Consider the following 144,179-nt stretch of genomic DNA (forward strand, 5'->3'; position numbering starts at 1 on the left):
CATTTATGTCTGTCTACTTGGTTTGTTTTGTTGTCTGTCTCCTCTTTCTAGACTGTGAGCCCATTGTTGGGTAGGGATTGTCTATATCTGTTGTTGAATTCCACTTTCCAAGCGCTTAGTACAGGACTCTGCACACAATAAGTGCTCAAAAAATATGATTGAATGAATTAATTAAAGACATATTCCCTGCCCTCCTGTCTCTCCCCCCTCCACTCCACACTTTCCTCTGCTGCCTGGATCATTTTTTCTACAAAAATGCTCAGGACATGTTACTCCCCACCCCTCAAAAGACTCCAGTGGTTGCCCAGAACACCTCGGCATCAAACAGAAACTCCTCACCACTGGCAATAAAACAGTCCATCGCCCTGCCCCCTCCTACCTCACCATGCTACTCTCCTACTACAGCTCAGCCAGCACCCTTTGCTCCTCTAATGCCAACCTTATCACTGCGCCTCGATCTCGTTCATCTCGCCACCAACCCATTGCTCACATCCTGAATCAGCGTGGCTCAGTGGAAAGAACACGGGCTTGGGAGTCAGAGGTCATGGGTTCAAATCCCGGCTCAGCCGCTTGTCAGCTGTGTGACTTTGGGCAAGGCACTTAACGTCTCTGTGCCTCAGTTACCTCATCTGTAAAATGGGGATTAAGACTGTGAGCCCCATGTGGGACAACCTGATCACCTTCTATCCTCTCCAGCGCTTAGAACAGTGCTTTGCACATAGTAAGTGCTTAACAAATGCCATCATCATCACCAAACCTACAGTCTAAAGGGGGATACAGACATTAATATAAATAAATAACTGTAAATATAGGTAAAACCAGTCACTGTGAGCAATCAGTGTGCTGTCACTGGCCCACAGAGGCTTCCATTCTAAGAAGCCCTGTAGGGTGGACTCTGATGCCGACATTCTATCCCACTATTCCTTTGGTGCTGCTCTTCTGCTAAGAGAAGTTTCATGTTTTTGTTGGTCTATGTCATGCAGATGTGGCAGCCCTGTCCTCAGGGAGCTCACAGTGCCAGACAGGCACAGGGTCAAGGCAGTCTTGCCGGGGGGGGGGGGGGGGTCATAATGCCAGGTAGGCCCAGGACCGAGATGGCCCTCCCCTTGGGGGGAGCTCACAATGTCAGGCAGGCCCACAGTTGTGGCGACTCAGCCCTGGGTGGGGGGCTCACAGCATCAGACAGAGACTCATGGTCATGATGTCCCTGCCCTTAGGAGGCTCAAAGGGTCAGACAGGCACAAAGTCATGGCAGCCCTTGCCCTCAGGGGGGCTTACAGTAACAGACAGGCACAAGGTCATGGTGACCCTGTCCTCGTGGGTGGGTGGGGGGACTCACAATGTCAGACAGGTACAAGTTCTGCTGTCCTGCCCTCAGAGGGCTAACAATGTCAGACAGACAAAGCTGCAGCAGTCCTACCCTTGAGGGTGCTCACAGCATCAGACAGCCCCTTGGTCATGGCAGCCCTGCTGCCCCCAGGGGGCTCACAGTGTCAGACAGGGCAAGATCACAGTAGTGTTGCCCTCAGGGGTACTCACAATGTCACATAGGCCGGAGGTTGTGGTAGTTTCACAGTATCAGTCACAGTATCAGACAGCCCCAAGGTCATAGTGTCCCTGCCCTAGCACTAGTATTATATTATCAAAGATCAAATAGCAAACAAGAGTGTGATATAAAAGAGATGAACAAAATGTATACTAAATCACTAAGAAAAACATGCTTATTGTTTAGTGAGCTGTATAGTGAGCAAAGAACTCTGGAAAACTGGGTACTGACAAAAAGACAATAAACAATATAAATATTTTGGCTGAAATATTCCACAGTGAAGTAATGGAAAATCAAATTATATAAAGTCTCAACATGCTATAAAACCCATAGTGGTGGTGGTAATAGTAGCAGTAGTAGAAGCAGCAGTATTAGTAGCAGCAAGTTGCAACTGCAGCATTTATTGAGCTTCCAATTGGTGGTCCCCCCATTCTAGACTGAAAGTCTGGTGTGGGCAGGGATTGTCTCTATTGTTGAACTGTACTTCCCAAGCACTTAGTACAATGCTCTGTGCATAGTAAGTACTCAATAAATATGATTGAATGAATACAATTGAATATATTAGGCACCTGGGAAATACAGAATTAAGTGTTCAAATGGGGGAGACAAACATAAAAATAATTAGAAATAGGGTGATGAAGTAAATCAAACCAACATATATATGTGACTACTGCGAATGTAAATACATCCCTAAGTGCCTTTTGGACGAAGTAGATTTAGCATAGATTTGAATGTGGGCAGAACTGTTGTCCATCTAATGTTGGGAGGGAGAAAGTATGAGCAAAGGGACAGAAGTGAGAGATTTGAGAGCAAGGAACAGATAGAGAGTTGGCTTCGGGGAAACAAAGACAGTGAGTTGGGGAATAGTAGAAGTGAGCAAATAGATATGGTGTTGCTACATGTTAGAGAGCCTTGTAGATGATTACAAGGAACTTTTATTTGATGCGGAACCACAGAGAGCTATGAAGGAGGAGAGGAGAGATGTGAAGCATACAACAAGTACAACAGCATGAAGCTAGCATTACAATCAATTCCTTCATGTTGATTCTGGGCTCTGAAGTCTCAGCACTGGGATATGTGAGATTCCATAATTGTCCAACATTGTTGTTCTGGTGCTATTGAAAATTTCTTTCCATATATCTTTCCATGTTGTGTTGTATATTTCTTAGACCACATCGATGTAGCTCTCCACATCTTCAATCTTTTCTCCATTTATGTAAATAATCTTTCAGTGCAATAATTGCTCATCTTCATCCCACATCTTCTGGTTCATTTTTCGTACACATTTTTGAAAGACTCTAACACATGTTTTCTAACCCAATTCTTGTATTTTCTTTTTCAAGAGTACTGAACATTTATAAATGCACACAAGGAGCTGTGTCAGTTGCTTACAGTTAATATTGATTCTCTCCTTCCAGTTGAATATTTTGAATACCAATTCTGAGATGACCGTTAACTGAAGACTGTAAACAGCCTTAATGACACTGTACCTCCCTGCTGAACTCCTCTGAGTAGGCTAATATAGCATGGACTATTGAATCTTTAATTTCTGTATGGGTCTGCAGTTCATCTACTCCTCGAGTTGTTTATATGCTTATTAGATTCAAGTTTTTTGAGCTGTTTGAAAGCAGTCCTGAATCCCACTGCATCAATTCTTTCTTGCATTCAACAAATGTGAAACAAACTGAAATGTTCTCCATTTAGCTGCCAGCTGGCAGAGGAGATGGAAATGGTCAATAATCAAATACTCTTTGCATAATCTGCTTTATTCTCTGCAAGTATTTCAGCTTGAGGTAATTCTTGATGTGTTTTCATGTGACTCTTATGGACTTGTGAAAGACAATTATTTCAGTGTCCCTCTTCATCAGTAGGGTTATCTTTGTCTTTCCCATGTAATTCTTGTTCGTAATGAATGTCTGGGGTCCTAGTCCTTGAGTAGAGGTATAGCTCTTGATGTGAGATATTCCAGGTGTATGTTGTCCTGCCTAGAAACTGTCACTGTTATATTCATATTTCTTTTTTTTTAAAGGTATATGTTAAGCACTTACTACATGCCAAACTATAAGACCTGGGGTAGATGCAAGCTAATCAGTTTAGACAAAGTACACGTCCCACCTGGGGTTCACAGTATCAATCCCCATTTTACTAGTGAGGTAACTGAGACACAGAGAGGTGAAATGATTTGCCCAAGGTCTCATAGAAGATGAATGGAGGAACTGGGACTAGAACCCAGGTCTTTCTGACTTTCAGGCCCTTGGTTTATCCATTAGGCTATGCTGCTTCTTACCAAATTACTAGTGTGGGTCCAGGATTTGCTCTTGGGTGAATGTGACATTGTAACTAAAGTAGAGTTTGTAGGTATTTTAACCAACTAAATGGTATTTGTTATGCACTTATTATGTGTCATTCACTCTTATAATGCTGGGGTGGATACAAGTTAATTAAGTAGGACATAGTCCCTGTCCCACATAGGGCTCACGGTCTAAGTAGAATGGAGAATAGGCTAATTGAATCCCCATTTTAGAGATGAGGAAATTGAAGCATGGAGAAGTTAAGTGACTTGTCCAAGTGATTAGCAGGGATTAAAACCCATGTCCTCTGATTCCCAGACCTTTTGTTGCTTCACTAGGCCACATTGCTTGCCTTGAGTCTGTTTTATTCTTCTTAAGCATAAGATGGCTGTTGATTGTCCTTATGAATCAAGCTGGACAAGGAAAAGCAAGTGATGTTACATCCCCTTTCCTAGGCAGCCCAGGTGCTCAGGACACAAATCTGGTGCCAGGGGAAGTTCTTTATCCCTAAACCTTTCTGCTGTCTGCTACTCCCATATGCATTTAGAATCAGCCATCCCTGCTGAGAAATGCACTTAAGTAACCACCACCTTCCTTCCTGCCCCTGAGAATCCCTGCTCCCAGCTAACTGTACTCTCCACTTCAGAGATTCATTCATTCATTCATCCATTCATTCTTTCAATTGTATTTACTGAGAGCTTACTGTATGCAGAGCACTGTACTAAGTGCTTGGAAAGAAAAATTCAGCAACAAATAGAGACAATCCCTGTCCACAACGGGCTCACAGTCTAGAACAGGGAAACAGGCACCAAAACAGGTAAACAGGCATCAATATAAATAAATAGAATTATAGATATGTACACATCATCAATATAAATTCATAGAATTATAAACATTTACATATATACACAAGTGCTGTGGGGCTGGGAGGGGGCGATGAAGGGGAGCAGAGGAAAAGGGGAGCTTAGTCTTGGAAGGCCTCCTGGTATGTCTTCAGTAGGACTTTGAAAGGGGGAAGTGTGATTGTTTGGCAGACTTGAGGAGGGAGGGCATTCCAGGCCAGAGGTAGGACGTGGGCCAGTGGTCGATGGCAGGACAGGGGAGAACAAGGCACAGGGAGGTTGGTTAGCAGTGGAGGAGTGAAGTGTGCAGGCTGGGCTGTAGAAGGAAAGAAGACAGGTGAGGTAGAAGGGGGAAAGGTGATGGAGAGCTCTGAAGCCAATAGTGAGGAGTTTTTGCTTGATACAGAGGTTGATAGGTAACCTTTGAGGAGGGACAGTGACATGCCCCGAACGTTTCTGTAGAAAGATAATCCAGGCAGCAGAGTGAAGTATAGACTGAAGTGGGGACAATAATTATGGCATTTGTTAAGTGCTTACTATGTAATAATAATAATAATTAATTAATTAATTCATTCATTCAATAGTATTTATTGAGCGCTTACTATGTGCAGAGCACTGTACTAAGCGCTTGGGATGAACAAGTCGGCAACAGATAGAGACAGTCCCTGCCGTTTGACGGGCTTACAGTCTAATCGGGGGAGACGGACAGACAAGAACAATGGCACTAAACAGCGTCAAGGGGAAGAACATCTCGTAAAAACAATGGCAACTAAATAGAATCAAGGCGATGTACAATTCATTAACAAAATAAATAGGGTAACGAAAATATATACAGTTGAGCGGACAAGTACAGTGCTGTGGGGATGGGAAGGGAGAGGTGGAGGAGCAGAGGGAAAAGGGGAAAATGAGGCTTTAGCTGCGGAGACGTAAAGGGGGGATGGCAGAGGGAGTAGAGGGGGAAGAGGAGCTCAGTCTGGGAACGCCTCTTGGAGGAGGTGATTTTTAAGTAAGGTTTTGAAGAGGGAAAGAGAATCAGTTTGGCGGAGGTGAGGAGGGAGGGCGTTCCAGGACCGCGGGAGGACGTGACCCCGGCGTCGACGGCGGGATAGGCGAGACCGAGGGACGGTGAGGAGGTGGGCGGCAGAGGAGCGGAGCGTGCGGGGTGGGCGGTAGAAAGAGAGAAGGGAGGAGAGGTAGGAAGGGGCAAGGTGATGGAGAGCCTTGAAGCCTAGAGTGAGGAGTTTTTGTTTGGAGCGGAGGTCGATAGGCAACCACTGGAGTTGTGTAAGAAGGGGAGTGACATGCCCAGATCGTTTCTGCAGGAAGATGAGCCGGGCAGCGGAGTGAAGAATAGACCGGAGCGGGGCGAGAGAGGAGGAAGGGAGGTCAGAGAGAAGGCTGACACAGTAGTCTAGCCGGGATATAACGAGAGCCCGTAATAGTAAGGTAGCCGTTTGGGTGGAGAGGAAAGGGCGGATCTTGGCGATATTGTAGAGGTGAAACCGGCAGGTCTTGGTAACGGATAGGATGTGTGGGGTGAACGAGAATAATGGTGGTATTTGTTAGGTGCTTACATTGCCAAGAACTGTTCTAAGTGCTGAGGTAGATACAAGGTAATCAGGTTGTCCCACATGGGGCTCACAGTCTTAATCCCCATTTTACAGATGAGGGAATTGAGGCACAGGGAAGTTAAGTGACTTGCCCAAGGTCATACAGCAAACAAGCGGTGGAGCTGGGATTAGAACCCACGACCTCTGACTCCTAAACCCATGCTTTTTCCACTGAGCCATGCCAAGCAATGTTCTAAGCAGTGGGGTAGAAACAAAGCAATCAGGTTGTCATACTTATCTCTCTGGCCGGTCATTTTCAGTCTCCTTCGCAGGCGCCTCCTCCCCCTCCCATCCTTTAACTGTTGGAGTTCCTCAGGGGTCAGTTCTTTGCCCTCTTCTGTTCTCCATTTACACTCACTCCCTTGGTGAACTACCATCTCTACGCAGATGACACGCAGATCTACATCTCGCCGCTATCCTCTCCCCCTCCTTTCAGGCTTGCATCTCCTCCTGCCTCCAGGATGTCTCCACCTGGATGTCGGCCCGCCACCTAAAACTCAACATGAGCAAGACTGAGCTCCTCATCTTCCCTCCCAAGCCCGGTCCTCTCCCAGACTTCCCTATCACCGTGGATGACACGACCATCCTTCCTGTCTCTCAGGCCCGCAATCTCGGTGTCATCTTTGACTCGTCTCTCTCGTTCACTCCACACATCCTATCTGTTACCAAGACCTGTCGGTTTCACCTTTACAATATCGCCAAAATCCGCCCTTTCTTCTCCACCCAAACGGCTACCTTACTGCTACAGGCTCTTGTTATATGCCGGCTAGACTACTGTGTCAGCCTTCTCTCTGACCTCCCTTCCTCCTCTCTCGCCCCGCTCCGGTCTATTCTTCACTCCGCTGCCCGGCTCATCTTCCTGCAGAAACGCTCTGGGCATGTCACTCCCCTTCTTAAACACCTCCAGTGGTTGCCTATCAACCTCCGCTCCAAACAAAAACTCCTCACTCTAGGCTTCAAGGCTCTCCATCACCTTGCCCCGTCATACCTCTCCTCCCTTCTCTCTTTCTACTGCCCACCCTGCACGCTCCGCTCCTCTGCCGCTCACCTCCTCACCGTCCCTCGGTCTCGCCTATCCCACCGTCGACCCCCGGGCCACATCCTCCCGCAGTCCTGGAATGCCCTCCCTCCTCATCTCCATCAATCTAATTCTCTTCCCCTCTTCAAATCCCTACTTAAAGCTCACCTCCTCCAATAGGCCTTCCAGACTGAGCTCCCCCCTTTTTCCCTCTGCTCCCTCTACCCCCCCTTCACCTCTCCGCAGCTAAACCCTCTTCTCCCCCCTTTCCCTCTCCTCTTCCCCCACTCCCATCCCATTCCCTCAGCACTGTAGTCATCTGCTCAACTGTATATATCTTCATCACTCTATTTATTTTGTTTATTTTGTTTAATGAGATGTACATCACCTTGATTTTATTTATTTGCCATTGTTTTTATGAAATGCTCTTCCCCTTGACTCTATTTATTGCCATTGTTCTTGTCTGCCTGTCTCCCCCGATTAGACTGTAAGCCCATCAAAGGGCAGGATTGTCTCTATCTGTTGCCGATTTTGTACATTCCAAGTGCTTAGTATAGTGCTCTGCACATAGTAAGTGCTCAATAAATACTATTGAATGAATGAATGAATACTTGGGGCTCACAGTCTTCATCCCCATATTATAGATGAGGTAATGGAGGCCCAGAGAAAATGAAGTGGCTTGTTCAAAGTCACACAGCAGACAAGTGGCAGAGCTGGGATTCAAACCCACGTCCTCTGACTCCCAACCAGGCTCCTTCCACTAAGCCACGCTGCTTATTATTCACTCAATAGTATTTATTGAGCGCTTACTATGTGCAGAGCACTGTACTAAGCGCTTGGTCCATCATGCTCTTGAACTCTTCCATCTCCACTGAGAAAAGCATCTTCTAACTGCCACCTTCGCTCCTGCCATCGAGTGTCCCTACTTTTGGTTGCTCTTTCATGCTTAGAGAATCCTACAAAGCTGCCAAGACTTTGAGCCTGTTTTGACTATCCATAAGTGTTGTGTTTCAATATTTCTTCACTCCTGATATAACTGTCACTATTCCCTTCTCCCTATTTAAACTTTTAGATTGGAAGTCCCATAAGGGAGAGGGACTGTTTAATTACCTCCTGTGTATTCTCTTCCAGCAATTAGTACGCATAGCTCTGCACACAGTAAGCCTTAATGAATATTAGTAGCACAACATATTCATCATTCCAGGCATGGGAAGTTTTGTAGAGACACTAATCGTGTAATTTTGAGGCCATGTGGAAGTATGCCAGAGACCATTTGACCCTGAAGCATACATACAAATTACCAGATCGGACACAGGGCAAGTAAATTTCTTAATCCCATTTTGGAGCTGAAAAACAGATGCTTGAAGAAGTTAAGTAACTTGTTCAATGAAACACAGTAGGCCAGTGGCAGAGCTGTGATTAGAACCTATCTGTGATTAGCTGTGATTAGAACCAGATTATCTTTCTACAGATACATTCAGGGCATGTCATCCCCCTCCTCAAAAATTTCCAGTGGCTGCCTATCAACCTCCATATCAAACAAAAACTCCTCGCTATTGGCTTCAAAGTTCTCCATCACCTTGCCCCTTCTTACCTCACCTCCTTTCTCTCCTTCTACATCCTAGCCTGCACTCTCTGCTCCTCTGGTGCTAACCTCACCGTGCCTCGATCTCGCCTGTCTCACTGCCTACCCCTGGCCCACATCCTACCTCTGACCTGGAACACCCTCCCTCCTCAAATTTGCCAATCATTCTTCTCCCCTTCAAACCTTATTGAAAGTGCACCTCTTCCAAGAGGCCTTCCCTGACTAAGACCTTTTTCTTCAGTCCCCCTCCCTTCCACATCACCTCAACTCGCTCGCTTTCCTCTTCTCCCTCCTCTCTGCTCCACAGCACTTAAGGATATAATTCTATTTATTTATATTGATACCTGCTTACTTGTTTTATTGTCTTTCTACCCCTCACTAGACTGTAAGGCCATTGTGGACAGGGATTGTCTCTCTTTATTGCTGTGTTGTACTTTTCAAGCACTTAATAAAGTGCTCTGCACACAGTAATCGCTCAGTAAATATGACTGAATGAATGAATGAACCTAGGTCTAACTGACTCCAGGTCCCTTATTCTTTCTACTTGGCCAAACTTCTTCCCTAATTCAACGTGTCTTATTTTGGCACTCTTTCCTGCTTCATCCAGGGAACAAACAGGCAACCCACTGCTTTTAGCAATAAACTCCACAATTTTCAAAACAGACAAATATTTTATAAACTGTGTTCTGTGCCTTTAAAGGCATTTATAGTTAAACTTTAGAGAAATAGGGAGAAATTCATTTTATTCATAAATTTTATTGTACCACTTGAAACTAGCTTTCATCTAAAAGGAAGAGCAATAAGATTTTATCTTTTAAGGTATATTATAAAGTCAGGCTTGTTTATTTTTCAATCTCTATGACTCCCATATATCTTCAGATTGGGTCAGAATCACTGAATGTGAAGAGACAAACAGTTATGACTACTTAGTAGTCTGTCTTGAAAATTGTCTGAAGAGTGACAGTGTGCAGGTGGAGAGGTAACCTCAGCACCATCAAGTAATCATCCTATGTCTATCAGAAGAAAAGGAGCTTGCTAGCAGAACTGACAATCAGCAGTGAAACTGATTTCAACCATCCAGTTTCACTGAAAAATTATTGGCTGAAATAATGCAGGCTTTGGAGGAATATCCGGATCTCAACAAAGCCTACTGAGATGTTGAATAGGTTAGCCTTTTTCAGACTTCTTGGTATAGTGTTGAACAAAGACAATCAAATGTGAAGCATTTAAGTTTTGAGAGAACTGATAGGGGTACATAGAAGATATTGATTTTAGGAACTGGCAGAATTAAAGTCGGCGTTAAATCTTGAGATTTAAATCCTGGACTGATGTCATTTCCTCTCCCTTCTGCATCCCCTGTGCACTTGCATATGTATCCAGTAAACACTTGTTACTCACCCTCAGTCCTACAGCAATTATATATATATTCATAATTCATTTTAAATATCGGTCTCCTCTAAACTGTAAACACTAGGTAGGCAGAGAATGTGCCTACTAACTCCGTTATTTTGGACATCCCAAGCATTTGGAAAGAGCACGGGCTTAGGAGTTGGAGGTTGTGGGTTCTGCCACTTATCAGCTGTGTGACTTTGGGTAAATCACTTAACTTCTCCGGGCCCTCAGTTACCTCCTCTGTAAAATGGGGATTACGATTGTGAGCCCCACGTGGGATAATCTGATTCACCTTGTATCTATCCTAGCACTTAGTGCTAGGCACACAGTAAGCACTTATACCATCATCATCATCGATGGGTTCCACTAAGTTTTCCAAACTTTTTTCTAAGACGAAGCATGGCTGTTCTTGGTGGCGACGCTGCAGGTGGTGAGTCTGAGGGGGGCCCCGTCGGGCCGGGCGGGAAGGAAGCTTCAGAGCTCTCCATCCTCTGGCCCCCTCCTACCTCACCTTCCTTCTCTCTTTCTACTTCCCACCCCGTACCCTCCGCTCCTCTGCCGCTCACCTCTTCACGATCCCCTTTCTCGCCTATCCCGCAGTCGTCCCCTGGCCCACGTCCTGGATTGAGTGCCCTCCCTCCTCAACTCCGCCAAACTAACTCTCTTTCCCTCTTCAAAGCCCTGCTGGGAGCTCACCTCCTTCAAGAGGCCTTTCCAGACTGAGCCCTCCCTTTCCATCTGCTCCCCCTCCCCCCACCCTCTGCTCTTCCCCCTTCCCCTCAGCACTGTGCTCATTTGTAGATATTATTTATTATCCTATTTATTTTGTTAATGAGGTGTACATCCCCTGATTCTATTTATGATGATACTGTTGTCTTCTTTTTGTTTCGTTCTGTTTGGCTCTGCCGTCTTTCTCCCCCATTTAGACTGTGAGCCTGTCGTTGGGCAGGGGTGGTCTCTATAATAATAATAATGTTGGTATTTGTTAAGCGTTTACTATGTGCAGAACACTGTTCTAAGCGCTGGGGAGATACAGGGTAATCAGATTGTCCCACATGGGGCTGACAGTCTTCATCCCCATTTTCCAGATGAGGGAACTGAGGCACAGAGAAGTGAAGTGTTTTGCCCACAGTCACACAGCTTACAGGTGGCAGAACCGGAATTCGAACCCATGACCTCCGACTCCAAAGCCCGGGCTCTATCCACTAAGCCACACAGCTATTGCCAAATTGTAAACTCCAAGCGCTTAGTACAGTGCTCTGCACATTGTAAGTACTCAAATACTATTGAATGAGTATGATTTATTTATTACTCTATTTATTTTGTTAATGAGATGTACATCCCCCTTAGTCTAGTGATCTTGATGATGTTGTCTTGTTTTTGTTTCGTTCTGTTTTCCTCTGCCGTCTGCCTCCCCCGATTAGACTGTGAGCCCGTCATTGGTTAGGGATGGTCTCTCTCTGTGGTCGAATGTACACTCCAAGCGCTTAGTATAATGCTCTGCAGATAGTAAGCGCTCAATAAATACTATTGAATGAATGAATCTTTCCAGATTGAGCCAATTAAGCAGCAGTTTATGGAGTTTCCCCACCAAACCTCTGCAAAATTTAAATTAGGAGGTAGCCCTGGCGCCCCTGGGGGAGGGGCCGGGCAAGAGGGAGGCAGGGCTTTGATCTGAAACAATAATAATGATGATGATGGGGCTTACCATGTGCAAAGCACTGTTCCAAGTCCTGGGATAGATACAGGGTAATCAGGGTGTCCCACGTGAGGCTCACAATCTTAATCCCCATTTTACAGATGAGGGAACTGAGGCGCCGAGAAGTTAAGTGACTTGCCCAAAGTCACATAGCTGACAGGTGGCGGAGCTGGGATTAGAAACCATGACCTCTGACTCCCAAGCCCGTGCTCTTTCCACTGAGCCACGCTGCTTCTAATCAGGGTGTCCCACATAGGGCTCACAGGCTTCATCCCCATTTTACAAATGAGGGAACTGAGACCCAGAGAAGTTAAGTGACTTGCCCAAAGTCACACAGCTGGCAAGCTGCAGAAACGGGATTCGAACCCACGACCTGTGACTCCCAAGCCCGGGCTCTTTCCTCTAAGCCACGATGCAATCAGGACCGTCCCAACTCCTAGGTGCGAAGAAGTCTGTTTGCTCTACCTGTCCGCACAGGCCTCCCTCCAGCCCCAGCAGGGCAGCCAACGTGGACACTGCTCCTTGTCCATAGACGGGCCGAGACCTCAGGTGAAGAGCTTCTTTGTTCTTTCTTTTTTTCTCCCTTATTCTGAAGGTTTTGCTTGAGGCAAGCTGGAGGTGGAAAAACGAGGGGCGGTCAGGCAGGCGGAGAAGGGAATTAAAGTAGTCCTTTTTTTTTTTTTCTCGGATCTATTCATTATTCTGAAAGTTTGCTGAGCCGACCCGAGCGGGGAAACATGGAGGCTGGGTTTATTTGTGAGAGAGAATTGACAAGTACTCTCCCTTGTTCTGTTTCTTGGAAATTAAGTAATAGGAAGCTGCCTGCTTTGGATCTTTCATCGGTCTCTGAAGCATAAGCCGCTCAAACTTCAGTTCGTGCTGAATACTATCCGGGGCGCTGGAGAAGATGGCTGCGAATTATAACATTCTGCAAAAACTATGAATTAAAGTGGTCTTTTTTCCCAGATCTGTTCACTATGATCTGATCATCTACTCTCATGCCCAATTTCATTTGTCTTTTAAGCCAACTCTGGCTTCTACAGGTAAACTTGTTCCCTTTAATAATAATAATAATAATGTTGGTATTTGTTAAGCGCTTACTATGTGCAGTGCACTGTTCTACGCGCTGGGGGAGATACGGGATAATCAGGTCGTCCCACGTGAGGCTCACAATTAATCCCCATTTTACAGATGAGGTAAGTGAGGCACAGAGAAGTTAAGTGACTTGCCCACAGTCACACAGCTGACAAGTGGCAGAGCCAGGAGTCGAACTCATGACCTCTGACTCCGAAGCTGAGGTTATTTACACTGAGCCGCGCTGCTTCCCCACTTAAGCATCCCACCCTCGGCACTTTATTTACATAAGTGATATACTTTAATGCCTATCTCCCCTTCTAGACAAACTCCTTCTCTATTTTTATTGCTTCTCTCTCGATAGACTGAATCTAGCAATCCCACTCATGCATTCATTCAGTCGTATTTATTGAGCGCTTTCTGTGTGCAGGACACTCCCACCTGCACCCACAGAACATTTAAGATATATTCTCTGAATCATAAGAGGTTCTGGAGGCAAGTGTTTCATTATCTATAATGTTTCTTCCTGCCATTTCCAGGCTTTTTTAGCATTCCACCATCCTTGGCCACTGTAAGTCACTTAGTAATTTGGTTTACCTTTGAAAGTAAACATTTTCTTTTAAATTTCTCAATTTTGGGTAGTTATTTTGAGGTTTTTATTGAGAATGCCTGCTGACCCTGTTCACAATTAACATGGGTCCAAATTCTCCGGGAGACAGGGAAGGTCAATAAGCATGGAAATTGATTCACCTCCCAGGGTGGGAGGGGGCTGAACCCCAACTGAATTGGAGAAAAGGGCTATTTATATCTTAAGTATTAGATGGGTGTGGTAGGAATGGGATTGCTCCCTGGGATATAGTGAAAGAGAAGCAAGGAGCTTTAATTAAACTTTGTGCCTTAGTTTCCACATGATGAAACAATTGATAAAGCAGTCACTGCGTTCATAACAATCAGTGAATGAGGTGAGCTTCAGAGGACCCCTCCCTCACTACAGGGAAAGCACCCTACCCAATTGATAATTCCTGACAAATGTATTTTTGGAGAGAGCAGCCCATACCCCAGGGATGAGTGTGGGGAAGGGCATGGAACGGTGGATAGAGCGTTGGCCTGGAAGTCAGAAGGACCTGAGTTTTAATCGCCCCTGTGCCACTTGTCTGCTCTGTGACCTGAAACAGTCACTGCACTTCTCTGTGCCTTAGTTCCCTCATCTGTAAAATGTGGATGAAGACTGTGAGCCTCATGTGGGACAGCAACTCTGTCCAACTTGATTAATTTGTATCTACCATAGTGGTTAGTACAGTGCTTGGCACATAGTAAGTGCTTAGCAAATACCATTATTATTATTACCAATTCCACATCTCTCCCACTGTTGCAGGTGTTTTGTACCACCTAACTGGTAGTTAATGAGCAGAGCACCCTACTAAGCACTTGGAAAACTACAGTACAAGAGTTGAAAGACCCATTTCCTGCCCACCAGGAATTCGTTTAGAAGGAAAAATATAAATTAATAACATCACAGATATGAACATAAGGGCTGCAGATGAGGTGAATATCAAGTGCTAAAAGGGAACAACTTTATAGAAACCAGAGTTTGCATAGAAGACAAATCAAGGTCAAGCATAAGAGTAGATGGTCAGAATAATGAACAGATCTGCAAAAAAAAAAAAAACCAAAAAACACATTCAGTAAGATTTAACAATTTGGAGCCGTCTTCTACAAAGCCTGGAAACAAATACACACCCTTCTTCCAGCCCCCTGTCTTTCACTTTTCTCCAGCTACCTGCTGAAAGTTTTAGGGTCACTCAGATCAATCAGTGAATCATTGACTGTCCCAACCCCCCTCCCCATTTCTCCACCTGCATCTTGCTTCCAGCATAAAATCTTCAGAATAAAGAAAAAAAAGGAAAAAAAAGACAAAGTACTACTTTATCTTCTCTGCCTGCTTGCGTGTTGTCCCCACCCATCCCATTTCTCTACCTCCTTCTTCCCTCAAGTAAAGCCTCCAGAATTAAAAAAAGAGAAAATATAAGGAATTAAAAAAAATTAAAAAGACTACTTTAATTCCCCTCTCTGCCTGCCTTCCCCCATCTCCATGATTGGTGGGGGTAGGCATCCTAGGCACATGTGTGAAATACATCGTGACTGGGAGAAGGGGAGGGGAAGGTGAGGCAGGTGGCACCATTTAGGAGAGAACTTCAATCCCTTCGCCTGGAAGTTGGTAGGTTTGTAGTAAGCCTGGAAACCTCAGCAATCAAACACATGGTTGTCATGTACATCACAGTAAGTAATAAGCAGCGTGAAGCAGCAGCGTGCTTTAGAGGAAAAATCGCAGAGCACAGGCTTGGGAGTCACAGGTAGTGTGTTCTAATCCCCACTCTGCAACTTCTCAGCTGTGTGATTTTGGGCAAGACACTTAACTTCTCTTTGCCTCAGTTCCCTCATCTGTAAAATGGGGATTATGACTGTGAACCCCAGATGGGACAACTTGATTATGTTGTATCTACCCCAGTGCTTAGAACAGTGCTTGGCACATAGTGCTTAACAAATACCATCATTATTATTATTACTAATGAATAGCATTGATTCCTTGAAGAAGTAGATATTTCTAATTTCCTGAAATAATAGGATGAAAGATAAGTTTTTCTGGTGGAGATTTGGAATTGCCAGATCCTTGATCAGATGACAAAAAAATGATGTCAGTCGCGGTCAGACCTGACATGCAAATCATACAGTTTTTGCTCACCAGCTGGGGACATTTTTGTACTCATTTTTGCTCAGCCAGCTGCAGAGAGAGGAGTGTACATGAACTATGCTATTTTATGCAACATGCTTACAAATTTAACTCATCATTTTGCATTAATTTAGTTTAATGAATGGGTGGATCCTGTCTACAGTAGCCTTTCCCTTAAGTTACACCCCAGTCCTTTAGAAACCACTCAGATCCCTAAAAGAACCACATCCTAGTCAGAATCTATTTTTAATGGTATTTGGAAAGCATTTACTACATGCCAACAACTGTTTTAAGCACTGTTCGAAGTCTAAGTTAATTAGGTTGGTCACAGTTTCACTTAGGGTTCACAGTCTAATGGGGAGAAAGAACAGGTATTGAATCTCTATTTTACAGATGAGAAAACTGAGGCACAGAAAAGTTAAGGGACTTGCCCAAGGTTACTCAGTAGGCAAGTAGTGGAGCCGCTATTAGAACCCAGGTTTTCTTAGTCCCAGATCCAGGCTTTTTCCACTAGGCCATGCTACTTTTTTCTGGGGAATTACTGGAGTCTTTGGTATGGCTTACTAATGCTGGTAATTGGGGAACTGATCTTTAGCATTTCCAGGGGAACTGGACAGAAACTATAGCAGCACTTCCTATTCTAGTCCCTGAGGCAGACAACAGGCCCAAGTCAGCTACCGTGCTTCCTGCTGCCAGAGAGAGTGTTTAAGAAGATCAGCTCTGTGAGTGAGCATTTGTGTGTATGTGTCTTTGTTGAGATATATGTGTATATTAAACCCATACATCTTTGAGTCTCTGACTTCTATCTATATTTCTTTCCTCTTTTTGTGTCCCTATCTTTCCTTTTCTTTGTTTTTGGGAGTATAACAAGTACTGTACTACTACTAATAATAATAATTATGGCAACTTGCTAAGTGCATACTCTGTGCCAGGGATGCTAACCCAGTGCTGGGGTAGATAAAAGTTAATCAGTTTGGACACACTCTCTGTCCCACCTGGGACTCACAATCTTAAATCCCATTTAACAGATAAGGTAGCTGAGGCCCTGAGAAGTTAAGTGCCTTGCCCAAGGTTACACAGCAGATATGTGGCAAAGCTGGGATTAGAACCCAGGTCTTTCTAATTCCCAGGCCCGTGCTTTATCCACAAAGTCATGCTGCTTCTCTGAGCATTGATAGAAGAGATTGCAAGTAAATTGGCATTACAAGAAGGAAGTGTGAGGCTATCCTAAGAAATCAGTGAGGTAAGGTAGCAGAGGGCCAGCTGACTAAGTGCTTTAAAGTTGACTGTAAAAAGTTTGATGTGGAAAGGCATGACAACAACTGGAGGCTCTTGAGGAATGGGAAGATGTGGACTGGACTTCAATTTTAGAAAATCTTTCTATGCAGCAGACTGAGGTGTGGATTGAAGTGGGGAGAGAAGGAAGCAGGGAGGTCAGTGAGGAGGCTGAAGCAGTAGAAAAGGAGGGATATTATAAGTACTTGGATCAACACTGTAACATGTGGGATGAAGAGGAAGGGAGTATTTTCAGAATTCCTGTAGGTAAGGCACTTGCCACTTAATGCCTGTCTATATTATATATTTGAATATTGGAAACATTTTTAAAGTTACATTACTAATAAATGATCTGGAAAATAATTATCAGCATTTTACAGGATAATTTTATATCATGAAATTAAATTAATAATAATAATAATGTTGGTATTTGTTAAGCGCTTACTATGTGCTGAGCACTGTTCTAAGCGCTGGGGTAGACATAGGGGAATCAGGTTGTCCCACGTGGGGCTCACAGTCTTAATCCCCATTTTACAGATGAGGGAACTGAGGCACAGAGAAGTTAAGTGACTTGCCCACAGTCACACAGCCGACAAGTGGCAGAGCTGGGATTCGAACTCATGAGCCCTGACTCCAAAGTCCGTGCTCTTTCCACTGAGCCACGCTGCTTCTCCAGATTAATAGAGATGTTATCTTTCCCAATTCCATGTAAATAGAGTGTTTGTTAGGGTTGCTTCTCTGGAGGCAGGAATAGTGGTCCCAGAAAATGTGAAAACAAGAAGCAGTGTGGTCTAATGGAGAGAGCATGGGCCAGGGGGTTAGAAGGACCTGTGTTCTAATCCCAGCTCATTCACTTGCATATTGTGACCTTGCCCAAGATCACGTCATTTAACTTCTCTGTCCCTGTTTTTTCAGCTGTAAAATGGGATACCTATTCTCCTTTCTACTTAGACTGTAAACCCCATGTGGGACAAGGACTATGTCTGGTCCAGTTAGCTTATACTTACCCCAGCACTTATAGCACTGTTTGACACATAGTAAGTGCTTAACACATACCATAAAAACTGCAAGTTAATCAGGTCAGACAATTCATCAGCCAATCAATCAGTTATATCTACTGAGGTCTTGTGTAAGGCATAGTACTAAACTCTTGGAAGAGTACAATATTATAGAGTTGGTAGACACATTCTCTGCTCACAATGAGCTTACAGTCTAGAGGGGTAGACATAAATTTAATGTCTCATTACAGAAATGTACAACATAAGTGCTGTGGGACTGTGTGGAGGGTGGGTGAATAAAGGGAGCAAGTGAGGGAGATGCAGAAGGGAGTTGGGAAAGAGAAAATGAGGCAGAAGACCTCTTGGAGGAGATGTGCCTTCAATAAAACTTGAGGAGGAAAGGAGGGCATTCCAGGACAGAGGCAGGATGTGGACAGTCAGCGGCAAGATAAATAAGATCTAGGTACAGTGAGTAGGTTGGGATTAGATGTCGAGTAGATTGTAGTAAGAGAGTAAAGGTGAGGTAGAAGGGAGCCAAGGTGATTGAGTGCTTTAAAGCCAATGGTAAAGAGTTTCTGTTTGATGTGGAGATGGATGGGCTATCACTGGAGGTTCTGAAGAAACAAGGCCTGAACATTTTTACAGAAAAGTGATCTGGGCAACAGAGTGAAGAATGAACTGGAGTGGGGATAGGCAGAGGCAGGGAGGTCAGTAAGGAGGCTGATATAGTAGTCAGGATTGTATAGGATAAGTACTTGGGTTAACTTGGTAGCAGTTTGGATGGAGAGGAAAGAATGGATTTTAGAGATGTTGTGAAGGTTGAAGTAACAGGACTTAGTGATGAATTGAATAGGTGGGTTGAATGAAAGAGAGGAGTCAAGTGTAAGCCCAAGATTATGGATTTATGAGACAGGAAGGGTGGTAGTATTGTGTAGAGTTATGGGAAAGTCAGGGGGAGGAGAGGGTTTTGATGGGATGATAAGGAGTTCTGTTTTGGACATGTTAAGCTTGAGGTGATGGAAGGACATCCAAGTAAAAATATCTCAAAGTCAGGAGGAAATGTGGGGCTGCAGAAAAGGAGAGAGAAATCAAGGCTGAAGATGTAGGTTTGGGGTGGTAGTTGAAGCCATGGGAGCAAACGAAACAAAGTCCTTGTACTACATGGGGTTCACAGACCAAGTAGGAAGAAGAACAGGTATTGAATCTCCATTTTACAGATGAAGAAATCAATAATAAATATATTTTTGAAATCAGGTAGTACCATACTTGTTTCCTGAAACTAAGTGTAATGATCAATACCTTTTCAGGTCCTCAGCACTTAAGTAATCAGCAGCTGTGACCTAGTGAAAAGAGCACAGGCCTAGGAGTCAGAAGGCCCGAGTTATAATCCTGACTCAATCAATCAGTTACTCATATCTATTGTGTGTTTACTGTGTTCAGAGCACCATACTAAGCATTTGGGAGAGTACAATATAATAGAGTTGGTAGACATGTTCCATGCCCAAAATGAGCTTATGGTCTAGAGATAAGCTTAGTCTGCAGGTGAGGGTTGTAGTGGAGTAGCGAAGTGAGGTAGGAAGGGGCAAGGTGACAGTGCTTTAAAGGAGTTTCTAGAGGCGAGCTTACAGTTCAGAGGCTCCTCCACATATCTGCTGGGTGATCTTGGACAAGTCATTTAACTTCTCCATATCTCTGTTACCTCATCTGTAAAATGGGTATTAAGACTGTGAGTCCCATGTGGGACATGGACTTTGTTCAACCTGATTGGCTTGTATCTATGCCAGAGCTTGGTACACTGCCTGAAACATAGTAAGCACTTAAATACCATTTAAAAAAAATAATCAAGGTATCTTATTGAGTACGTACTGTGTGCAAAGCACTGTATTAAGTGCTTGGGTAAATACAGTACAACAATGTTCATTCATTCAGTCGTATTTATTGATGGCATACTGTGTGCAAAACACTTGTTCCCTGCTCATGTGAGCCTTCTGTGCTTTATGAGGTTTAAAACTTCAGAGTGACTCACAAAAACATATACATGCAGATAAATTATCAGGAGAAATTAGAAAGGAAAGAGTAAAATTGGAAGCATCCATGCTACAAGGGCTGCTTATGGAACTGTGCCAATATGAAGCCAGTCAGGAAGTGGATTAAAGGCAAATGATCTATTTTATTCATATTATTGAGTGAATAGAAAAAGCCATCTTGGGCTCTCATTGAAGTGTTCCGCAAATAAAATGCTAAAGGGAGTATTGGTCTTATTCACTTAATCCAATTTATGAGTGTTTACCAAGTGCAGAACACTGTATTAAGTGCTTGGGAAAGTGCAATACAACAATAAACAGACACATTCCCTGCCCACAATGACCTTACAGTTCATTGTTCCCAAAATCTTCTGAGGTTTTGTAAACACATTAACAAGTTAGTAACCTGAATTTTGTAACTGTTTCATTCCCATCTTCCTCTTTGCATATTATAAGGTAACCAATGATAAACCACCTCTCTTTTTTCCTCTTGGGTGAATCATGGGTTTGAATCCCAGCTCTGCCACTTGTCAGCTGTGTGACTGTGGGCAAGTCACTTCTCCATGCCTCAGTTACCTCATCTGTAAAATGGGGATTAACTGTGAGCCTCACGTGAGACAACCTTATTACCCCGTATCTACCCCCAGCGCTTAGAACAGTGGTTCTAAGTTAAGTAAGTAAGTTAAGTAAGCGCTTAACAAATACCAACATTATTATTATTTTAACCCTGATAGGGGACCACTTGGGACCATGGAATGAAAAGAAAGCATTTTTATTGGTAGTGTGAATTCTAATAACAGCGACTCCCTGGAAAATTATAATGAAGACATTGCCCAAAACAAAGTTTGTATTTAAACATTTCAACATAAAATCAATTTGAAAGGGCATCTTTCAAAATAATGTGCTAGAATCACATTATTCATATATTAAATTAGAGAAAATCTGGAAGCTATTTTGAGTGCTCAACTGAACTGCACAATAAATACATCTTTAGCCAGAAGGACTAGGGGAGGAATTTATTAAGAGTGAGTACTTGAAACTTGGCCAATAAGCTGGGGTTAATATTCTTTATTCTCATAAAAGGTGCCGAGGGATCTTTAATGTTCTCAAGTGGTCAGGACCCCCATTTCATGATTCATCTGAAAGTTCATTCATTCATTCATTCATTCATTCATTCATTCAATAGCATTTATTGATCGCTTACTATGTGCAGAGCACTGTACTAATCGCTTGGAATGTACAAGTCGGCAACAGATAGAGACAGTCCCTGCCCTTTGACGGGCTTACAGTCTTTACTTCCAGTACCAGAGTGACTCTTAACACTCACTTAGGACCCTAGTTTTGTACTGACTCAGAGTCTGTCATGAAATCACCATTATCACTTCTATCATTGCCAAAATGTACTTGAGGTTTTAACAGTAAACTGAGTATCATTAGCTGTGTGCTTAAGAAAATGATAGGTGTCATATCTCTCTATGCATTCTTGATGATGCATGTGCTAATCTTTGACAGACTGATCACTGAGTCTACATTATAAATTTAACATGTAGTTAGGTGACAATTTATATATCAGTTGCTCTTTGAGGATAAAGATAATGCTTCTGCTAGTGAAATTTTCTCAATATGTGATTGTGTCTGATTAATGTGGGACCTCAATCCCTTCTACATGTGCACACTTTAGTCATCCTGGCTTTGTAATTAATTTCTGGGTTCTCTGGAATTCTAGATTTTTAACCTATTTGATTTCAGTTGTTTTGTTTTTTATCATCAGACTTTCTACATTTGACTTACCTAATAAATCAATAAATAAATGATAAATAATTTATTAAATGTTTACTCAACCAAAGCACTTGGGAGAGTACAATGAATTAAGTAGACATGACTCCAGCCTTCAATCTACCATGGGAGACACTAAAAGAAAAAATTACAGATAGAAGGAAACTACAATTTATGATATGTTCATAAGTGTTACAGTAGTGGGGATATAAGTGCCCAAGTGCTTAGGTGACATAAAAGTGCATAAGTGGCAGATGGGAAGGAGCCAGTACACAACTATCAGACTCAGGTTTTGCTCCAGGAGATAGAGACTAGGGTTATTTAGATGTAAAACACCAGACAAGGACTGAGATGCATGGATGTTGGCCAGGGTCTATGTACTATATAAAAACTGTAGGCATCATGGCTGAACAAGATTCCTAAACAAAATAATGACCAAAGTGAAGTTTTAATCAATATTGCAAAATGGAAAGAATGCCAAGTGAGAGAAATGCATAGACAGAAGTTTACAAAATGATATTTAAAGCAACTGTGGTTTAAAATTGCAAATGCAAAGTAATCTCCTTGTGGGCAAGGATCTTGTTTATCTACTCTAAGCCCAGGTTCACCACTTTTTGTTTAATGTTATTTGTTAAGCATTTACTATGTGCCAAGCATTGTTGCCTACTATGCGACATGAGGTAAATCACTTTACTTCTCTATGCCTCATTTACCTCATCTTTAAAATGGATTTTAAGACTGTGAGTCCCATGTGGGACATGGACTGTGTCCAACCTGATTAACTTGTATTTGCTCCAGCACTTATTAGAGTGCTTGGCACATAGAAAGCATTTAGCAAATGCCATAAAAGAACAAAACAGAAAAACTCCATATTATCTCACCCATGCCTCTCCATATCCTAGGTATGGTTTAAGCAGAGCGAAAGACCTCACCACAAAGGGCACTTCTATCTTCCAAGTAGAAGAAAAAAAACAGTAAAGCACACATAAAAGCAGCCCCCACACACTGAAACTTTTTTTTAGAGTTTCCTCCAATGAAAACTGCATTCAACCCAGTGTGAAGATGGATCTCTTTCACTACTGGAAGGAACATCAAACACCTTCTTCTGGAAAGTGTTTACACCTTAAGTATTGTAATTTTTTCTGATCCTTCCCCACAGTTCTCACACCTACTTTTGACTCTTGGATCCCAGTGTCTTCACTGATTCAGTATGCTTTTGCACCCTCCATGGTTTAATAGGGGTTAACAGATATATATGTAAGCAAGGGTCCTAGGGTTTAAGGGTGCCCTGATCAGCCTCCAGAAATAAACATGACTGCTGCTTGGAGCATTATGAAGATGTTGCCTAAATAGACCTTTCCAAAATGGCCATCACAAATACACAGCATTGGAGTAGGTAATGGGGCTGTCTCCTGACCTCCCCTCCACCTCTTGTCTGACATACAAATATGCAGCAGGTATTTTAAATGTCTTTACTCTCTCAAGGAGAAGGTGGTTGCTATCACAGAGGAAGCAAAGATTGGGAAGTAGTGGTGTAGTGAGGACTGCAGGTTAGGGGAGTCCACATATAATAACAATTATGGTATTTTTTAAGCACTTACTATGTGCCAGGCACTGTACTAAGCACTGAGGCGGATACAAGCAAATCAAGTTGGACACAGTCTCTGTCCCACGTGGGGCTCACAGTCTTGATCCCATTTTATAGATGAGGTAACTAAGGCACAGAAAGGTTTAGTGACTTACCCAAGGTCATACAACAGATAAGTGACAGAGCCAGGATTAGAACCCATGACCTTCTGGCTCCCAGACCTATGCTCTGTCCATATAACATGCTGCTTGGAGTTTGGCTCTGGCTACCTGGTGCTGCCATTGCTCTGCATTCCTACTCCATGCCCCTTTTTAGGAATGGATTTAAGGAAATTGATTATCCTACAAAGCATTCTATGCGGTTTCTATAGAACCTTGTAATGCCCAGAAAAGTCCTGAATGTGCTGTCTGAAATACATGGGGGCAGGAATTCAGCTAAAGTTTCCCTTTCGTTATCCCCAGCAGACTTTCCAGAACGTCTGAAGGTTCTTCCTGAGTTTTGTCACTATCAGATCATCTTTGTAGAATGATACAATTTTAATAGGCAAATTCAACCAAGAGGCTTCTCATGTGAAGGTAGATATGGCAAGAGAATTGTGGAAAACCAATGGAAGTTGGTTCCAGGTTTACAACTGACCATCACAAGTGAAGTTAATGATCTCTTCCTGTGCAACCAAATTGGTACCATGGTAATCCAATCACTTATTCTATCCACCTTGATTACCATATCAGCCTCCTTGCTGCCCTCTGCTACCTCCTGTCTCTCCCCACTCCAATCCATACTTCATTCTACTTCTCAGCTTATTTTTCTACCCAAATGTTTGTCATTTTTTCCATCTCCTCAAGAACCTCCAGTAGTTGCCCAACCACCTTCTTATCAAACAGAAACTCCTTACCCTTGGCTTTAAAGCACTCAATCATCTACCTTGTCCCCTCCTATCTCACCTCACTTTTCTCCTACTATAACCTAGACTGCACACTTCGTTCCTGTAATGCTAACCTTCTCACCGTGCCTTGATCTCATCCTGCCTCTGCCTCTATCCTGCCTGGAACACGCTCCTTCCTCATATCCATCAGACAATTACTCTCTCACCTTCAAAGACTTATCGAAGGCACATATTCTCCAAGAGTCCTTTCCTGACTAAGCCCTCCTTTCCTCTTCTCCCTCTCCTGTCTGCATCTCCTTGACTTGCTCCCTTTATTCATCTCCCTTTCCAGCCCCATATCACTTCTGTAGATATCTGTAATTTATTTCTATTAATGTCTGTCTTCCCTCTTAGTACAGTGCTCTACATGCAGTAAGCGCTCAATAAATATGTCTGACAGACACCATCTAACAATACCATATGAACAATATGTATTCAGTCCCTGTATTCAAGAGTGGGTCCTTGAGGACAAGTATCCTATGTATCAACCACACTAACACTCTCATAGTCTTCCAAGTGCTCTGCATAAATTAAGTGCTCAATAAATACCTTTCATTGATTGATTAAAACCTCGGGGAACAAATAGACTATTAAATATGATTCCTCTCACCTAAAGCTTTAATCTAATGAAGGAAAAAAAGTAGACACTGATTGATATATAATTGCTTCCACTGCATAATTTCCACCTGCAATTCTTGAATAAGAAATAAAAGATTTTTTTTTTAAGCAGCAAATAGTGACTACAAAACAAAAACAGTATCTGACACTACAAACATTAAATACAACACAACAAGAAACAACCTTTTGGTGTTTCCAGTGTGGCCAGAGTGAAAAATGACCTTTTCAGCCAGAGACACACTCATGGGGCTAAGCTTCACTGTCAGTTACTGTCTTCTTCAAATACGAACGAAGCTAGGGATATGTGCTTGCAAAGCAATATGGGTTCTGTGGGCCTATATCGTGATCCTTTTCTTCTTACTCCAAAGATTCTAAAACAGGCTCACAGAGATGAGGAAGCAGTGGGCTAAGAAGAGAAGAATGGAAGGGAGGGTTATTAGTGTAACTTATTGATTGTCCATTATAGACAGCACTTTGTAGAGTGCATTGGGGAAAAAAAAGTGATACAGTCTAATGTACCCTCTTACCTCTGTTCCTTCTCCCTGCCTTTCCTCCTTTTTTCTCTCTCCTTTTTTCTTCTGTATGTCATCTTGACTATCACTTCTGTCTCACATTCTTTCCCCACTTTGGGACCTCCCAAACACCCCCATCTCCCTGTATCCTCCTATTTTGACATAACATCCCCATGTTTAAAACCCTAAAATATGAAACTCTTCCAACAAGCCACCTCATCAGTTCCCATCACCCTGAGCCATTTTAGCCCAAGAGCTACCTCTAGAACTTGTATATTTATTTACAACTTTCCTCTGCTCTGTACACATATGCATTACTACTTCTACAGTCTTCTTTTGTAAATAGTCTCATATCCATCTCCACCATTCTAATGTGAACTTAATTCTCCACATAATATCCCCTATTCTGTATTGAAAGTTCAAAGATTATGTAGGTATTGAGTAGATACACTAATAGTGAAATTAATATGACAGCAAATACAAATGATCTCAAATGGATAAATAAATCAGTAGCAAATAGAGACCTAAATTAGTCGAGGGGAACACATAATGGTGGAGTGATTGATTAGGATATGCCTCATGGAGGTGATAGCTTTTTAGATCTCTAAGGCAAGGAAGTGACCTGGTGTGGTGAGGATACATTAGTATTCAGAAATTGTTATTTTCTTTTCCTTTCTGGTGGGATCAGTAACTTTTCATATGTGACATTTCTTGAGCACCCATGGGAAAGTACACCAAATCAAAGGGATGTTCCCTTCCCAAAAGGAGCCTAGATGCTAATGGGGCAAATGGATATGAGACACTTTCCAGAAAGAGTCATTATATCATTATATATTCTCAGATAAACTCTTGAATGTGTATCCAGACCCATGCTCTTGCCACTCAGCCCAGCTGATTGTCAATTTGAGAACTAAACTCAGATAAATCTAATTTCAATGGAAGTTTGGCCCATATGGCAAGGGTACTTGCAGTTGTCTGCCCAGACTCTAAACACAAGACTGGGTAATGAAAACAATAGCAAGAGAAAATTTTCTTTACTGAATGGGATGTGAAATAAGAGAAAACATCATGCTAGTTTCAAAGGTTAGTTTAATCTGTCTCCCCCTAGACAGTGAGCTTGTTGTGAGTAGGAAACACATCTCCTTACTCTGTTATATTGTACTTTCCCAAGTTCTTAGTACAGTACTCCACACACAGTAAGGAGTCAATAAATATGATTTACTGATTAATAAGTATAACTGAGTTGAGGCAGGGACCTATTGATGACTGTTAAATTGTGGAGTCTTGTGATAGCTACTGAGCTGATTTGAAGCAAGGAAAAAGGAGAATGTTCCTTGATAAACAACATTATCTGACCATTTAAATTAAATCTCTCAGAAGTCATACATTTATTAAACAATTCGTAGTGCTGTACAAATTGGATGACACACTCAATGCAATCTACCTGTAAGTTAGTTTGAATTTCATATGTGCAGTGTGGATCCAGAGGTTAAAGGTAAGATACAGAGTAATGGAATAATTTGAAGTCTGTATCACTTTAAAGAAAAAAAATCACTTTAGAAATGTTAAATGCCATGGTAATTACTATAATTACTGTCTTCAAACATTTTTTCTTTGTTTACTTCAAATTTCAGTAATGAGGGAATTAAGGCATTTGTTGGAGCAAAGTTTCAGACTGGATTCTGGAAGATGGATCAAATTATAGAATTTCATGTACCTGAAAGAAATTTATACCATTTACTATAATCAGTGTCTCCTGATAATGAAAATTCACAGCTATTCCTACTTCTGTTGGAACAATACTTAGTGGGAACCCTTTAAACAGCTAGCACCTTTTTAAGGATTTTCAACCTTGAAAATGTGAAATAAATTACTTGTCAGATAGTGAACAGAGAGAACTATTTAAAGTCTTAAAATGATTAATTATTTGATTGTTCTGCATGCAATGGATATCTTCTAATCATAGCCATAAAGATCATATTGCTAGGAAGCTTGGAGCCCCAGGCAACCACAGAGTGAATGTGTATTTATTTTTCCAGTTTACACAATCCTTCTGTCAGTGCTATGATTGCCACTTTATTCTGCAGGCCTAACATTTCATCAATAGCATTATCATTAAGAGTATTTCTTAAGGGTATGTTTTGTGCAGAGAACTATTGTAAGGTGTTGGGACATGCACAACAGAAACAAAAAGCACAGTCATTGCCCTTGGATATTTCATTAGTCTCATCGTCATCCTTCCAATATTGGGAGGTAATGAAGCCCTCCCTTTTGAGAATATGTTAGTATGCTGTGAGGGGCATAAAACCAATCAATCAATCAATCAATCAATTGTATTTATTGAGGACTTCCTGTGTACAGACCACTGTACTAAGCAGTTGGGAGATTCAACACAATATAACAAATACATTCCTGCCTACAACAAGATTAAATGCGTTTTCCAAAGGCACATAGAGGTCCAGAAATCTGCTAAATTTCAAAGATGTTTACCACCAATAATTTGTCAGTCAGTCAAATTTATTGACAGCTGAGTGTGTTCAGACCACTATTCTAAGTGTTTGGGAAAGTACAATACAATAATAAACAGACATCTTCCCTTCTCACAACAATCTTAAGTGATAATGATAATGAGATAGTATTGCGTATCAATGGTGTTACATATATGCTGTAAACAAATATCTCTACATTTGGCCTGTTGAGATAAAAAATGGGTACAGCACCATATATAATTACCAATTTTATAGAGAAGATAAGACAACAAGCATTTGAATCAACATTATACTTGTTTTTTTGCCATTCTTAGTATGTTATATGCTGGAATAGAAAAGATTTATAGGAACAAATAATCTTGATACAGTATTTGAAGACAGGAAAATAAATTGAGTAGCATTTAGGTAGTAGATCAGCTATCAAAGATAGCCTGTATCAAAATTAAAAATAAAAGTAAATGGGAAAATAGGTGATATTCTTAGTGAAAATGGATGTTGATAAAGATAAAAAAAAGTTTAGAGGATTAGAAAAGAGACTCAGCAAAATGTTGAAGAAATTTGAAGATATGGAAAGTCTGTTGGCAGATTTGTAGCATGGAATGACATGATTGAAGCTTCAGGAGGTTATATTGTAAATGACATTAGAATTGGTGGGTGAGAAGAAAATGAAATAGCTTAATTCATTGAGAATGGGTGTTTAGTAGCACTAATCTTACCAATTAAACACCTAGTGTGTACAGAGCACTATATTAAGCCTTAGGAAAAAGCGACACAGGCCAGGGACTCATAATCCAATAATTTGGTATTGAAGGGGTTGGCAAAGAAAAGGTGAAATAATATAAATACAGAAATAACATAAAAATGATTTTTTTAACAAAAGCTAAAGATTCCAGAGTTGTCAACTTTCAAGCTAAAACTAGCTTTGAGTTGAGGTAGGAGGACAGAACTGTTTAACATTAATGCTTATGCCCTACTCAATAAATGATGTTGATGATAGTGATAATGTGGGTCACAATAACTAAGGGATTTCTAACACACTGTGTGTCAGGCAGTGTACTAAGAGCTGGTCTTTATAAAATAATTTGGTCAGACACAGTCCCAGATTCATATTGTAGGTCAGTGACGGAGCTAGGACTTGAACCCAGATGTTTTTAGTCACAGTTATGTTCTCTTTCCCCTAGGCTATTGTTATTATTATCAAGTGCTGTCAAGTGATTTCCTATTCATAGTGACTCTATGTATATATTTTCTCCAGAACGTCGTATCTTCTGCCATAAACTGGAACCTTGCTAATGGTTCTTCTGTTATCGTTGTTATGGTTTCTATCCATCTAGCTACTGGTCTGCCTCTTCCATATTTTCCCTGAACTTCTGCTAGCATTAGTGTCTTCTCCAAAGAATTTTTACTTCTGATTATGTGTTCAAAATATACCAATCTAAGTAGAGGTATTTGGCCTTCCAAAGACCACTTTGGTTATCTTTGCTCCAAAATGGATTTGTTTTTTAGACAGACCATGGTATTTGGAAAAGCCTTCTCTAACACCACATTTCGAAAGAATTGATGCTCCTTCTTTCCTGTTTTTTATCCTCACCGCATCACTGGAAACATATAATTGACAATTTGCATTTTTATGACAGTTGTTACATCAGCACATTTCATGACTTTTTTCACAGCAAGTCTACCTAACCTTAATCTTTGACATAGTTCTTGGCTACTAATTCCTTTATTATACCCTCAAACCCTATTCCTGAACCACTGAGACATTTCAAAAGACTCATGATGTACTGAGCTGGAAGGGTTTCCCAGTGGATTGTAGGTATATTTGGATTTCAGCATGCATACCCTAACCCTAACCCTAGTTTTCTTTTCTCAGGCACAACAGCAGTGTATAGGTCAAATGGAATCAGACCCATCACACATCCCAGCATCACTGCAGTGATGATGGGAAAAGGATAAGGACCCTTTTTTAATCACCAGCACTACGTTATTGTCAATAACGTTATTGTCTAGTGTATGCTGCATTAAAACATGTAACATTTCTCTAGCAGATAACAGAAATTCAATTTGAATAATCTTTCCTTTAATTAGACAAATACTAAAGGATCGATGCTCCCCTCACTCTTCTTGTCCATTCCTCCAGACTTGGGTTCTTCATTTCTGAGGCCTCTCTAGACAGTCTGCTTCTCCAGCTTTCAGCTTTTTGTCAGTGCAGCCTTCACTCCTTGCCTAATGAATCTTCAAAGAACTGGACTTTTCCATATTGCCAGTTTTTCCTCTATCTTTTAGACCAGGAAACTCCTTGAATAATAATATTAATGAAAACAATGTTATAATAATATATGGATTGTGAGTCCCTTGATGGAATGGGTCTGTGTCTAATTCTCATCTGTGCACTCTTTTCCAGCACTTAGTACAGTGCTCTGCAAACAATAAGTGCTTAATAAATACTAAAAATATTCATTTTATCTTATTTTAAGAACTTACTATGTGCCATGCACAGTTCAGATACAAGATAATCAGGTTGGACAATATCTCTGTCCCACACAGTTCTCGGAGTTTTAGATTGAGGGAATACAGATTTTTAACCTTCATTTGACAGTTAACTGAGGCACAGAGAAGCTGTGACTTGTCCAAGGCAGGCAAGTGGCAGTGCTGGGATTAGAACCCAGGTTCTCTGAATCCTGGGTCGATGCTCTTTCCATTTGGCAATGCTGCTTCTCTTCGACTGCATGCAGTCCACAACAGTAGAATTAGGCAGTTTTCAGATGAGTTCAAATTAGGTTTGCTAGTTATGAAAGAAGCAGGTTTACCATGGGCACTGTTCTCTCAGATAGACAAGCAGTAGCAAGCAGACCAGAGAGTCAGGAGGCCAGGACCAAGACATTCCTTCAGTGCAAATCTCCCCACTCCCACATATTCATACCTCTATCTGACCTTTGTCATGCTTAGTGTCCCAAGCAGGGCCCCCTTTGACCCAGAGGAGCTTTCTGCTTGCAAAATAGTCTGAGCAGCACTTTCATCCTGCATTCCACTCCTATTTTCTTAGCCAAGAGCAGACATCCTGGGCCTTTCTCCTGAGGGCTGAATCCCCATGGGAGTCCACTTCATCTTCTGGCACCATTTTTAGGGGATTCTGGGCCATGAGCTCCCCATTGGTGCCCTGCACTCATTGGGAACTGCTTCTTATGGATCCTGGCACATTTCCCCATTATTGCTTCTGTTTGCCTTAATTTCCCATTAGCTGGGATAGTTGCACTGTGGTTTTATTTTTCATTTATTTATTTTTATTTTTTATTAATAGTATTTGTTAAGCACTTACTATGTATCAGGCACTGTTCTAAGTTTATTATGGTGGACACATTCCCTGTCCCACATTCGGCTCGTAGTCTATGATAGACAGAGGAGGATTTAATCCTCATTTTACAGTTGAGGTAATTGAGGCACAGAGATATACCCATACCCCTCACCAGTTGTTCCAAAATGTTTAACTCTCTCCTCAAAACCTTTGCTCCCCTCACCTCCCCCATACTTTTCCTCTAATGACCTGGCCACATACTTTATTGAGAAAATTGACACTCTTAGGTCTGCTCTCTCTAAAATCTCCCCTGCCTCCCTCCAGTCCCTCCCTCCTCCAGCCACTTCAACTCTCCCACCTTTCCCACCAATATCTCCTGCCTTCTCTCAAAATCCCTCTCCTCTATCTGCACAACCCCATTCCTTCACACCTTATCATAACACTTGTCCCTTCCCTTCTTCCCTTCCCAACTGCCATCTTCAATTATTTGTTCTCCAATGGTTTCTTCCCCACTGCTTCCAAACATTCCCATATTTTCCCATCCTAAAATAACTCTTTCTTGACCCCCATTCTTCCCTCCAGTTATTGCCCTATCTCTCTCCTACCATTCCTCTTTAAACTCCTTGAGCGAGGTGTCTACACCCACTGTCTAAAGTTCCTCTCTTCCAATTCTCTCCTTGACCCTCTCCAATCTGACTTTTGTCCCCTTCACTTCATAGAACCTCCTTCTCAAAGTTCATCAATGATCTCCTTTTTGCCAAATCCAACAACCTCTACTCTATCCTAATCCTCCTCGACTTCTTAGCTGCCTTTGATACTGTCAACGTTGCTCTTGTCCTGGAAACATCCAACCTTGGCTTCAATGACAGTGTCCTCTCCTAGTTCTCCTCTTATATTTCTGGCCTGCTCATTCTCAGTCTCTTTTGCAGGCCCTCTTTTGCTTCCCACCCCCTAACTGCTGTGGTCCCTGCATTAGTTCTGGGTCCCCTTCTATTCTCCATCTTCACCCATTCCCGTGGAGAACTCATTGACTCCCATGGCTAAAACTCCTATCTCTTTGTGGATAATGCCCAAATCTCCATCTCTAGTCCTGCTCTCTTCTCCTCTGCAGTCTCGCATTTCCTCCTGCCTTCAAGGCATCTCTACTTGAAGCAGCCTGGCTCCGTGGAAAGAACCCAGGCTTGGGAGTCAGAGGTCGTAGGTTCTAATCCCGGCTCTGCTGCTTGTCAGCTGTGTGACCTTGGGTAAGTCACTTAACTTCTCTGTACCTGTTACCTCATCTGTAAAATGGGGATTAAAACTGGGAGCCCCATGTTGAACAACCTGTTTACCTGGTATCTACCCAGTACTTAGAACAGTGCATGGTAAGCTCTTAACAAATACCAAAATTATTGGGTATTGGGTTCGAATCCCAGCTCTGCCACTTGTCAGCTGTGTGACTGTGTGCAAGTCACTTCACTTCTCTGTGCCTCAGTTACCTCATCTGTAAAATGGGGATTAACTGTGAGCCTCACGTGGGACAACCTGATTACCCTGTTTCTACCCCAGCACTTAAAACAGTGCTCTGCACATATTAAGTGCTTAACAAATACCAACATTATTATTATAGAGAAGCAGCATGTCTCAGTGGAAAGAACAGGGGCTTGGGAGTCAGAGGTCATGGGTTCGAATCCAGGCTCTGCCACTTGTCAGCTGTGTGACTGTGGGCAAGTCACTTCACTTCTCTGTGCCTCAGTTACCTCATCTGTAAAATGGGGATTAATTGTGAGCCTCACGTGGGACATCCTGATTACTCTGTATCTACCCCAGCACTTAGAACATTGCTCAGCACATAGTAAGCACTTAACAAATACCAACATTATTATTATTATTGTTATTACTCGGATGTCCCCCTGTCACCTCAAACTTAATGTTTAAAACTGAACTTCTTATCTTCCAACCCAAACCCTAACTTTCCTATCACTGTAAACAGTACCACCATCCTTGTGTAACCTTGGCATTATCTTTGACTCCTCTCTCTCATTCAGTGGACATATCCCATTCATCACTAAATCCTGTCAAGTTCACCTCTCCAATATCACTAAAATCCATGCTTTCCTCTTCACCTGAACTATTACCACATTAGAGAAGCAGCGTGGCTCAGTGGAAAGAGCACGGGCTTTGGAGTCAGAGGTCATGGGTTCAAATCCCGGCTCGGCCACTTGTCAGCTGTGTGACTTTGGGCAAGTCACTTAACTTCTCGGTGCCTCAGTTACCTCATCTGTAAAATGGGGATTAAGACTGTGAGCCCCACGTGGGACAACCTGAATACCCTGTGTCTACCCCAGCGCTTAGAACAGTGCTCGGCACATAGTAAGCCCTTAACAAATACCAACATTAATTCAATCACTTATCCTACATTGCCTTGATTACTGCATCAGCCTCTTTGCTGACCTCCCTGCCTCCTGCCTCTCCACACTCCAGTCCATACGTCACTCTGCTGTCCAGATCACTTTTTAAAAAATTGTTCAGGCAAATGTTTACCCACTTCTCAAGAAACTCCTGTGCTGCCCATCCACCTCTGCATCAAACAAAACTCCTCACCATTGGCTTAAAAGCACTCAATCACCTTGCTCCCTCCTACCTCACCTCACTACTCTCCTACTACAACCCAGACTACACACTTCACTCTTCTAGTGCTAGCTTTCTTGCTGTGCCTCTATCTCATCTGTATCCCTGCCAACCTCTCACTCATGTCCTCCCTCTGGACTGGAATGCCTTTTCTCCTCATATCCAACAGACAATTACTCTACCCCCCCTTCCAATTCTTATTGAAGGCACATCTCCTCCAAGAGACCTTCCCTGACTAAGCCCTTGTTTCCTCTTCTCCCTCTCCCTTCTGCATCACCCTGACTTGCTCCTTCATTCATCTCCCCTTTGCAGCCCCACAGCACTGATGTACACACCTGTTATTTATTTATCTATATTAATGTCTGTCTCCCTCTCTAGACTGTAAGCTCATTGTGGACAGGGAATGTGTCTATTGTTTTATTGTACTCTAGCAAATGCTTAGTACAGTGCTCTGCACACAGTAAACTTTCAATACATACTTTCAATATGATTGAATGAATGAATGAATGAATGCAAAGTTAAGTAATTACCCAAGGCCACACAGCAAGCAATTGGCAGAGGCAGAATTAGAACCCAAGTCCTCTGACTCCCAAGGCCATGCTCTTTCACTAGGCCACATTATCTCTCTAGGCCATGCTGTTTTTCTGTTGAAGTGTTAAGGTGAAACCTCTTGATATTCTTGGACTCAGACAAAGAGCAGTCTGACTCCTCAAATACACAGACATTCACCCACATAGCATCCACAGTGATAGTCTGTAATCCTCTTCACTTTCTTTTAAGGACATAAATGAGTTTTTTTCTTCTTTTCAGGTGCCTCACAATACTTCCTCCTGAATTGCTTCTCTGATTCACTTCATTCTTATGTTTACAGGGAATCTAGATTAATGATTGGCACATCCCACTAATTAACTTGCCCTATTGGGAGTGCCTAACCTCACGAGCAGCTTTCCTTACCAGTGAAGTTATCCGGAGAGAAGTATGCAGCTAAGAAAACCCCACTTCTTTGTGTCAAACAATCTTTTAATCATTAAACCAAGGCTCTTGGCCCACTTTATACTGATGTAAGGAGAAGCTAAACATATCACTATAACAGGCAATTGGATTCCTGCTTCAAACATCTAAGTTTCCTTTCTCAAGAACTCCTTTTCTTTGCTGTCTCTTGACTAAGGGCACATATGACTGTCACAGATATCTACCAAAATAGAAATTTACTTACTCCTTTGCGAGTAAAATTACTTTGCATATTCTGCAAAAGATAGTGACTTTTTTTTAAGAAACCAGCTAAGATCATTTATTTATATCTGTCCTAAATTTAATTTTGTCAGAATGATTCTGAATTACCTTGTTAAAATATACTCTTGACAGTTAATTTAATTGAGCCTTAATGCAATTAATTTAATTCAGTCAGTGCACTGAAAGTGAAAAACAAGTTTTCAGCTATTTATGTAGCATTTAACTGGATGAACATATGGGTTTGCAAATATTTATTTTAATATTAGTAATAGAAACTTTTATAAAAATTGTATTTCACATTTGAATCCATTACAAATGTATTTTAATGTTATATATTTTGATTATACAGGTGGTCTTTAACACAGTTATTTAATAGTTTTTATGGAATCAGTGATCACAGGTTGTATATGAGCTGCCTTAGCAAATCTGATGTACAGAGAATCAGGTCCAATTAACTTTTTTATTCTTAATAACAATCTTTAAGACTGATTTTTCCAATTTGTATAGTCATCACCATAGATAATGATTTTTTCTTTGATTCAATGCTTTGATTTAAGATTATAAAAAATACTAGCTTTTTATGCAGCCTTTTTGTTGGTCCAGAGGAAAAAATAGTGCTCTGGGAATTAGCAGACTTGTTTTTTATTCCAATTTTGTCTATAGCTAGCTAATATTGGCATAGACTGCACATGCTTTTTGCAATCTCTTGCTTATGCCCCATCAGTAATCAATCACATTTACTGAGGGTTTACTGGATTTAGAGCATTGTACTAAGTGCTTGGGAGAGTACAGTATAACTGAGTTGATGGACACGGTCCCTGCCCACAAGGAGTTTACAGTCTAGAGGGAACAGTTACATAACTGGCAGGAACAAGAAAGTCTGAACGATGTTCTGGAAATCATTAGTACTATGCTCTATTCTAGTCTTCTAGGCAGGTTCTCTGTCCTAAAGTCTCAGACTCATTTTCTATTTCAGACCAGCATTATCAGTCCAGGCTCAATTGTTATTTCTGACAGTATTATCAGCATTTCTTAGGGGCGGTCCCCTATAATGCTTCTTAAATGATTCTTTCCTCTGTGAACACTAAATGAGATGTGATAATATGTCTAAACCCATTTATTTTTAATTCACAAGGAAACTACTTTTGGTTATTAGATTTTGAATTAGGAATAGTGTATCATTTTACTATCCGTACATATAATCATTTACTGATTTTAATATGTATTGCAAGGAAAGTCATCAAGGGAAAAAGACAACATTAGAATAGGAAATTATATAAAAGAATGATAAATGGAAGGATTTAGTCACAGAAGTATCTATCTGGCTTGGATGAAATAGTGAAGTTCATATATTTTATATCATCAGTTGGTTCAGAAGATTTTTTTTCCCTTGTAAGCATTTACAAGGAAAAGAAGCACTGCTGGAAAATACTTTTATGCATCTTGTGATATGTCAGTTGTGATTATGTTTACAATAATAATGGATATGTATGTGTTTCATAGGTGATTTCTTTGACCTAATTAATAGGATTCTTAGGTTCTCAGTAGAACCAATAGTATTTGAATGCTTATTCTAGTTAGTTTAGAACACAAACCAGACATTTTATGAGCATACAATAAAAGTTAAAGTTGTGATTCCTGCCTCCAGGGAGTTTATACTCTTAATAAGTAACTTACAATTTGATGGAAATGGAAAAGAAAACAAAACTCTAGCTTAAGTTCATCACACATGTCAATAATCATTAGAACTGTGATAGGATTTCCTTTCCAAAAATCTTAAAAGATTCTCTAACAGTCATTTTAAATATGGAAAAAAATAATAAAATCACCAAAATCTATACTATTTCTCCTCCTGTGATGCTGCATCACACAATACAGGATTTTTTAATGGAAAATATATATTTTTTAAGCTATGAGATATTCAAACCATTATCTACTTGGTTATCTCAATATTCTATTCATAAACAAATCCTGGAATTCAGTATAAAGATATCTTAAAATGTTCAAGGTACATTGTTTTGTTGTTCTTTTATTTTTAAATATACTTTGAATACTCTTGGAATAGGAATCCAAAACCTTATTAGATCAATCAGAGCATGGGAACTTCCACCTCACTCATCTTTATGGGATCTTTATGTAATGCATAAGACAAACAGAAGACCAATCACAAATAAAAATGTAATAAAAACACCTTGTTAAATATACAATACGGAAGATGTAAATTGAAACACATATGTCAATACATGCAAATTTTATTAAAATGGATCCTGGGAAGATATCTGCAAAATGAAAGGATTTTGAGGTGTTAATTGTTCAGTTTGAATGGCTTGAGAAATGTCAGCTTTTTATTGCTGCTGACAGCTCAGGTATATTCAGAAATTTGTGATCATATTTCCATATTTATTAAGATGTACTAACAAAATATTGTTCTAGTAACTGAATAAGGACAAAAACTACTGTAAGAAAAATAATTTGTGGGATAAAAGAGAAGTTCATTAAGAGGATTTCTAATCTCATTTGGCTAAAGCATAGCTAAAATTTAGGAAAGGAGATAATAATAATACTGGTATTTGTTAAGCGCTTACTATGTGCCAAGGACTATTCTAAGCACTGGAGTAGATACAAGGTAATCAGATTGTTCACGTAGGGCTCATAGTCTTCATCCCCATTTTATAGATGAGGAAACTAAGGCACAGAGAAGTTAAGTGACTTGCCCAAGGTCACACAGCTGACAAACGGAGGAGCTGGGATTAGAACACATGGCCTCTGACTCCCAAGCACGTGCTCTTTCCACTAAGCCACACTGCTGTTGGGATATCAGTCTAAAGAAACTACAAATTCTAGTTAGGTGTCAAGGTCTTCTCTAACACATATGCACCATGAATGTACATGGCTATGCCAAATTGAAGCAGTATCACATCCTATTCTAAATGTTCCATGCTCACTCATTAATTCATTAAAGTGGATCCATGGAAATGGATCCAAGTGCAAGTACATTATTCCTATTCTCATCCCTTAATACAAATGTTCATTTACTTATTTTGTATATAAATATATACATTAAGTCATTCAATTGTACTGTCCTGATGTGTTTGTACTGCTTTATGTTTTATCTGTTTTTTCTCCTGCTTCATATGTAACCTATTTCAATGTTTGCACAATTAAATTGTAAGTTCTTTGACAGCAGGGTATATGTTTCTTGCTATTATACTTCCCCAAGTGTGTAATACTATTTATAGCACTCAATTGGCATAAATGAATACTATTAATTGAGTTTCTGAATCAATAAAACCCCCAAATTGTGTACCCTTTGTATAGCAGCCTTGAGAGTTGATCAAAGGTCTAAAAACAGATTTTCTCTAATCTCCCATGTAGGCTTTACTCTCATGGAAGCCACAGAATCCTCTCATGCATGAATTTGTCTTGGTGCATGGTGCCTCTTCTCCATTCCACCCAGAGAGGATGAAGGACAAGAGTGAGAACTTCTGGTCCAGGGTATTTATATAGTCCTGCAAAGACAAGTACATATGAGGAGAGGTTATCAAACATAGAGTTGAACTGGGTCTAGCAAATAGGAAAGAAAATTATAACTCTATAATGTGTTTTGGTAATGTAAAAATTGAATTAGTAATCTATTTGACATTTTACTGCTGAATGCCAGTTTTAACTAGCAATTGGATAAGCAGATGCCCTGTGAAATCTCTTGTTTCTTTTGGAAACTCATGTGCTTTGGGTTCCTCCCACACCCCATTCCCTGCAACCAGGGAAAATAAGCCTATCAATTTACTAAGGAATTTGATTTTCTCATCTCCTCAGGCACTATCAGCTATCATGGGCACACATCTATCTTCCAGGTGGTATGACCAGATCTAGGAAGGAGAGGGAAATAGAGAATGAAGCCATGATAATAATGTGCTTTGATTACTAAAAGGTGTCAAACACTGCAAAATTTGGCTCATTAAAGACCTCAGTAAATGAGACATTCCAGGGCTCTATGGCTACTTCTCAAAAAGAATTGAGAATCTTGATACAGGCAGCCCCAGGACTTAGGATTGTTTCCTAAAAGCACATCTTAAATTATATCACACAAAGAATGTTATAAATGAGGACTTGGATTTTTAATCCAAATTGGATACCCCATTATTCTCAGAATTAGTCAGAATTTTTAAATTCAGCAGATTTAGATACTACAATATACAATTAATATGTTAAAACTGAGTAAGAGCTTTCAAGACAGGGAAGTCAAATTTAAATTTATCAGAGCTCAAATAGACATTAAACCCATTTTAGTAACTCCATCTAGAAATCAGGCACCTCCCTGGTGTCCACTCCTTGGTTTCTCCCTCTCCTTAACCATGGTCTCTTACCCTTTTTCTCTTAGGTCTCTGCCTAAAACTTTTAAAATGTCTTCCCCACTTTCCCATAACTACAGAATGTCCCAGATCAAATGCTAGTAAAAGCAGTTGTAAAGGCAGTATGTTTTACAGATGAACCACAGTTTGTTTAGAGATTTGCAATCAATCAATCAATGGACTTTACTGAGTGCTTACTGTGTGCTGACCACTGGCCACAGTGTTTGGGAAAGTACAATATAGCAGAGTAGAAGACATGTTCCTTACCCTCCAAGAGCTTACAATAAAGTAAAAGAGACTGACATTAAAATCAATTACAGAAAAGAAGCAGCAGAGCGATATGAGATATGTATGTAAGTGTTGTGGGGCTGAGGTGGAGTAAATATCAAAAGTGCTTAGGGGGAGCCAACCCAAGTTCATAGGTGATGTTGAAGGGAAGTCGGACTAGGTGGGGTAACAGGAAGTTTCTTGGGGAAGCATGATTTTAGTAGGGTTTTGGAGATGGGAACAGTGGTTTTTCATCATCAAAATGTCTCATGTTGAGACAATTGACTTTGCATTTCCAGTGGCTCCTGCACTGCTTAACAAGTATGTCTGTGTGTTTCCTACACTAAAAAAAAATCCTCCTTCACCCCATGACACTCTCTAGCTATCAATCATCATCCCTTCTCCCTTCTACTAAACTTTCTGAACTGGAGTTGTCTACACCTGCTGCCTCTACTTCCTCTTTTCCAACTCTCTTCCTGACTCCCTATGATCAGATTTTCACCTCCTTCACACTACAGAAAGAGCCCTCTCTAAAGTTGCCAATGATCTCCTTCTTGTCAAATCCAACAGTCTCTAGTCCATCCTAATCCTTGTCAAAGCTTCCGCTGCCTTTGACACTGTGGACTACCCCATTGTTCTGGAAGTATCATCTAACCTTGACTTCACTGACATTGTCCTACCCTGGTTCTCCTCCTGTCTTTCTGATGACTCATCTTCGGTCTCCCACCCTTGAACTGCCGGGGTGCCTCAAGGATACATTCTGGATCCCCTTCTAATATTCATGTAACCCACTCCCTTGGAGAACTGATTCTCTCCCACAACTTCAACTACCATCTCTATGCAGATGGTTCCTAAATATACCTCTCCAGACCTAAATGTTCTCCTTCTCTGAAATCTCATATTTCCTCATTCCATTAGGACGTTTCTACTTACCAACACCTTAAATTTAAAATGACCAAAACAGAACTCCTTATTTTCCCACCCAAATCTTGTCCTACCCCTGAATTTCTTACCACTATAGATGATCACTCAATTATATTTACTGAGAACTTGCTGGGTGCAGAGCATACAGTACTTTTGGGAAAGTACAGTGTAAAAGTGTTGGTAGACACAATCCCTGCCCACAATGCCCATAATGAACATAGTCTAGAAGGCACTACTGTCCTCCCTGTCTTCCAAGCCTTTAACTTTGGCATTATCCTAAATTCATCTCTTTCATTCAACCTACATATTCATTATGTTACTAAATCCTGCAGGTGCTACCATCATAACATCCTTTGCTCTCCATTCAAACAGCTACCCTGCTCATCCAAGCACTTATTTCCCACCTTGACTACTATATCAGCCTCTTTGATGACCTGCCTACATCCTATCTTTCCTCTTTCCTGTCCTTCTTAGACTCTAACTGAATTATTTTTCTGCAAAACCATTCTGTCCATGTTCCCCCACTCCTCAAAAACCTCCAATGTTGCCCATCCACCTCCATATCAAACAGAAACTCCTTGAGTACTTTAGGCATTCAATAAGCTTTCTCCTTCCTACCTTACCTCACTGATCTCCTACTGCAACCCAGTCTGCACACTCCACTCACCTCACACTAACCTACTTTCTGTAGCTAATTCTTGTTTGTCCCACCACTCACACTCTTGCCCTCATCCTCCTTGAAACCTGGAACTCCCTCTCACTTTAAATTCAACAGTCCATCACTCTCCCCACCTTTAAGACCCATCTAATCTTACAACCCTCCCCCCTAAAAAGGTTATCCTTGACTAAGCCCTCATTTCCCCTAGCTGTCTTCCCTCTGCATTGATTATGCACTTAGCAGAGTACCCTTAAGCACCCTGATAATAATAACAAACTAACTCTCTTCCCAGACTGAGTTCCCCCTTTTCCCTCTGCTCCCTCTCCACCCTCTACTCCTCCCCCTACCCCCCCCAGCACTGTGCTCATTTGTATATATTATTTACTACCCTATTTATTTTGTTAATGAGGTATACATCTCCTTGATTCTATTTACCGTGATAATGTTGTCTTGTTTTTGTTTCGTTCTATTTTGCTCTGCTGTCTGTCTCCCCTGATTAGACTGTGAGCCCATCATTGGGCAGGGTTTGTCTCTATCTGATGCCAAATTGTACATTCAAGTGCTTAGTACAGTGATCTGCACATAGTAAGTGCTCAATAAATACTATTGAATGAATGAATGAGCAATCAATAACAATAAATAATGGTATTTGTTAAGCGCTTATCTATGTGTCAGGCACTGTACTAAACACTGGAGTGGATACATAGGGCTCACAGTCTCTATCCCCATTTTACAGATGAGTTAACTGAGGCCCAGAGAAATGAAGTGACTTGCCCAAGGGCACATAGCAAAGAATTGGAGGACCCGGGATTAGAACCCATGACTTTCTGACTCCCAGGCCCATGCTGTATCCACTATCGCCATGCAGCTTCTTTACTGATGCTGATATTGATGTTGATACTCATCCCAGCCCCAGAGTGTTATTACTTCTCCACTATTTTCCCTATTGTAATACATTTAATGTCTGTATCTCTCCCCTATAGACTCTAAACTCCTTGTGTGCAAGGAGCATGTCTATCTAAACTCCTTGTGTGCAAGGATCATGTCTATCTAAACTCCTTGTGTGCAAGGATCATATCTACCAACAATTCCATTCTACTTTATTCTATTGTATTGTACTTTCCCAAGTGCTTAGTTTGTGCTCTGCATACAGTTAAATGCTCAATAAATAACGATTGATTGATTGATTGATATTGAGGCCTGCCTATATTTATAGAGAGACTGTACATTTTGTAGTACATGATAATGGATTTATGCTCATTACAAAATTAACTGTAGTATTCTTTTCCATAATCCATATTAAGGAAACAGGCAGTGGACATATACTTAAATTTCTGAAATTCAGGTTTTAATTAGAATAACTTCTATTTCCTAAAACATATGTTTATACAAGATTTTCTACCTTTTTTTTAAATGAAAAATATTTTCTTCTGATGATCTACAGAAATATTTTCAAGTGAATTATATCATCACTTTTTACTCACAGCACAATAGTACCAATTAAAGTAACACTTTATTTTAAGTATTAATGTGCTACCAAGTAAACAGTGAGGACAGGACAGTTGACTGGATGATTTTATGTAGCTTGGTGATTATGACAATTTTCTCCTGTTGTAAACTTACGTTAGGCCATAATAGTGTAATTTTAAAATAAATTATAATCAAATATATTAACTCATACTGATGTCCTTTAATATCTTACAGTGTAAATAATATGGAAAACAATGGCATATAATAGATTACAATTGTAAAATAGAGCAGTAATGTAAAATAGTTTTTCATTTTCACCTCAACATATGTGAAATTTCATAGAATTTTAGAAATGATAAAGGAAAAAAATAATACATCCAGTCCATCCTTCACTTTCTTACTTTTAGTTCAGTTCAGTGACTGGATATTCTTCCATGTTTTTGGAGAGCACATCTACAATTCAGTAGTTACCATTATCCCACCTAGCATTTCATTTTCTCTTGTCATCCTATATAATTCTTGCTCATTATTCATACCATTGCAAATGGTTCATCATTGAACGTGCAAATAACTTGTGGAAAATTTAAGATTTTGGCTATTTTATCTTGTTCTCATCTCTGTTCTTTGTTTGAGTATGGCATTTTTCCCTCACTGATTTTCAGTCATTTTAACTCCTCAGGGACCCTATTCTCAGTTCCTTGCCTGCTAAGACTATTGCTCACCTTTTTTCCTCCTTAAATCATATTTTTCACCATTTTGTATATTTTAAGGATTCTTTCACCACTCTATTTGCTATGGGCTCATGTCCCTGGTTTCTTTTATACCAACCCTCTCTCTCCATATTTTGTCCCCACTTTCCCCAACCTATTATCCTCTATGTATCTTGCAGAATATATGAAAGAGTGTTCCAAATTACTTGTAGAGATTTGTCAAAGATGTTTGCACTTTCCAAATCTGTTAGGCACTACTAGCCCCTTACTGGGAAGAGATTGTCTCTATCTATTTCCAAATTGTACATTCCAAGCACTTAGTACAGTGCTCTGCACATAGTAAGTGCTCAGTAAATACTTTTGAATGAATGTGTCCTTACTGTCCTACATAGTTATCTCTTAATTTTGGGGGGAAATTGATTATTTGACTTCATCCTTCTATTTACCATCCTTCCATGTTCAATTACTATGTAGTGTCTTCCCGTCATTCATTCATTTGATTTATTTAGATCATCAAAGATGCTGACGAACTGACTAAAGATCAGAATCTCAATGGCTATGATTCTGTCTTGCTTGTGGTATTAAAAATAGGCATTTCCCAGGTGTCATACATTCTACTGTACATATTATCCATCTTTATAAAAGCCATACATTATGTAATGCCTTATCCCAGTTGTATCACACTAAGCATACCACCAAACCTGGGATACACCTTTACTGTTTACTGTATGTCCATGTGCAAAATCACAACTGTCCTAACATTTGGTTGGGCAGCATAGATAAGTAAATTTCTTCCCACTTGAGGTGAGATTGAACAAGCAACAATTAATGGATCTGGGAGGAAACTGTTTCCACAATTTGTATCAGACAGTCAAGGTATTGAAGAGATTTTGAGTAGACAACTAAGGCACCTGTTGAACTAGGTAGGCAACTTCATTTGAAGTGGGTAATGCAAATGTCAACAAATTAACTGCACCCATTGTAAAAACTCAATGTCTGAGACCTAATAGAACATTGACAATTTAATGACTCATTTCCAGACAACTAAATAGAAGAATAATTCATGATCTCCACCTTAGATGAAGTTGGAAGATTAAGAAGTCTTGCATTAATTTTCAAGAAAGAGGATGAATTTATAAAAATAATTGAAGAAAAGAACACTGATTAAAGGAAGAGTTCCAAGATATGCAAAGATGTTCAGAGGAGCTAATCTACGGAAGCAGCATGGCTCAGTGGAAAGAGTGGAAGCTTGGGCTTGGGAGTCAGAGGCTGTGGGTTCTAATTCCGGCTCCACCGCTTGTCAGCTGTGTGAGTTGGGGCAAGCACTTAACATCGCTGGGCCTCAGTTACCTCATCTGGAAAATGGGGATGAAGCCTATGAGCGCCATGTGGGACAACCTGATTATCTTGTATGTACCTCAGCTCTTAGAACAGTGCTCGGCACATAGTGAGTGCTTAACAAATACCAATATTATTATTTTTATTATATGTAGGTGGGATTGACTAATTGACCTTTAAATAGGATATAGTGAGTTTGGGAAGTTCAGGTCACGTATCCATAGACATGTTTTTTCATATTGTCAGTCTCTACTTATCAGTTTTTTTCTTTTGTTTTCTTGGTCTACCTTTGCTACTGGGCAATAGCAGCAGTTTATGGCTTTGTCACTAATGGAGACAGATGTAGTGTGGGGTTTGCCAGGTTCTAGGTAAAACTATTTCCAATGCTCCCTAAATGGGCCTATTTTGCATGGGGATTTGGGTGAGGCAGTGAGATGCCAAGCTATGGTCCATGAAAGTTATTCAGTTCAAATTAATGGAGACTTCCCTTGCACAAGACTCACTCAGTAGTCTGATAACTGATACACTACAGATCTATATCAAATACAGTAGGGAGACAAGGGCAGTGTCCGCTCAAGCAGTAGGGTAGAGAGAATTTAGTAGCAGTAGAGTTTTGTAGATCTTCAGAGTTGGCTCCTTCCAATGTTGCCACCTTTATGGTCTACTTCCCCAGAGCATAGAGAAGAGTGTGCTGATATGGCCACAAATTTCTCTTCTGTTATGTATAACCTAATATCAATTGAGATGTGCATGCATCTGATCAGTTTGCCAAATGAGAAAATAATGAGTGACAAACAAAAGTCTCTGTAGGTTTTACTATATCCCCCCAGTGAATTCTCAAACCTCATTTTGGGATCAATCATTCAATCAATCAGTAATATTTATTTATAGAGCTTTTACTATGTACAGAGCAATGAGTTAAAGACTTGGAAAAGTACAATACAATGGAGTTAGAAGACATAATCCCTGCTCACAAGGAGTTTACAGTCTATGGAGGGAGGCAGACACTAAAATATATTGTAGAGAGGGGAAATATTAGAGCAACACAATTCCCAAAGTAAAGACATTTGCATTCTACAGATCTCAAATCATTCCAGTGCACCTGAAGAGAGCTCACAGTACCAGGAAGATTAATAGCTCCATAAACTAAACCTGTGGGCTGGAAATACATTTATTGCAATGTCATAGAAGCTTTCTAATCTTAAAAAGAATGGAATAATTATAAAAAGTGTAATTTCCTGCCTCTAGCCCTCAACTCCAATGCATACTGAAGAGGAATGTTCTCTGATTATATAAATAGACATAGTCTGTACATATATAAATATACATAGTAAAGCAAATTTTAAACATAAAGCATATTTCTTCATACCATATGGTTTTTGACCCAGAATAATAACCCCATAATTTGGTTAAATTTGGTTAAATTTGCTGATTTTTCTTTTCATTTTTTTTCCTTTGCTCACTGCACCAAATACATAAAATAATTGTACTGACATCTGGAAAAAAATTATGAAATTGACACCTATAGTGAACCCTCATTGGTAATTGCCTCTTTGAATATTTTGTGTTTGTGTATGTAAAAACACACACATCTTTTTTTCCCAAAGCCCACTGTTAACATCTCAGCTTTTCTTCTTTTATAAATCTAAATAATTTATTTACTGTTGTTTGTATATATGCCCCTTTTTATCCCCTTGTTAAGCAAGTATTGATTAGTTGAGAAAGTTTTGAGAATAGGAATAGTAAAATGAAAATGCACAGCATATTTACCAACCACTTATCCCTTCTCCTCTTCTTCTTCTCTCTTTTCAGTTTTGTTTAGTTATATTCATTTTCCTTTATCAATGAAGATCTATTTTGATTGATTTTGATATACGTTATTTGAATATTGTTCTGTTCTAGTTGAATCGGGCTACTGAGGAGAATTTGGATTTATTACGATGTATTGATAATAACTGGACTATTCAGTCCAATTTAATGTCATTTCTACACAAGAAGTGCATGGTAAGACTTTGCTAAGGAACAAATACAGATAGTATAAAAGTAAGATCATTGTCATGAACTGGGCTCACTTATTTCCTGAGATTGTTATTCATATGAGTGCATAAAAATATCAATTGCCACTTTCTTTTATTCTGAAGATCCTTTTATAAGACTGCAAAATATGAAGTTGGACATGGAAAAATAATGACAATGATGATGGTTTTTATTTAATACTTACTATATGACAAAAACTGTATTAAGCCCTGGAGTAGATACAAGTCTATCAGATTGGAAACAGTCCTGAATAGGACTCACAGTCTAAGGAGGAGGGAGATCAGGTATTTAAATTAACAGATTATATTGTAACCATTTATAAAAATAGTCAATTACTTTTCTATGTCTTAAGTATAGAAGGAACACAAAGTAGGAATTGAAAAAAATCATATCCCTTAAATCAACAGTAATTAAAAATTCATGAAGCTCCTGATCATGTGAATTTTTATGCACACTTTAAAAATAAACTACAACAACAACAAAAAATCTTTTAGCACTGATTCCAATCACTTATTTGACAAATGAGGAGCAATAGAAATGACAGCATTCCCTGAGATCTGATCTCCTTCAGGGTAGGAATCATCTCTTTTGCATCTATCATAACCCACCCAGAACATAGTAAAGCACATCAAACCTCTCCTCAGTAAATATTGCTTATTGAATGATTAAGAGAAATCTTAACTTATAAGCCACTATATAATTTGAGATACTAAGGTTATAAAAATTGTGATAGAAATAAATAAGAAATGACAAATATCTACTTTTTAGGAAAAAATAAAACAAAGAGCCAGTAACCAGGGTATTCTCCATTTATTCCTTCAACTGTGTTTGTTGGCTACCTATCTTGCACTACCCAACTGGGTGCCTTGGAAAATGCAATAAAAATAAATACTATCCTTGCCCTGGAGAACCTTATAATTTGATAGGAGAGATAGGCAAGAACAACAGCATATGTATATAGGAACAGGAAAAATTGTTAAATTAATGGAGTAGAAGAATTAATATATATTTGTGTAGTTTATACATACACAAACAAGTGCTAAGGATGGCCATCCACACACACACACACACACACACTAAATGTGGTTGTATGTATCCATAAATCTCCACCAAATTTCTTTATGCTGTAAGACAAGGGTTAGATTTATTTGTACCCAGGGCTATGGCTTGTGTTTGCATGGGGACATACAGCCTGTTCTTAACAAATATTATTTGTTAAGTGCTTACTGTGTGTCAAGCAATGTTCTAAGCACTGGAGTAGATACATGGTAATCTTCACGGTCTCTGACGCACATGGAGCTCACAGCTTAAATTGGAGAGAGAAAGATTAATCCCCATTTTACAGCTGAGAAAACTGAGGTGGGGTAAATTAAGTGACTTGCTCTAGGTCACATAGCATACGATTGGCTCAGTGGAAAGAGCTCAGGCTGGGGAGTTGGAGGTCATGGGTTCAAATCCCGGCTCTGCCACCTGTCAGCTGTGTGACTTTGGGCAAATCACTTAACTTCTCTGTGCCTCAGTTCCCTCATCTGTAAAAAGAGCATAAAGACTGAGAGCCCCATGTGGGACAACTTGATCACCTGGTATCCCCAGCAGTGCTTAGAACAGTGCTTTGCACATAGTAAGCATTTAACAAATGCCATCATCATTATTATTACTAACCCAGGTCCTCTGATTCTCAGCCCTGTGGTCTGTCCATTAGGTCATGCTGCTTCTCAAGAATTTAGTTCCTAAGCATATACTTAACTTTTTTTATAATAATGGCATTTATTAAGGTATTACTATGTGCTAATCACTTAGGTGGGGGGGACATTTGGTTTTTTTTCCACCCATTTTGGCCATGCAGTGTGGCTTCTGGCCACCCAGTTATAGAATGAAGATAATTGTTTTCACAATATTTCTTCATGAGGATGAAAGAGAAAGTCATTTCATTGCAATTATAGCTATGCCATCTGTTAAGCTCTTACTATATGCTAAGCTCTTACTATGTGCTTTATATGATAGATATAAAGATATAAGATCAGGCATAATTCCCATTCCACACAGGACTCACTATCTCGCTTCCCTTCATTTAATAAATGGTAAAACTGAGCCCCAGATAGGTTAAGTGATGTGCCCAAGGTCACATAATAGGTCAGTAATGGAACTGGGACTCAATCCCAGGTCTTCTGACTTCTAGTATTTTGATCTTCCCACTAGACTATATCACCTCAAAATTAAGACATTTCAGGTGTTGCTATCTCACACTATTAATTTATTGTTATTAATTTAGTGAACCAAAGTATACAAGAATGGAAGTAGAATCAGAATTCTAATGAGCAGAATAGTTGAGTTAGTTGTAACATTTATAAACCTCTAATATGCTTGAAGCATTGTCAAGTGGTGGAGATAGGCCCAAAATAAACAAATCAGTGAGGATCCCTGTCCCATATTGTACACAGTGTAGTTGAAGGCAGTAGCCAAAATGGAATTTTTACATAATTGTGGTTATCTATCCAAATTTACCAATGCAAAATCAAAATGGGAGAAGAATTTATCATTGGTTTGATAGCATATAAGTAATTGCAATACTATGTCAAGTTACAGAAAACTAACAATAAAAATGGAAATTAAAAAACTAAGGACAAATAGATTGTGGTATACTTTTATTCATTTGGTAGTATAAGTACAGAATAACCTTATTAGTGAAAGAAACTAAACTTGGCTAAATTAGTTAATCTAATTTCTAAATTTCCCAGACTTCTATTTTGATCTGCCAGTACTCTTTAAAACTGTAATTGTGTACTTGATTTCTAAATTTTCTAAGAATTTTACATTTTTAATATTTTTAGAGACATATAATCAATCATTCATATTCATTGAGGCCCTTCTGTGAGCAGAGCACTGTACTAAACATTTGGGAGCATAAAATTGTAACATTCCAGCCTTTTCTTTTATTTATGGCAGCACATTAGGGAGTGTTCATGTTTTCCAGCACAGATCAGGATCATATACTACAACAGAGAGGAAAGTGAAGTATCATTAATGTCGCCAAGATCCACCCTTTCCTCTCCATCCAAACTGCAACCTTCCTAGTATAAGCTTTCATAATATCCTGACTAGATTATTGCATCAGCCTCTTCCCTGATTTCTCATCCTCCTGACTCTCCCCACTCCAGTCTGTACTTAGTCCCCTCCTCAAAAACCTCCTGTGGTTGCCTATCAACCTTCACATGAAACAAAAACTCCCCACTCTGCAAAGCTTTCCATCACCTTGCTCCCTCCTAACTCACCTCCCTTCTCTCTTTCTACTGCCCACTCTGTACACTCCGCTCCTCTGCCACTCACCTCCTCACAGTGCCTCGTTCTCTCCTGTCCTGCCGTTGACCCCTGGCCCGTGTCCTACCTCTGGCCTGGAATGCCCTCCCTCCTCTGGCCTGGAATGCCCTCCCTCCTCATGTCTGCCAAACTAACTCTCTTCTCCTCTTCAAAGCCCTACTGAGAGCTCACCTCTTCCAGGACGCCTTCCCAGACTGAGCCCTCCAGTTCCCTCTGTCCCTCCTCCCCTCCCCATTCGCCCTATTCCCTCCCTCTGCTCTTCCCCCTTCCCCTCCCCACAGCACTTGTGCATATTTGTATATATTATTTATTAGTCTATTTTATTAATGATGTCTATATATTTATGATTCCATTCATCTTGATGGTATTGATGCCTGACTACTTGTTTTGTTTTGTTTTCTGCCCCCCTCTTTTAGATTGTGAGCCTGTTGTTGGGCAGGGATTGTCTCTATCTGTTGCCGAACTGTACATTCCAAGTGCTTAATGAATTAATGAATTGTATATATCTTTATATTTTTGTCTTTTGTATATAATGAAGCTTTTGCCTTCCTTGAATAGTGAACACAGATTTTTAAGGTTGACATTTTATCTAAGTGTGACATAGTAGATAAAGCATGGGCTTGGGAGTTAGAAGGATCTGGGTTCTAATCCCAGCTCTGTTACTTGTCTGCTGTGTGAGTCTGGGCAAGTCACTTCATTGCTATGTGTCTCAGTTGCCTCATCTGCAAAATGGGGATGAAGACTGTAAGCCCTATATGGGACAGGAACTGTATCAAATCTGATTATCTTTTATCAACCCCAGCACTTAGCAGAGTGCTTGACACATAGTAAGTGCTTAACAAATACCGTAAAAAGTCAAAATATGTGGCATTTTAATGTCCATATTCAGATAGCAATTAGTCAGATATCTTCTCTCCCTTATTTGCATCATGAGCTGAAAGTCTAGCCATCCAACTTTTACAAGATTACATGAAGAAAATAATAGCCAGAAATTTCATATTCCCAGCACTCAACAGTCTTAATTTGAAACAGAAAAAGGAAACTCTTATGTATCTTAGCTGATTTGGTAGAAAAGTCATTCTGAAATTAACATAGGCCTAAATCTAGAGATATAAGCTACTACCACTAATATTAGAACGGCAAGCAATCAATCATTGGTATTTACTAAGAATTTACTGTGTGTAGAGCACTGTATTAAGGACTTGGGAGAGAACAGTACAACAGAACTGGAAGACATTTTCCCTGCCCACAAGGAACTTACAGCCTAGAGGAGGAGAAAGTCATTACTGTAAATAAATACACTTAGGGATATTTACATAGGTGTTGTGGGACTCAGGGAGCTTTGACTATCAAATGCTTAAATAGTAATAATTGTAGTATTTGTTAAATGTTTACTATATGCCAAGCACTGCTCTAAGTGCTCGTGTAGATACAAGGTAATCAGGTTGGACACATCCATGTCCCTCATGGGGATCACAATCTTGATCCCATTTTGCAGATGAGATAACTGAGGCCCAGAGAAGTGAAGTGACTTGCCCAAAGTCACAAGCAGACATGTGGCAGAGCCAGGATTAGAACCCATGACCTTCTAACTCCCAGACCCTTGCTCTTTCTACTACATAGGTGATGCATAAGGGAGAAGGAATCAAGAAAAAGAGGGATTAATCAGGGAAGGACTCTTGAAGGAGATGTGACCTTAATAAGGTCATCTTTCTCTGTAAACTTGAGATTTTCCTCTCTCTCAGTTAGGTCCATGGAAGAAGTGAAGTAGCTCCAGGGTGGCAGTTTTGGTCTTCGGGATACATATTGTGAGAGTTGCCACCTATTAACAGACATAGCATAAATATTCCATCTTGATCCTTGGGATTGAAGCCCTCATTGACCAACCTTTATCTGGCAAGGTTATGCTTCTGGCATAATAAAGGAATTCTGACTGAGTGCAACACTTTGAATTGAATCCAGAGATTTTTAAAAAAAGGTTTTAACCAAAACCTTTAACTAATCTCTGATTTTTTAAAAAATTGAGCAGTCAATTATAGTATCCTTGTATCAGAGGGGTATGAAACCATGGAAAGGGTTTTAGTTCAAATATAATCATTACTCTGATGTTCCCAATTGTTATTTCTATTAACTATTCACTGCAAACTTGATCACTTTACTGATCAAGACTAACTGATTATAAAGAATAAGGAAATAAATATAAACTACTTGATAGATTTGAAAAAATAAATCTGATTTTTTAAATAAGTTCTAAATAGTGGTCACTCACCTTGGCAATAGGTTTCTGTTCATAATTCTTTAAAAGTTACCAACAAAATAGATGTTTAGTGACTGCTAAATAGCTTAACCAAAATACCTGAATTTCATGAAGGAAGTTTTAAGTAATTGAATGGAGTTTTATGAATAAAAATGTGTTCTTGTTTTCATGTACTTCCACAGGAATTACAAAATATAGTTCGGTAATACTGTAACAAAAGTTATTTTTTGGAAATGTTCAAGGCAATTTAACCAATATGAAAAATGAAGATTAGCATCCAACTTCTGGGTATTTATAGAAAAGTAGCTCAAGAAGCTTTTGAGGTTTTCTAATTACATGGTGATAAAATCAAAACCATTCCCTTTCTCTTGCATCTATGTGACCATGTTAATGAAGTACCATTTTCAATGTGCTAATCAAACTAATTGAAATATAACCATGTTGTTTCTGTAGACTAATAGTGATAACAGTGGAAACCCACCATAATTTTTCAATGGAAAAATTTAATATTCTTGCACTGCTGTGGTAATTATAATGTGAATAGAAATAAACAACCAGAAAGAGAGTTAACATCTGGTGTGCATTCATAAAAAAGTTTATCTCATTTATGTACTCCCAAAAAATTCACTGTCCCAAAATGCTTGGTGTAATTATTTTTGCCACAGCTCTTCTGTCATCTGACAGTACTGTGTATAATTGGTATATAATTGAATATAATAATAATGATGGCATTTATTAAGCATTTACTATGTGCAAAGCACTGTTCTAAGTGTTGAAGCACTGTTCTAAGGACTGTTCAACTTCATATATTTTATTGATACTCCAGGCATTTTGTTAGAAATTAAATATCTGTTGGGTAAATAACCATTTTTTGCACATCCCTCAAATCTCCCAAGCGCTTAGTACGGTGCTCATAGTATGTGCTCAATAAATATGATTGAATGAATGAATGAATGAACAGCAACTTTATACTGATATTAAAGATTAAAGGAAAGTGTGTGAATTTTGAGATAGAATGAAAAAAAAGTAAAAAAGAGAAAAGAGGAGGGAAGAAACATTTTTCAGATCTGAAGTCTCTTTAAAATAATGATGATGGTAATGATGGTAATATATGTTAAGCACTTATTATATGCCAAATAATAAACTAAATGCTGGGGTAGATATAAGATCATTAAGTTCCATGTATGGCTGAAATTGTAAGGAGGGAGATTAGGTACTGAATCCCCATTAGTGAACTGAAATGAGTTTACTAGATTAGTGAATTGAAGCCAAGAGAAATTAAGTGACTCGCCCAGTGTCACATAACAGGAAAGTGGCAGAGATGGGATTAGAACCCAGACCTTCTTACTTCTAGGCCCATGCTCTTTCCACTAAGCCATGCTGCTTTTCTTGTGACAATTCTAAGGTTTATTTTATCCACATATTTATGTGGCTGAAAAGGCAAAGATGAATGACCGACACTCCCTTCCACATAGTATGCATGTAAGGTTGTAGCTTACTGTGTGTCAAATTTGCCACATGCTGTGCCTAGTACCATTTTTAATTCTACTTCTTGGTGACACGATTTACTCAAGATGTATGTTCATTTCTTATTACTGCACAACAGGCAGATCTGTCTGAGGCTGTCATCCAGCTGTTCACAGTTATGCCATATTGTCTGAGGTTTTGCTTCATTTTGGCTTTAAAATACTTCTTCTGTCTTTGTTTATGGTTGTTCTTCTTTACTTCATAATTCAACAGCTGCCTGTGGATCTTGCTGTTTTTCAATTTTGCCCACATGTTCCACCCAGAAGGTTTATAATGAAGAGCACTGCTTCAGGACCATTCTATCTCTTGGTCTTCTAGTACCTTTTACTGTGATAATCCTTTCCATTTGATGTTGTATTTGGTATATTAGACCCTTCTCAATAATACTTTATTCAGTAGAATTTAAGTGCTTACTAGGTGCAGAACACTTTACTAAGCATGGGGAAAGAATGCATAGGTCAAAATTAGACAGAGTCCCTGTCTTTCTGGGAGTTCCAATCACAGAATATAAGTGGGTAGAAGGGACTTGGAGAAACAGACATGTCAGGAGTGAGAAAAAGTAAAAGACTAAAATAGCATAAAACACTGGGACAGATACAATTAATCAATCAATTGTATTTATTGAGCACTTATTGTGTTCAGACCCCTGTATTAAGTGCTTGGATGAGTACAATAATAATAATAATATTTATTAAGCCAGGCACTGTAATAAATGCATAGGTGGATACAAGCATATCAGGTTGGACACAGTCCCTGTCCCACATGGGACTTTCAAACTTAATCCCCATTGTACAAATGAGGTAACTGAGTCACAGAGAAGTGAAGTGACTTGTGACTTGCCTAAGGTCACACAGCAGACAAGCAGTGGAGCAGGGCTTAGAACCCATGACCTTCTGACTTTATAACAAGAGTTGGTAAACACATTCCCTGTCCACAGTGATCTTACTATCTAGAAGGGGAGACAGAGATTAATCTAAATAAATTTGTAGATACATGTACATAAGTGCTTTGGGGGCTAAGGGGGTGGGTGTGAATAAAGGGAACAAATCTCTCTCATTCAACCCACATATTCAAGCTGATCAATAGACTACATCTACATCTGTCAGTTTAACATATATCTGTTTGTCTGTTTAACCTTCACAACATCACTGAAATCCACCTTTTCCCCTCCATTCAAACTGCTACCCCATTAATCCAAGCACTTATCCTATCACTCCAACAGCCTCCTTGTTGACCTCCCTTTCTTCAGTCTCTCCCCATTCCAGTCTATATTTCACTCTGCTGCCTAGGTCATTATTCTACAAAAATCGTCAGTCCATGTTTTTCCATACCTCAAGAACCTCCAATGGATGCCTATCCACCTCCACATCAAACAGAAATTCCTTACCAAAATCAGCAGGGTACTATAACTTGAGGAGAAGAATGTCAGGCTTCTTATGGCTCAGAGTCTGAGGCACATTCAAAGCCCAGAAACCGCTACAACAGCTGCCAATCCTCCCCAGGTTGTGTGGAGGGTTGTGTGGAGGACCCCACACATCCAATCCGTCTCCAATCCGTCTCACCTTTATAATATCGCCAAGATCCGCCCTTTCCTCTCCACCCAAACGGCTACCTTACTATTACGGGCTCTCGTTATATCCCGGCTAGACTACTGTGTCGGCCTTCTCTCTGATCTCCCTTCCTCCTGTCTCTCCCCACTCCAGTCTATTCTTCACTCCGTTGCCCGGCTTATCTTCCTGCAGAAACGTCTGGGCATGCCACTCCCCTTCTTAAAAACCTCCAGTGGTTGCCTATCAACCTCCGCACGAAACAAAAACTTCTTACTCTAGGCTTCGAGGCTCTCCATCACCTTGCCCCTTCCTACCTCTCCTCCCTTCTCTCTTTCTACTGCCCACCCCGTAGGCTCCGCTCCTCTGCCGCTCACCTCCTCACCGTCCCCCGGTCTCGCCTATCCCGCCGTCGACCCCTGAGCCACGTCCTCCCGCGGTCCTGGAATGCCCTCCCTCCTCACCTCCGCCAAACTAACTCTCTTCCCCTCTTCAAAGCCCTACTGAGAGCTCACCTCCTCCAAGAGGCCTTCCCAGACTGAGGTTCCCCTTTCCCTCTGCTCCCTCTGCTGACTCTCTACCCCACCCTTCACCTCCACTCAGCTAAAACCCCTTTCCCCGCCCTTTCCCTCTGCTCCTCCCCCTCTCTCTTCATTCATTCATTCATTCATTCATTCATTCAATAGTATTTATTGAGCGCTTACTATGTGCAGAGCACTGTACTAAGCGCTTGGGATGAACAAGTCGGCAACAGATAGAGACAGTCCCTGCCGTTTGACGGGCTTACAGTCTAATCGGTCTTCCCCTCCCCTCAACACTGTGCCCGTCTGCTCATTTGTATATATTTTTATTACCCTATTTATTTTGTTAATGAGATGTACATCACCTTGATTCTATTTATTGCTATTGTTTTAATGAGATGTACATCCCCTTGATTCTATTTACTGCTATTGTTTTTGTCTGTCTGTCTCCCACTATTAGTCTGTAAGCCCGTCAATGGGCAGGGACTGTATCTGTTGCTGATTTGTACATTCCAAGCGCTTAGTACAGTGCTCTGCACATAGTAAGTGCTCGATAAATGCTATTGAATGAATGAATGAATCCTGCAAATGCTGTTCTCTTTCCCATTGTGGGGTGGAAGACAGGGCAGGATGGAATCTCCTTGGTGGTAAGGAGAAGTGGTAGTGCCTGTGTTTTATGGTATTTCTTAAGCACTTATTATGTGATGAACACTGTTCTAAGAGCTGGGGTAGATTTAAGGTAATCAGGTAGGATGTAGTCCCTGTTCCACATGGACCCCACAGTCTAAGGAAGAGGAGATAGGATTTAATTCCCATTTTTTAACAGCTGAGGACCCTGTGACCAAGAGAACTTAAGTGACTTGCCCAAGGTCACACAGCAGACAAGTGGCAGAACCAGGATTAGAATCCAGATTCTCTGACTCCCAATTATGTGTTCTTTTCACTAAAGTACATTAATCATCTCATCCCTTTAGCAGCAATTTACTGCTCCTTTCTTTGTTAATGTTGTTGTTTAACTTATTTTTTCACTAAATTATTCCTTGTCCAGTGTGTCTATCCTGATCTTTGGACTGTGAACTCTGCATGGTCGAAGGGCCCTGTCAGAATTATGACCCTTGCATCTTTCCCTACTACCCAGTACAGTTCTTGATATTTCAGATACTGGTAGATGCCTCTACTAATTAATAAGATCAGTATGTTGCACTTTACAATTATTTTTATCCAAGAACCTTAAATATTGTGTTATCCTGCTTTGAAAGTACCTTCACCTGAACCCCTACTGTAATTTATCTGATTCTTGTGAGCAAAACAAATTAGTCAATATTGTAGTTTTCATATGGTTACTTTCAATCAATCAGTGGTATTTATTGAGAATTACTGTATGCAGAGAACTGAATTAAGCACTTGGGAGAATACGAAACAAAAGAGTTGATAGACATTTTCCCAGCCCACAGTGACCTTAGAGTCTACATTCTATCATTGTTTTTTATCCTTATATGTGCTCTGTTCAGCAAGTCACGTTCTTGGGTCAGTGTTACCAAGTGGTAAGAGACAAATAATTATTCTCCCAGTGTTATAGAAACTAACAATCAAATATCCCTGACTTGGAACTCCAAAAATGAAGGAATTATTACTGCCTACAATATGATTTGTTTTTAATGCTATTTGTTAAGCATTTACTAAGTGCTAGATACTGTACAGAGTGCTGGGGTAAATACAAGTTGACCAGGTTGAAACAGTCCCTGTCCCACATGGGACTCATAGTCTTAATTTCCATTTTGCAGATGAGGTACCTAAGGTACAGAGAAGTTAAGGTGACAGAGCAGACAAGTAGCAGAACTGGGATTAGAACCAAGGTCCTCCTGATTCCTAGGCATGTTCTATCCACTAAACCACACTCCTCTCACCCCCAGGTGGTCCCTGCCCATCCATCACTCACTGTGAATTTGGTTCAAGTAATCTCCTGAATTAGGGCGGGACTATTTCTACACAGCAGGCTAGTCAAATGCCCGAAGAAGTCGTGGAACTGGGGCGATCTCTGAGGGGCTGAATTTCTGGGGATCATTAATACCTTGTATAATGTCACTGTAGGAAAAAGAGAGAGCAGCTATAGGAATACAGTGTGGCTTAGTGGAAAGAGCAAGGTCTTGGAAGTCAGAGGAGAAGGGTTCTAATCCGGCACCACCATTGTCTGCTGTGTGACCTTGGGCAAGCCACTTAATTTATCTGTGCCTCAATTACCTCATCTGTAAAAGGGATTAAGACTGTGAGCCCACATGGGACAACCTGATTACCTTGTATCTACTCCAGTGCTTAGAACAGTACTTGGCACATAGTAAGCATTTAACAAATACCATCACTATTATTAACACTGGCCATCAGGCAAATGTCTAATGGCTACGGCTTACTCCCCTGAATTCTGGGGCCTCTTTGAGGTTACCTACATTTTCAAGTTGGTTCTAGAGCAAGTAGGCATCTCTGAGGACAGGGTCATTGACTTCCCTTCTTTTTTATGCTCCCGGGGGCTCAGTTTCTTGTTTTGTTGTTCTGTAAACAGTAGGCTCTTGTGGCTTAGTGGAAAGAGCATAGGCTTGGGAATCAGAGGTCATGGGTGCTAATCCCAGCTCTGCCAGTTGTCAGCTGTGTGACTTTGGGCAAATCACTTAACTTCTCAGTGCCTCGGTCTGTAAAATGGGGAGTAAGACTGTGAGCCCCACGTGGGACAATCCGATAACCTTGTATCTACCAGTGCTTAGAACAGTGCTTGGCACATAGGAAGTGCTTAACAAATACCATCATTATTATTAATACAATGATGATGGATGTGGGGGACAAACAGTGGCTATCCCCCTGTAACGTCACATGCCGTCGAGTTGCCCAGATTCCGGGAAACGAAGCAGACCATGCCAGTCAGGCTTAGTGAGATCTATATAAAAGTGGTTTATTTGGGGAAGTTACTTACGGGACAGCCCTGGGTGGTGGCAGGGCACAGGAGATGCAGCGTGGCTCAGTGGAAAGAGCACGGGTTTTGGAGTCAGAGGTCATGGGTTCGAATCCTGGCTCTGCCACTTGTCAGCTGTGTGACTGTGGGAAAGTCACTTCACTTCTCTGGGCCTCAGTTACCTCATCTGTAAAATGGGGATTAAGACTGTGAGCCCCACATGGGACAACCTGATTCCCCTGTGTCTACCCCAGCGCTTAGAACAGTGCTCTGCACATAGTAAGCGCTTAACAAATACCAACATTATTATTAGGAGACACATCACACCCTGCCTAGATAGGGCCAACCCTTTATATGCCACGTGACATCACTACAAAAGCAAAACAGCTTACATAAGGTGTTTACCTGCCCAGACTGCACATGCCCAGGGCACATACCATAACAGCGAGGGTGCAGCAGTGCGCATGACTCGGCCTTGAGACTGTGGCGGGTCAGAGCCGGGGCACAATCACCCCTACACCCCCAGATTCAATCAGCTCCTACTCTTATGCAAGCCATGTTTCTAACACTTATAGGTAGCCTGACCCCAATTTTGCCAGTTACGGCATATATTCCACTGGCTTCACATGGAACTTGATTACACTGCAGATGCTGTGGTGGATTTCTATGACAACTTCTTTACCCTGTTCTCAAAGAGGCATAACTTGAGGGATCAAACTGGAAGGCAATCCAACCAAAAGTATTTTGAAGGTTTACTCTAGATCTCTATACTAAGGCACCAAGAGATGACTTTTTTCCTCCATTGCAAAGTACTTGTCAAGTTCATGGATTTTATAGACACAGAGGGATGAATTAGGCCTTTAATCAACTTATTTTTTCAGAACATTTTCTGCTTGATTAGATAACATTATCTAATTTTTGTTATTCTGAGAATTCATTTCTAAAGAGATGAAAAACCCTGGTAGCAGAATTTAGAAACCTTCATTCACTCTCTATGCCATACTCCTATTAGGATCATACATATTTAATGCATCCTATGACTCAGAAAATTATCCTATGTAAATGTTTTAACTGAAACAAAGTCAAAACAGCAGGTCTTAGGAAGCTACAAAAATCTGCCAAATGTCTGAAGCTTAGTCATGGGACTGTACTATTCTTCAGCTACCTCTAAAGAGGAAGCCTCTAGTCTAATTTCAAACCTTCCCCTTCTACCTGTACCTTACGTATAAATTCCTTTCATCCATTAAAATAATTTGACCCCAATTTTCTTACCAACCAACCAATCAATTATTTTTTTGAGAGCTTACTGCATGCAAATTTCGCTTATTCCAAAGGCTCTTTTCCCTTCAAGCATGCAAAAATCTTCCCTATTGTAATCTCTCTTGATCCAACTTCAACTGGTGGGCATCAGCCCATTTCCATCATCCTTGCTCTTATTCCTATTCAAACTCCTTGAATGATTTGTATGAATTCACTCCCTCACTTTCTCTTTTCCATCTTCTGTTTTAACCTTCTCCAGATTGCCTTTTGCCCTTTCTCAGAATCCAAATTTTCCATTGTTATTTTTTACCTGGCCTCCAGAACATCTACACATGACTAATCTCCAGAAGCTCTATATGCCTAAAAATGAAGTAGCTATTTTTCCTACAAAACCCATTTCTCAAGCCAACTTTCCCATCAAAACTTTACATCGCCACTGTTCTCTATGAACCATCACCATCATCTTCATCACCACCACCAATGGTATTTACTGAGTGTCTATTAAGTGCAAAAAATGCTACAAAGTACTTTAAAGAGTACATCAGAAACAAGAAAAAGGATCACTGTCCTCTGGGAATTTATAATCTGCTATTTTTTTTGGTTGTCAGATAGAAATCACTATAAAGTAGTAGGAACAGTAGTAATAAGGATATAACAAAGTGGTGTTAGTATATGAAGATGAAATTGCTGAATAAATAATTGATTATACACATATAAATAAAAATGGATATAGCAGTATAAGGGTAACCTTAGTCTTGTATGTGGTTCTACAAAGGTGGATATGACTTTGGACTAAATGCTCATCATAATAGCTAATTTTCTTAGGTAGGCTGACTATGAATCAACTTTAAATAGTTATTTTCTTTATTTTGGCTTTCTTCAATCGCTATTGACTGATTGAGACCAAGAAGCTGGGTAGGGAAGGATCAATAAATTTGTTATTTATTTTTTATTTACTTTGTGCAAGGCAGTGTACTAAATGCTTGAGAAAGTAGAATACAATAAAGTTGGCAGATGTGATTCTGCCCTTAAGGAGTTTAAAGTCTAGTGGGGAGAAGGAGGCAGAGAAGGAGTTAGATAGAGCATGTTCTAAGCCAGGGAGAGTCACCCTTAACCTTTTTTTTGCCCCTACTGACGTGTTTGTTGAATGAGGTCCATAACTTCTAAGAGGTCTGAAGGGGAAGAACAAGAGTCCCTCCACTGGAAAAAGAGGTAGCAGTGGAAAACAGAGGGTGATGGTAGTGCAGGAGGATAAAAACAGCTTCTACTCCAAGTGTGCAGTGTAGTAGCTTCCACTGACTCTTTCTCATCTAGGTCAAGCAGACACCAGGATTGGGGGCCATGGATAAGCAGGAGATGGCCTAGAGGTCAGGGAAATCTCCTTAACACCTCCATCCTCTACAAAATAGGGGAACTGGAGCAAGCATCCACACAAAAGGAAGCCCTCATATGGAGAGGTGAGTTTTCTGTTTTACAGGGCACTTATTACCTTATTAAAAGGTAATCCACAGACAGTGAAATAGAAAATACAACTTCTTATGTCAGAATTTAACTGAAAGGTAAAAATGTATTTTTCTTTTGAAAAGGATATAAATAAAGGATGAGGCATGGTTGTTGCAGTCTTCTGTTATTAATAATAATAATAATAATAATATTGGTATTTGTTAAGTGCTTACTATGTGCCAAGCACTGTTCTAAGCACTGGGGGAGATACAAGGTAATCAGGTTGTCCCACATAGGGCTCAGAGTTTTCATCCCCATTTTACAGATGAGGTAACTGAGGCACAGAGAAGTTAAGTGACTTGCCCAAGGTCACACAGCTGGCAAGCGGCAGAGCCGGGATTAGAACTCATGACTTCTGACTCCCAAGCCCGTGCTCCCCATTGAGCCACGTTGCTTCTCATTAACGCTGCTGTTATTGATGTCCCTCATTGTCTTTCAACTCTGACGTTCTATCTGTGCTGACTGTACTATCTGTGACAAAATCCTGCCAGGTAGGAAATACTCCAAAACATTTTTTCAGTTCCACTCCTTCCTCTCTACCCAGATGGCTACCAACTAAGTCTCAGTGTTCGTTGTAATTAGATCAATCTATTGCTTCAGTCTCCACATTGTTCTCCCTGACTCCGGTTTCTCCATTCTTCACTCCAGATCATTCTTCCAACCATCATGCAGCAAACATCGCTCCACTCTGCAAAATGTCAAAGTTGTTAACTGTCCCTCTCAGAATATTGACTACAAGGCACTTAATCAGCTTTCTCTCTCAAACTTCTCAGTTCTTTTCTCCCAGTGCACCCCAGCTCACACTTTTCTTCTCACTGTGCCTCATTTTCTACTCTCCAGCCTGTGACCCTATGCTCCTGCCTTTTCTCCCTTACCATTTTCCAAACTGTAGCTCATTCCATATTAAAGCTCTCATGAAAACCCATCTCCTCCAGTATACCTTTCTCTTTTAAGCTGCGGAACACTGTTTAAAGGAAACAGGCCTGAGAGTCTGGAAACCTGGGTTCTAATCCACCCCTTCCTTGCTTTTTGGCCTTGGGCAAAACACATAACATCTCTCCATCTCAGTTTCCTCTTCTGTAAAATGGGGAATGAATGTCTGCTTTCTTTCCCCTTTAGATTGTGAGTCCCATGTGGGAAAGACAGTATGCCCAATCTGCATATGTTGATTCTATCCCACAACTTGCAGTGGCACATAGTAAGTGCTTAAATAACATAAGCATTATTATCTCAAGTCCTGTTCACCCAAGAGCCACTTTTAACACATATTCATTCATCTATCCTTACCTTACAATGTATCCTTCCATACCACTGATACCAGCTGCTTTTGCTGCTGCTGATGATGATATGAAAATATTTGTGGGAGGAGATAAAAGTGTGAGAAGTGGAGTTCATCCACGATATTTTAGGCAAAGACATAGGATCATGGGAATGTGTCACAAAAGATATACAAAGAGAAATAGCAAGTAGAGTATATTCACTTCTGAAGCTGAAATGAATAGATTTGTTATTATTACCTCCCCTATTCCAATGTGACAACTCAATTATATAAATGACTATGGAAATTTCTGAGTGCATGCCAGAAGTCCAACAAATCAATGAAAAGGTCTAATCTATCTTCCATTATCCAGATGAGATATCTTAGAAAATACATTTTATTAGTAATTAGTATTCTCAAATAAGACTCAATATTACTCAACATGCTTAGTTTTCATTTATGTGGTAATTCCTGGCCTTATTTTCATCTTGAAATTTGCCACTGGATTTATTTGTATTGGCTGGTAAGAAGTTGTTTTTTCCTCCTAGTGAAACCATAGTTGGTGTTGTCATTATTACATTTTATAATTTCTAAATCAACAGTTTTAATGGTGCATTTTCCTATGTGTAGCTGTCATTATATTTGTCTCAGGGCTTGTAATAGGATTATTATACTCAATAAAGCATAAACAAATTCCTCTCAAGCAGAGAGTCAGCTATCGAATCAAGGAACCTTTCTTCTGAAAAGTACTATCTGTGTGCTTGAGCAGCTGATATTGGAAGAGCCTTCTAAAAGTTGAACACCATTACCATTAAAAAGAAAATAAATGAGCATATCCAAAGCAAATGTAACAGGACTAAAATGTAATGGCATTGAAAAAAATTAATGAGCATATCCAAAGCAAATGTAACAGGACTAAAATGTAAATGGTGGCTACACTTTGAGATGCTTCTTGATCCTGTAGCAAAAAAAGTCTGTTCCATAATCCACAGTTGAAGGAACAGACATGTTGTCCCATGTGTACGTGAAGTAATACCCTCAAGAACCAAAAATATGAGGAATTGAAATTCATTAGAGAATGAACAGACGTAGATTGGTATGAATCGTTAGTTCTCATCAAATATATATTCCTAAACAGCTCTCTGTATAATTTTCTGAATACTTCTAGATCATTTGCATAATGTCTATTCTGTTGCTTTGGTGTCATTGAATGCGTATCATACATATGGGCTTCAAACCCACACAATCAAGTTTGGTACTGCTTGTGTTGATCCTTTTTTTTTTGTCATCTTGAAAAACAACATAAAAAGGATGATTGCTTCTGGTTGTTTAATTCATAACCTATAACCTGGAAAGTTATTCTTGATCTCAAATTAAATTTGTGGAAGACTGCATCCATGAATTGTACATTTACATATTACAAAGGACTTGTTCAAGCATCAAGGAAGGTGTACACCCTCAAAAATGCAAAAATGGATGCATTTCAAAAATATAAAAAATTTACTAATGATAAGTACATAATGGGGCTTTCTACTCAGATCTTATTCATTTGACTTCTTCTGCTTCTGAAAGGTGACATTTGTTTGTGTGAACTTTGGAAATAAATACAGCCATACATATAGGAAAAAAATCACTGCTACATGTCAGCATGCATATATTGTAGCAGAGATTGCATTAGAATGAAAGACATCCTGCATAGTTTTAGGTCTTGTGTTAAATGTGTTGCCATTAGGCTGCTACATAAGCTTGATGGCATTATTGTATGAAATATTTAAACTTTTTGGCAACCTGAGAGATGTACTGCCCTTTTTAATCTGAGAAATTCAATCTCTTTACTATTTTACCTTAATATATAAATAAATTCAGTCTAGCAGCTGCATTATGCCAGACTTCATTCCTTCTTAGTTAGTCATTTAAGATCATCTATACAGTTGGACTTGATTGGTGGGGCAGTGTTTCTGGATTCTAGAAACATTGGGATCCCTGTGATTAGGACAAAGGGGAAGTGTTGGTGATGAAGAGAGATCCATCTGCTACATTTTGGCTTTTTAAAATTGTTAGCTTCTGCCTTCCAAAGTGAGGTACCAGGAAAGGATTTGTATTATCATTTGTACAAAAGAAACTGATGCAGTGAATGAGTGCTTAGCCCAAGTGAGCCACATCTCATTTTCCCAAGAGATGAATCAGCCATGTCAAGGTGAAAATGGAAGACAACAGTCTAAAGCAACCAATTTTTCTGAAATGGGTACACTTCTGGTGGTCTCACCAACTGAAAAGTAAATGTAAGATTCATTAAGATCTGGCATTTGGCCAGTATGGTAGGAGGAATCCTCACACCCATGGTGGTAGAAATGATGGGGAGAATCTAGGAATTCATTGGAGCATGGCACTGGCAAGAAAATTATAGCTGCCTCAGCCATCCTAGGATTGCTCTTCATTCACGCAATCATATCTATTGGGTGCTCACTGAGTGCAAAGCACTTACTAAATACCTAAATTAGCATGCTGTTCCATGTTGGTGGGATGGAACAAGGCTGCACAGTCCCAGGGGAGACTGGAAAACAAAGTGCGGGTGCAGGGTAGTGGCACAGGCAGCATGGGCAGACTGCAGGGCTGCCAGCTTCGCAGTGAGTAGTGGTGGTGGGAGGCAGATTGTGTGGAAACAAGTGGACCACCAGGACCTTTTTCACTCAAAAACTGATCTTTGGGTGGATGCCAGGCAGTCAGTAGTTGGCTACGGTCTGAGTTCAGGCATTCTTGCTGATCTATAAGAAATGACCATTGCTGGCTGAGGTGGTTGGAGGCAACTTTGAGGGGTGGAGGGCCTCCTCTCCAGCACAGCTCAGTCAAGCTTTCCCGGTCCCTCTATGGGTCTCTCGCCACCCTCCAGGGGTCTATGTTGTTCTCCAACATCCCCCCTGCCCTGAGACCAGTCCCTAAGGCAAAGAAATCAACAATGTCCCATTTGTTCACTCCTTTCCTTCCATCTTCCCACTCTGCCCTCACAGTTACTAGGATGCATATGACTAGAATTGGGGGTGTTTGAGGAAGGAAGAAGGGATCCTTGGATCCCAGATGGACATCCAGCCAAGGTTTATAACATTTGCACAACCCAAACTATAAGCTCTTGCTCCTACTGGCCTGCAGGGAATTGATTTTGATTTTAGTGGGCAAAGAGAAGGAGATCATTCATTCATTCATTCTATCGTATTTATTTAGCACTTACTGTATGCAAAGCATTGTACTAAGTGCTTGGGAGAGTACAATATAACAACAAACAGACACATTCTTGCCCACAAAAAGCTCACAGTCTAGAGGAGACAGACATCAATATAAATAAATAAATAGATAAATAAATAAGGCTATAGGGCATCCTGGGAGGGGGATAGGAAGAGGATGGGGATTACAAATCCTGATCTCTGCCAGCCTGTGTCATCATAATACTATATACTATGTGCCTCTCTGATCATGTACGATGTCATAGATGTTCCAGTTATAATTTTTTTTTAGCTTCATTCCTTATGAAAATTGCCCAGCTTCCTCCTTTTAAGAGATGGCAGAACCATCACTATCATTTCTGCCACCAAAGATGTCTCAGGAGAACTGGCCCCATGTTGTTTCTAATAGTTATGGACGTTGCCAGATACATGTCATCTGGCCATATTCCTTATCCCTTCCTGTCTGTTACCTGAAGTTTCAGTTTAGGAAGAGCCATTCTACTGGTATCAGGCTGCAGGCTACTACAGCTACTGTCCTCTGCTGCTGTGTCCCAGTCATCCAATCAATCAATAAATGACATTTAGGTGCTTACTCTGTGAGGAACACTACAGAGATTGCTTCAGAGACAACAATAAAGAGACATGATCCTTGACCTCCTGGAGCATACAATCTAGCAGAGGAGACAGATATTGAAATAAATTACAAGAAGATAAAGCAACTGAATATGAGAATATGAGAATAAGTGCTGTGGGAGTGGAAGGTGTAGTGACTACTGTGAACATTTGGAAGGTGCACTAGAAAAGAAATCAGGTGGGGAGATAGAGGTTAATCAAGGAAGTCTTCCTGGAGGAGATGTAATTTTAATAGGACTTTGAAGATAAGAAGAGTAGTTGTCTGCCAGATGTGAATTAGGAAGAAGTTACAGACAGGAGGGTAGACATGAGCCAGCAGACGATAGTGAGAAAAGCAAGAGTGAGGTACAGTGAGGAGGTCACCTAGAGAGGAGTAAAGTATGTGGACTGGGTTGCAGCAGGAGAGAAGTAAGGATACATAGGGGGAAGAGAGCTGATTGACTGTCTTAAAGCCAGTAGTGAGGAGTTTCTGCTTGATGGGGAGATAGAAGGAAACCATTAGAGGTTTATGAGACTCATCCCACCAATCACATTTACTGAGCACTTCGTGTGTGCAGACCACTTGGGAGAGTGCAACTAAGAGCTTAGGATAGCACGGGCACTAAATGAAACTGGATATGACAACTGCTTGGATCAGATTGGTAGAAATTAAATAAAGAGGAAGTGAGAGATTCTGATGTTTAAATCACTGCACCAGAATCCATGGTTTTCACATATTATCTTCTGCTTCCCTACTTCAATTCATCATACAACAGCAGTGTGAGTAGTATAATACTGTCATCATTTTCCACTCTGCATGAATTTGTTTCACTAGGCCCCCAACCAGGAACATGACTTGACTAGTCATGACTACTGTCCAAGGCAATTTGCTTGTATCCAACCCAGCTTAATATTGTATCTGGCACATAGTGAATGCTTGACAAATACCATAATTATTAATGTTATTATTATTGGGATGAAAAAGTGGCATTATGCTAATCAATTCTTTTACACACGTTCTCAGTCCTATGGTATCAGGATGAGTCTCAATGGGACACTGCACCATCCAACTTGTAATGGCATTATGTGACAAGAAACACTTAGGTGCCATAGTGGAATGCTTCTACTGGATCAGACCAATGTAAACAATAATGTAATAGATAACAATTAAGATATACCAAGAACTTGTTCCTCATTGGTATGTGAATTGGCTTTATATTATGGGAGCACTTATGTTTTAGTTATTGATTACTATTTAAAATTTTCAGAAATAGCTATACTGAATAGCACTTCAGCATCAAAGGTGATCAATCAAATTAAGTTGCATTTAGCAAGAAAAATTTTGTTGTATAAAGTTATGCCAGATAATGGCCCATAATTTAGCAGTGTCAAATTTAAGAAATTTGTATTGGAATATGATTTTCCACATGTCACTTGCAGTTTGGGAAACCCTAAATCAAATAAATTAGCAGAAAATAGTGTCCAAATCATTGAGATTATTTATAAAACAAAAGATTTGGGAGAGAATCTCTCCTTGGCATCATTGAATTATAGACTCACAGTTTTGATGGCAAGACAGTAATCAATGAAGATACTAGGGAATAAATATACACTAGACTTTTAATGAATATTAAAATCAAACCCATTATGGTTTCATTTGCCAACCCTAATAATAATAATCAATGGTATTTACTGAGTACTTACTTTGTGCAGAACACTTTACTAAAGAGCTTGGGAGAGCACAATGGAAAAGAGTTGGTACTTTCCCTTCCCACAAGGAGGTTACAGTTTTAACTTAAATATACCAAAAGCAGAAAGGTGACAATAGAATCAGTGAGGCCAATTTACTACTGTGGTACAAAAGGTGCACTCAAAAATGGCAAAGTGCTAGCCAAGATTTTCAGTGAATTTTCAAGGAAAATTGATCATTATAAATGGTCACTGTTCAAGAATTCTAGTAAATTGCCAACCTAGCCTCCAGTGGTTGCTCATCCACTTCTGCATCAAACAAAAACTCTTCACCATTGGTTTTAAAGCTCTTAATCACCTTGCCACGTCCTACCTCACCTTGCTACTCTCCTACTACCACCCAGCCCTTACACTTCATTCCTCTAATGCTAATCTTCTCACTCTATCTCATCTATCTCACCACCGACTTCCTGCTCCCATCCTATCTCTGGCCTGGAATGCCCTCCCTCCTTATATATGACAGATAATTGCTCTCCCCAACTTCAAAACCTTATTGAAGGTACATCTCCAAGACGCCTTCCCGGACTAAACCTTCCTCTCCTATGATCTCACTCCCTCCTGTGCTGCTCTTATTTGCTCCTTCATTCATCCTCCCTCACATTCATTCATTCAATCGTATTTATTGAGTGCTTACTGAATATAGAGCACTGTACAAACCACTTAGCACTGCACTAATGTCCCAGTATACAGTCCCATAGCACATATGTATATATCTATAATTTATTTACATTAACGCCTGTCTCCCTCTCTAGACTATAAGCTTACTGTGGGCAGGAATGTGTCTGTTGTTATATTGTACTTTCCCAAGCACTTAGTACAGTGCTTTGTACACAGTAAGCACTCAATAAATTTGATTGAATGAATTAATGAAAAATGATTCCAGAGGTGATCTTGGGAATTACGCACTTGTGAGTCTTGCTTCTATAACTTTTAAATGTATGAAATTTATTAATACAGAATACAATTCAGCAATTACAAAATGTCAGGGTACTGGTGGAAAACACAATATGGCTTCTCTATAGGGAAACCCTAGATTCTTTCCTTTGGGAATACTTTGAATGGGTAAATAATCAAGAATTAAAGAGAACCAACTAATACTTTTTGATTTTCACAAGGCATTTGATAAAATTACACCACGAAGAATCTAAAAAGTTGCAGACAGACTAAAAAGACTAAAATTTTGCCTAAGATTTCCCCAATCTTTCCTTCTTCTCCATACAAATAGCCAATGGCCTTTGGTTCTACTTCTAATGCCATCAAGTCGTTTCCAGCCCATGGACGCACTCTCTTCAGAACGTCCCATCTTCTGTCAAAAGGTCATTCTGGTATATATATCCATAGAGTTATTTTGGTATAGATACAGAAGTGGTTTACCACTGCCTTTTTTCGTGCAGTAAAAACTTGAGTCTCTGCTATGACCAAAAGATAAGGTCTCAGGAAATAGATCTTATTCTGTAATGGGACCTTCTCTAATCTGCAAACTCACTGTGGGCAGGGGTCATGTCTACTCTGTTGCACTGTGCACTCCCAAGCATTTACAGTGCTTGGCAACAGTAAGCATTCAGTTAATATAATTGACTGATTGACTGATTAAATCCTGCTTCACAAAGTGCAGTTATGATGTGGAGGGCTTTTGTTTCAACACCCAAAAGGCCTTAAGTGGGACCCACAAGGACTATGCTTTTAGTTGTTTCATGGGGCAAGGGTCCCTCAGCTGCCACAGAGGTGACTGGAGAATGGAAGCAGATTGAAGGTTCCTCCTCTCCTTCATCTGAAGATGAGGGATCCTAGCTGGCACTGCAGCTGTGGCTGTAATCACCACCGTGGCTTCACTTGCCCATCTAGGCATCATTCATGATTAAGCTAGAACAGTGGGAATTTTGTGTTTTTGGCCATGCTCAGTCACCAGAAAGGGCCAGTTACTGAGCAACAGGAATAGCAGGATGGGAAGTGGACCTAGCAGAAACAACTCTTGCATTTCTCCTTTTCTTTCCCATTCTTCTTAGTCCTTATCCCAACTCTTCTCTTCTTCTCGCCTTTTCTCCTTCCCTTCTCTCCTTTACTTTTCTTAATAATGTTGATGCTGATGATAATACTAAAAAATAATATTTATTAAACACTTACTATGTGCCGAGTTCTGTACTAACTCCTGGAAGACATACAAGATAATCAGGTCAGACAGTCTCTGCCCTATATGGTCCTCACAGCTAAGAAGCAAGTTTCTTGTGTGCCAAGATCACATCTACCAACTTTATTACTGCCCACAACATACCCTCAATAACTAACATTGATTGATTAACTGATTGAGAGAGGACAGGAAGAGGCTGAACCAGTATGGACTATTGGAAAATACATGAGGCTGGGAGTCAGATGATCTGGATTCTAATCCCAGTTCTACCACTTTCCTGCTGTGTGACCTTGGGCAAGTCACTTAACATATTGGAACCTCAGTTTCCTCATCTGCAAAATGAGGATTCAAAACCTTTTTTCCTCCTACTCTCCCAACTATTTACTTGGTACAGTTCTCTGCACATAATAAACCCTTAAAAAATACCATTGATTAATTGACTACCATTATTTGATTAATTGACCACACAGGAATGTGATTGTAGAGGAAAATAAAAAAGTCTCTGCAAAGCTTCACTCTAACATTTCAATTATTCCCTATTGAATTACAGAAAAAAATGCCTAATATCAAATCATCCCTAATGTTACCTGCCTAATAATCCTGATATCACTTTAAGACCTTTAAGAAATGGAGATTCAAAAAGAAAAAATTACTATCTGGCAGCAGCAAGTTAGTCCCCTAGAAAAAAACAATGGCTCCCACTTTAATGCATAGCTCAGTAGGAACCAGTAGTTATTGATTATTGTGTCACAATAACTGTTAACTACCATGTCAGGTTGGGAAAAATAGCACTCAGCTTCTTTGATGACATTACTGAAAAGAATGAATTGGCAATCAATTATTTTTCTGGTGGAAAATCACTAAAAATAGGTATAGTGTATTTTAATAGTTGGTAACAATAAAGGAATAGATAAATGGATAGTGAAATTTATTGGAATTAGCAAAGTCCACTGAGAGGCAGCATGGCTAGAAACTGCAAGAAGTTTTGATAAGAAGACCCAGGTACTAATTTGAACTCTTCTACTTAATCCCTCTGTGCTTCATTTGCCTCATCTGTTTATGAGCATCTGATATGTACTCTGCTTATCTCTTAGATTGTGAGTCCAAAGGGGGTTCACAGGGCTGTATCTCATCTGATTATCTACTGCAGAGTTTGGCACATTATTACTATTGTAATATTTATTAAGCACTTATTTTCTAAGCACTGGGTTATCAAGTTCTTCATAAATATCATAACTAATTAACCAAACTTAGTAATGTGAGTATTGGTGAGGACTTCCTGGAAACAAAGTCCACATTAATTAACAGTATATAATAGAGCAGTCCAAATTCCCAGGGATAAAAATGCCTAATCCTACTGATGAAAATAGTTGACACCTTCCAATCAGATAGCAATGCTCCCTCAACTTCCTGTGTGATTTTGGACTCCTTGAGGCAGAATGAAGCATGGGATATTCACTCTATTGTACTCTACCAAGTGCTATGTACAGTATGTTGAACAGACTAAGTGCTCAGTATATTCTATTGATTAATTAGTAACCCCATTAAAATTTATCCAACTACCTTCTCACTAATTATGCTCTGAGCCAACTGAATCTCTTACTGTTGACAAAATAAGAGTGACAAGCCTTCAGTGAAAATATCCTAGGAAGAGATATCGTTTCTTGTACTTATGTTGTCTATTCCAAGTTACTAAGGTAAAGTGTTGGCTCAAATAATTACTCAAAGTTGTTATCATCACTTGTTTGGCAGAGCAAAAGCACATTTAAATCTGTATTGGTTGAGACAGCCATCTCTGTACCTACAATTTCTGCTTCCTGCAACTTAATTATAACAATAATAATAACAGTATTTGTTAAGAGCTTACAGTGTGCCAGACACCATACTAAGCACTGTATTGGATACAAGAAAATCAGTTTGGACACAAACCCTGTCCCTCGTGGGGCTCACTGTCTCAATTCCCATTTTAACAATAATAATAATAATAATAATGAGGGTATTTGTTAAGCACTTACTATGTGCCAGGCACTGTTTTCAGCGCTGGGGTAGATATAAGGTAATCTGGTTGTCACATGTGGGGTTCAGTCTTACTCCCCATTTTACAGGTAAGGTAACTGAGGCACAAAGAAGTTAAATGACTTGCCCAAAGTCATGCAGCAGACAAGTGGCAGGGCCAGGATTAGAACCCACATCCTCTGACTCCCAAGTCCGGGCTCTTGCCACTACGCCATGCTGCTTCTACTTCCCATAGAGAACTCACTTTTGAATATTGTAAGGTATTTGCACTGTCCAAGCAAGCTATTTTAACCATGGATAATATCCACATCAGCAAGCAAGACTTTTTTTTACAAATACATTTTTTTAAGAAAGAGGAAATATAGAAGAGCTTTCCCTATTACTTATTCTTTTATGTAATAAAATAAATGTCTTTTATTTACCTTAATTACTTCTATAATCTATAGATATGATATTTAGAGTCTGTTAAATTGAGGAAAAAATACACTTTCAAATGAGTTATTCAGTCATCTAGTATCCTTAAAAAAGATGTGACAAAAAAAAATCTGCCACAAAAGAAATGAACTAAAAAGCATTATCTTAGAAGAATAAGGAATCATCTTGTCAACATTCAACATCATATAGCAGGTGAATGTTTTGAGAAGGTAACTGGAAGTGCCCTATTGACATTTTTTTCAATTTCTGTGAAAGTTCTTAATTATTTCTGAGTTTTGGAGATTATTTTTCCCATTCCCTTTTAATTTCTTTTGACAGCCAAGATTTAAAATATGGTAATTCTATTGCCCAATAGCCCCTCTCAGGATTGCACCTGGAGAGTTTCCAGTACACTACTGGTCTAGGTTATGGTAGGGGGAATCAAGCAGAGGTATACCAATTCTATTCCTAGGTTGGTCAGCAGCTAGCGAGTGGAAGACAATCAGCTACAAGTCAAAACTCACCTGTGCTGCACAGCAGCGGCATAAGAGAGAGTCGAGGGTGGAGACTCGGGATTATTGCGTGGAAGAAGGCACCTCTGTATTTTTATCCAAAAAACTTTATGGATACACTACCAGAATGATTTCAGATTGAGGTGGGACATTCTGGGAGAGATGCTCCATGGAATTGCTATGGATTGGACACAACTCAACATCATAAGACAAGACAAGGCAATTGCATAGTAGAGAATACAACACAGTCTGCTACTTTTCATACTATCAACACTGTCAAAATAGTTATTCATTAAATGTTTAATATATGGCTAGCTCTGTGCTAAATACTGGGGTAGATTTAAGATAATTTGAGGAAATAATAATAATAATGATGGTATTTATTAAATGCTTACTATGTGTGAAGCACTGTTCTAAGCACTGGAGGGGATACTAGGAGGTCAGGTTGTCCCACGTGGGACTCACAGTCTTAATCCCCTTTTACAGATGAGCTGAGGCTAAGAGAGTTAAGTGACATCCCCCAGTCACAGAGCTGACAAGTGGTGGAGCCTTGGATTATGGATTAGAACCCATGACCTCTGACTCCCAGGCCTGTGCTCCCTACCACATGAAGAGTTTACAGGATAAATGGTAGGGAGAGCAGGTATTTTTATCCCCATTTTACAGATGAGGAAACCTAGCTAGAGAAGATCACACAGCAGGCCAGTGGCGTAGCTGGGAGCTAGAATGCAGTTCTCTTAACTCTCAGTCCTATGTACTTTCCACTATTTCACAAGGACTCCTTATGTTGCCCTAAGAACTGCTTCTCCTAGTTTTGTTAATTCATTGGTAATAGTGAGGGAAATCTATTTCCATCTCAAGAGAGATATAACCAAATTGCTGAACTGAAAGAAAAATAAGAACACACTATTGGAATGTTCAATGATCTACTTCATGAGGAGGCTCCCAGCCAAAATGAAATTTGCAGTTCCAGTTGGGAAAGAGACTAAGGTTTCTGCAAAATATATTCAGAAAAAAAGGAAAGTAAATTTAGCCAGATAACCATAATATAGTTCCTCGACTCAGAGACATTAAAGATGGAAAAGGTTTGTGGAGCCATCTAGCTCATCCTCTGGCAACTGTAGGATTGTCCCCTCCTATAGGTTAAATGTTTTTGTCTAGACAAACTGCAAATGGCTCAAGCCATTGAGTTTCCCTAGCTCTCCTTAGGAAAACCATTCCACAGCCTAATGTCAGTATTGGTATTTGTAAAATGTTTCCTAGCAATGAAAAGTTGGACTAGAAAAAACTCTTAATCTCTTGAGGAAAAAATATAAAACTTCTTATTCATTTCTCAAATCTTTCTCTAAGATTTGTCATTCTCTATAAGCAAATCTTTGAAATAGATGTTGCATCATGATTCAACATCAGGATATTTCCTAATAATTCCTTACATTACTCTATGCTTTACCTGTGTCTTAATAGAAAACCCGTGAAGATTGCCCACCTCTCTTCTTATCAACAAGACCATTGTATTTTCAAAGTTCTCTACTAACTCTCTCTTTTTTTACTGGCTCCCTTCACCCATTGTTCTGTCCATGTAGACTGTAAACTCCTTATGGGCAAAGAGCATATTTGCCAGTTTTATTTGTTTTGTATTTCCGAAGCACATAGTATAGTGCTATGCGTAAAATGAGTGCTCAATAAATACCATTGATTGATTGAACTCTTATTGCTCCCGAGCTCACCTTCTAACTGCATCCTGCTCTTGCCTTGTCCATTTCCAGCTACTTGCTCAAATTGTTGCCCTGACCCGGAACTTCCCTCCCTCCAAATTTATTGGACCTCAGCCATTCCCACCTTCGCAGTCCTTCTAAAACCACACCTCCTCCAATAAGCTACTGTTAGTTCACTGGTATGTATCAATGCAACAGTCACCTTTGGTGCATGTGCATTAATCCCAGCTCTGCCACTTGTCAGCTGTGTGACTGTGGGCAAATCACTTCACTTCTCTGTGCCTCAGTTCCCTCATCTGTAAAATGGGGATTAACTGTGAGCCTCACGTGGGACAACCTGATGACCCTATATCTACCCCAGTGCTTAGAACAGTGCTCTGCACATAGTAACAAATACCAATATTATTATTATTAATAATAATCTTCTCAGCACTTTACATATATGTAAATTTAACTGCACATTCAATTATTCTAATTCTACTATTTGTAAATACTCATTCATTCATTCATTCAATCATATTTTTAAGTGCTTACTGTATACAAAGCACTGTACTAAGTGATTGGGAGAGTAAAATATAACAATAAACAGACACATAATAATATTAATAATAGTGGTGGTATTTGTTAAGTGTTTACCGTATGTCAAGCACTGTCAAACACTGGGGTAATTTGTTAATGTTGGTATTTGTTAAGTGCTTCCTATGTGCAGAACACTGTTCTAAGCACTGGGGTAGATACAGGGTAATCAGGTTGTCCCATGGGAGGCTCATAGTTAAGTCCCATTTTACAGATGAGGTAACTGAGACACAGAGAAGTGAAGTGACTTGCCCACAGTCACATAGCTGACAAGTGGCAGAGTGGGATTCGAACCCATGACCTCTGACTCCCAAGCCCGGGCTCTTTCCACTGAGCCATGCTGCTTCTCTAGAAACAGCTAATCATATTAGACACAGTCCAACACAGGGCTCACAGTCTCAATCCTCATTTTACAGGAGAGGTAACTGAAGTACAGAGAAGTGATGTGACTTGCCCCAGGTCACACAGTAGACAAGTGGCAGAGCTGGGATTAGAACTTTATCCACTAAGCCATGCTGCTTCCCACATTCCCTGCCCACAACAAGCTTACAGCCTGGAGGGGAAGACACACATTAATATGAATAAATAAATTACAGATATGTAGTAACTTCTGTGGGCCTAGGATGGAGGATGAATAAAAGGAACCAGTCAGGGTGATTCAGTAGGGAGTGGGAGAAGAGGAAAGGAAGGCTTAGTCAGGGAATGCCTGTAGGAGAAGATGTGCCTTCAATAAGGCTTTGAAGGATGGGAGAGTAATTGTCTCTCAGGTATGAGGAGGAAGGGCGTTCCAAACCAGAGAGAGGACATGGATGAGAGATTGGGGGTGAGATAAACAAGATGTTTACACCCGTCTTCCCCACTACTTTTTGTTGGTTGGGAGTGGGGTTGTTTTGCGTCTTTGAACCTTTGCAAGTACATACATACAGTGCATTGACTCAATAAGTACTACTACTATTACTGCTACTAATATGATCCTTTCAGGGTCTTTAAAGGTTATTACACATTTTTGGCACTGGCATTTTTCTAATTGGATGGTTTGGTAGAGTGGAAGAAAGGGGTAGATTTATATAGGGTAAAAGAGGCAAGGTTTGGGCAGGAACAGATGTTGGATGAGCTCAAATCCCTCAGGAAGAGCCTGGCTTGTTGGACCCCATCCCGTGTGCAGTCGGCTCAGATCTTTGTTTAGCATCTGGATCCATGAGCTATATTCTACCTTGCAAAACCATGTACAGAAATCTCCCACATTGTTATGTCAAAAATATTTTTAGGTTTACGAGTTTGTTCTCTCCAAGTACTTTCTGTCATAATTGGGAAATGTGTTTAACCTGCTGTCAACATGTCTAATTGATATGATAACCTAAGTGGGCCTCAGGAGAGATAGAATTTGCTTGATTACTTGGAAAGAATTGTTCAGTTCAAATGAAAGAGATGGAGGAAAATTAATCCAAAAATAAAATTTCAAGGCAATTTAACTGAAAGTAAAATAGAAAAGCTGTTAGCAAAAACTAAATTCTCAACAGAGACTTAAAAGGGAAAATATGCAAGTGCTAGGGTTTTAATGATACTCAAATATTTATTAAGCCTTTTAATTTTAGTAGAGAGTAGCAGTGAGAAGGTCTATAAATAAGCAGTTTATGATTCAATGGAGAATTTTCATTGCAAAGATAAAATGGATGAAGAGTCTGAAAAGATTATCTGGCACTGAACTTGGAAAGTGGGAAAAGTTTACTTAGGATTAGGTAAATCAATCTCAGAATTATTTTAGATTTGAAAGGAGGCAATTTCTACCTAAATCTGCCTCTGATTTAGTAAAGAGTCACCATAATTTCATGAAGGAAGAATGGTCAGTGCTACTTTCAAGTTGAGAGTTGGAAATAAAGCAGAATGAAAAGTGAACTTGAAGAATGAAGAGATTTAGCTGTTGGGTAGTAGGAGAATAGAATGGAGAGGTAAGAGGGAGAGAGTCGATGAGTTGCCTTAAAGTCAGCAGCTTCTGTTTGATGTGAAGATGAATGAGTAACCACTGGAACTGTTTAAGGAATGGAGAGGTGTTTGGGCAGAATTACATGGTACTGAATTTGTGATCTATGGTCCTTAAGAGGTGTCTGTTATACTGTGCAGGTGAGTCAGATTCTTGAGGGAGGAAAAATATTGAAGACAGGGTGTAGCCAAAGCCCTCATTTCCCACCTCTAGCTGTGCTGACAGTTTATCCCTGTTCTGGACTGAATAAACTGCCATCACCATTGCCACTTTCTGAGATTTCTTACAGGGCTGTTTTGCATGGAGCTGTTCCACTAAGGGAATCCTGGAGGGAACTTCTTGACATTAGTAGGAGTCAGGGTTTATTGCTAAGGAGAAGGGGGGCAACTTCAGCTAATCTCTCACTCTCCTCCTCTTCCCTAATGCTAACAAGATGGCCTGAGAAGATCATGGAGGCAAGTTTCAAGTAAGGCCCCCTCAGAGGAAACATGATTTTAGAAGGGTAGTTGTGAATCAGGTCCTGCCACAACAGTTTCCCTGAAAAGCCTCTAACAGATTTTTTCATTAAAATAATAAAATACTAGGCATAAGATCCATCCTGTGTTGTATTTGTACTGAACAAGGACCTGAACATATGAAAATTGTATTCTCTGGTATAAAACTAAACAAAGGACCACCTTCCTTCCCCTGTTACTACTTGTAGACCAACTAACCCCTTCAATTGCTCATTTCCTTTACATTTCAAGTCCTCACATTCACCTCTAACACCATCTCAGCCACTAGTTGCTGCAATCTATTTCTCTCCCACCCCTGCCTCTGAATTTTTAAGAGGTTTTAACCCCTTTCTCTCCTCCTTACTCTATCTTCCCTCTCTTACACTAATCTTTATGGGCTTCTACATCTATGTTCATAATCCTTAGTCCTAGTCATCTGCTTCTACAATTAGTCAACTCTTCTGATATCTAGCTGCAGCACCTCACTTTAACCGTGCACCATTTGGACACAGTTTGGAGGTCATCTCCAGGTACCTTCTAATCTCAGCTCTGCCATTTGTCAGCTATGTGACTTTGGGCAAGTCATTTAACTTCTCTGTGCCTCAGTTACCTCATCTGTAAAATGGGGATTAAGACTGTGAGCTCCACATGGGACAACCTGATCACCTTGTATCCACCCCCAGCACTTAGAACAGCTTTGCACATACCATCAGTGCTTAACAAATATCATCATTATTATCATCATTATTACTTTCTCATATCTGGTATATTTACCTTTGAAGTATTACTCTCTGACAATTACCTTCCAAACTTCCACCCCACAAAATCATCCTCCAAATTCTGGACCTGCTCCACCTATTTCAAGTCATCACATGTCTTCTGGACTCTCTTCCAGTCTTCTTCTCCCTAGGATCTTGAGTTCATGCTCTTTCCACCAAACCCTCCTCACTAACTCCCAACATTCCAGATCCCTCCATATCCCCAGCAGTAGAATACGCACCACAGCCCACTTTCTTCACTCCTACAATTGTTTATTTTTCCATGATTGACAGAAATCAAATCAATGTTATTTATTGTGTTTACTATGCTCAGAGCACCATACTAAGCCTTTGTAATAATAATGATGGCATTTGTTAAGCGCTTACTATGTGCCAAGCACTGTTCTAAGGTAATCAGTTAGTCCCACATGGGGCTCACAGTCTTAATCCCCATTATATAGATAAGGTCACTGAGGCACAGAGAAGTTAAGTGAATTGCCCAAAGTCACACAGCTAAGTGGCAAAGCTGGAATTAGAACCCATGACCTCTGACTCCCAAGCCCATGCTCTTTTCACTAAGCCATGCTGATTCTCAATACAATACAATATAAAGAAGTAGGTATAGACGATTACAAGGAGCTCAGAGACTAGAGGGGCAAATGGACAATCATTAAAACAAGTTTCAAATGGCTATGTACGTATGTGCTGCAGGGCTGAAGGAGGGGTGAGTATCATAGTGCTTAATGGGATACCAGGTAGTCTTCTGCAAATTTATCATCATCTAATATAACTTCTCACTTTCTTCATAGCCAAATGGAATGGGATCTACTTAGACCTAATCATCCTTAATTTCTTATCTGCTTTAGACACTGATGACCATATACTCCTCTTGGATCTGCTTTCTGACCTCATTTGACAATATGGTATTCAGCCAGTGGTTCTCCTATATTTCCAAGTGTTCTTTCTCAACATCACTTTTCATTTATTCTTCTCTACCTCCCATTCCCTACTGTGGATGTTGCCCAAGTCTTTGTCCCCCTTTACATTTACTCTCTTAGTGAACTCACCTGCTTGCATGGCTTGTTATCCACACAAAGACTTCAAAATCTACATCATTATCTCTGCCTCTCTCTCATGTTAAACAATTTAATGTATCCTATCCTGTTGATGCATGGACATATATAACCACAAGGCTGTCCCATCAGGACTTCACACTCAATACAACTCAATTGGAACCCCTCATTTTCTCTCCCAAGCTTACTCATCTTATTAACTTCCTCATCTTTGTCAACAATACTACCTTGGCTGTCACAGAAATCCCTAACCTCAGTATCATTCTCAAATTCTCTCTATATTTTAGTTCTCAAATTTGGTTAATTACCAAGGCCTATGGGATTTTTCTCTACAACCTCTTACAAATTTGCTTCTTCCCCTTGACCTAAATGACCACCAGCATGAATTTAACTCTTGTCATCTCAAATTTAGACAACTGTATCAGCACTATATCTATTTACTTCAGTATATATTAGAATAGACAGTTCAGATTATCTTCTTAAAATATCAGTCAGCATTTTTAAATAGAGCAGTGAACAGACTCATCTTTTATTACTTTCCTTTGGCTATTCTTCCCCCATATTTCCAGTTTCTTGTATAATTTAAGTTCTCTTGAGTTAATAAATGAATAAATCAGTAGTATGTATGAGCACCTACCCCGTTTGCACAATTTGGGAGAATTGTGATATTACTTGTGGTTCTCAGGCATAAATCAATCAATCTTTCTGATTTATTGAGTGGTTTACTGTATGCAGATCACTGTACTAAACACTTGGGTGAGTACAGTACAGTTGTACAATGTATGAGAAGCAGTGTGGCTTAGGGAAAGAATACGGCCTTGAGAGTCACAGGTCATGGGTTCTAATCCTGGCTCTGCCACATGTCAGCTGTGTGACTTGGGGCAAGTCACATCACTTCTCTGTGCCTCAGTTACCTCATCTGTAAAATGGGGATTAAGACTGTGAGCCCAACATGGGACAACCTTATAACCTTGTATTTACTCCAGTGCTTAGAACAGTGCTTGGCACACAGTAAGCACTTAAGAAATAACATCATTATTATCATCATTATTGTTATTATAGCTTAGAGGTTAACGGGGAGACAGACGTTAAAATAAATTACTGATATGACATTAAGTACAGTGGGGCTGAGAGCAGGGTGAATGTCAGATGCCTAAAAGATACAGATCCAGGTACCTAACTGATGCAGAAGGGATGAGGAAGTAGGGGAAATGAGGACTTCGCCAGGAAAGGCCTCTTGGAAGAGAAGTGATTTTAATTAAGGTTTGAAGGTAGGGAGAGTGGTAGTCTGTCGCATATGAAGAGGGGAGAGAGTTCATGGGCCAAAGGTAGGAGCTAGACAAAGGGTTGGTGTTGAGACAGATAAGATCAAGGTAAAATGAGTAGGTTGGCATTGGAGGAGTGAAGCATGTGGGCTGATTTTATGCAGAATTAAAGCAACAAGGTAAAACAGGGTGAACTGATGAATATTTCAAAGCCACTGGTAAGGAGTATCTCTTTGATGTGGATGTGGTTAGGCAACTTTCGGAGGTTTTTGAGGGGTAGGGAGACATAAAGTGATTTTTTTTAGAAAAATGATTCAGGCAGCAAAGTGAAGCAAGGATGAAGTAGGGAAAGATAAGAAGCAAGGAGGTTAGCAAGGAGACAAGCAGAAATCAAGGTGGGAGAGGATAAGTGCTTGGACAAGCATATTTGGATGGAGAGGAAAGCATGGATTTTAGCTATGTTCTGAAGGTAGACCCGACAGGATTTGGTGACAGATTGAATACATGGGTTTAATGAGAAAGATGAATCAAGGATAACACCAAGGTTATGTGCTTGTGAAGTAGGGAGGTTGGTGGTATTGTCTATGGTAACACAAAAGACAGGGGAAGGACAGGGTCTGGATGGGAAGATGAGTTCTGTTTTGGACTCATTAAATTTGAGGTGTCATTGGGAAGTCAAAGTAAAGAAGTGCAGAAGGCAAGAGGAAATGTGAGCAGAGATTGCGCAAAGTCAGGGCTGAGAGATAGCTTTGGGATTCATCCACATAGAGATAATAGTTGAAGCTGTGGGAAGGAATGGGTATAAAAGGAGACTAAAAGGGGCCCCAGGTCTGAGCTGAGAGGGACTCTCACAGTTTGAGGGTGGGAGGCAGAGGAAAAGTCTGTTGAAAAGGCTAAGAAGGAAAGACAGAGAGGTAAGAGAAGAAACAGGAGACGATATTGTCACTGAAGCCAAAGTTGGAAAATGTTTCCAGGAGAAGGCATTGGTCCAAAGTATCAAAGACAACTGAGAGATTGAGAAAGATTATGGTGCAGTATAGATCATTAGACTTCACAAGAACACTCATTAATGATTTTAGAGAGGGCAGTTTCTGTGGACTGAAGATTGGAGAGGGTGCAGAGTAGAATTGGAGAAAATGAAGTGGAGACAGCAGGTGTAGAGAACTCACTCAGAGAGTTTGGAAAAGAATGGCAGAAGGGAAAATTCCATCCAAAAAAACTCCTGGAGTCACTGGAGTCACTTTAGGAGCACCCAGATGCTGGCCAGCCTCCACTGGATCCTAAAGCCCTTCCATTCTCCCATTGTTCTAATGCAGATTTTGGGAATCTAATAGTTCTCTAAAGTCTCTGCACCACTATTACTACTAGCAATCTACTGCTGAAGCCCAGTTGTCTCCCTGAAGGCATAGAAGTCATCCAGGACTAGCCTAATACTCCTTTTCCAGGACTGACTATGGGAAACTCATGAAGAAAGGGTTTCCACCCTGACAACTGGCTCAAATTCATGTTAATGTATCTTCCCAACTTCCAGCCAGAATTCTTTCTCCACCCCCTACCAAAACCAGAAACTGGGATCTGTGATCTTCAGTAATATTAAGTAATTTCCTAAGAAGGTATCAGTGAAATAAATCAGGTTCAATCTGTGATTCCCTGTATCAAATAATTCCCCCCTCCTCCCCCTCAACACAGCATCCTCTGTACCTCTATACATTCCTGTAAAGGTCCTGGGGCTCATATTCTTTTCATCCTTTCCTTTTCCTCACATCTTCTCTCACTCTCACTGTCTCACTCTCTTCAAGTCATTCAGTCACAGGGTGTTGCTTTTTGCCCTCAGATGCAAAAGGTTTTCGCCTCTAGAATTGTAGCCACCAGACTCTGAAACTCCATGGTATCCTAACACTATTCTAGGATTGTCTCTGATCCCTCCTTGTGCCCTGTTCCTGTCTAGAGTCCGCAGGACAAACCTTTCATTTAGTCATTCAATCGTATATATTGAGCACTTACTGTGTGCAGAGCACTGTACTATGCGCTTGGAATGTACAAATCGGCAACAGATAGAGATAATCTCTGCCCAACAACAGGCTCACAGTCTAAAAGGGGGAGACAGACAACAAAACAAAACAAGTAGTAAGGCATCAATTCCATCCAGATAAATAGAATCATTACATTAAATAGAATCACATCATTAATGAAATAGAATAATAAATAATATATACAAATATACACAAGTGCTATGGAGAGGGGAAGTGGGTAGAGCAGAGGGAGGGAGTAGGGTGAATGGGGAGGGGAGGAGGGAGGGCTCAGTCTGCGAAGGCCTCCTGGGGAAGGTAAACTCTCAGTAGAGCAAATCTACAGCAGCCGGTATCGCCTGTAGGTCTCCCATCCCTGTACTAACCAGGCTGGACCCTGCTTAACTTTTAAGATCAGCCGAGACCAGGCATGTTCAGGGTGGTATGGGGTGTATCCTGCTTTCCTAGGCACATAGCTTGCTTCCTCCTCACCTTTAAGATGGCCAAGGGTCTCCTTCCTGCACTCTCTTCCTGATCCCTCTTCTTCCTCTCCAAATCTTCAGATTTTACATGTACATATGTATACTTCCTCCAGGGAGGGGAAAATGAAGTGACTTCTCCTGGTTTCCTCATCCTTTTCCTAACTGTTGGGGTCAGTGGAACTGATCATCACAGGAGAATAGAGGGAGAAACCAATATAAAGTCATTTTTCAGAAAAGAAATGTATATGTGAGTGAATGTTTCAATAGTACATTATATAAATCAATATGTATAAAAGTGCTACCAATTGTTGGGTGTACTCAAGTGCTGAGATGATGGCATTTGAGAGGATATGACCTGAGTTGTCAGTGAAGCATAGTTGTTGAGAAGCAGCGTTGCCCATTGGAAAGAGCGCAGGTCTGGGAGTCAGAGGACCTGGGTTCTAAACCCAGTTTTGCGACATGTCTGCTGTGTGATTTTGGGCAAGTCACTTAACTTCTCTTTGCTTCAGTCACTTCGTCTGTTAAATGGGGATCAAATTCCACTCCCTCTTACTTAGACTGTGAGCCACATGTGGAACTAGGATTAAGTTTAACTAATTATCTTACATGTACTCCAGTGCTTAGCACAGTGCTTGGCACATAGTAAGCCTTAACAAGTACCATTAAAAAAATAGCATGAGAAAACGAAGCAAGATTCAGAGACAGGATGGCTTATCTTGAGAACAAGCATAACGTTGAAGATGAGGGAATTTCCCATTGTAAACTATAGTTAAGCCTTGAATCCAGTCGGAAAGACATCAAAATGAAGAGTCTGCATAGAGGAATGTACAGGCTTAGTACAGCACAGTAGTCATGTTCCCACTGGGGCACAAGGATAGAAAGTAGTCTGATCAGGAAAGCGCCAGTCACAAACCAGTGAACGGACTGCCAATTTAGACAGTTCGGGAAGGCACGGAAATCATACTTCTTTATTGTTCTCTGTGAGAGTCTTCTCTCCTACAGAAAAAAAAGGGAAAATGGGTATCAAGCTTTAAACCAAATAAAGCCTACCAACATCTTCTTGGTGACAAAAGTTCATGGAATATTTCTTCTAAGAAAATACTTCTGAATTCCTCCCAAGAAAATAGACTAACCAGAAGTAAAGCATAAAATACACTTAACAAGGAGTTATTATAAATGTATTTCTTTTAAGACACATAGGATCTAATACCATTGAGTAATCCTAAAAATGGTGATGGGGAGAGAGGAGGGAGGAGCAAAGAGAGCGAGTCGAGGAAACGCTTAAGGGAGGGGGAGCTGAGGGAAAGGGGGCCTTAATCTGGTAAGGCCTCTTGGAGGAGGTGAGCCTTCAGTAGGGCTTTGAAGAGCAGATGAGTGACTGTCTGGAGGATTTGAGGAGGGACGGCGCTCCAGCCCAGAGGCAGGACATGGGCCAAGGGTCGATGGCCAGACAGGCGATATCAAGGCACATTGAGCAGGTTAGCAAAGATCATGATGACTAGAATTTTAACACATTTGTAGTGGGTGGAGAGAAGATTGAAATAGTTGACTTTTTCTCTCCTTGGATCGCTAATCAATCATAAAGGAACTAGTAGTCAAGAAATACGCTGAAGATTAGTGTTAAGAAGATGTGTTAAGAAGAGTCTGGAAAAAGTCATTCATTCATTCATTCGTATTTATTGAGCGCTTTATGTGTACACAGCACTTTACTAAGAGCTTGGAAAATAGTGTGCTGATGTAACAATTGCCACAAAAATGCACATTGTCAATTCTATGGTGTTTCCAGTGACAGTGTATGGACCCGAAAGCTGGACACTGAAAAAACAGGATAGAAAGAGCATTGATTCTTTTGAAATGTGGTGTTGAAGAAGGGGGAGAGACAGACATTAATATAAATAAATAAGGAACTTGATATGTCCTATTAATAAATTAATTATTATGATATTTGTTAAGCACTTACTATGTGCCAAGCACTGTTCTAAGCCCTGGGGTAGATACAACGTAATCAGGTTGTCCCACATGGGGCTCACAGTCTTAATCCTCATTTTACAGATGAGGTAACTGAGACACAGAGAAATGAAATGACTTACCCAAGATCACATAGACAAGTGGCAGAGCAGGGATTAGAACCCACATCCTCTGACTCCCAAGACAGTGCTCTTTTCACTAAACCAAGTTGCATCTTCAATTCTATTAAAATATGTTGTCACCCTATCTGAAGGCTACATAATTAAGAGTAGAGAAAGTCTGTGAAGCCTGCAATTTGCACCTCACTAAACACCCTTGTTAAATGTATTGCCCTTAGGCTTATCGAGCCATATGGAAAGGCTCCAAGCAAACACCTAAATGTTGACAAACTTTAGGGGTTCGGGAGGGATACCTTCCAAGAGCAGAAAACAGTGGTACCATAATTGGTAGATTAGGCCTATTTCGTTTGGAAGAAGATCCATGTAACGGTCGTCAAGCATAATATAAAGGATGGAGGAAAATGCCTTTTGCTGCTCCTTGCTGTTATCCGAAAGAACAACTGAGTCAGCCCTTGGTTGATGCTGGTCTCAGCCCTTATTTGCCTGCTCACTGTCCTCCCAAGCGAAGGAAAGGAGGCAGCCTGGCGAGGGGACCTTTTGTCCCAGAAAGGTTAAGTGACCTGCCCCAGGTAATACAGCAGACAAATAGCAGAGCTGGGATATGAGAGAAGCAGCGTGGCTCAGTGGAAAGAGCCTGGACTTGGGAGTCAGAGGTCATGGGTTCGAATTCCAGCTCTGCCACTTGTCAGCTGTGTGACTGTGGACAAATCAATTAACTTCTCAGTGCCTCAGTTACCTCATCTGTAAAATGGGGATTAACTGTGAGCCTCCCATGGGACAACCTGATGACCCTGTATCTCCCCCAGCACTTAGAACAATGCTCTGCACATAGCGCTTAACAAATACCACCACTATTATAATCCAGGATTGTTTTACTCCCAGGCCTGTGACCTCTACACTAGGCCATGCTGCTAACTTCAGAATGTTCTAGAAAATAAGAACTTTGCTTTATCTGTGCCTGTTACTGGTGACATTTTCTAACAGATTATGTTCACTTTCTCCCATATTGGCATCGTGGGATCTAAATGGAAGATTGCAAAACAAATTTCTTTCTTTTATACATTTCATATTCAAAGAAGGAGATTGATGCTTAATGTTTTATTGGCTTGTTTAAATATTAATCATCTAGTTTTTCTTTTGAAGTTAACATAGAACAAAATCAGAAGAAAACTGATTTATAGTCTCTGCCCTTAGATTATTATAAGGATATGGAAAGACACTTTTTTTGGTAAAATATCTTCCAGAGATGATATTTACATTTCAATTTTTATTTTACTTAAAATCATATTTAGTTCACTTATGGTACTAAGTGCTTATCATTCAGGAAACTTGCCACATTCTTTGGGAAGCAAAAATGAAAGGAAAGTAGTGTTAGCAATTGGTAATATGCTCTTACATAGGTTTTAACAAAGCAATTGGTAACATGCTCTGGTATTTATTTGTCCTTGTCAGGATTAGAATACTAAAGACCTTGGAAGTGGAGCCTTTTTATGCTTGGTTCATTTTGAAGTGCTATTTTCTGGATCCCCTATAATAATTACTTTTAAACAGCATGATTTTTTTTATATCAATTTTTTATAAAAAATAAAACACTTCACAGGAATTTTAATTCATAACTGTTAATTTAATATAAAAATGTGGAATTTATCTTGTGAATGAGTCAGTATAATTTCAATTTCACAGGTAAAGAAATGGAGATGCAAAACTGATGAAATTGAATCTTTTCTCCCTCCTTCTTAGGCTTTGAGCTCCATGTGGTGAGGATTAGTGGAAGAGCCCGGGCTTGTGAATCATAGGTTGAGGGTTCTAATCCTGACTCGTCACTTGTCAGCTGTGTGACTTTGGGCAAGTCACTTCACTTCTCTGTGCCTCAGTTACCCCATCTGTAAAATGGAGATTAAGACTGTGAGCCCCACATGGGACAACCTGATTTCCTTGTATCTACCCCAGCACTTAGAACAGTGCTTGGCACATATTAAGCACTTAACAAATACCATTATTATTATCATTATTATTATTATTATTATTTATGACAAGGAGTCTGTTCAACTTAATTATTTTGTATCCACTCCTCTGCTTAGTACCATGCTTAACAGATACCATACTATTATTATTGCTATTCTTAGTATTATTTTGCACAAAGTGGAAATACTTTACTATGTACATTTCATTTTATGTATTATTAGTCCTAATGACAATGATGATGATTTTATTTCCTTGGATTGAATCCCTTTTTCTTTCCTCCTGCATTATTTTTATAACTAGAGAAAGAACTTCATTTTTCTCATGGCTAACTGAACAAAGAAATCTCCTTGAGTATCAGTAACTCCAGGTATTCATGGAACCGATAGTAATAATAGTGTATTGTGATCAGCACTTAATTTTAATGGAAGCTTTGACCAAGTTGAAAAGATTATTTTAAATTTAAAATCTGAAATTCCTTTAATTTGTAGCACCAATTATAGGCCCTGAGGATAATACTACTACTATCTATACAAATATGTTTATTTGAATTCATTCAATAGTATTTATTGAGTGTTTATTATGTGCAGAGCACTGTACTAAGCGCTTGGAATGTACAATTCAGCAACAGAGAGAAACAATCCCTGCCCATTGACGGGCTTACAGTCTGATGATCATTCTAGTTTGTATCATTACTCTGTGCATGTTGGTTGCTTCTAACATTTAAGTTATGTACAATTATGAAATATTGAGTTTTCTTTTTTTATTTTCTCCATTCATATGGTAAATCCTTGAGGTGCCAAGTCTATGATGTTCCCATGACAATGTGGAAAAGCTTTGCTGATAATATTCCTAATTGAGGCCAGGCCCCCAGCTCATTCTCCCAGAATGTCCTGATCTTGCTTCTATGCAGTAATAAATGGTGAGGGTAGCTCAATTGTTTATATCAGAGCATGATAAATCCACTGTAACACTAAGAGTGTGACTAAAATTTTCAGAAACTCCAGTTATCCATCCTTACTTCTACTGGATGAAAAATTTGAGTATTGAGCAACTGTAATCATTTACGTACTCCATGTTTGTTCCCATGTTTGTTTGTTTTGTGTGTCTTAGAATCGTAACTTTGGAAAGACCGGGCCCCACCTTCTTAAACTATCTATGGCAGGTGATTATTCTATTTTTAATCACTCTTATAGTTAAGACATTCCTTCCTCTAGATATCAAACTGTATCTTTCTAAAATTTAAGATCTTTCTTTGTGGGTAAGGACTACTGAAAAACTTTATTATCATATTAATCCTTCATGTCCTAAAAAAGTTATTAGATAATATTATCATTTAGAAGGCAGAGGATGGGCCAGTAACTCATATGTAGTTTACCTACCACAAAGTGGATTACTATCACGGATAGATGCTTAATAAATTACACTGTTGATGACACCATTGCACAAAAAATTAAAATAAAATAGAATTTGAGATTCCAAAGTTTTACTTCAATGGGTTCCACAAACACTATACGAAATGTCTGAGGATTTATTTAAAAAATCAATTTTAGAATGAAACTGATAAATATCAATGACATTCAAATTATTTAAAAAGTAAATGTAGTGTGAAACAATTTATATGGTGTTAAATTACACAAAAATGAATATTTGTATTGATTTTAGGTGGTAGGAGTATCCTGGTAGAAATGTTTTGTATATATATATGAGAATAAGGTTTGTTCAAATGAATCAATGAGAAATGACTTGTGAGTCCAGATTTATGACATTTATACTAGCAAAGTGATGTGGAAAATTGAGACACTCATCTTTATAATTAAGGCCAAAGATGCTTTTAAGGTAAAAGCCATCTTTTTAACTTGAGATAGTCATACTATTTCCTCTGTTCCTCAGTTCGCTTTGCTAGTAGCCTGGACCTAAATCAGTCTTCTGAGGAAGACAGAAAGTGAATCTATATCATGTTTATGTCACAGCATAACTCGTAGGTTTAAAGAAGCTGTCCTTGTTTTTCCAAGGCTGCTGCAGCTGCCTCAGAAAGCCATAACATAATATAGAAAGGCTCACCCAATTGTTTAAAAGCAAGACTAAGAATTTTATGTGGGTTTTATTGATTAGATTTTGTTTACTGCCATGGGATATGCCCTTATTAAAGGTACGAGGAAAGGAAGGAATTCAACTGGACTTGTTGACTCGGGACTTCTGAAGTTTTTAAAGCAATGCTGGGGGTTTTTTTGCTGGGTTTTTTTTTTTAATTATATGTCTAAAGCATAGTAGGGATTTAATGTACTGCTAGGAATGAGGTACAGATAGACTGCTCAAATTCTTAACAGAAAAGCCAATGAAGAATATAGGTAAGAAATGAAAGAAATGAATTACAAAACCTTCCACAGTAACCCCAAACCAATTTTATTTTAGCACACATGCAAGGATTCATAAAGGAAGTAATTATATTTTCCTTTGTAAGTTAGTATGTTTACATGCAGCTTCAAACATCATTTATTTTTTCTTATTTCAATGATGTTACCAAAGGTTTTCAGCCCTAAATCCCAGTGGAAAGAGCCAATAGGTTCACTCTAGGAGTGACTGGACTCCTCCTAGTCATCACAGTACCCTCAATAATGGTTCATTCATTCATTCATTCATTCAGTCAGTCAGTCAGTCAGTCATATTTATTGAACACTTACTGTTTACAGAGCCCTGTACTAAGCAATTTGATATACAATTCAGCAATTAATGCTGAAATAGCATGGCATAGTGGATAGAGCCTGGGCCTGGGAGACAAAAGGTCCTGGATCCTAATCCCAGATCTGCCACCTGCCTGCTATGTAACCTTGGGCAAGTCACTTAACTTCTGAGTGCCTCAGTTACCTCATCTGTAAAATGAGGACTGAGACTGTGAGCCCCACGTGGGACAGGGACTGTGTCCAACCCAATTTGCTTGTATCCATCCCAGCATTTAGTACAGAGCCTGGCATATAGTAAGGTCTTAACAAATACCCTAATTATTATTATTACTGTAAGCTTAATATGGGACAGGAAGTGTGACCAACCCAATTACCTTGTAACTACTCCAGTACTTAGTACATATAGCAAGCATTTAATAAATACCAGAATTATTATTATTATTACCTTTCCCAGACCTCAGCATGTATATCTGGGACACGGAGTCCAGGAATAAAGTTCCTTGAAAGATATTGGAAAACAGGATGACAGAGAAGAAAAAAACATTCCCTCCATGCTTAGTCTGCATTTTGAAACCTTTCACGCCTTCTCTTTTCATGGAGTCATGCCACCACCCCTGCAGTTTTAATGTCATGCTCCACATTTAAGAAGGAGTGCGTGTTCCCTAAATCCTGGTCTTGGCTACTGGCACCTGGATGAGGGTGGATTCTAGAGATAAAAATAAGTCTAAACCATAGACTGTAGGAATGTAGACTCTAGCCAGTAAGCTTCTTCTGATAAGGGATTTTTATACCAACTCCCTTGCATTGTACTATCCCAAGCATGTAGTACAGTGGCCTGCAAACAATAGGCACTCAATAAATGCCACTGATTGATTAAGTCGAGGAGTGCTAAAATCTTGAATGCAATTTCATTTTCCCTCTCCCCATCCTTACAAATATACAACTCAACTGGAAAATCCCACATCTACAAACACAGACATGTTCATGTATACCCTATCCTAAAAAAACCCTCCCTTGACCCCACAACTCCCTCCATTTATTGCCCTATTTCCCTCCTGCCATTTCTCTCCATACTCCTTGAGAGAGTTGTCTATACCCACTGTCTCCAGTTGTTCTCTTCCAATTCTCTCCTTGATTCTCTCCAATCTAGCTTTCTCCCACTCTCTCCATGGAAAAGGTCTACTTTAAGATCACCAATGACCTTCTTAATTGCAAAATCCAACATTGTCTACCATACCCTCATCCTCCTTGATCATTCAGCTGTGTTCAACACTGTACCAACCCCTTCCTCTGGAAACATTATCTAACCTTGCTTCAGTGACCCTGTCCTCTCCTGGTTCTCCTCCTATCTCTCTAACTATACCTTCTCCATATTTTTTGTAGATTCCTCCTCTGCCTCCCATTCTGTAACTGGGGGATTCCTTCAAGGCTCAGTCCTGGGTCCTCTTCTATTCTCCATCTACAGACCCAATACCTTGGAAAATTCATTCACTCTAATTCACTCTAATTGTTTCAACTACCTCAGCTAATTCTTAAATCTACATCTTCAGCCCTGACCTTATCCACAGTCTCACATTTTCTCCTGGCTTTTGTACATTTCCAGTAGATACTACCCTCTGCTATATGGATCATTTTCTAAAAAGAAAAAATAAATAAAATTTAATCAGTGTCATCTCCCCACTCCTCAAAAACCTCCAACTACCCCTGTATCAATCAGAAATTCCTTAGCATCAGCTTTAAAGCATTCAATCAGCTTCCCCCCATTACATCACTTCATTGATTAATTTCATACTGTAACCTAGTCTATATGCTTTGGTCCTCTAATGCCGACTTACTCAATATATCCCGAACTCATCTATTTTGCCACTGACCCCTTGCGTACATCTTCCCTTTTGCCCAAGACTCTCTTCTCCTCTGTATATGATAGACCACCACTCTTCCCACCTTCAAGGTCTTATTCAATAATTTAATCAAGAAATCATATTCATTGAGCGCTTTCTGTGTGCAGAGCACTGTATTAAGTGTATTAAGAGCACTAAGTGCTTGGGGGAGTACAATATGACAATGTATCACATTACATCTCCTCCAAGAGGTTTTACCCAACTAAGCCCTTTCCTTTCTGCATCTCTACACACTTGGCTCTGTACTGTTTAAGCACTTGATATTCACCCCACCTTCAGCCCCACAAGCACTCATGTACATGTTTGTAATTCATTTATTTATGTTAATGTTGTCTCCTCCCCTATATTGTATGTTCCTTATGAGAAGGGAATGTGCCTATCAACTCTATTGTGTTACTAATGCTTAGTATGTTACTCTGTTCACAGTAAGAGCTCAGTACATACCTGTGATTGGACATACAAAAGAGTGTTGTCACACAGATGCAGATACCAGACTACAGTGCAGCAGCACAAGTATTCAGCATATGGCTCTCTATTGAATATTAATTCCTAAAAACCTCAGCACTTATTTCTTTTCTCATCAGTGGAAAATCCCTTATATTTTGTGTCCTGGATCAATTTATACTATCTTTTTCTGACTAGGAATAAAATTGTTGGCAGGATAAGGCATGGTATCATGCACTTTGCTTCTTTAAAATGTAACTACCCTAGTGAAGTGCATAAGGAATAGCTTCAAGAATCTACTTTGCTTTGAGTAATCCAAAATAGATTACTAGAGGGAAAGTCAGGGTTGAATGGAGCGAAGCTAGGGAGGTTAGATGATGCATCCCTAAACTTTAGGATGATATCAAGGAAGGTAAGAATTATAATGATCCTCCAAAAATCCTATGTAACTGCCAGAAACAATACTCATATGCCTGAGATCCCCTGTTATTGTTTCAATTTTATATAAAGCTATGTAGAAAAAATTCATAGTGTCATAAAATGGAAACAATTACATGAGATCTCGGACATATGAGTATTCATTCAAGAGCATTTATTAAGTGCTTACTATGTGCAGAGCACTGTACTAAGCACTTGGAATGTACAATTTGGCAATAGATAGAGACAATCCCTGCCCATTGACAGGCTCACAATCTAATCAACGGGCTCAGAGTCTAATCGCGTATTGTTTCTGACAGGTACATAGGATATATATATATTGATTGAGTTAATATCTCTCTCTCTCTCTCTCTCTCTCTCTATATATATATATATATATATATATATATCTTATTAACTCAATGAAAGCTACAGCTATCTAACCTTTCTAACTTTTACCAAAGATTTTGATGACTCTATCTTCCATAGCCAGTCCCTGAGACATTTTACTCTGAACAAGCATACTGAGACTATAAACTATTTGGAAATAAGAATTCGATATTTAATTATCAGTGTTGCATCCTAAGAGTATTATAATCAAAAGGGAGAATTTAACATTGCACCTATATACACAATAGAGAAATGCTGGCACTAGAATCCTTTCAAAAATCAATAATAGAGTTCTTTTTAGGAATATTACATTGTGTGAATGGTCAAAGGTTCCAGGCTCCTTTTGAAAACTAATTCACACCATCTCAAATAAGACCAAATGGAAAAAGAATATTGCATCCACAGTTCAATAAACCCAGATTATGAAAAAATGAACAGTAATCATTCTTGGACTTTTAATGGTACAAAAATAACTGTGTTCAATGCACTGATCTTGAACATATTAATGTGTTTTTTTTTAAGTTCAGCATAAAGAGGTGGGTGGGAAACTCTCCTACAAGTGTGTTTGAGATGGGTGAGGAAATCCCTTTACCCAAGGGACAAATCCACCGCATGTCTATTTTTACAATGTTGCTGATATTCTCCGTAGCCAGTAAGCTCCTGGTGGGCAGGAATTGTGTCTACCGATTCTGTTGTCTTGTACTTTCCCAAATGCTTAATACAGTGCTCTGCACAGAGTAAGGATTCAATAAATACTGTTGATTGATTTATGTACTCTAAAATAGTATCTGGGACTTGTGCAAAGTGGAGAAACTTGGATAAAGATAGTGTAGAAAGTACATCAATTTAGGTCCAGATTATTTAGATGCTGAAAACACAGGACTGATATGTAGTAATCCAATTCATAAACATTCATTCAGTTGTATTTATTGAGCACTTACCATGTGAAAAGCACTGTACTAAGTTCTTGGGAGAGCACAACAATAAACAGATGCCTTCACTGCCCACAACGAGTTTAGAGGCTACAGGGGGAGAGGCAAATATGAATAAATAAATTACAGATGTGTACATAAGTGTTGTGAGGCTGGGAGCAGGGAAGAATAAAGGGAACAAGTAAGGGTGAGGCAGATGGGAGTTGGAGAAAAGGAAAGATGACTTAGTCAGGAAAGGCAACTTGGAGGAGATATGCCTTCAGTAAGGCTTTGAAGAGGGGGAAGAGTTACTTTTTGTCAGATTTGGGAAGGGAAGGTGTTCCAGGCCAGAGACAAGACATGAGCAAGGGTTCGGTGGCAAGATAAGTGAGATGGAGGCACAGTGAGAAGGTTAGCATTAGAGGAGTGAAGTGTGTGGGCTGGGTTGTAGTAGGAGAGTAGCAAGGTGAGGAAGGAAGGGCAAGGTGATTGAGTGCTTTAAAGCTAATGGTGAGAAGTTTTTTGTTTGATGTGGAGCTGGATGGGCAACCACTGGAATTTTTTGAGAAGTGGGATGATGTGTCCTGGACATTTTTGTAGAGAAAGGATCAGGCCAGCAGAGTGAAGTATGGACTGGAGGTTAGGAGTTCAGCAAGGAGGCTGATGCAGTAATCCAGGTAGGATAGGATGAGTGATTGAATTAACATGGTAGCACTTTGGATACAGAGGAAAAGACAGATATTATGATGTTGTGAAGGTGACCGGAAGGATGGTGGTGCTGTCAGGGGAAGGAAAGGTTTTGGGTGGGAAGATGAGTTATTTTTTTGGACATGTTAAGCTTGAGGTGACAGGAGGCTATCCAAGGAGAGATGTCTTGAAGGCAAGAGGAAATGCCAGACTGCAGAGAGGGAGAGATCAGTGCTGGGGATGTAGATTTCTGTTTATGTGGATAAGGTATGGAAATATTATTTGTTCAGGAAAGTTGTTTGATTCCCCTCAAAGTTCCTGCTATTCTACCTCCAATATTCCTGAAACAATATGGTAAATAGGACAGAAAAGATTTGGCAATATTCAGACTGATGAAATGTTAAAAGAAGTTACACTTCAGTCAGTCAGTGGCTTTTATTGAGTACTTACTGAGTGCAGGCACGATACTAAGCACTTGGTTAAGTACAATGCAATAGAATTGGTAGACATGATTTCTTCCATCAGGGAGCTTACAAGATGTAGAAATATTCAGAGTGATCAAGACAGAGGTTAAACACTCTCCTTCAGCCAAGAGCACATTGGTGCCAGAGGGAATAGAGAGTCAAGAAAAGGGAGTATGCAGAGAAGTATGTAGAGTGTCATCCTTTCATCTAATGCCTTTTCATGAATTTTGAAACATCTGGAAGAATGTATATATTACAGCTCGTATTTTGAAGATTTTATTGATAAGATGGGGACACCCTCTACAATACTAAAATTTAGTATTTTTGTGAATAAAAATTCTGCTCAATATAATGCATTTGTAAATAAAATTGAATAAATGTCTTAAACCTGGTCTGAAAAATATGTATATAGAATTTTAAAATGTATTTAAACCACAGGTCTGTAAACTACATCACTCACTGGGATAATGAGCCCTTTTTCGCTAGCTAGTCAGTCCTGTTAGTATTTGTTGAATATTTCATTTTCTGCATATTAATTTTTTTAAAAAAATAAAACAATTTCATAAGATATTACATATTTTCATTAGTGGTAATTATTTAGAAAATAATGAAAATGTCCAACTGAACTTTTATTTTCTCCTTGCTTGAGGAATGTACTTATTTCCCCTGTAAATTGCCTCCAATCCTCCAACTTAATAGGGAACCTTTTAAAAAAGGAGCAAACAAGGGAGAAGATTTGGAATAAAGTAGAAACACAGGGCCTATATATTTCTACAGTTTTTTGCAAAGTGTTATGAAGTTGCAGTTTCTTCTAGAACAGTGCTCGGCACATAGTAAGCGCTTAACAAATACCAACATTATTATTATTATTATTATTTTAAACATTAACCAGTATTCATTAAAAAATCAAACATTATTTCTAAGGCTAAAAACTCTAGCTAACAATAGGTTTAAGTTTTACTATCTTTGAAGATAAAAGAAGTTACTAATTCACACGTTTTTCTTACATTGTATTGATTATTGCAAAGCATTTCTCATCCTACTTACTTTGTTAATTAGCTTCGCTAAAGTCAAAATTGTATTAACATTGTCTGTAAAATTTGAGAACACACAAAGCACACCTACCATCTTGATCAGTTTTATCATAGTCATCTTCATGCCACAAGAAATATTACCAAAATATCTCCTTCTACTAATATTTATACTCTGCTCATTGTAGCTTGTCTCAGCAAGATTGGTTTGATGCAGCGTCACTGAGATAAAGGACTACTTGGTGCAAAATAGTGATTTCACCATCAGTACCTCAGATAAAAGTGAGACATTCAGAAACCTGCATCAAATAAAGCAACATGGACCCACAAGTGATGGGATGCCCAAAGGGAAGCTTATCACAAACCCAAAATTTTCTATTGCTAAGGCCATTATGACCCTATTCATGCCATCATACAGTCAGGGCTGGACTAATTCAAAGGCTCTTGAGTCTTATGCCCTGGACATCCCACTAAAGATAGCTCAGCAGGATTAGAAGTCCTGACCCTCCATTTTATTGTGTTACTACTATAATAAAGTAAAATTAAGTATTGCTAAGCAAAGGCCCATATGGGTCCCAGTACCACACAAGCTTCTACACCCACCTTCTTCCCACCTTCACTTCCGATGAGTTACAGTCACTGCCACCACAATCTTCCACCCTCACCATGCCACAACCACTGCCACCTCCTCAATCTCCCTCTCCCTGTGCCTAGGCCACTGTAAACATTGACACCAGCATTTCCCAGTCCTAAAGAACACTTGGATTGTGGAGAAGGTGAGTGTGTATTTTATTCATTTATTTTTTAAAGTTTCGAAGCTGTGGAGAGATGTGGTCTGGGGAGTTGGAAGGAAGGAAGAGTTAAACTGGATGGAAATGTATGTCATGATGTGATGTTGCAATCATACTGCACTACATATGATGTAACCATGCACAGTACCATGTAAAATGTCATCTATCATATGGGGACTCAAAAGAACACATGAGCCCAGGCCTAAACTTTTGGAAACTTGCTCCTTCAGTATGGTAGTTCTAAAAAGGACAAAATGCTCCAATCTCGTCAACGAAAATAGTAGTAATGGCATTTATTAAGTTCTTACTATGCACCAAGCACTGAAATAAATGCTGGGAAATAAATACATGGATGAGATAAAGATGTAGCCCCTGGTCCACAAGGGGCTCACAATCTAAGAATGTGATGGCAAGGGGATCGGGAACACACATGTAAGGAAAAGCAAACAAAAATACAGAAGACGAATTCAGTAAGCATCAGGATTTCACCTCACAGCTCAAGATTACCAATCAATGAATTAATCAATCAGTGGTATTTATTGATTAACTTACTGTGCACAGAGCATTATATTAAGTGTTTAGGAGAGTATAACAGAATTTGCAAGCTGACAAGAACCTTACAGTCTAGAGTCACAGAAGTCACAGCTGCATCCACGTCTGTGACCTCTCAACATTCTAAAAGTTGGAAAGTTATGCTGTGCTATTTGACCCCTTCCTGGGCAGAAGCAGGGGGGCCAGTGGAATCCCCAGTGGCAGGAAGTCAGTTTTTCTCCTTCAGGTGGGGTTGCAGAGGTTGGGTGTAAGGGGAATGGTAAAAGTCTGTTGAAAAGGGAGTCCTGAAGAGAGAGCAAGAATATTCAAATGCTCTTCTCAGTATTCCTTCTACTATTAAAGCAGAATGATTAGGGAGGGCACAGGACCAAGCAGAGCCTGAAAAAGGAAAAGCACCTGACATGTCATACCTGCTGAGATCTACAGAAACAGCGTTGTTTAGTGGAAAGAGCACAGACCTGGGACTCAGAGGTCATGGGTTCTAACGCCGGCTCCGCCACTTATCAGCTGTGTGACTTTGGGCAAGTCACTTAACTTCTCTGTGCCTCAGTTGCCCCATTTGTAAAATGGGGATTAAGACTATGAGCCCAACGTGGGACAACCTGATAACCTTGTATATACCCCAGTGCTTAGAACAGTGCTTGGCACATAGTAAGTGCTTAACAAATACCATTATTATCATTATTATTATTATTACAGACTCAAACACTTTTGTACAGTGGTCTGCACGTACTAAAGCACTCAATATATTTCATTGATTGAAATATTTATACAAGTCCATTCTCACCACTGGACCATTGTGGAAAAGCCACAGGATCTCAAAGATGCCACCAAAAGCTACTGTTGAATTGGCTACTAAAGAATTTCATCAAGTGTGCGGCTTCTGGGATTACAAGGAGAATTTAGACCAGAGCCTGGCCCATTGAACACAATCTTTGTTATACATCACATACAGAAAAATTGCAGAGAACAACATACAGTCTTCATAAATTTTATGAAGGCACTTTTGACCATATGTAGAACTGGGTTATGGAAATGACTTTGTAAATTTGGCTCCCCTGAAAAGTTTATCAAGGTTTTGAGACTGTATTTTGAGGGCATGGCTGTCTAGCTCAGAGCAGAGGGTGCCCTTTCTGATCCATTCTCCATTACTAATGGAGTAAAACAAGGATGAAAAGTTAGTCTTGATCAGTTTATTCTATGAGGTCAAACTAGAAGTTGCAACAAGAGCCCTGAATTAGAAAATGGTTTCATAACTTTGGTAACTCTTCCATCTCAACAAACTTTAGCATTATCCAATGTCCTAGTCAATCAAGAAGTGCCATAAGTAGATGACTGCCCCCCAGAAGTACACACTCAAGACATGCAGATGACTACAAACTATCTCACCTAATCAGCAGGCCTTATACACCTTGGCACTAAGTTCATAGAAAACTGAGTACTGTATCAGCCTACATCATGGAAGCCATGGACAGAAACAAAAATGTGTATTAGCAAACAGAGCTAAATACTGTCACCAAACTCTATTACCAAATTTGGGAGACAGTCAGAGTGTGGTAACAGCATAGTATCTAAACCAATGGGAAGTCAACTGAGTGTTGCCCATCTTTCTGTAGTACTGTAGGACATGGACCCCACAATGCACCACATCCTGCAATCACACTTGAGCAATTACAGCTGTATCATTTATGGGCTTTTCTCATCAACATATAATAATAGTAATAATAATAATGGTATTTGTTAAGTGCTTACTATGTGCCAGGCTAAGCACTGGGGTGGGTACAAAACAAACTGGATTGGACACAGTCCTTGTCCCACATGGGGTTCACAGTCTCAATCTTCATTTTACAGCTGAGGTAACTGAGCCACAGAGAAGCAAAGTGACTTGCCTAGGGTCACACAGCAGACAAGTAGCAAAGATGGGATTAGACCCAGGTTCTCTGACTTCTAGGTCTTTCCACTAGTCCAATGGGGTTCTGGTATCCTAGTATCAAAGTATGCTCACCTCCACTCAGCTACACTGGGTGGAATACGTAAGGAGAATGCACGGCAGCAAGGTACCCACAAAACTACCAATGCATACCACTTAAAATGAAAATAACTTTAGATAATAATTCCAGTCATTTCATTCATTCAATAGTATCTATCGAGCACTTACTATGTGCAGAGCACTGTACTAAGTGCTTGGAATGTACAAATTGGCAACAGATAGAGACAGTCCCTGCCCATTAATGGGCTTACAGTCTAATCGGACTGTCATTTGTCTAATTTGTCATTGTCTAATCGGACTGTCTTATAGTCATTTGGCGCACACATACATGAATTTCATTGTCAATATCTTTTTCAAATAATTCAGAATTTTCCTGAATTTGAATTCTATAAATTACTGCAGAAGCATGATTAGTGGGCATGAGAGTCACCGCACAAACCACTTTCCCAACAATCAAGGCTACAAACAAGTTTTTGGTCTTTGGGGATTGAGTCTCTTCTGTCATTTTCAAGGAGCAATTAGTTTTCAATGAATAAATCTCAGTGCCTTTATGCATCCTCTCATGTAATTATTTTAAAATATAATTTCCCTTATAGAGGACAGAAATAGGCTATGTACTCAAGAGTATGCATTCTTTCTTAATAATTTGTCATTGTGTACACTCAGTTCACTCAATAGGTTAAAAATAGTGTTTATATATCAAAAGTGCTTATATTTGAAAGGATGCCTTTTTGAAGCAATCAGTGCACACTTCATATATTTATTATAAAGTAGGAAACAAGTCATAAATTGTTTCATTTTTGGTTTCCAGTATTCCAGTGAATACTTTTAGCCTATTAGTTTCTGCATGGTATAAGGTTTACTATGATATTTATTATACCAAATTATCTGATTAGATTACCTTCAGTAGCTAAAATCTTCATGTTCTCATGGACTGGAATTGCTAATTTTTTTCTATCGTCTGTAGCATTTTAGCTTCTTGTTCAGACTTCAATAATTTTACCATCATTTCAGAGATGATTTTATGCTTAAATAATGCAATTTAGCATATTAGGAACAGTAATCTTCTGAGCTGAACATTTTTCTTTTCTTACTCCTTTAGAAGAGATTGCTTCTATGTTTTTCCCAGTGGTGAACATAAATATGTTAAATTATTGTGGAGATTATGATTTTCCATTTTGGTCCCCAACATATCTTGATTGTTTTCTAAGTCACAAAATAAACTGAAAGAGACTAGAATTGTTGCACAAATATGTTTCACTCTGGTGGGGAATATGCCAGGCAGTGCACCATTATCTGTTCTACAACTCCCCTGTTCTCACTGAATGTCTTCTGACACTCTGCTTCCTCTAGATTGTAAGGTCTTTGTAAGCAGGGTACATGACTTCCAACTCTGTTATATTGTCCTCTCCCAACCACTTAGTACAATGAGCTGCACACAGTAAACCCTCAATAAATGCCATAGATTGATCAGGTTTAAAAACTTCTAACATCAAAACCCTGCCAACTCTTTATGGGATAAAACAGTTGACCATTTGAAGAGAAAATCTCATTAATGGTAGAAATATTTGCAGTCTCATTGTCAATGCCATTAAACAGAGATATAGGCATCCATCCCAGTTCTAACCAGCAAGAACTCAAGTGACAGTTCAGCTCAGCTAACAGCCTCATGGCAATTTTCTATTGTGAGATTGATACCCCCCTACTTTTTTGTTTGTTTGTTTCTCAAACAGTATTAAATAATAGTAGATGCCTTTTCCCTCCAATGCCTATTCTCTAAATTTTCTGGATTTTCTGGAGTAAATATTATTATTTCTGACTGCATCACCAAGTTGTTTCTCTAGAATAGGGATGTTTAAGAGCCAAAGTCAAGCCATATGAGCCCTTAAATATTTGTGGGAAAGGTCTGTGGGAGGTTATCAACTCTTCTGAACTCTCCCATATTGCCCAATCCACCAGCTCTTCCTCAGCTTTTAGCTTTACTGGTGGACCAAGTTGACCTAAGATAAATGGAAAATCCCTCAAGCCTCTTATTGTTAAATGGAGGAATAGAGAAGACCAAACTGTGGCGATCTCTCCTTTTCTTCATACCCCTCCTCCTTCATACTGCTGTGCCACAACTCCTGCTCATAAGCAGGTGATATCCTTTCCTCTCCATCCAAGCTACTACCATGTTAATACAAACATTTTTACTATCACACCTTGATTATATTTCAACCTCTTTGCTGATCTCCCTGCCTCTTGTCTCTCCCTACTCCAGTCCGGACTACACTTTGCTGCCTGGATCATTTTTCTCCAAAAAATTTCGACCCATGTTTCCCCACTCCTCAAGAACCTCTCTTGGTTGCCCATCTGTCTCAGTATCAAAAAGAAATTCCTTACCATATTTAAAGCACACAGTCCCTTTGCCCCCTTGATACTGTCCTATTGCAACTCAGTCCATACACTTCGCTCCTCTAATGCTAACCTTCTCACTATATTTTGCTGTTGACCTCTTGCCCATGTCCTGCCTCTGGCCTGGAGCTCTTTCCCTCTTCATATCCAACAGACAATTGGTCTCTCCCTCTTCAAAGCTTTATTGAAGGCACATCTCTTCCAAGAAGCCTTCCATAACTAAGCCTCTTTTCCTTTTCTCCCACTCCCATCTGTAACACCCTGACTTGCTACATTTATTCATTCCACTTCCCAGTCCCACAGCCCCCCTTTAAATAGCTGCATTTATTTATTTATATTAACATCTATATTCCCCTCTAGATTGTAAACTCGATGCGGGAAGGGAATGGGTCAGTTATATGGTGATAGTTGTACTCTCCCAAGCACTTAGTACAGTGCTCTGCACACAAGAAATGCTCAATAAATATGTTGATTGATTGATTGCTGGATCTATACCAGAGAAGCTGTTTCCCAAAGGTCAACTCAAAAGACATCATTTCCTTGACAAGGTTTGTGATATTGTGGATGTTTGGATCATGAAGTTCTCATATAATTAGTAGTATTTTTGAGCACTTATTGTGATTCATAGTATTTTTGAGCCCTTATTGTGTTCAGAGCATTGTATTAAGTGCTTGGGAGAATACAGTACAATGGAGCTGGTAGACACAATGGAGCTGGTAGATACAATCTCTACCCTCAAGGAGTATTCAATTTAGTTGAGGAGACAGACATTAAAATAAATTACAGATAGGAGAAGCAAAAGAGTACAGAGATATCAATATCTATATCATCTACATCTATAGCTCTATATCCATAGATAGAGCTATAGATATATATGTGCTGTGGGATTGAGTTTTAAGTGTCTCGAGGTACAGACCCAAGTGCATAGGTGACACAAGAGAGAGGAAGAGTAAGGTAGATCTCTTGGATGAAATATGATTTTAGTAAGGTTTTGACGATGGAAAAACTGGTGGTCTTCAAATGAAGGAACAGGGAGCTCCAGGCAGAAGAAGAGACTTGAGCAAGGAGTCGATGGTGTAAGAAAGATGAAATAAAGGTACAGAAATAGGTTGGTATTAGAGGAGTGATGTGGCTGGATTGTAGTAGGAAAGGAGTGAGATTAGGTAGATGGAGTACCTTACCTTAAAGCCAGTGGTAAGAAGATTGGTTATATTTAATGCGGAGATGGATGGAAAACTACTAAAGGCCTTTGAGGAGTAGAGAGATGTGGGCAGAGCAATAGTTTGAAAAATGATCTGCACAGCAGAGAGAAATGTGGACTGGAGGGGGGAGAGATTATGGGCAGGGATGTTAGTGAAGAGGCTGCTACTGTAGTTGAAAAGGACTTTTAACAACTGCTTGGACCAGCATGATAGCAGTTTGGATGGTGGAAAGCGGGCCTATTCCAGAGATGTTGTCAAAGTAGAAATGACAGGATTGTATGACAGACTAAAAATGTGGGTTGAATGAGAGGAAGTCTTCCAAGGTTCTCATATCTACTTTAGGGAACCCCTTTGGAAGGCTAATGTGTAATTGCTTCTAAATAATTTTATCTATTATTACATTTTATAAAGTGGGATCAGACATATTAGACTAGAAGTCCTAGAGATCAATGATGCATAAAATAAAGACAACTTTGAAAAAAAAAAATTTTTTGTATTTATTATTTACAATTTTTCAGTGCTTGTAACAGGCAAAGAGAATCTAATTTTGAGCATCCTAGGTTATGTTATGTATGTTTGTAGTTTTATTCAGCATAGTGAATTTTAATTTGAATCCTTACATGTTAAAACATGAATATAGTCTTAATATTGTATGTCATACTTTCATTTTCAATCCAGTTAAATCAAGTGCTCTCATAAAGCCAGTTAAAAAGGTAATAGTAAACACTTCCTAACTAAAAAAAAATCTAAATAGTGTATTCAAAATATCCAGTCATATTTGATATGACAAACAAAGTATCTTACAATGACTGTGTAAACACAGAGTTAAGTGAGGGCTGATTTGGTGTTTGATAGAAGAATGAAGTCATTTGAAGTACATGTGGTACATCTGAAAGGAACAAAATTATACAAAATAAAGCTGTCATTATTGTTGATGACTAAGAAGCAGGTTGCGATAAAAACTGTAGAACAATCAATGACATACACGGAAGGGATGTGTAGGTGGAGCCAGGTTTGGAATTTAATACAGGAGGAAATATTTTCCTATCCCTAAGAGCATGTAGGTCTTTATTTTTGCTTATCATTTGATTTGATATAGACTTTTTAATATTTTTTCTTTTTTTTCCTCTTCAATTCTTCCTTAATTGCTCATGAATCCATCTTTTGAGCTAGATTCATCAGGTTTCCTTCTAAGGAATGACACTCCCATATAAAAAAATAATAAGCCTAGATAGTTTTTCAGAGGCTGACACTAGATGAGCAGAGTGTGCAGGCTGGGCTGTAGTAGGAAATCAGTGAGGTAAAATAGGAGTAGTCAAGATACTCGAGTCCCTAAAGCCAATTGAAAAAAGTTTCTGTTTGATGTGGAGGTGGGTGGATAACCATTGTAGGCTCTTGAGGAGTGGGGAGACATTGACTGAATTTTTTTTAAATTTTCCTTTAGAAAAATTACCCAGGAAGAAATGAAGTTTGAATAATAATGTTGGTATTTGTTAAGCACTTACTATGTGCAGAGCACTGTTCTAAGCACTGGGGTGGATACAGGGTAATCAGGTTGTCCCACATGAGGCTCACAGTCCTAATCCCCATTTTACAGATGAGGTAACTGAGGCACAGATAAGTTAAGTGACTTGCCCACAGTCACACAGCTGACAAGCGGCGGAGCCGGAATTCGAACCCATGAGCTATGACTCCCAAACCCAGGCTTTTTCCACTGAGCCACGCTGCTTCTCTATGAACTGAAGTGGTAAGAGACAGAGGCAGGGTGGTCAATGAGGAGGCAGATGCAGCAGTCAAGATGGGATAGGATAAGTGCTTGGATCAGTATAATAGTAATATGGAAAGGATAGATTTTAGTGAAGCTATGAAAGTAGAACTCATGGGATTTGGGTGAAAAATTGAATATATGGAATGTATGAGAGAGATATTGAGGATAATGCCAAGGTTACAGGCTTGTGAGATATGAAGGATAATGGTATTGTCTACAGTGATGGGAAAGCCAGGGGAAGAAGAGGGTATGCGTGGGAAGATACCCAAGTAGTCATCCTGAGACATTCATTGTTGGGTTTCTGAAGATTCAGCAGTGGACGTTTATGACCTCTTAGTGTCTGAGAAGCTCTATTTAAGAATGTAATAATAATGTTGGTATTTGTTAAGCGCTTACTATGTGCAGAGCACTGTTCTAAGCGTGGGGGTAGACACAGGGGAATCAGGTTGTCCCACGTGGGGCTCACAGTCTTCATCTCCATTTCACAGATGAGGGAACTGAGGCACAGAGAAGTGAAGTGACTTGCCCACAGTCACACAGCTGACAAGTGGCAGATCTGGGATTCGAACTCATGACCTCTGACTCCAAAGCCCGTGCTCTTTCCACTGAGCCACGCTGAATGTAGTTATTCTAAGTGGAGTAGGAGCTACAAAAGCTGTCCTAAAAATTCCCCACATTACCCCACGCAATGTAGTCTGCCAGAGAACTGTACCTGATGAGATTTAATTGTGTGTTCCAGAAACTGCTTTCAGAATACAATTCAGATTATCTGGGGAATTATTTCAATTTAAGACTTGTAATATCATCAAAAATCCTTGAATCACTCAAACTGAAGCACCCAGTTACTGTTACCCGAGCTCTCTAAACACATACAAACATACACACACACACACACCACGCACATACACACAAGCAGCAGATGGTTATGACCACTTGGTAAAATAAACATAGATTGTTGTTATTATTATTGTTGGTTTTTATTGTTATTTTATTTGTTAGGTATTTACAATTGGCCAATCACTCAACTTGAAGTCCTAATGTTGATTCAACATAACCAATCCTTGCCCCACATGGGACTTACCAAATAAGTAGGAAGGAGAACAAGAATTGGATCCCCATTTTACAAAAGAGGAAACTGAGGCAAAGAAAAGTTAAGTGACTTTTCTTAGGTCACACAGAAGACAAGTGGTAGAGCCAGGATTAAAACCCAGGACCTCTGATCCACTAGGCCACATATTTTCCTTGGACTGTGCACTGCTAACTCCAAAAAACTAAGCAATAACATCTGGTTCTTCAAAGAATTTCAAAGAAAATTATTTGATGCGTGTAGGTTTACTGATAGATTTTGGTACATAACCTTAGCCTTCTTCAGGTTTGTTATCAGTCCATAGTTCTGGGTACATAGAGTACAATCTTTATCTAATCCAGAATTGATGAATTAAAAGAAATAAAAGAGATCATGTCCTTGATCATATTTTTACATCAAAATATACAGGATTGTAGCTCTACTCTTCACACTTGACCTTATTCATCCCTTTAGAATTGTATGGTCTGGTGGATTTAGGAAAAGCATCCATTCCAGAATGGGGGAATAATTTAAAGGAGAGAACGGAAGATGTAGAGTTAGAAATTGAGGTGAGATTTGAAAGAACAAAGAGTGCAAGCGAGGAAGTAATGGGTGAAGACAGCTGATACACAAGCTGGGAAGAGTCAGTGGAGTGCTTACAAGATATTCAAGAACTTCTTGCATTATTGTAGAATGAAAAAAAACAACCATTACCCCTTTGAGAATGATATAACCTTCAGTGTGAGATTTGATTACTCTGATTTTATGCATACATTACTAGCAATATATTATTATTGAATGTCAATTTATTCAGCCATTTCAAATCCAGTAATTAACAAATTTACCAGTACCCATAATGAATAGTACAGAAGTCCTATGTAATTCTATTTTTCAGGTATTGATTATCTTAGGGGAATATAAAAACAAGTATTAATCATTTCTCCAACAGTCTTTTTTCTAGTGGTGCAGGTTCTATGAATAAGTAATAAGTGAATTGGTAATCGGTAAAACAGGTTTCTATTTTCTGAAGCAAATTTCTACATGAAAGGATACAAAATTAGGACATTCTAATGGTTTTATGCCAGGTCAGGGATACATGGCAAGGATATTTCTGATAATTTCTTTATAGTAAAAATAAAAATTTAGCTACTTGAGGCTAAAATGAATAGCTATGCTTTGTACTAAGGCAATGATGCCATTGCTGGTTAAATTTGCCTGTGGATGCTACCATGGCTGAAGAGTCCAATGTGTCTTGAGACCTAGGTGGAAAAGAGGAGGGAGGCAGAGTTGGGAAAGGGTTTGGTCACTTTTGAATTCAAATATCACCAGCTTAACTCCATCTGCATTCATTCCACTAATAATAATAATGTTGGTATTTGTTAAGTGCTTACTATGTGCAGAGCACTGTTCTAAGCACTGGGGTAGATACAGGGTAATCAGGTTGTCCCACATGAGGTTCACAGTCTTCATCCCCATTTTACAGATGAGGTAACTGAGGCACAGAGAAGTGAAGTGACTTACCCACAGTAACACAGCTGACAAGTGGCAGAGTCTGGATTCGAACCCATGGCAAGTCTGTGCTCTTTCCACTGAGTCACGCTGCTTCTCGTGACCAGTTCCTTTTCCTACTATTGCAAGTCATATTTATATTCAGACCTTTATTCTCTGATTAATTCTATGTCTCTATTCCATTTTTCTCCTTTTCTAATGCTGCAGTATAGCAAATGATCTGGTTTTGAAGATAGAGAAGGATAAACTGTGAATCCGGAATTGCTGAAAGATTCCTGAGGTGAGGGGGTGAAGTGAAGAACATCAGGAAGGAGAGTCTACAGAAGGGAAAAAACCCCCAAGAAACTGACTGTAGTTTTCTACAATCAATCATTCAATTAAACAATGGTATTTATTAAGTACTTACTATGTGCAAAGCATTGTACTAAGTACTTGGGAGAGTACAATACACTAGAGTTGGTAGGCTTGTTCTCTGCCCACATGGAGCTTCCAAGTCTTTAGCAGTTAAGAAATGAGTCCACTTTCCTAATTCAAAGGGAACTAATGGGGCTGTTCATAATTCCCCCTCTTTCTCTTATAGGGGATGCCCATAAATTTCTCCCACTGAGGTTAAGAAGGACCCTAATCACCTGGCTTCATTTAGCTTGTTTATGTTCAATGAAATCACAGCAAGATAATGAGAGATAAAAATGACATAGGCCACACCATAAAATATAATGAATGAGTTTTCATCAAAGCACTACTCTTTCATGAGATTCCTTAAGAAATTTGTTCACAGGTGATTGCTATTCATGTTTTCTCATATTCATATCTAAAAATTATCTACAGATTAAGTAGGCAAATAAAACTATAATCTCCTATTCATGCCTTTTGCCTTAATTGCCATTCTTTTCATAAATGAATTTCTTTTCTGAATTGATTATTTAATTTTCTTGACATTTTCTGCTTGTTCTAGTTAGTGATGGCTACATTTGAACGTTTATGTAAGCAAAACCTGTTGTCTGCTTTTCCTTTTAACCTATTTGATGAATGAAAATATTTTTCTTTTTTTTTCCAATTACATTTTTCTAATAGGCTGATTGACATTCTTTGATTTTTAGCTAGGATTATTTTATGTACTATATTTAATCTAATATGAAGTCATTTGACAGCCAAAAAGAAATAGAAGCATGGTGAATATGTTCCAGTACTGTCACCCATCAAATGAAGCCTCACTTTCTCTGCTCTTTCTTCTACTAAGCAACATTTCCTCTTCTCCCTCTTTGACTCCCATGCCCAATCTCCCCACCAGTAATTCCAGACTTTTTAGTCTCTTCTGAAGCGCTTAGTGCCACTTCTTTTTTTTCCCAATCAATCAATCATATTTACTGAGTGCTTACTGTATGCTTAGGAGAGTACAATATAAAAGAGTTGGTAGATACATTCCCTGCCCACAGTGAGATTACACTTTAGAGGGGGAGATAGACATTAACATAAACACTGTTCTCATCAAGTATTATATTAAACAAAATTGAAACTATCAAGTGTAAGCTCCCCAAATTTCCCTGTTCTCAAAATCCTCTTATTCTACATGTACTTCTGACCTTCCACCATTTCAGCTTACAAAACAATTTGCTCCCAACCTTTTCTCCTCCCTAATTGCCACCTTCAGCATATGATGGCCCTTTCCTCCTGTTTTCAAATATGGACATCGTGGCCAATAGTCAATCAAACAATGATATTTCTTGAACACACACTATGTGTAGAACACTGTACAACAGAATTAATTAAAAAACCCAGTCCTGAATCTCACTGCATGTACTATCACCAGGTTTCCCTGCTTCCATTCATGTGTAAATTCCTTGACAGGTTGTGTTCATTCACTGCCTCCAATTTCTCTCCTGAAACTGGCTCCTTTATATAAAATAATCTGGTTTATACCCCTTTCAAAACAGCATTTCTTGTTTTCCCACCCAAAATCCTGTCCACACCAGAGTTTCTGATCATAGTAAACTACACCACTATCCTTGTCTTGAAATAGGGGTTGCAAGACCATGGGTTTCTTGAATTCTGAGTACTGGATGTGTGAGATGGAGACACAAGAAACATAGTACACACAATACGGGCAAGCAGTTAACAATACTACTGCTACAGACATGCAAGAGGGATTAGTTAAGATAATCACAGTCAATCCATATACACATAGGAGAATAAGTCACAAAGAGCTACATATAAAAAAAAATAATACCGCAGTATCTTTCTAGCTTGAGGGAGCCCCTCTGGTGTGAAGTGGACCTCTGTTCTGACATTGATTCGCATTGCCTGGTATCAGCTGCAGCATTTCTGGTCCCAAGGCTGAGGCTCAACTTCCTAGCTCTTTCCATGCTCTTACGTACCATTTGTTGTCCAGCATATGTGTGCAGTTGGGCCTTCAAGGCATATCAACCTATAAGCATCTCTTCCTGCCCTGGACCCATCGACTGTCTGCAGTAAACGTAAGTGCCGTAGTGTAAGGTCACATATCAAAGTGTTATGGAAACTCTTGTGTTGGGCCCTACAAGACGTGTGGTGAGGTCTCAATCACAACACCCCACAGTCTTCTGGTTAACCCTATATTTTCCTCCTCAAGTACAATGTTCTTGCACAAGGCCAAGGCCTACATATAATCCTCTCTTTCATAATCCTGTAGCCTTGGCATTATCCTCAATTTATCTCTTTCATTCAAATCACATATTCATTCTGGAACCAAAAACTGTTCTAGAATCTACCCATTCCTCTGCAACAAAATAGCTATGCTGTTTATTCAAGCAATTATTTTATCCCTTCTTGTCTACTACATCAGCCTCCCTCACTGACCTCCCTGCTTCGTCTCTCTCCCCACTCTAGTCCATACTTCCTCTTGCTGCCCGGATCACTTTTCTAAATAAATATTTAGCCCATATACACTGACTTCTCAACAATCTCCAGTGGTTACCCCCATTTGTTACCATCAAAAAGAAACTTCTTACCAATGTCTTTAAGGCCCTTCCTTCCTACCTTACCTGATTTCCTACTACAACACAATCCTCACACTTAATTCCTCTAACGCCAACCTATTCTCTGTACCTTAATCTTGTCTACTCTGCTTCCAAAAGTTGCCCACATCCTCCTTTTGACCTGGAATTCCCTCATCTTTCATATCTGACAGACACCACCTTCAAAGCTCTACTAAAATCACATCTCTTTCAAGAGGCTTTTCTGGACTAGTCCCTCATTCTCTCCATTCTCCCCTCCCCCACATGTCACTATGCATTCAGATATATACCCCTCAAGCACTTGATATTCACCCCATGCTCAACCCCACAGTACTTACGTACATATCCTTACATTCTGGCACTTGTAATGTATTTTAATGTCTGTCTCCTTTTCTAGCTGTAAATTCCTTGTGGGCAGGGGTCATGTGTACCAACTCTCTTGAATTATACTGTGTGTTTACTGCACACAATAAGCACTTTAAAATACTTGAGTGTTTGATCTTAGTACGCATATAGCACTGCCTTCAAGGTCACTAATGGTCTCCTCCAATGACACTATCTAAAGCTAGTCTTCCTCAATCCCAAGGCTGCCTTTGGCAATGTCAACCACTCCCTTTTCATAAAACACTGTCTAACCTTGATTTACCAGTAACACCACTATCCTTTATGTGGAGTCCACCATCTTAGCATCAAAGGTCATTTTGAGGTCACTATCTTAGTCAAAGGTCATTTTATCCTGACAATACTACTGGATTGACTCATCACTGAATTTTCTGCCATCAGTCTCTCCATCTTCAATCCACACTTCACTCTGATGTCTGGAGTGCTTTCCTAAAATATGTTTGAGCATACTCTATCATAACTCTCAAGAACCTTTTTACTTTTTACTTCTTTCCTCATTCAGCACAAAGTCTTGTCCATTAGCTTTAAGGCACACTATCAGCTAACTCCCTCTTTCCTATTTATTCTCTACCACTACTACACTCCAGCTCACACTCTGTCCCTGCAAATTCATTTTCTCACTGTACCATATTTCTGGCTCTCCAACCAGCCAGCCCTTGCTCATGCTCTTCTACCTGCCTGGTATTGCCTCCCCATTTTTTTCTGACTCACAACATCTGCCTAACTTCAAAGTCCACTTTAAAAAGCTACAACTACCTGTCACATTTTCGAGCAGTTTTATTTACACATTCTATAATTAAGCATGACTTCCTCCTAACTATAAATTATTGACTTCCTTCTCCATTTGATTGTAAACACCTGTGGGCAGGGATTGTATATCTTAAATCATTTATGCTCTTCTTATCACTTAATACAATGCACACAATAGGCACTCAATAAATACTTGTTGAAAATCTTCCCAAAGTTTCAAACTAGAAAATTTGAAAATGATAGGACAGAATATGTTGTTAATTATTGAAGTTTGGCTTTTAAAAGATTCTGATTGGAAACTGGGAATGGTGAAAAGAGTCATATGTAATATGCAAATTTTGAAGCAACATTTTTTGAAAATATTCACTTGCCAAGAAGGAATTAAGGGGAAATATTGGAGAGAAGGAGACAACAAAGGAAATTTCTGTGCCCCATGCCCCCATATCCATATCCATGCCCACATCTATATCCATCCATCTAATCCCAGTTCTGCCACTTGTCTGCTGTGTGACTTTGGGCAAGTCATTTAACTTCTCTGTGCCTCAGTTACCTCATCTGTAAAATGGAGATTAACTGTGAGCCTCACGTGGGATGACCTGATTACCCTGTATCTCCCCAGAACTTAGAACAGTGCTCTGCACATAGTAAGTGCTTAACAAATACCAATATTATTATTATTATTATTATCAGCATTATTATCCATCCTCCAATTACTATCCAGACTCCTACAGATTGTGTATCCCCAGTATCTCTATTTCCTCCTCTCCAATTCTCTTCTTGACCCCCTCATCAATCTATTAATCTATGTCATATTAAACAGCATAGATGTTGTAAAGAGCACTGTTCTAAATCCTTGGAAGAGTACAACACAATAGACAGTAGACTCAGGAGACATGTTCCTTGACCATTAAGAGTTTGCAGTCTAAGGGAGAAGATAGGTATTAAAATAAATTACAGATATGTACGTAAGTACTCTGGGGCTGAGGATTGGGTGAATAAAGGGTACAAATCCAAGGGCAAGGGTGGAGACCAGGAGGAGAAGAAATGAGGACACAGTAAGACAAGACCTCTTGGATGTGATTTTAATAAGGTTTTTGAAAGGTGGGGATAGTGTTGTTCTGTTAGATATGAAAATGGAGGGAGTTCCAGGACATAGATATTAAGTATGGCGCTGTGGCTAGAACAGGGGTCTAGGAGTCAGCAGGTCATGGGTTCTGATCTCCCCTCTGTTACGTATCTGCTGTGTGACCTTGGCTAAATCATTTTACTTCTCCATGTCTCAGTTACCACATCTGTAAAATGGGGATTGAAACTGTGAGCCCCACATGGGACAGGGACTCTGTACAACCCAATTTGCTTGTATCTACCCCAGCACTTAGTACAGTGCCTGGCACATAATAAGTCTTTACCAAATATCATCATCATTATTATTCATTCATTCGTTCATTCAGTTGTATTTATTGACTACTTACTGTTTTCAGAGCACTGTACTAAGTGCTTGAGAAGTACAATACAGCAATCAAGAGAGACAGTCCCTGCCCACAACGGGCTTACAGTCTAGATGTGGGGAGACAGACATCAAAAAAGTAAACAGGCATCAATATAAAAAAGTACAATTTTAGAAATACACATATATACATAAATGGTGTGGAGTGGGGGGAGGGAGGGAAGAGCAAAGGGAGCTAGTCGAGGTGATGCGGAAGGGAGGGGGAGCTGAGAAAAAGGGGGCTTAGTTTCGGAAGGCCTCTTGGAGGAGGTGTGCCTTCAGTCAGGCTTTGAAGGGGGGAAGAGTGATTGTTTGGCGGATTTGAGGACAGAGGGCATTCCAGGCCAGAATTAGGACCTGGGCCAGGGTTCAGTGATGAGACAGGTGAGATCGAGGCCCAGTGAGAAAGTTAGCACTAGAGGAGTGGAGTGTGTGGGCTGCGATGTAGAAGGAGTGAAGAGAGGTAAGATAAGAAGGGGCAAGGTGATGGAGAGCTTTGAAGCCAGTAGTGAGGAGTTTTTGGTGATTTGGAGGTTGATAGGAGTAATATGCCCTGAATGTTTCTGTAGAAAGATAATCCAGGCAGTGGAGTGAAGTATGGACTGAAGTGAGCAGAGGCAAGAGGTTGGGTGGTCAGAAATGAGGCTGATGCAGTAATCCAGTTAGGATAGGATGAGTGATTGTACTAATGTGATAGCGGTTTGGATGGAGAAGAAAGGGCGGATCTTTGCTCTGCACATAGTAAGTGCTTAAAAAAATACCAACATTATTATCTTGGCAAAGTTGCAAAGGTGAGACCGGCAGGATTTGGTGACAGATTGGATATGTGGGGTGAATGAGAGAGTGGAGTCAAGGATGAAACCATGGTTGCAGGCTTGTGAGATGGGAAGGATGGTGGTACCTTTTAAAGTGAGGGAAATTTGGGGAGAGGACAGGTTTGGAAGGGAAAATAAGGAGCTCTGTCTTGGACATGTCGAGTTTGAGATGGCAGGACGACATCCAAGTAGAGATGTCCTGAAGGCAGGAGGAGATGCAAACCTGTAGAGAGGGAGAGAGAACAGGGGAGGAGATATAGATTTGGGTGTCATCCACATAGAGATGATAGTTGAAGTTAGAACAGCTTAGAACAGTGCTTGGCACATAGCAAGCACTTAACAAATACCATCATCATCATTATTATTATTATTAATAATGATATTTGTTAAGTCCTCCCTACGTGTCAAATGCTCCATATTCAACACTGGGCGAAAGAGACGATAATTAGGTTGACACAGTCCCTGTCCCACGTGGTGCTAACAGTCTAAGCAAGAAGGAAAAGCAGCTTGGCTGAGTGAATAGAGAATGGGCCTGGGAGTTAGAAAAACCTGTATTATAATGTAGCTCCGCCATTTATTTGCTGTGTGATCTTGGGCAAGTCATCTAACTTCTCTGTGCCTCAGTTACCTCATCTCTAATATGAAGATTAAAAATGTAAGCCCCATGTTGGACATGGACAAGGACTATATGTCCAATCTTTCTTGCATCTACCCCAGCACTTAGAACAGTGCCTGGCACATAGTAAGTGCTTAACAAATACCCCCCAAAAAGAAGAGGAATTAATCCTTATTTCACATATGAGAAACTGAGGCAAAGAGAAATTAAATGATTTGCCCAAGGTCACATAGAAACATGCAGTAGATATGGGATTGGAACCCAGGTCTACTAGCTTCCAGACCCTTGTTTTTTCCAATAGGAGAGAAGATTATAATTTTGGATGTGTTAAGTTTCAGGAGGCACCAGGACATTCACACAGAAATGTCATAGAAATAGAAGAAATTGAGACTGTGAAAATGGAGAAAAATGGAGCTAGAGAGATACATGGAGCTAGTAGTTATAGCAGTAAGAGCGGACAAACTCTCCAAGGAACTGACTTAAGAAGCTAAGGGGACCCAGGATAGAGTCTTAAGGACCATCCACAGCTAGAGAATGAAAGATAGAAAAATCACAAGTGAAAGAGACAGAGGATTAGCCAGAGAGATAAGGGAAGAATCAGGAGTAACTGTGTCAGAAAAATTAAAGTTGGATAGTATTTCCAAGAGAAGAGAGAGGTCTATAGTGATAAAACGTAATAATAATAACAATAATAATAATGATAACCATAATAATAATAGTATTTGTTTAGGGCTTACTATGAGTCAAGTATTGTTATAAGCACTGGGGTAGATACGAGTTAATCAGGTCGGGCACAGTCCCTGTCCCACCTGAAGCTCACAATCTAAGTAGAAGGGAAGACAGGTTTTAAATCCCCATTTTACAGATGAGGAAACTGAAACACAGAGAAGTTAAGTGACTTATGATGATGATGGTATTTGTTAAGTGCTTAGTAGGTGCCAAGGACTGTTCTAAGCACTGGGATAAATACAAGGTGACCAAGTTGTCCCAGTTGGCGCTCACAGTCTTGATCCCCATTTCCTGTTTCCTCTCACATACGAGGGAACTGAGGCCCAGAGAAATGAAGTGACATGCCCAAAGTCATCCAGCAGACATGAGGCGGGGCTGGAATTTGAACCCACGACCTCTGACTCCCAAGCCCATGCTCTTTCCACTGAGCTACACTGCTTCTGTTATGTGAGGCCACACAGCAAACAACTGGCAGAGCTGGGATTAGAACACATGTCCTCTGATTCCCAGACTTGTGATCTTTCCACTTCTTCAAATGCCGAGGAATTGTTTCTGAGCCACAGTGACTCCATGGGCACACCTTCAGAATATCCCATCTTCTGTCGTAGAGTTGTTCAGGTATGTGTATCCATAGAATTTCGTTGATATAGATACAGAAGTGGTTTACCATTGCTTTCTTCCATGCAGTAAAAACTTGAGTCTCCACCGTTTTCTTTGATCAACTTTTTGATCATCTGCCTTTCATCCTTTCCCATGCTGCTGCTGTCCAGTGAAGAATCGACTTCACTTTGCCACTTGTCTGCTTTTTGACTTTGAGCAAGTCACCTCACATCTCAGTGCCTCAGTTCCCTCATCTGTAAAATGATAATTAAGATTGTGAATCCTATGTGGGACAGGGACTTTTTCCAACCTGATTATCTTGTATCTATCCCAGCACTTAGAACAGTGCCTGGCACATAGTAAGCACTAAGCAAATACTTACAATTATTACTATTAGGCCACACAAAAAATCACTGCATTGTATTAATATGTACCAAGCATTGGAGTAAATACAAGACAGGCTGTGAACAGTCCCTTTTCCACATGAGGCTCAAAGTCTAAGGTGGAGGAGATATGTCTCACCACTCAAAAGGCCTAAGGCAGGACCCACTAAGACTATTTTAGCTGGGTGTGGGGAAGGGACAGAAATTCCACAGAGATGACTGGGATGTGGATGCAGATTGAAGGTTCCTCCTCTCCTCCTTCACCCAAAGAAGAGGGACACTGGCTGGCATTGCTGCTGTGGCTGTCATCACCACCATGGCTTCATTTGCCTATCTTGGTATCATTCATGGTTAAGCCAGAACAAGTGGTTTTATGTGTTTCTAGTCATACTAGTAGCCCCAGAAAGGACCAGTTACAGAGCAGTAGAAGCAGGACATTCAGTGGACCCATCAGAAACAGCTCTTTCATTTCTCCCTTTCTTTCCCTTTCTCCCTTGCCCCTCCCCTGGCACACCACCAACCCCTTCTCTTTTCTCCCTCCCTTTCTCCTTCTTTTCTCACCTTTCATTTTCTTCCACCATTTTTCCTACTCTCTGCTGGTTCTTACTCTACATATATATCCCTTCCCCTTCATACTGTCTTTTTTGCCCTATCTCCCTTCTTTCTTTCTGTTTCTAATTCTAGGTCTCACTTAAAGAACCCTTCTCCCCTTTGAAAAGACCAGAAACCTACATTAGTCATGCTACCTTTACTTTCAGCTATAGAGTTATTGTAAGCTCTTTATAGTCTGGAAATGCATCACTTTGTTATTCTGTGATGATGATTATTATAGTAATAATAATTATAATAGTAATAATAATTATAATAGTAATAATGATAATAATAATTGTTAAGCATTTGCACTTTGCCAAGAACTATATTAGGAGATGGGTTAGTTACATGATAATCAGGCTAGACACAGTTCTTTTCCTACATGAAGCTTCCAGGCTAATTAGAAGGGGAAACAAGCAGGTAATCCCCTTTTTTTCAGATGAAAAAATTAAGGTTCAGAAAAATAAGTGTCTAAGTGCCTTGTCCAAAGTCATGCAGCAGGCAAGTGTAAAAAGGGGATTACCTTAGCCCAAATTAGAATACTACTGATATTAATCCATGCAGCTTCCCCCACAAAACCAGCCTTCTTCCACCTTGTCGAGAAGTTACAGATTAGGATGAGTGAAATCCATTATATTTGGCATGAAGGAGAGGTCATCAATGAATTTGGAGATAGTGATAGTGTAATGAAGGGCAAATAAACCAGATTTTAGACAAAATCTTCCCTGCTCTAGGCGCTGCTCATCCTGCCCCTTCTTCTACTGTCTTATCTTTCCCAGCAATATCACAAGAGGAGTTCTGCCTCCTTTCAAAATGTATCCCCTTTAACTTTGCCTCAGAGCCTGTTCCTCTGCATCTTATCAAAACACTTGTCTCCTGCCCTTTTCCCTCCATGACTGGCATCTTCAATAATTCACTTTCAAATGGCTTCTTCCCCACTGCTTTCAAATATGCACATGTCCCCTATCCTAAAATATTCCTTGACTCCATGGCACCATCCATTTATCACCCCATATTCCTACTGCCATTCCTCTCCAAACGTGTAGGGGAATTGTGTCTACATTTGCTGCACTCACTTCTTCCTACCCTGTTTTCTCCTCAACTCCTCCAATCTGGGTTTCTGCCTCCTCCATGCCACTGAAATTGCTCCCCCTAAGGTCATCAGTGACCTCCTTATTGCAAAGTCCAGTGGCCTCCACTTCATGGCCTAATGGATAGGGCTTGGGAGTCAGAAGAACCTGGGTTCTAATCCTGGCTCTGCCACATGTCTCTGTGGCAAGTCACTTAACTTCTTTGTGACTCAGTACCTCACCAGTAAAATGGGGATTAAGATTGTGAGCCCTTTGTGGGACAGGGACCTTGTATTTATCTCAGTGTTTAGAACAGTGGGTAAACCATAGTAAGAACTTCACAAATGCTATTATTATTTCCTGCTGTCTTCGACACTATGGACCACTATGGACCACTTCCTTCTCCTGGAAATGTAGTCTAATCTTGGTTTCACTGACACTGACCTGTCCTGGTTCTCTTCCTACTCTCTTATTGATCTTTCTAATCTCTTTTGCAATCTCTTCATTCTGTCTCCCACTGAGGCAGTGGAATAAACCTCCCACTGAGAAGAGGTCAGCAAGGAGGCTAATGCGATAGTCAAAATGGGATATAATCAGTACTTGAATCAGCATAGTAGGACTTTGGATAGAGAGGAAAGGGTGGATTTTATTGATGTGATTGTGATCAACAATCCCTTCTACATCACTCTACAGAACTACTGTCTCTTGTGCACCACTGAATTGACTTTAAGGCTCTCCACCAAAATTGTGCATATCTGCTCTCCTCACCTGCTACTCTCAGGGTAAGCCCGTCAAACGACAGGGACTGTCTCTATCTGTTGCCGACTTGTTCATCCCAAGTGCTTAGTACAGTGCTCTGCACATAGTAAGCACTCAATAAATACTATTGAATGAACTAATCTTTTAAATATACCTTACTGAAGACTCAGACACCTTCATCCCTTTGCTCACGCTCTTCTCCCAGCTGAGAACTCCATCTGTCTCTAAATCCAACAGAGCACAGCCCTCCCTATATTCAAAATGAAACCATGAAATCATGAAATTCCATCTCTTCTGATATGTTTTCTAATTAAAGAGCATGAAATGTTTGAAATAAAGAGTCTAGGAGCCAAGGAGATCAGGAAATCTTTGAATTTCTGTATCAAAACCCAAGTGAAAGGGATAGTATTCCTTTATAAGGAAAAAAAATCCATATTAGAAAAATGGGCTTAATTAGCAGAGTATACACTATAGTGATAAAAGAAATGAGCTGGGAAGGGTTAGGGCTGTTGTTATTCAAAGATAGAAACAGTGGCAAATACAGCCTCAAAGCTCCTATATTTACAAAATTTATGTAGCCAGGAACTTTGGATCAATATTTTTGCTAATTCATTTTTATTCCACAAACTATGAATTAATCTGCTTAGAAATGTGTTGTACTGAATTATGAGCAATTCACTATCAACAAGTAGGCTTTTACATTTTGGAAGTTTCTTTTCAACCACTAGAACTTTAGGGAAGATTTTAAATCAGGGAATTACTCTATTAGTAATTAACTTGAAGAAGTGGGATAAATGATAGGATTTTGCAATGAATTATGGTTGTACTAGACCTTTCAAGTTTCAGCCATATAATTCTTGTACTTTAAAGTGAATCTTGCCTTTTTATGCCTCCTTCGGTGCCTTTGACTATTTATCTTAGGTAAAAAATTGCCAGATTTTTACTTAACACAAATTGTTCTCTGTACTCCTAATCAGTTGCTCTTTGCACACTGTTAAAATATGAGGTAATTTTCACTTCTCCAGTGATCTTTCTGGTTAATATTTTTAAAATATATCCTCATTTGTTATGTATGACAAAAATAGCACTCTTTGCTTCACTGAATAATGACTTAAAAGGCAGATTTTTCTAAAGGCAGCTGTACCACATATGCTTTTGAATTCTAAAACTAGCAAAATCACACTGAAATATTTAATGAAATAATTTTGAATTAAGTGCTCAGCTTCAGAGAAGAAATCTGAATCCCATAGTGTTAGGAGATTGATTGTTGCACTTCTTGGAAACAATATGGGCTCCTTCTCTCCTCCTTCTTCAGTTAGTGTTTTTGGAACCTCTTTCCCTGAATTTACAAACTAAATCATTTGCCAAAATTCTGTTTCCAGTGTGGTCACAACATCTTCAGGCTTCTCATTGATCCAACAGTCACAAAAGGCATGGCTGTAAGCTTTCCAGTATTCTAAAAATTGAGAAAGTTTCAGCTTGGTCCCAGTGTTTTGCCTCTCCAAGGCTGGAAGAGAGACTCATCAATTGGTGTTTCAATGTCATAGCAGTAGTAGTATTGTAGTAGTAATAGTAGTACTTGTTGATCAGTACTATGAGCTCTCTGTGTGCACAGCATTCATTGCACTAAAAGCTGGGAGAGAATACACAGGTGAGAATGTCTTTCGGGGGATCACAATGCAGGAGTATGAGTAGGGGGAGGGGACTGAAGATAGACACATCAAAAGCACAACACAAAGGCATAAAATAAAAACAAAAATAATCAGTGTGCTGTGGCTAGAGGAGAAGAGTGTCAGGCTCAGAGCCCAGGCATACTCCTAGCCACAGCAAACACGCCAGCAGTTTCCAGTCTCTCTGAGGTTTGGTGGTGGTCACTGGTGGGGAATCACTTTCTCTCCCACACAGCAGGTCTTGATGGTCCAGTATTAAGGGACCAATAATGTGCTCTTTTGATATTATGTGGTGTATATAAATGGCTCTGATAGGTCTGCTCAAAAGATCAAGTGAAGCATTGATAGCAGATCTGTGTCTTACCGTACTAAAGAAGGTTAAACACTACAGTTACTCTTTATTCCATTTTTTATGAGTCTTGATGCCACTTAGTGCCATGATTCTTTGAATCTCCCACGGTTCAATTTTCTACAACAACGTCAAGGTGTGAGTCAAGTCTAGATATCAGTGGCATAATTCAACTCTTCTGTGTCATTGACCTTTATTCTTGGTTGTGTGTAAGATTTGCCATATGTGAACTATTGTAAAACTTTGGTCTTCTTCAGACTTACTGCAAAGTAAAAGTGCTTTATTCCATCTAAGAAGGCAGCCACAGTCATCCATATAGCTTATTTGTTGTGCACTTTGGAATCATAGTCATTAGTATACAAGGTTTCTGAATGAGATTCGTGGTCTCTTTATGATGATCTCAAGCTATTGCTTCCCAGAGTGTCAGAATCGTATCTTGTTGGTAGCTTCTATATCCTTTATGACATCCTAGAACATGGTTACATAGGCTAAATTAAAGAGGATCAGAACTAACTATATGGACCTGCTTTGCTGACATCTTGTTTGGAAAAGATTTGGCAAGGTGCCTTCAATTATAATGTGGTTAACCACATTACTGAGGAGTAGTTTTAAGATACTGAACTTTTCAAGACAGACAAATATATCCATCAGGTTACCAGACTAGGGCTCCTATATGAAGAGTTTTTGGAGGTAGCATGCCAGTTATCTAACTGACTAATTAACTAATCAGTTAACAGTTTCCCATGTCCACTAGAACTGAATCTAAGAAATAAGCTTAATTTAAAGCAGAAGCAGTTATAGTTGAATATTAGGAGCTTTCTACTATCAGAGCCAGGGTACTTGAAAACTTGTGGCTTCAAACCCCTCTTCCAGGAACATGACCCACTGCCATGGAATTCAAGCCTCACCCTGTGTTGGAGTTGAGGGTGGGTAGGGCACTGCTTCACCAAGTAGAATGTTATGGATTCACTGTTGCTGGGTAGAGAAGCAACAGGGTAAAGATTAGTTTAATGTTCATGTGCCAGCTTCATGATCAGAAAAGCCATGATCCTAAAGAGTCATAGATAAAAAGAAAAGTCTTTAAATGGTAGTGACAAGAAGTTCTGAGAGTTAGGTGGAAGGGATGGGGATGGTTGGTGGCTGGTGATGATGATAAGCAAAAGACAGCCAAGGTAGAAGCTGGAGTTGGACCAGGTACCATATCCATTCCTGGCCTGGGTCCACACAGGAATACGGTTGGTGACACAGCTGTCCCTGTCATGGTGATGAACAAGCTACACAGCACGTTACCTAGCCTTTCCTCACAAGTCACACAGCACACATTACCAAGCTTATCATCATGAGCCAAACAGCACGGAAAGGCTTTACATTTGGTTCATGACCTGCTATTTGGCCACCCCATTCTAGTGTTTGCTTAAAAATAATGATAATGATAATAATAATAATATATTTGTTAAGTGATTACTACGTGTCAAACAAAGAGATAGAGCTAAGATTATCAGGTCATGATGGGGCTCACAGTCTAAGTAGAAGGAGAACAGGAATTGAGTCCCCATTTTGCAGAGAAGTTAAGTGACTTGCGCAAGGTCACACATCAGGTAAGTGGAGGAGCTGTAAGTGGAGGAGGCAGGATGGGAACCCAGATCTTCTGACTCCAGGGCCTGTGTTCTTTCCATTAGTCCACTCCTAATTGACAGGCACTGTCTTCAATTGGTGTGTGTGGGGTGTGTGTGTGTGTATGTGTGTGTGTGTGTGAGTGTGTGCGCGCATGCATTCCCAAGCATCACATATTACACTATGTTTGCAACACAATAATAATAATACCAGTGGGATAGGCTACACAGGGTAAACGTGGTCTTTGATTATCTTGTATCTTTCCCAGGTCTTAGAATAGTACTTAAAATATAAAAAGATAATATTATTACTACTACTAGTAATGATAATGATCATCATCATCATCATAATCCTAGAGATAATTTACATAAGAGATATCATCCACTCTGAATGTCACCTGCTTGGAACTCATGATCCCTACAGGATTCTTCAAGCTTAGTACAGTGCTCTGGCACACAGTAAGCACTTAATAAACACCATTGATTCCTTAATTCCAGCTCTAATATTCAGTGGTTCTATAATCTTATGGTAAATGAAACATCTTGAAAATACACATTCATTTACTAGCTCTGCCCTTTGGAGTGTTTCTTTTTAGGTTTCTGTAGCCTTTACAACGCTACACTGTTTTGTTTTTGCAATTATTTTATGTAAGACTTGTGGGATTCTGGAAATATAAAATGTTATTAATAACCAAAGCAGACAGTAGTGGAAGCAACTATGTAATTTGACAACATGCACTATATTGGTCTTTGATTTTCCAAGTTATTGAAGTTCATCTAGAGTGCTGCAAAATAAAATGAGTAAATGCAATTCAATATAAATTACTGTTATGTTTTAAAAGGATGTAATACCAAGAAGTGAAGAGGACAACTGAGTATAAGTTTAGTCTCTCAGGAAGACATTTCACATTTACAGATATCTTTCAGTCATCTGCATAATTTCAACTTTGTAGCGAACCAATGAAAGTAGTGATTATTTTTGTCAAAGAACTTCAAAAAGTTAATAGTAGTACCAGTATTGTATGTTTGGTTATTTGCATGACATAATATGCGGCATTTGTAATGATAGTTATCACAAAAAAGAAAAAATGAGAAATTGCCCTAGAAGATAGTTGTCTGTAATATTAGTATTAAAGATTGTATTTGAATTGGCTTTGATAAGAGGAAAGTATTGTTCATGTTAACCTTACTGAAACTGTTTAAAATATGAAGTGAAATGATAAAATTGACACTGAGAAAGTTTTTACCTTAGCAATGAAGCAAAACATTTATAATAACAGAGATTAGTTCAGAAATATGAGTTGCCATCCCAGCAGACATTTATTTGTATCTGTCTTTTTCAGTTTCTAAGTGCTCAATAAATAAGACTGAATGAATGAACTTCTAAAAACTTTGAATCCTAACCGAGCTGGATTGTCTCATAAGGAAGCAATAGCATTCTTATCAGTTAGACAGAGGCTTCTCCCTACAGTGCACACATATTTGCCAAATCTTCCTATTATAATGTCAAATTATTAATTAATCATATTTATTGAGTGCTTACCATGTGCAGAGCACTGTACTAAGTGCTTGGGAGAGAACAACAATGTAATAGAGTTGGTAGACATATTCCCTGCCCATAATGCACTTACACTCTAGAAGGAGAGAAAGACATTAATATAAATAAATAAATAAATGAATAAATAAATAAATAAATAAATAGTGGATATGGAGAGTTTACAGTTGAAGATGGCTTTCAGGGAGGAAAGTAGCAAGAGGGCAAGTGTTTTGATGAGGTCTATGTATACATAATTCCTCTTCTAAAGAAATAGCGTTTTACATGTACTAAACATCTGAAACAAACTAACTAGGGTATATTGTGCATATGAATACTGAATATTTTGTCTTCAGAGATCATAATTCTGTGAGACAATCAGAAACGTGGAAAAGATACTGAATTATGCATAAATGAACATGCCCTTCTCCTGATAGTAGCAGCAATGATATCTATTGAACTCTACTGAGAGTGATGCTCTACAGTAAATCCTAAGGAAGTACAACAGAAACAAAAGATATGTTGCCAGGCATAAGAACCATACACTGTAGAGGAAAGATAGATATATGAATAGTAACAAACAGTATTACAACCAGAATAAATAACTTTGAATACTCAAGCAAATATGCATGAATATGGAATGCTCAAGCAAATATGCATGAATATGCAATCAATTAATGATGTTTATTGAACATTTACTGTGTGCCGAGCACTGTATTGTGCTTGGCAGAGTAAAATACAACAGAGTTGTTAGACATATTCCCTTCCCTCAGAAAAATTACAGTCTAGAGGGAGCTTGCAGTCTAGCAGGTGACTGCAACTCTGAAGTCAGTCTACTAGTGTCTGAAGAAGTCGTATATATTGACCTCTTCCTTATACCTCCCTCTTCCCTGAAACCCCCTCCCCCTTCACATCCAGCTGCTCTCTCTATCATCAAATCCCTACTAAGATCATAACTCCTCCAAGAAGCCTACCCTGACTATTCTCTATTCTCCCCATTCTATTCAATTCTCTACTGTGTCATCTTCGCACTTTAGTTCTTAAACCCTAATCCTTTGGTTCCACATGCCCCTCCCTTCCCCACAGCTCTCATGTACATATCTTTAAACTTGATTGCTTCGCAACTGTAATTTACTTTAGTTTCCACCTCCCATGCTAACTTGTAAACTTCTTGTGGGCAGAGATTGGGCCTTTTAAATCTTTTGTACTCTCCCAAACACTTAGTACAAGGCTTTGCTCAGATTAAAGGATAAAGAATACTATTAATTGTTTCCAACCATGTGGACAAAATGAGCAAGGGGCTTGAGTCAGACAAGAGAATAATAATGTTGGTATTTGTTAAGTGCTTATTATGTGCAGAGCACTGTTCTAAGCACTGGGGGAGATACAGGGTCATCAGGTTGTCCCACATGAGGCTCACAGTCTTAATCCCCATTTTACAGATGAGGTAACTGAGGCACAGAGAAGTTAAGCAACTTGCCCACAGTCACACAGCTGACAAGTGGCAGAGCTGAGATTTGAACTCATGACCTCTGACTCCCAAGCCCGGGCTCTTTCCACTAGTATATACAGACATGGGCTTGGGAGAAGCAAAGAGTGTGAGCTGAAGATCAGTGAATGAGGAGACAGCACATTGAGTGTGTGGTTTGCTAATCTATGACTTCTTTGAGAAATGAAAGGGTTCTGTGAAAACTTTGTTCTTTGGAGTCCAATTGAATCAATGCTGCCTTCCCATCCCTGCTGATTGATTTCTCCAGGCAGGATCTGATTAGTAGAAAATCTGTCCATTGAGTGCTTACACTCCAGGCCAAATTTGATTGATGGAAAAATCTGCTGTTGAGTCCCCTTGTGACTGGGATGCCAAAACGGTGGGTATGGTGGAAACACACAGTTTACACTGCATTTTGCATCTTACAGTTACCAGCACTTTGTTTCCCGGGTTTTCTGGCTACCAATGTAATGTTTTTACTATAGCAAAAGTAAAGAATCTGGCAAAAAGGACTACCTTGTATATATCCCAGCGCTTAGAACAGTGCTTGGCACATAGTTAGCACTTAACAATACCCTCATTATTACCATCCAACCAGGACCAAGGAGAGCCTTCTTGGTGGCTTTCTCCTGCTTGCCTGTGAATGCCCACGAACACCCCAAGGAGCAAGTTGGGGAGAGGTCTCAAAAGGTCTGGATCCAGGCTTCCAACTCTCAAAATTGGTAGTAAATGGGTGGTCTCTGGGAGGGTGGGGATAGGGTGACCCTGTGATGGATTAAGTAGGAACCTGATAAAGTCCCAGCTTCTGCCTCTCACTCTACCTCCTCTTATCTAGGATTACCAAAATTGAGGCTTAGTAGACCTGAGAAATAGAAAAATTGCTTTATTAAGCAATCTCTAAATGAGAAATATTGGGGAATTCAAAAAAAACCATGAAGTGGAATTTTGAGGGCTCCATTGTTGAGTAACCAACTATGTGATATTGGGTACTGAGTGATTCTGCTATCTAGTTGCTGTGAAGAATATCAGTTAACTTCTCTTCCTTCTTTTCTACTTATACCAGATTTTTATCATTTTTCTTCTGTGATTGCCTTGGAGTGTACCAGTGAACTTTCACCTTTGGTGCAATAGCAAATAGAAAAATGAATATGCAGAAACCAAGGCAAGCCTGCCTGTTGTGGATTAAACAGGAGGAATTATCTTTACATAAAACAATATGGACTAGAGTGTCAATCATTCATCAGCTTTTCAGCCACACTCAAACTCATGGATAGGATTTAGTTAGCACTGTCTTCAAAAATGACAAACTATATTATCAATATTCTACTATTTTGCAATTCCTCACAAGTATACATTATGTAACTATCTTCTGTTGATTACACAAATACTCTGAGAAGCAGCATCACATAATGGATGGAGCATGGGCCTGGGAGTCAGAAGGTCATGTGTTCTAATCTTGGCTCTGCCACTTGTCTGCTGTGTGACCCTGGGCATGTCACTTCACTTCTTTGTGCCTCAGTTATCTCATCTGTAAAATGGAGATTGAGATGGTGAGCCCCATATGGAGCATGGGGATTGTGTCCAAGCAGCGTGGCACAGTGGAAGGAGCATGGGGTTGGAAGTCAGAGGACATGGGTTCTAATTTCAGCTCTGCTGCTTGTCTGCTGTGTGACTTTGGACAAGTCACTTAACTTCTCTGTGCCTCAGTTACCTCATCTGTAAAATGGGGATTAAGACTGTGAGCCCCACGTGGGACAACCTGATTACCTTGTGTCACTCACGCAGACCTGAGAACAGTGCTTTGCACATAGTAAACAAATATCATCATTATTATTATTATTATTATTTGCTTGAATCCACCCCAGCACTTATTAGAGTGTCTGACACATATTAAGTGCTTAACAAATACCATTACATCATCATTAATCAAGAGTACACAGATAATGATAAATTCAGTGCCTAAAAATAAGATATTAGTAAGTGCTTTGAAATTCTCAATTAAAAAATAATGAAATATTTAGATGTAGTGTAAGAGAAGTCATATATTATAATTCATGCATAATAATAATAATAATAATAATAATAATAATAATAATAATAATGTTGGTATTTGTTAAGCGCTTACTATGTGCCGAGCACTGTTCTAAGCGCTGGGGTAGAGATAGGGGAATCAGGTTGTCCCACGTGGGGCTCACAGTCTTCATCCCCATTTTACAGATGAGGGAACTAAGGCACAGAGAAGTTAAGTGACTTGCCCACAGTCACACAGCCGACAAATGGCAGAGCTGGGATTCGAACTCATGAGCCCTGACTCCAAAGCCCATGCTCTTTCCACTGAGCCACGCTGCTTCTCCAATTATTTGTTAAGCACTTACTATGTGCTAGACACTGTTGATTTCCTGTCAAATGTTCAGCTAATCATTTAAATAGAAATAATAACTTCCTTTTTAACATTTCTTCAAATGTAAAGAATAGACTTTGGAAATGAACATTGACTTACATTTGATTGAATCAATCAGTGGTATTTGTTGAGTGCTTGGCCTCTTACTCTGTACAGAGGATTGTATTTATTGTTTTGGAGAGTGTAAGTAAATAGACATGCTCACTGGACTCAATCTAGTGAATGCCATTTTGTAGAGCAACGTATAGTTTGGTGTCAAAAACTGGAAATCGATCATCTGCATTTATTTATAACTTACTGTATGCAGAGCACCATATTAAATGCTTGGGAGAGTTTAATACAACAGATTTGGTAGACACATTTCCCACCCATCAGGAGTTTACAGTCTAGAAGAAAACATTGTGACATATGACATTTTAAAAATGAAATGTTATTATGAAATAATAGAAGGAATGTTGCAATTGATTTTGACAAAGAAAATAATTTTAATGTTCCTAGAACAAACTTTGAAATATTTTTGGCAAAATGCTGTGCTGGTGTACAGAACAGTTCCTGAAGTGAAAAAATAATGGTTTTATGCCATTCTAATTCTAATTTGTGACTAATTTACAATTAAAGTATTCAAACCCAACAAACTAATGTTGTTCTAACAAATAAACCTAGAGACAACTAAATGTATTTTAAAATTTTGCTCAATAAATTTACAAAGGATTAAAATTTCAAAGGAAATACTGCCTTCAACATCTAGAGCTTTGTAGAAAGCCGTTCTGGATTCAGTTAGTTTCATGAGAAGCCCAAGAAGTGACCAACATCTCTGACATTTAAGATATCAACCAATCAATTAGTACTTATTGAGTGCTTACTATGTGCAGAACACTGTTTTAAGTGTCTGGGAGAGTTCAAGAGAAATTATATTTCTTTCTTCAAAGATGCTGAATTTAGAGATGAGAGACCTATCTCTGTTGGTGACCATATCAAGCTATCTGTTTTGAAAAGTTGAAAATATTAATAGAAAAGAGCTTAATAAAAATGAAGATTAAATAACTTCCAAAAGCATGTCAAATTTCTATAATGTCTTAGATCCCAAACTATTCATGTAATGTACTAAAGGTTATGACTATTATTATTCTCAATTTCATTGTTATATATTTCTATGCCATCTTACATTTCTGTAAAGTGACAGTTATTTTTATGTAAATTGTCAGAGAGATTCATATCAAATTTTAAAATGCTTCTGAATTCAATGGCATTGAGGTGTCATATATTATTTAAACATTTTAAATACAATGTCTTTTCATTGTGGATGAACCATTGTCCCATTATCCCTGTCCCCACAACTAACATTAATCTGAAAATCACCAGCAGGGAAAGATACATGGAATTTGATCTCTTAGAACAATGCATTTAGAACCACTAGTAACAAGAAGATTGTAAAAGAGATTTTATCTCTTACCAGGAATAAAAAGAGAGGCAGAATCAAGGAAAAGTAATGTTCATTTGGGCATAATCAGCTCATTCATTTTCTATTCTCTATAATTAAGAGGAGTTGATCCAACTGGGGAATTGTTGTATCCACTGTGACAAACTAAACAATAAAGAAAGAAAAGGAAAATTAATAGCACATATCCCTGATAAAGCATCCCCTGGGGAAAGTGACCTCTTCTCCATCTTCACAGGGAGATGGACAACTTTTGAATCTGTATCCTTTAAGCACATGATATTCACTCCACCCTTACCTCCACAGCACTTATGTACATAGCCATAATTTATTTTAATGTCTGTCTCCCAATGTAGACTGTAAGCTCCTTGTAGGAGTGTGTCTACCAATTATGTTGTATTGCAGTCTCCCAAGTGCGCAGTACAGTGCTCTGCACCCAATACAGTGCTCTGCACCCAGTGCAGTGCTCTGCACCCAGTAAGTGCTCAAAAATGCAACTGATTAACTGATTGAAGACCTTGTAAGGGCTAAACTAATCCCTATTAAGTTAGAGTTGACCTTCAAACTGGGATCAATCAATCAATCAATCTATCAATCAACCTGGAAACATAGTGCATCTGGCCTGCTTCAAGGGTTGTATAAGTGGCAGAACCAAGATCCGAAGGGTATGATGACAGGGCTTGATCTGGAAGGGGCTGAGCTAGCTATTATATTTGTCATCAGCTGAGCCATTTCCAGCCCTGCTCCTGTTGTTCCTGTGTCCTGTTGAAGTACGTGATTAAGTAGATGCTCTCACCTTCCCTCTTTCTATTCTCTCTCTCAACTCCTTAGATAGCTTTGCTTAAACATGTGGAGAGAAGCTTCTTAAAGATTAAATCTCTAAAGCTGGGGTGAATTAGACACATTAGGTATCATTTAATGCAAAGTTTGCTGTGGCCAATACAAAAAGTGTTCATTATATATGCTGGGATCTTTAAATGCAGAGTTTTGAGGAGGCCTAGAAAATTTACCTCAAGAAGTATGAATAGCCTTTGGTTTAGGAATAAAATTCTGCAACTACTCAGAATAATTTTATATTTATGAAGACCAGATAGAGCCTCATATTTTTATGACTTAATAGGAGTTGATGAATATCTTATCATCTTCCACAAACATGCTATATTAACTGCAACCGTAACTAGCAATAGTGAGTCTCTCAGAATAGAGCAAACAGGAAAGGGAAAGCTGAATGCATTGAAAACCAGGTAAACTTGACTTTCTTCTGACTCTGTTAATCCATAGCAAATTAGCAAATCAACACTCTTGCTGAGGAAATATTGGTGTATGTCATTATTTTACTTCTTCATTGCCTCTTTTACTAAATCCGTGATCTGGAAATTGAAAGATCAAGCTTAGGGCTTGCTGGGTGTCTGAAGTTGTATCAACATGAAAGGCATTCATAGGAGTATTTCTGTTATTAGAAATGTGGCTGCTTTCCTGTGGAATTGTTTTCTCAAGCCAAGGAATAAATTGATATAAATCCTTCCCCTAAAACAGTTGTTGTAATGTACTATACATTCATTGAAAACAGTTTGAGAAAAGTATTGTTCTACCAGCTGGTAAATGAGAAAATGCCAAATATAAGGGAGTGCACTACAGGTCACTGTGATTTACGGCTGATCCTAGAAATGCAATTAGTGCAAAAAGCTATTGCCATATAAGCATTGCAAATAACACAACCCAATGACCGAGCATTATCTTAACTGGGACTCTGCAAAAAAGTCCTGAAAATGCTTCACCAAGCATATAACACAGCTGTTATTTCTCAAGAAAAAGTCTGTTATACAGTAGGCATAAAAGATGATGAGGCTAAGAAAGTAAGATATAATATTATTATTTTTTATTCTCTGCCAATTTTAGAAGGTATTTTATTTGCCCTGTAACTTGCTTGGTTTTTCATAGACCCCCTAGTTAAAGAATATTAAAAATCACTGCTTTGAAATTTACACTTGGCATGGCATTTCTGGAATATTTTGAATTATGGGCTCACCAGCAATAATGTGAATTGAAAATAGGTGAGAAAAAAATTGTTCTGGCATCTTAGTCAATACCCTAGCTCCTCAGAAATGAGACCATTTTTGATTAAAAGTTAGAGCTTATTTGGGATGTTTTTCAAAACTATTTAGCTGTACAAGTGGAAAAAATATGTCGAGGTTGAATTTAACCTCCTTGTAGCTCAAGAAAGTGGTCCATTCTGATCCTATCTGACTTAATTAAGCCCTGAAGACTAAGAGAAAGCCTTGATTAATTAAACCAAAGAGATAGAGCTTGGTTAAGGAATTCCTGCCTTTTGGCAGAGATCCTTCGCAAATTTTACTTATGAGCTAGGTTATGAGTAATAATAATAATAATGATTGCATTTGTTCAGTGCTTACTATGTGCAAAGCACTGTTCTAAACGCTGGGGAAGATACAAGGTGATCAGGTTGTCCCATGTGGGGCTCACAGTCTTAATCCCCATTTTACAGATGAGGTAACTAAAACACAGAGAAGTTAAGTGACTTGCCCAAAGTCACCCAGCTTACAAGCGGCTGAACCGGGATTTGAACCCATGACCTCTGACTCCCAAGTCTGTGCTTTTTCCACTGAGCCACGCTGCTTCTCTATATGTTGTATACATTGTGTACATTGTAATTTAAAAGGACATGATTTGGGAAGAAATTTTGGGACCACAAATGCCACAAATAGTTATAATTATTTACACAGATTGGACCATAAGGAAGGACTAAGAATTGAAAACATAATTTTAGACTTTTAGGATGTAAGAATATAATGATAGTTCCCATAGTCATAGTAGCAGAAGCAGCAGCATTCACTGAGCGCCCATATGGTAAAGTACACTGTTTTAGGTGCTTGGGATATATACATATACATGTGTACATATACATATCATAAAGAAGTGACATGCATCAGGCCCCCTATGGACTTATGCTCCAAATGGGGGAGATAAATATAAAACTGTTTTCAACTACTATGAGTACAAGTACGAGTGCATATAGATAGATAATACATGCATAGATTATATACATTTACACATGTGCTAAGGAGGTTTCAATTGTAAATAAATTCATAAGTGTTAGGGTTGGCTGAAGGGATGATATGGGCTAGGGTACTGGGAGATCAACTAGGAAAAGTCTGTTGGAAGAGGTCAGTTTTTAGTTGGGCTTTGAATGTAGGAAGAGGGAGTTCCAAACTAGAAAATCAAAGTTAGTGGAGGCAGGAGAAGCTAGAATAAGGTCCACTAGAAGATTGGCTTTGGATGAATGTGAACAGTGTGTTGGGGAAGAGTAGGTGAAGAGAGTAGATACCCTATTCTACTTGCATGTCCCAAACTATCACTATTCCCTTCTTTAATATCTCAAGTCCAGTCAGAAAAAAAATGTGCTCTCTAGGGTTCCCCTTTTTCCCTTCTTTAAGCTTTTGTGTAGTTAATCTTAATTTCCACCTAGAATGACCAGATTTCTTTTGTCCGAGATACAAGATATCCAGTGAGTGAAACTTGCAAAACATTGGGCATTTGGGAGGACAGAGGCAATGATCCAAACATGTGAAAGGAAGGAGAGAGAGAAGGACAAGGAAGAGGAGCCAAGACAGATTAGAGAGAAGACACAGGGATGACAGAACCTACACATCATTATAGACTCTCACCCAGGCACTCTCTTTCCCTCTCTTTCACACACACACACACACACACACACACACACACACACACACGTGTACCTTAAGGATACTCAGACTTAATCGGTGTAGAGCCGGACAGAAGCCCCTAAAGGAATTCAAGAAACAGCAGCAGGTGATTACAGCCACAAACAGTATCTGGTCTCAGAAGTTCTTCCTGTGGTTGAATAGCATGGGTCTAGTAAGCAGCATTTTTTGGATACTGCTTGACTTGGTATTGCCATTATTATGCAAAATGATGGCCTTGTTGACTCTATTTACACCATGGCTGAAAGCCAGCCATGCTAATGTTCTGGCAAGTTCTGAGAACTCTAGGTTGTAAACTCTTTGAGGTCAGGGATTGTGTCTACTTACTCTCTTGAACTCTCCCAAGTGTTTCATACAGTTCTTACATAGATACTCAGTAGATACAAATAACTGATAGGAGATAAAATGGCCTCTTCTATTCTTTTTTGGGGAATAATTTTATACTTCCAATTTACTGAACAATCCTATTTTCTCAAAGCTTTTTCCCAAATACAAGCGAAAAGATATCTTCCAGGCATACCATCGTAGTCTCACAATCCAACCACATCTTTTATACAAGCGTTTGCCTATATAAAAGTGGATAAAAATTTACATCTCAATATGCATATTAATATACAGATGAAATAAATTAGATTCAGTGTATTCTGAATTGGGTTAACTGTTTTCAAAGAAAATCTATCAGGGGTATATAAATTAACCAAAGCTATTAATTGCTGCCTAAATTATTTTGGTTTTTTTCAATGGTTATCTTTAGGCCAGCAAAATTTGGGGTCAGAATTGACTGTCATGTCAAAATGACTTCTTAATGAATACAAGTAAAACCAGATACTATGAAATCCTCACTGTAAAAAGTACTATTAAAACTTCCTAACTTATACACAACTTAATTGACTCATTTTCTTACTTTGGATGATTAATGGGTAATAGAAAATTTAGATTTCAGAATAGGTTAGTCATCTAATATGGATTCATCCTTTTGCAATTCCGGCAGTAATTCTTGGAGAAAAAAGTTTCTGTGTCTCTATACTCTGTTAAAGTTATATTTTCTACCTTATTTAATAACCACTGTTGGCAGATCCTTCAAATCTTTAGTATTCCCATTTAATCAGTTAAAAGTAATATCCCTCTTTAAGTCAGACTTAAGGTTAGGTGATATTTAGGTGCTTATCATTTTCTCATTTCCAAATCTTTCAACATATATGTAATCAACAGTGACATCTCTCTGACTCATATTTGGCTTACTCTGTCCTTTCTTAACCAATATCCTTGCCTTATCAGGATTCAGACAAGAAAAAGTGCTTTCTAAAAGCAGCCTTAATACAAAATGCAACTGTCAGAGATGATATCAAAAAATATTGGCAAGGTTGGGAAGGAAAAAAGATGGGGCAATTTGATTTTACAGAACTTCGCAGAGAAATCATGTGAAATTATTCTTAAGATTTTAGTCACTCCCATGATTCTGCATTCCACTTAGACTTCTTCCTTTTAAGCCTTGGGACCTATTAACTCCTGTGGCTGTGGAGTTAGTGAGTGCTTTGCTTCTTGTAAAATACATGACATTGGGAAGTTTGCAATATAATATGTGATAGTAATACTATCTATAAACACTCTATTCTACAGTCTGCAGTTAATTCTCTGTACTTACTACTGGAATAAAAATATACATCTGTGTTTAGACACAAGGGAGGGAGCCAGAATTCTTTCAAGAATGCAAGAAAGACAATCCCTTTCCTTTTCCCTCCACCCTGGCTCTCTGGTTGCAAAAAGGAAATTCAAACAGTCTGCCAGATCCCATAGTAGGCCAGTAACACACAATGACTAACTGAAGTGTCTCCAATAAAGACCCTTTTTGCATATAGATGCAAAGTGACATCCTGCTTATACGATGAGATTAACCAAGCAGAGGGATTCTGGGTCTACAGAAAGAGGAAATTAGGAAATTTTTGTGCATATGTAGGTGATTCCAGCTTAAGAAGTCTGTATTCATTTCCCTGAATTCACTTTGAATTTATAGCTCTGTTCCATGGGGTCAAAATTTAAGTTGATAATATTGAAAAAAAAAATTATGTTTACTAATATGAGTCAAAATCCCCCCTACTAGTTCTGGATTTTCCACCTTGTCACTTAATCACCATGAATGTCCCAGCATCTTAAATAAGAGAGTTCTCAGCTTGATAGGTGTTAAACACCTGTTAAAGAGAGAAAATGAGGGACTCTTCTAGACTTTAAGCTCTTTGTATGAAGGAAACATATATATCAACTCTGTTGTAGAGGACTCTTCCAAGTAGTTACTACAGTGACCTGCACATTGTAAGCACTCCATAAATGCCATTGATCTTAAATGGGACATAGGATCAGTGATTCAAGAGACTGGACTTTAAAAGAGCATTGGAAGAGCTACTGCCTGTACAAAGAGGATGTAAAATATTAGAAGCCAAGTCTACAGCTCGGATCAGTTTATGAATTTTAGAGGTTATTCCCACTGAATCTTAATATTATAATTATAGAAGATAGTCTGAAGCTACACAGCTTACCTTAATGAAACTTGAAACTGTTTATGGCCATGATTTCAGGCACCTAACTCAGAAATGTTTTCTTTTGTTTCCAAAATACATCACTTGCCCATGTATAGTGTTTAACAACCAGAAAATATGAGGTCATAAGAGAAATTGGGGATGGCCTAATTGAGGGTGTGTTAATTGAAATCATTAGCTTCATACCATGTCCATTATCCTTGAGTTTTCCAGAAAATCTGTCTTAAATATATTTTCTGCAGAGTGTATTTTTATTATTTGCCCAAGGATATGGAGGAGAATAAAAATAGACATAAGGAGGTGGAGATAAAAGTAACATTTGCAAATGGACTGGAACAATTAAACTCTTTGTGAGACTAGTGAGACTTTGAAAACGATCATGGAAAAGTAATGTGCCTACTTAGAGAAACTGAACTTTTGATACATCCTTAGTCATTGGAATGATTAAATTACAAAAATGCATCATTCCACAATTTCTCATCTGTGTGGAAACTATTACCAAGAACAACTATGACAAAAGGGTGTGTTTGTAATATTGCTGAAGCAAGACATGGAAGAGAGAAAAGGAGAAACATGGAATCAGTAATGTGAAGAAAAGAAATGTTCTTAAACTTAGCCAGATATTCAACATTCTTTACTTATATAACAGGGCTGGACAAAAGCATGTATTTTAAATCTTTCATTTTGAAGACAGGAAATTTATACTGTACTCCATGAAATTTTTCTTTTACACAGTCTTCCAGAATTAAAGCTCATAGTGACTAGTCTGTTTAAGCAACATCTAGTCTAACATTATGAACATAAGGGTACTTGATCATTCTTTTAGATTAATGATGATGTTCTGACCTTGTACTTAGTACTGTTAGAATAATTTTACAAATTCATATGCAATCCTCCCTGATAAACTGTTAAACTGTTTGCCTCTTTAGTGAGAATCTTTTCACATAAAGGGAGACAGTGTGGATACTCTCTAAAAATCGATCAGTGGTATTTATTGAGCACTTACTATGTGGATAGTGGTGTACTAAGTGCTTAGGAGATTATAGTCTACAGAGTTGGTAGCTGTGTTCCCTGACCACAAGAAAATAAATGCCTCTCTCCTTCTTTGGAAGTGCTCCCATCCTGCATATAGAAACAAGGGATACATTCCTTTAATCTGCTTCACTCCCTACCTTAGAGGAAAGGAATAAATCCAAGCAACAGAGATAATAATAATCATGAAGGCATTTAAAATAAGTGATTAGTTCAGACAATTTCTTGAGCCTCCTTCCTTTCTGGTAAATTATTGCAAATTATTACAAGCCTATCAGTGCAAGCAACTAGTATGGATTACTATAATTCCTGGTAATTTCTCAAAAAATACAAATTTGACTATTACAAAAAGGCACAGGAGTATATTTTGTCATTGTAAATAACTTGCCAACAATCTCCTTTTGTAAAATTATTGATCAATCCTAAAAGACAGTTATGGATAAACAAGCAGCTTAATGCAATAGATATTTCACTTTTAGAATCCTGTATATTTCATGACCAACTGAAACCTGCATTAGAAAATAACATCTCCACTAATATATTAATGATAAAGGATTAAGAAAAAGGTGGTCAATTTCTTTAGACAGACCCATTACCAATGAACATGATTTATATTCATTTGGTAGCTCTGATTGAAAAACTCAGTGTTATATCTCCCTGTTGCCTTCATTGTCACTTTGTCTAGTGTCTCTTTATTTCCTGCTGAACTATAAGATCCTTGATATCAGTGGTCTTGTCTACCACTCTATCGTACTCTCCCAGATCTTTAGTACAATTCTCTATTCAATGTAAGAGTTCAGTAAATATTTCTGATGCTGTCTTTGTCATCAGTATCATAATCACTATCTCCATTGCTTGGTATCTATAGATGTATGATTCCTGTCTTTTTAGTTTTCTTATCTTTGAACCCTATGCTATTTACAATTAGAACATAGAATAATTCAGTGTGAAATAGGTCATAATCCACTGCTTCAACCTTGACAGGAGTTGTCCTCAGACAAAGCAGTTTCTAAAAGTCCAAACCATACTTACCTCATTGATGTGACTTTTTATGTAGAAACTGAGATACTTTAGAAGGCCTCTCCACATAATCACCTTTTAATTTACTGAGTACTTTGTGTTTCAACGACATCTGGAAATGTTTCTCATCACTAATCTCTAATCTCTTCTAATACCTATTGTACAATAATCTAATTTTATTATCTAATATAATGTATCATGTAATGATCTAATACCTAGCCTATCATATTCTGCTCTTAGTCGGTGTGGGGAATGATCCTTCCAGCAGAGTATATAAAACTCAACATGAGCAAAACTGAGCTCCTCATCTTCCCTCCCAAACCTGGTCCTCTCCCTGACTTCCCTATCACCGTGGATGGTACGACCATCCTTCCCGTCTCTCAGGCCCGCAACCTCGGTGTCATCTTTGACTCAGCTCTCTCGTTCACCCCACACATCCGATCCGTTACCAAAACCTGCCGGTCTCACCTTTATAATATCGCCAAGATCCGCCCTTTCCTCTCTACCCAAATGGCTATCTTACTGTTATAGGCTCTGATAATATCCCGGCTGGATTATTGTGTCAGCCTTCTCTCTGATCTCTCTTCCTCCTCTCTCGCCCCGCTCCAGTCTATTCTTCACTCCGCTGTCCGGCTCATCTTCCTGCAGAAACACTCTGGGCATGTCACTCCCCTTCTTAAAAACCTCCAGTGGTTGCCTATCAACCTCCACTCAAAACAAAAACTTCTCACTCTAGGCTTCGAGGCTCTACATCACCTTGCCCCTTCCTACCTCTCCTCCCTTCTCTCTTTCTACCACCCACCCCGCACGCTCCGCTCCTCTGCCGCCCACCTCCTCACCGTCCCCCGTTCTCACCTATCCCACCATCGACCCCTGGGCCACGTCCTTCCGCGGTCCTGGTATACCTTCCCTCCTCATCTTCACCAATCTAATTCTCTTCCCCTCTTCAAATCCCTACTTAAAGCTCACCTCCTCCAAGAGGCCTTTCTAGACTGAGCTCCCCCCTTTTTCCCTCTGCTCCCTCTACCCCTCTTCACCTCTTCGCAGCTAAACCCTCTTCTCCCCCCTTTCCCTCTGCTCCTCCCCCTCTCCCGTCCCATCCCCTCAGCACTGTACTCATCTGCTCAACTGTATATATCTTCATCACCCTATTTATTTTGTTAGTGAGATGTACATCACCCTGATTCTATTATTTGCCATTGTATGAGATGTTCTTCACCTTGACTCTATTTATTGCCATGGTTCTTGTCTGCCTGTCTCCCCCGATTAGACTGTAAGCCCGTTAAAGGGCAGGGACTGTCTCTATCTGTTGCCGATTTGTACATTCAAAGCGCTTAGTACAGTGCTCTGCACATAGTAAGCGCTCAATAAATACTATTGAATGAATGAATGAATGAATGAATGAATGAAAAGTGTTCCCCTGGCAAATGTATTTGGCTCTATTCACTACTCTAGTACATATTAACTTTTATTACTATTCTGTTTAGGCTGTGAGCCACATGGGGCTATGAGGGACAACTACTCTGTCTAACCTGATTTATTTGGTATCTATCACAGAACTTAGTACATTGCTTGGTATACACTAAAATATTATTATTATTATTATCATTATTATTATCTCAGTGGATACATAATGATGGGGATACAGGAATATAATACCACATAGTTGTTGTTGTTAGTAGTAGTAGTATTGCTGTTATTTACTCAGTGGTCATAAAATAATTGGGAGGTGGAACATAAAGAGATGAGGAGATAAAAGGATTAACACATTTTTGGCAATCCTGCCATAATTGGGTTATTGGTCTTGCATTGCTGCATCAGTTTTCATCAGTGTTGCTCTTGGGCATATCTCTCTGGACTATGCTCCTGTCTAAGTTGGTCAGTTCAGGCTTTCTATTTTATCTCTACAGGGGCCCTGGCTTTTCCTACACAAAGAGCTTGGAGAGATAATGGCTTCCTAAGTGCATCCTATCCATATATTGTATAGGTCCAACCTTCATCATTACCATCCTCAGTAACAGATTTATTGAACAGACTATACAGACTATTAACAGACTATACACTAGAAGCAACGTGGCTCAATGGAAAGAGCATGGGCTTGGGAGTCAGAGGTCATGGGCTCTAATTCTGGCTCCTTGACTTGTCAGCTGTGTGACTTTGGGCAAGTCACTTACCTTCTCTGTTCCTCAGTTCCCTCATCTGTAATAATGGGGATTAAGACTGTGAGCCCTGCATAGGACAATCTGATTTCCTTGAATTCACTCCTCCCCCCAGTGCTTAGAACAGTGCTTGATTTAAGCACTTAACAATACCATCATTATTATTACTATACACTATACATACTATATACTATACAGACTCTACACTACAAAAGGTAAAGGACATAATTTCTACAATAAAGCTTACAATATAATAGAGCTGATAAATAAATACAAATAGCCAAGCCCACAATATGTCAAAGAATAAGAACATAGATATAAATCATAAGAAAAGTAATGAAATGGATATATATATATATGTATATATCCTAACTGGCTATATAGTAGCCAGACTCTTGGAGTATCATGATAATAAATTTGGTGGAGAAAACAAGAAAGGTTTCTATGAGGAAGTGGATTTTTAAGAGAGTTTTAAAGGATTTCCTCATCAGACCAGTGGAATTTACTACCATATAATACCATATAAAAGCTAGTTCAACTCTTTTGAGCTTCCATAGCTCTGGAACCACATCCTGAACTCTTCCCCCGTTTCCCCTGTCTCTCCTGATTTTAGCTATAGCTATTTTACTTATGTCCTTTTTTCATTGTCTCACTTTGAGCCTCTCTCTAACCATCACCACAACCACTGCCACAACCACCACCCCAGCCACTTCTGTGCTTGGCAGACAAGATCTTCCAGAGATAAAATGTTTGGGAGCCAGAGCTGGACTGGAGAAGGATAGATGGAAAGAAGTTGTGGGAGGAATAGAAGTAGAAGGAGAGGAGAGTTGTAGAGAAGGTACAAAATTCCCTTTGTACAAAATTCCCTTTCTTTCCACCACTCACCCTGATCTCTCACTTGACTTGATATTGCTTGATCTTTCCCCATTGTATCCCAGGTTCATTCATTCAGTAGTATTTATTGAGTGCTTACTATGTGCACTGTACTAAGTGTTTGGAATGTACAATTCAGCAACAGACAGAGACAATCCCTGCCCAATGATGGGCTCACAGTCTAAAGGTGGGGGACAGACAGCAAAGCAAAAAAGAACAAAACAAAAATAAGATAACATCATCAAGATCAATAGAATTAACAAAATAAATAGGGTAATAAATAATATATACAAATTAGCACAGTGCTGAGGGGAGGGGAAGGGCGAAGGGGGAGAAGCAAAGGGTGAGAGGTAGGGGAGGGGGAGTAGAGGGGAAAAGGGGGCTCAATCTGGGAAGGCCTCTTGGAGGAAGTGAGCTCTCAGTAGGGCTTTGAAGAGGGGAAGAGAGTTAGTTTGGCGGACATGAGAAGGGAGGGCATTCAAGGACAGAGGTAGGATGTGGGCCAGGGTTCGATGGCAGGATAGGTGTGAACAGGGGACAATGAAGAGGTGAGCAGCAGAGGAGTGGAGCGTGCGGGGTGGGCAGTAGAAAGAGAGAAGGGAGGTGAAGTAGGAGGAGACAAGGTGATGGAGAGCTTTGAAGCCAAGAGTGAGAAGTTTTTGTTTCGTGCAAAGGTTGATAGGCAACCACTGGAGGTTTTTGAGGAGGGGAGTGACATGCCCAGAGCATTTCTGCAGGAAGATCATCTGGGCAGCAGAATGAAGAATAGACTGGCGTGGGGAGAGACAGGAGGAAGGGAGATCAGAGAGGAGGCTGACACAATAATCCAGTTGGGATATTATGAGAGCTTGTACCAGCACGATAGCTGTTTGGATGAAGAGGATAGGATCTTTCATTCATTCAGTAGTATTTATTGAGTGCTGTACTAATCGTTTGGAATGTACAAATCGGTAACAGATAGAGACAGTCCCTGCCCTTTGACGGCTTGCAGTCTAATCGGGGGAGACAGACAGACAAGAACAATAGCAATAAATAGAATCAAGGGGATGAACATATCATTAAAACAATAGCAAATAAATAGAATCAAGGCAATGTACATTTCATTAAAATATTGGCGATATTGTGAAGGTGAGACCGGGAGGTGTTGGTGACGGATTGGATGTGTGGGGTGAATGAGAGAACTGAGTCAAGGATGACACCAAGGTTGCGGGCCTGTGAGACGGGAAGGATGGTCGTGCCATCCACAATGACAGGGAAGTCAGGGTGAATTTATTGCCATTGTTCTTGTCTGTCTGTCTCACCCGATTAGACTGTAAGCCCGTCAAATGGCAGGGACTGTCTCTATCTGTTGCCGACTTATTCATTCCAAGCGCTTAGTACAGTGCTCTGCACATAGTAAGCACTCAATAAATACTATTGAATGAATGAATGAATGAAAGGACAGGGTATGGGAGGGAAGATAAGGAGCTCAGTTCTGACCTTAGTCCCCAACCTTGTAGATATCACCAGAATGAAGGAACTGAGGGCATAGAACTGAAGGGAGCATAGGGGGTAGTGGCAAGAGCAGAGAGTTAGTTCTTAATGGGATCCAGCAGTATTTCAGCTTTAGAAAACCTAATGTGGGGTGGGAAGAAAAATTGTGGGAGAGGTGGGGCACCCTGGAAAATGGGGATGGGGGGTAGGAGGGACTCAGAAAAAGCGAAGGGACTGCAAGAAACCAAAAATTGCAGGAAAGAGCAGAAGGAATGGGATTGAGTTGCATGTCTCTACAAGGCTCTAAGGGCTCTGGGGCAGCTTGGTAGGGTAGGTCTTTGAGCCCTTATGGAGACTCAGTGATGCACCCCAAAGGAGGGAGTTCATCCATGGGCACTTAGATCCAAGCATGGAAGAATGAAGCAAATGGACTCACTGAGTTATGCATACAACACTATGACTTTAATGCGTAAAAGTCCACAGAAAAGCTACAGCTTTCATATACATATACATATATATAAACCTATGAAAAAGCTATGGATCAAACATACAAAACATGCCCCAAACTCAAACACAAGGTATTACATCCCCTAGGGTTCCACAGGAAAAGTTATTGCACATTACATCCCAATATTTCACCCCATCATGGAGCAGTTCTGTACATGCAACAACCTCTATCCGAGATGGACAGGTCCTTGAATATCTTTTCTTTTCTAGTACTCGACTGGTCCCTTTCAGAGCCTTGGTCTAGATGTTGCCAGGTGAGCCAAGCACACTGCAGGCTATCCTAGCCTCCCATCTAGGTTGTAAGGAGCAGCAGCATATCCAAATGGACACAGCTTTTATGGAGGGGTTGTGTATATAAAACCTGGGCTTCCATATTCCTCTGACCAACCAGGCAACCATAGCAAATAACTGCCATGTTTTGGAAAAGATTGCCTGTAACGCTTAACATCGAGCTTCTTCCATATGGACCCTAATCTACATATAAACATTTCATGGAAATGGCAAGAGGAGAAGGTATTGGGGAATTTAGGTGAGATGTTTAGTCCCTGTTAAGTGCAACCTTGGGCCATGTCTGCAAGATGTAGCCTCTAATTACAAGAACTTTGTTACCCATACATAAACAACTAAAGTTATGTAACAATTCCAAATAACAGAGAAGATGGTGGGCCTTTCGAAAATGGAATCAGTTTGTCTCTCTCTGGTTGGGTGACTGTGGACATATTCATTCATTCAGTAGTATTTATTGAGCGCTTACTATGTGCAGAGCACTGTACTAAGCACTTGGAATGAACAAGTTGGCAACAGATAGAGACAGTCCCTGCCGTTTGACGGGCTTACAGTCTAATCGGGGGAGACGGACAGACAAGAACAATGGCAATA

Source organism: Ornithorhynchus anatinus, chromosome 2 (assembly GCF_004115215.2).
Source record: "Ornithorhynchus anatinus isolate Pmale09 chromosome 2, mOrnAna1.pri.v4, whole genome shotgun sequence".
Lineage (NCBI taxonomy): Eukaryota > Metazoa > Chordata > Mammalia > Monotremata > Ornithorhynchidae > Ornithorhynchus > Ornithorhynchus anatinus.